The 134,071-nt window shown below is 42.5% G+C and overlaps 6 protein-coding genes and 3 pseudogenes across 10 annotated transcripts; 3 read left to right on the top strand and 6 right to left on the bottom strand.

Moving 5' to 3' along the window:
- Positions 1 to 4,470: 4,470 nt before the first annotated feature.
- LOC111956406 (N-acetyltaurine hydrolase-like) lies at positions 4,471 to 15,155 on the top strand (annotated as a pseudogene).
- A 1,769-nt stretch (positions 15,156 to 16,924) lies between these two features.
- Positions 16,925 to 18,930, bottom strand: LOC111957228 (complement C1q-like protein 3). The gene is made up of 2 exons (XM_023978006.2): positions 18,101 to 18,930; positions 16,925 to 17,771 (listed from the first exon to the last, which is right to left on the bottom strand). The coding sequence occupies exons 1-2, from the start codon at positions 18,716 to 18,718 to the stop codon at positions 17,592 to 17,594; spliced, it is 798 nt and encodes a 265-aa protein (XP_023833774.1). The 5' UTR covers positions 18,719 to 18,930; the 3' UTR covers positions 16,925 to 17,591.
- A 6,990-nt stretch (positions 18,931 to 25,920) lies between these two features.
- LOC111957061 (alanine aminotransferase 2-like) lies at positions 25,921 to 49,964 on the bottom strand (annotated as a pseudogene).
- Positions 49,965 to 53,951: 3,987 nt separating this feature from the next.
- On the top strand, positions 53,952 to 60,851 carry LOC111956805 (sterile alpha motif domain-containing protein 13-like). Of its 4 annotated transcripts, none has more exons than XM_023977438.2 (5): positions 57,785 to 57,969; positions 58,465 to 58,588; positions 59,338 to 59,380; positions 59,493 to 59,604; positions 59,693 to 60,851. In XM_023977438.2, the coding sequence occupies exons 3-5, from the start codon at positions 59,343 to 59,345 to the stop codon at positions 59,840 to 59,842; spliced, it is 300 nt and encodes a 99-aa protein (XP_023833206.1). In that variant the 5' UTR covers positions 57,785 to 57,969; positions 58,465 to 58,588; positions 59,338 to 59,342; the 3' UTR covers positions 59,843 to 60,851. The 4 variants fall into 4 exon arrangements, with proteins under 4 accessions (XP_070292643.1, XP_023833206.1, XP_023833207.1 ...); XM_023977439.2 differs by having other exon boundaries at positions 58,465 to 58,584; XM_070436542.1 differs by lacking the exons at positions 57,785 to 57,969; positions 58,465 to 58,588 and adding an exon at positions 53,952 to 53,976.
- fuz (fuzzy planar cell polarity protein) lies at positions 54,950 to 57,696 on the bottom strand. Its single transcript, XM_023977435.2, has 2 exons — positions 57,477 to 57,696; positions 54,950 to 56,873 (listed from the first exon to the last, which is right to left on the bottom strand). The coding sequence occupies exon 2, from the start codon at positions 56,768 to 56,770 to the stop codon at positions 55,439 to 55,441; it is 1,332 nt and encodes a 443-aa protein (XP_023833203.1). The 5' UTR covers positions 56,771 to 56,873; positions 57,477 to 57,696; the 3' UTR covers positions 54,950 to 55,438.
- A 54-nt stretch (positions 60,852 to 60,905) lies between the features above and the next one.
- LOC111956806 (guanine nucleotide-binding protein G(I)/G(S)/G(O) subunit gamma-5) lies at positions 60,906 to 62,067 on the bottom strand. The gene is made up of 3 exons (XM_023977441.2): positions 61,911 to 62,067; positions 61,360 to 61,523; positions 60,906 to 61,191 (listed from the first exon to the last, which is right to left on the bottom strand). The coding sequence occupies exons 1-2, from the start codon at positions 61,989 to 61,991 to the stop codon at positions 61,398 to 61,400; spliced, it is 207 nt and encodes a 68-aa protein (XP_023833209.1). The 5' UTR covers positions 61,992 to 62,067; the 3' UTR covers positions 60,906 to 61,191; positions 61,360 to 61,397.
- A 19,852-nt stretch (positions 62,068 to 81,919) lies between these two features.
- Positions 81,920 to 104,099, bottom strand: LOC111957045 (afadin- and alpha-actinin-binding protein). 2 transcript variants are annotated; one of them, XM_023977766.2, is made up of 14 exons: positions 103,830 to 104,099; positions 97,467 to 97,585; positions 97,153 to 97,325; positions 96,701 to 96,913; positions 96,301 to 96,411; positions 95,927 to 96,062; positions 95,684 to 95,759; positions 95,342 to 95,555; positions 94,409 to 94,580; positions 90,132 to 90,271; positions 87,452 to 87,628; positions 85,252 to 85,369; positions 84,993 to 85,143; positions 81,920 to 83,599 (listed from the first exon to the last, which is right to left on the bottom strand). In XM_023977766.2, the coding sequence occupies exons 2-14, from the start codon at positions 97,507 to 97,509 to the stop codon at positions 83,446 to 83,448; spliced, it is 1,878 nt and encodes a 625-aa protein (XP_023833534.1). In that variant the 5' UTR covers positions 97,510 to 97,585; positions 103,830 to 104,099; the 3' UTR covers positions 81,920 to 83,445. The 2 variants fall into 2 exon arrangements, with proteins under 2 accessions (XP_023833534.1, XP_023833533.1); XM_023977765.2 differs by having other exon boundaries at positions 90,132 to 90,289.
- Positions 104,100 to 112,886: 8,787 nt separating this feature from the next.
- Positions 112,887 to 116,390, bottom strand: LOC111957270 (B-cell lymphoma/leukemia 10). Its single transcript, XM_023978052.2, has 3 exons — positions 116,057 to 116,390; positions 114,452 to 114,740; positions 112,887 to 114,255 (listed from the first exon to the last, which is right to left on the bottom strand). The coding sequence occupies exons 1-3, from the start codon at positions 116,105 to 116,107 to the stop codon at positions 113,807 to 113,809; spliced, it is 789 nt and encodes a 262-aa protein (XP_023833820.1). The 5' UTR covers positions 116,108 to 116,390; the 3' UTR covers positions 112,887 to 113,806.
- Positions 116,391 to 124,828: 8,438 nt separating this feature from the next.
- Positions 124,829 to 130,368, top strand: LOC111956407 (CCN family member 1-like; annotated as a pseudogene).
- Positions 130,369 to 134,071: the final 3,703 nt, after the last annotated feature.

Raw genomic sequence — 134,071 nt, forward strand, 5'->3', positions numbered from 1 at the left:
TGAGTACAAAAAGGTTTCTTTCCCCATACCACTCTTAAATCTGAAAGGAACAACGTCTGTTTCACTCCTTCTAGTGGAATAGTTACAGTTGTCTCTGACCAAGGTAAAGTAGTTACATAGGTAGCCTACTTGGGGACCATGAAATACAAGACACAATTTAATCTGAGAGACTCTCTTTTGAGATTTCATAGTGGGAATGGTCAAGTTGAGTAATAAGTTATAATTTTTTGAAATCATTGATAAGTAGAAATATACAGTACATTATATTCACATGGTTTGCAACATATATATACATATATATATTTAGTCCTTCACAGCATGGCTCTGCGATACTATCGTATGAAAATACTGGGCTAGGAAAATTCTGGGATGATGCACCATTTTTTGATTCACATTGAAAATGTCTGATTTACCGACACCCGGCAGCCCATAGTCATCTGGATAGAGGACATGGAGGTAATCTGGAGARGTGTTTGGCTGTTATCTTTACTGGAGAGGCTGATGTCAGAAAGACTAGTGTTTATTCAATTACTTGTAATGCTATACTGTTTTAAATTGTTTCAATGTAAGTTGTGGAATTGTGAGCTAGGATTCCGGAGGATATATTAAAGGTCCCGTGCAGTCAAAAGATGCTTTCCCTGTGTTTTATATACACTGAGTGTACAAAACTGCTCTTTTCATGATAGAGACTGATCAGGTGAATCCAGGTGAAAGCTATGATCCCTTATTGATGTCACGTTAAAACCACTTCAATCAGTGTAGATGAAGGAGACAGGTTAAAGAAGGAATTTTAAGCCTTGAGACAATTGAGACATGGATTGTGTATGTGTGCCATTCAGAGGGTGAATAAGCAAGACAAAAGATTGAAAAGCCTTTGAACAGGGTATGGTAGTAGATGCCAGGCGCACCATTTTATGTCAAGAATTGCAACGCTGCTGGATTTTTCAAGCTCAACTGTTTCCCATGTGTATCAAGAATGGTCCACCACCCAAAGGACATCCAGCCAACTTGACACAACTGTGGGAAGCATTGGAGTAAACATGAGCCAGCATCCCTGTGGAACGCTTTCGACACCTTGTAGTCCATGCCCCAATGAATTGAGGCTGTTCTGTGTGCAAAAGGGTGTGCAACTCAATATTAGGAAGGTGTTCCTAATGTTTTGTACACTCAGTGTATACTGTAGATCGATATACAATTGCTGCAGTAATGTGACTATATTTATTAGGCATGTTATGTTTTCAATCTACTTACTGTACTGTTKGTTTTTTATTAATTTCCCAAAAGCATCATCATCCTCATCTTAGTTATTAACATCATTCCAAATTACTCAAGATGCTACTATGACAGAGACAGACATACAATGAACTGTTAGTTGAATGGAATCAGAGATCAGGGAGACTTTATCAGACCACATTGCAGAATGCATGGATGGATGCAGCAGTTGATATCACAGCAGATGATAGGAGTAAAGTTTTCACATACATGATGGAGTTGGTTTGGCATCCTCTTCAGTAGTTGCTGTTTTCTGGCTTTTTGGGAAGCCTGTCTGTGTGTGCCAAAGCAGTGCAAACCCAGGCTTTATAGAGGATGTTTCCAAAACTTCTTCAACACCATAGGCTTGTCATGTGTAACAGAAAATAGATACTCGCAACATGGATTTGTAAGACAATGGCATGCATGATGTCTTGGTATTGGGAAGGTTTTGCTTGATCTTTCCCAGTTTTGTTAAATATCTTTTACTCCAGATGGCCTAGGCCTATAATGAAGGGAGCAACACAGCATGAATTAGTCCGACCAGGAGCCAGGGTGTGACTTCCTGATTTTGGGACAGCCTGGCTTCTTGGTTTTGGGACAGTTTAGGTATTCACCCATCATGCATTATTCTCATTCGTTTGCATTTGTTTTGTTGCTAATTTTTACGTATCTAAAAATGTTTATGTGCACAACCTACTCGATACATCAAAGGGGGTAACTTAAAGCAATAGTATAAGAGTTGTATGGAATAAAGTTGAGACTGGTTGGTCATTAGACCAATGCCTGACTGTGTCATGAGCTGATGGGTTTATGATGACTTGTTGTAAGAATGACTTATGACAATAATAAAGTCACATACTTTTGTTGGAACTGCAGCCTGACCCCATCCTTAAGGCTATGGTGCTGCTGTGTAAATACTGACCCCATCCTTGAGGCTATGGTGCTGCTGTGTAAATACTGACCCCATCCTTGAGGCTATGGTGCTGTGTAAATGCTGACTCCATCCTTGAGGCTATGTTGCTGCTGTGTAAATGCTGACCCCATCCTTGATTCTATGTTGCTGCTGTGTAAATGATGTCTTCGTTATTATTCTACAATGTAGAAAATAGTGCAAATAAAGAAAAACCCTCAAATGAGTAGGTGTCCAAACCTTTGACTGGTACTGTACATTGTAATATTGTGGTATTATACATTTTGAATTGTAGATATGTGGTGGTGTGACAGTGTTATATGATGTACTGTTTTATCTTTTGTTTTATGTGTTATATAAGTGTCTTAATGTGTTAGGACCCCAGGAAGAGTAGCTGATGCCTTGGCAGGAACTAATGGGGATCTTTAATAAATACAAATACAAATACTTAACAGGATGACCACCTGTTCCAGTGGACCTATAATACATTTAAACACATAAATATGTTAAGAGATGTATTTTGTGGTTTTCAGTGGTAATATTTATCCACTGATCAGCGACTGCAGCACTATTCATTGACCAGAGCACGTCTATTGATTAGCATGATGGTCCTGGGAAAAATATGCTTAAACCTCTTAGATGGGTCACTTGAATGGTCCCCTATCACATGGGAATGGTCCCCTATCACATGGGAATGGTCCCGTATCACGTGGGGATGGTCCCCTATCACATGGGGATGGTCCCCTATCACATGGGGATGGTCCCCTATCACATGGGGATGGTCCCGTATCTCACGTGGGACTGGTCCTCCTATCAAGGTGATGGTCCCCTGATCGTGGGGTAATGTGTCCTATCACGTGGGGAAATGGTCCCTTTCAATTGGGGATTGGTCCCCTATCACGTGGGGTATGTGTCCCGCTATTCACGTTGGGAATGGTCCCTAATCAGCATGGGGATGGTTCCTATCAACATGGGGTGGTCTATCGACATTGGGGATGGTCCCTATTACAGGGAATGTCCCCGTATTACGTGGGATGGTCCCTATCCCAGTGGGGGATGGTCCCCTTATCAGCATGGGGATGGTCCCCTAATTACTGGTTGAATGGTCCGTAACGTGGGGAGGTCCCCCTATCACATGGGAAATGGTCCGTATCACTCTGTGGGGAATGGTTACCTTCCTCCATGCATGGGATGTCCTTATGTGGGGAATTGGTTCCTAATCTACATGTGGAATTGGTTCCCGTTTCACATGGGGATGGTCCCCTATCACGTGGGGATGGTCCCCTATCACATGGGGATGGTAGGTAACTAGTTAAATAAAGGTTCAATTCAAATTAAAATAAATTAACAGCTGATGTACTAATCTGGGAAAAGGATATGGAGAAGAGGGGGGAGTGATGGATAGGGTAATCATAGTGATATTCACATTTAGCCGTTTTTTACTCATTTTGTGCATTTTTCTCTCCTGTCTGTGATCATCCTTGCAGTCTATTCATTGACTTGTGGATCATTGAATAGTCCGTTTGCATGCAGCTCTCCCTTTCCACCCCCAGAGGGCCCTAGAATCTAATAGTTAACCCAGAGGGCGTTCAGCAGGATGTTTTGTTACATATGTACAACAAACATGCCTCTGACATGTAGAATAAAGAATAACACCGGCTCTAGTCATGAGTTTCTATCTGCTACATTCCAAAATGTTTTCGTACAGAAAATGGCACAGTATCCTCACTTCTAGCATGACAGGAGAGCTTTTAAAACGTAATAAACAATAGTATGTAGTAAATTAATTTACTCATCTATAAATGCAGGATATCATCTAAATGCTAAAGTTTTGATGTCTTTTATACATATTTTTGTACCTCTTTTTGTCTGAAAACCAAGAACTCATGGGTTGCAACACCAGCCTACCCCAACTCGCAATAATWAAAAAATGGCAATGAACAATGACTTGTATCAAAGCACAACAAAACTATGAATCCAATCATCTCCAACTCTCGACTCTCTGTCCCACTGAGATTCCTCCTAAACAAATGGGTTGTCTCTACAGAGGTCTCTGTGGATATCAGGCCTTGCTTCAGTCATCTCTCTTTGTCATAATCCCCCATGCCTCTGTATGAGTGTGTGTGTGTAGCAGAGCAGAGTTAGGGTGACTGATGACAGTGACAGGACAGAGCTTCACTAACGAGGGACCCTGGAGCGCGGAGCACGTTGGGGCATGTGTAAAGCCGCTGTAACACTGTGCATAGGGCAGGGGACCTCTAGTTTTAGTTTTCAGTAATCTTTAGGGCGTTGAGTTTTTTCTGATCATGCGATCTGAGCTGAAAAACCTCAGAGGCCAAGTTATAGACAATAGCCAGGGTAAAACTTTTATTTTTATTGTACATCAGAAAAATGACTCATCATAGCCTCTCTCTCTCTCTCTCGCTGTCCCTTCTGCCACGTGACACTGTTGATAGGTCATGATCTTGCATAGCCTACAGATGGAGAACAGCCGTAGTCGGTCATTTGGTCAACCATTGGCATTTCTCAAAAACCAAACGCTGGAGAACATAATTGTAACAGATATGGCAAAAGCGTGTTCAGAGAGAGCACAGAAGTTGGCCCTAACTCCAATTGTTGCTTATGTCAGACTCTCTGCAATGATCTCACATGTTGTATGAGTGCACATCCACTGAGCTGGTCACTGAGTGACAGTTGGAGAATGATAAACTGTGGTTACCTAATCCATCTGTCTTTCAAGCTGTTCAAGAAATGGGCTATGTAAAAAATAAAAAGGGGGATAGAGAGAGGAAATGTTGGCAGTCTTGAGAAAAATAGAGACCAATCAGGAGTGTGAAAACATGCTCAATTTGCAATCAATCCTTTAGAGATAGATACGGGCGTTTCTTTCTCTCATCCCATACATACAGCTGTTAAAGGCAAGGAGGTCAATTAGATTCCTGGCACAATTTGCAGTGAGTTAATAACTTATCTATTGCTCCTCCTGAGGGTATAATGAACATAATGGAGAAGAAGTCTTGTCACATATGATCAAATGAAAGTAGCCTACTCTCAGGATGGGGTCGTGGGGGACTCTGGAAAGAGAAGCGTGCTAAGCAACTCAATTTATGACTGAGACCAGATCTTTTCTGAGGCTCATATCAAGATTACACCTTTAAAAAAAAGAAAAACATTTGTTGGTATTAATACTCGGTTCTTTAAACCCATGGTACAATAGGCTATTATTGTCAGGTACAGTGTTATGTTAATGACTTCATAAGTAATGTCATTATGATGATAAATTGCATCACATGATATGGTTATAATATATTCTGGTAGTAACCTATTATACTTTGTATCAGTCGTATTCTCACTATAGTACAGAGCATTCGGGAAGTGTTCATGCCCCTTCACATTTTCCACATTTTGTTATTTTACAGCCTTATTCTAAAATTGATTAAATTGTTTTTTCCCCTCATCAATCTACACACAATACCCCATAATTTAATTTATTTATAAAAATGTAAAAACTGAAATATCACATTTGCATAAGTATTCAGACCCTTTACTCAGTACCTTGTTGAACAACCTTTGGCAGCGATTAGAGTGTCAAATCTTATTGGGTATCACACTACAAGCTTGGCACACCTGTATTTGGGGAGTTTCTCCCATTCTTCTCTGCAGATCCTCTCAAACCCTGTCAGGTTGGATGAGGAGCGTTGCTGCAAAGCTATTTTCAGGTCTCTCCAGAGATGTTCGATCTGGTTCAAGTCCGGGCTCTGGCCGGGCCACTCAAGGAAATTCAGAGACTTGTCCCGAAGCCACGCCTGCTTTGACTTGGCTGTGTACATAGGATCGTTGTCCTGTTGGAAGGTGAACCTTTGCCCCAGTCTGAGGTCCTGAGCGCTCTGGAGCAGGTTTTCATCAAGGATCTCTCTGTACTTTGCTCCGTTCATCTTTTCCTCGATCTTGACTAGTCTCCCAGTCCCTGCTGCTGAAAAACCCATACAGCAGTTAGTCGAGAAACTTTACCACAGATAGTCTAAAACACTTTCAGCAGGTAATCTAGAACCCATACAGCAGATGGTCTAGAGCCAATACAGAAAATAGTCTAGAATCCATACAACAGGTAGTCTAGAACCTTTCCAGTAGGTAATCTAAAACCAATATAGCAGGCAGTTTTCTAGAACCCATACAGCAGGTAGTCTAGAACCCATACAGCAGGTAGTCTAGAACCCATACAGCAGGTKYTCTAGAACCCATACAGCAGGTAGTCTAGAACCCATACAGCAGGTAGTCTAGAACCAATACAGCAGGCACTTTTCTACAACCCATATAGCAGGTAGTCTAGAAACCTTACAGAGGGTAGTCTAAAACCTGTTATAGCAGGTAGTCTAAAACCTGTTATAGCAGGTAGTCTAGAACCTGTTATAGCAGGTCATCTAAAACCTGTTATAGCAGGTAGTCTAGAACCTGTTATAGCAGGTAATCTAAAACCTGTTATAGCAGGTAGTCTAGAACCTGTTATAGCAGGTAATCTAAAACCTGTTATAGCAGGTAGTCTAAAACCTTTACAGCAGGTAATCTAAACATGTTATAGCAGGTAGTCCTATAATCTTTACAGCAGATAATCTAAACCTGTTTATAGCAGGTAGTCTAGAACCTGTTATAGCAGGTAATCTAAAAACGCTTTACGCAGGTAGTCTAAAACCTGTTATAGCAGGTAGTCTAAACCTGTTATAGCAGGTAGTCTATAATCTTTACAGCAGGTATCTAAACCTGTTATAGCAGGTAGTCTAGAACTTGTATATGCAGGTAATCTAAAACCTGTTATAGCAGGAAGTCTATAATCTTTACAGTAGGTAATCTAAACCTGTTATAGCAGGTACTCTAGAACCTGTTATAGCAGGTAGTCTATAATCTTTACAGCAGGTAATCTAAAACCTGTTATAGCAGGTAGTCTATAATCTTTACGCAGGTAATCTAAAACCTGTTATAGCAGGTACTCTAGAACCTGTTATAGCAGGTAGTCTATAATCTTTACAGCAGGTAGTCTAAACTGTTATAGCAGGTAGTCTAGAATCTTTACAGCAGGTAATCTAAAACCTGTTATAGCAGGTAGTCTATAATCTTTTACAGCAGGTAATCTAAACCTGTTATAGCAGGTAGTCTATAATCTTTACAGCAGGTAATCTAAAACCTGTTATAGCAGGTAGTCTAGAACCTGTTATAGGCAGGTAATCTAAAACCTGTTATAGCAGGTAATCTAAAACCTGTTATAGCAGGTAGTCTAGAACTGTATAGCAGGTAATCTAAAACCTTTACGGCAGGTAGTCTAAAACCTGTTATAGCAGGTAGTCTAAAACCTGTTATAGCAGGTAGTCTATAATCTTTACAGCAGGTAATCTAAAACCTGTTATAGCAGGTAGTATAGAACCTGTTATAGCAGGTAATCTAAAACCTGTTATAGCAGGTAGTCTATAATCTTTACAGCAGGTAATCTAAAACCTGTTATAGCAGGTAGTCTAGAACCTGTTATAGCAGTAGTCTATAATCTTTAGGCAGGTAATCTAAAACTGTATAGCGGTGTCTATAATCTTTACAGCAGGTAGTCTAAACCTGTTATAGCAGGTAGTCTAGAACTGTTATAGCAGGTCATCTAAAACCTGTTATAGCAGGTAGTCTAGAACCTGTTATAGCAGGTAGTCTAGAACCTGTTATAGCAGGTAGTCTAAAACCTGTTATAGCAGGTAATCTAAAACCTGTTATAGCAGGTAGTCTAGAACCTGTTATAGAAGGTAATCTAGAATCTTTACAGCAGGTAGTCTAGAACCTGTTATAGCAGGTAGTCTAAAACCTGTTATAGCAGGTAATCTAAAACCTGTTATAGCAGGTAGTCTAGAACTCTGTTATAGCAGGTAATCTAGAATCTTTACAGCAGGTAGTCTAAGATCTTTACAGCAGGTAGTCTAAAACCTGTTATAGCAGTAGTCTATAATCTTTACAGCAGGTAATTCTAAAACCTGTTATAGCAGGTAGTCTAGAACCTGTTATAAGCAGGTAGTCTAGAACCTGTTATAGCAGGTAGTCTAAAACCTGTTATAGCAGGTCATCTAAAACCTGTTATAGCAGGTAGTCTAGAACTGTTATAGCTAGGTATCTAGAATCTTTACAGCAGGTAGTCTAGAACCTGTTATAGCAGGTAGTCTAAAACCTTTTATGCAGGTAATCTAAAACCTGTTATAGCAGGTAGTCTAGAACCTGTTATAGCAGGTAATCTAGAATCTTTACAGCAGGTAGTCTAGAACCTGTTATAGCAGGTAGTCTAAAACCTGTTATAGCAGGTAGTCTAGAAACTGTTATAGCAGGTAGTCTATAAACTGTTATAAGCAGGTAAGCAGGTAGTCTAGAACCTGTTATAGCAGGTAATCTAGAATCTTTACAGCAGGTAGTCTAGAACCTGTTATAGCAGGTAGTCTAGAACCTGTTATAGCAGGTAGTCTAGAATCTTTACAGCAGGTAATCTAAAACCCTTACAGCAGGTAGTCTAGAACCAATACAGTTGGCAGTTTTCTAGAACTATTACACAGGTAGTCTATAATCCACACAGCAGGCAGTCTAGAACCTGTTAAATCTCTGTGACAATGGACAATAAAGTATTCTTCTTCATCATCTTCTTCTTTAGCCATGAGAACCTGCTTCTGTTGCAGGAGACCAGTGCTGTGCGGGAAGCGTTTCGTGAGTACCTGTAACGGCTGTCGTCCTCCTCTTCTGACGAGGAGAAGCGAGAAGGATCGGAGGACCAATATGCATCGTGGTAAGTGTCCATAATGTTAATTTAAAGACATAAACTGAACACTACAAAAATACAAAACAATAAACGTGAAACGAACGAAACCGAAACAGTACCGTGTGGCAACAAACACTCACACGGAAACAAACACCCACAAACCAAAAGTGAAACCCAGGCTACCTAAGTATGATTCTCAATCAGGGACAACGATTGACAGCTGCCTCTGATTGAGAACCATACCAGGCCGAATTCAAAACCCCAACATAGGAAAAACACACATAGACTGCCCACCCCAACTCACGCCCTGACCATACTAAATAAAGACAAAACAAAGGAAATAAAGGTCAGAACGTGACAGTACCAAAAGGCAGGAGGGTGACCTATCAGAGAAAACACTACCCAGAGGATTGCCAGGGACCTGTTCCTTAAACAGCTGTCCAAGGTACAGGTGTACACCTCATAGAAGGGGCAGGGTACTATGTGGATGCCACCCACTCTGAGGACACCAGGAAGATGACAGTGAAGAAGGTGGGGAAGGTTTCTGGTGTAGTATAGTTTGTGTCTGATGTGTACTGGCCTATTTGTAGAAGACGGTGTCTCAGTAAGACGCTTCCAATTGGCTTTGGTCAACTGTCTCCCACCTGAAGGAGTTATGGACAGTTTGTGTCCATTGTCTAATAGTTAGTTAGACTGCTGTGAGGATGGCAATCCCCCCAGGAGATAATAGATAGAAGGGGGATGCAAAACTTGATGAGGCTAGTAATGCACAGTGTCGTGCAACGCAACATGCACTGCAGAAGACAGAGGAGGACTGTTAGTTTGGTCAGGTTTAAGTAGGGTGGCAGTGGTGATTAAGTAGAGTGAGGACAGGTGTGAAGGCAGATCAGCAATGTGTTGCAACTAATGCTGTTGAGGAGCTGTGTTCACGGCAACTAGTTAAAGTGTTGCAAAAGTATTGTAAACTGATTGGCAGTTAGTAACAGCTGGTGCTTGTTAAGTTAGTAGGGAGCTGCATTCAAGGAAACTACAGTAGTTAAAATATTGCATTCAAGTCTGGTCCTCTCTCCTGAATTTTTGTTAATTCTTATCACCATCAAAAACAAACAAGATTACCATCACAATAAACTTAAACGGGAGGCAGTCATATAATATAATTGGCTTAACAGCCAATGTGTATTACTTAACATTACTATTAAAATAGTACTCACTAATAGAAATGGGTCATTGCTTACAAGTTGCTAGCTACTGTATCCTATAAAGCCATCACTGAAAACCACATATTTAATCTAACTTCTGTGGTTTGGTCACTTCCTGTTCTTCAACAAACTCTAACTGGACTGAAGGCGACAAAGTTTWGAAAAAATTACAACTTTGCACAAGGGGGTGTTACGAGTCCACTGTGTTGTGGACGACCCCATTGAAATGATTGACATCCGGCGCAATGTAATGGAGTGCCTATAGTTAATGTGAATGAGGCATAACACCTGATGTCTCTGTCCAGCTCACAGACATCATCGTCAGCGAGGTGCTCCAGGGGGTGGACGGGACCGAGATCAGCTGCAGCTGGCCAATCATGGACAGTGAGAAGAAGTTGCTGCAGGCCACTGCACACGCTCATATCGAGCTGGGCTGCCCAGTCATCCTCCACCTGGGACGGAACCCTGGRGCATCACTGAGATAGTCTGCCTCCTGCAGGAGGCTGGAGAAGACATCAGCAAGACCGTCATGCCACACCTGGACAGGTGAGGGTTCTCAGGACCCAGACTGGACTGGATATGGAGGGGGTGACAGGACTTATGATATGGCTATGGCTAAGAGTTTTTCCTGGTCTGGAAAAACGATGGGCCCTACATGGGTTTATAATATAGTATAAACTATTCTACTTATAAATCAAGCTTCTATATACCTGTTATGTTTAGCAAGGTAATAATGCTTATTGTGGAGTATTTTCATCTGGTGAAGACAACGGTACAGTAGCTTCTGTGATGCAGGACTGTAAATTATTTATAGTGGAGGTTTTCTAACACAGAACCGTATTTGACAATGGAGAGCTGTTGGAGTTTGCTAAAATGAGGAAATACCTGTTTGGAACAGAGATGCTGAACTATGCCTATAACCTGGAGTACAACCTGTTTGGAACAGAGATGCTGAACTATGCCTATAACCTGGAGTACAACCGTTTGGAACAGAGATGCTGAACTATGCCTATAACCTGGAGTACAACCTGTTTTGAACAGAGATGCTGAACTATGCCTATAACCTGGAGTACAACCTGTTTGGAACAGAGATGCTGAACTATGCCTATAACCTGGAGTACAACCTGTTGGGGAACAGAGATGCTGAACTATGCCTATAACCTGGAGTACAACCTGTTTGGAACAGAGATGCTGAACTATGCCTATAACCTGGAGTACAACCTGTTTGGAACAGATTGCTGAACTATGCCTATAACCTGGAGTACAACCTGTTTGGAACAGAGATGCTGAACTATGCCTATAACCTGGAGTACAACCTGTTTGGAACAGAGATGCTGAACTATGCCTATAACCTGGAGTACAACCTGTTTGGAACAGAGATGCTGAACTATGCTATAACCTGGAGTACAACCTGTTTGGAACAAGATGCTGAACTATGCCTATAACCTGGAGTACAACCTGTTTGGAACAGAGATGCTGAACTATGCCTATAACCTGGAGTACAACCTGTTTGGAACAGAGATGCTGAACTATGCCTATATACCTGGAGGTGGACATGCCCAGTGACAGCCTTAGAGTCAAACTGTGAGAACTCTTTATGTTGCTACCAAACTACCTACAGATTTAGGATCTTTATTTAACCCTGTTTCCAACAGCATGAACATAATCCTGCAGGAACAGGAAATGTGAATTATTGTGTGAATTATAATTATGACTTTTTTGTAGGGGTTGATACATGTTTAGTTAGGACAAATCAATTTTAAGTTGAAATTACAAACTTTAGAAGCCTTTTAAAATCTCAAATACACTACAGGTTTGCATTCCTGCAACTAAAGGTGATCAAATGAAGATCCTACATCCTGCACTAGAAAACCAAGGCCTAACAAGGTCTATGTGGTTGTCTCTATCTACTTCACGATACTTTACAAAATGTAAACAGCAAAATACACCCATGTATCTGTTTCGTTGTGTGTGAGTGTGCGTGAGTGCAAGTGTGGACCTCCCTCTCTCCAGTGTGGCGTTCCTGGTCCAGGAAGTTATGAGGACAACATTGCTCTCTCCTCGTCTGCCCACGTGTTCTCGCACACCCGAGAGCTTCTGGTCAGCGGGTGGTGGCACTGGGATCCTCATCTCTCCCAAGTGGACATTCTCCTTTCTCCCTGACCCATCTGTCTATCGCCTCCTTTGAATTCCATGCTGTCACAGTTACCAGCCCTTCAAGCTTAACATCCTATCATTTATCGCCCTCCAGGTTCCCTTGGAGAGTTCATCAATGAGCTTGATGCCCTGATAAGTTCCTTTCCTGAGGATGGCTCACCTCTCACAGTTCTGGGTGACTTTAACCTCCCCACGTCTACCTTTGACTCATTCCTCTCTGCCTCCTTCTTTCCACTCCTCTCCTTTTTGACTTCACCTCTCACCTTCCCCCCTCTACTCACAAGGCAGGCAATACGCTTGACCTCATCTTTACTAGATGCTGTTCTTCCACTAATCTCATTGCAACTCCCCTCCAAGTCTCCGACCACTACCTTGTATCCTTTTCCCTCTCGCTCTCACCCACCTTCCCACACTGCCCCTACTCGGATGGTATCGCGCCGTCCCAACCTTCGCTCTCTCTCCCCGCTACTCTCTCCTCTTCCATCCTATCATCTCTCCCTCTGCTCAAACCTTCTCCAACCTATCTCCTGATTCTGCCTCCTCAACCCTCCTCTCCTCCCTTTCTGCATCCTTTGACTCTCTATGTCCCCTATCCTCCAGGCCGGCTCGGTCCTCCCCTCCTGCTCCGTGGCTCGACGACTCATTGCGAGCTCACAGAACAGGGCTCCGGGCAGCCGAGCGGAAATGGAGGAAAACTCGCCTCCCTGCGGACCTGCCATCCTTCACTCCCTCCTCTTACATTCTCCTCTTCTGTCTCTGCTGCTAAAGCCAATTTCTACCACTCTAAATTCAAGCATCTGCCTCTAACCCTAGGAAGCTCTTTGCCCACTTCTCCTCCCTCCTGAATCCTCCTCCCTCCTCCCCCCTCCTCCTCTCTGCTGACGACTTCGTCAACCATTTTGAAAAGAAGGTCGACGACATCCGATCCTCGTTTGCTAAGTCAAACGACACCGCTGGTTCTGCTCACACTGCCCTACCCTGTGCTTTGACCTCTTTCTCCCCTCTCTCTCCAGATGAAATCTCGCGTCTTGTGACCGGCCGCCGCCCAAACAACCTGCCCGCTTGACCCTATCCCCTCCTCTCTTCTCCAGACCATTTCCGGAGACCTTCTCCCTTACCTCACCTCGCTCATCAACTCATCCTTGACCGCTGGCTACGTCCCTTCCGTCTTCACAGAGAGCGAGAGTTGCACCCCTTCTGAAAAAACCTACACTCGATCCCTCCGATGTCAACAACTACAGACCAGTATCCCTTATTTCTTTTCTCTCCAAAACTCTTGAACGTGCCGTCCTTGGCCAGCTCTCCTGCTATCTCTCTCAGAATGACCTTCTTGATCCAAATCAGTCAGGTTTCAAGACTAGTCATTCAACTGAGACTGCTCTTCTCTGTGTCACGGAGGCGCTCCGCACTGCTAAAGCTAACTCCCTCTCCTCTCTCTCATCCTTCTAGACCTATCGGCTGCCTTTGATACTGTGAACATCAGAGATCCTCCTCTCCACCCTCTCCGAGCTGGGCATCTCCGGCGCGCCACGCTTGGATGCGTCCTACCTGACAGGTCGCTCCTACCAGGTGCGGTGGCGAGAATCTGTCTCCGCACCACGTGCTCTCACCACTTGTGTCCCCAGGGCTCTGTTCTAGGCCCTCTCCTATTCTCGCTATACACCAAGTCACTTGGCTCTGTCATATCCTCACATGGTCTCTCCTATCATTGCTATGCAGACGACACACAATTAATCTTCCTTTCCCCCCTCTGATAACCAGGTGGTGAATCGCATCTCTGCATGTCTGGCAGACATATCAGTGTGGATGACGGATCACCACCTCAAGCTGAACCTCGGCAAGACGGAGCTGCTCTTCCTCCCGGGGAAGGACTGCCCGTTCCATGATCTCGCCATCACGTTGACAACTCCATTGTGTCCTCCCCCCAGAGTGCTAGAGAACCTTGGCGTGATCCTGGACAACACCCTGTCGTTCTCAACTAACATCAAGGCGGTGACCCGTTCCTGTAGGTTCATGCTAACAACATTCGCAGAGTACGACCCTGCCTCACGCAGGAAGCGGCGCAGGTCCTAATCCAGGCACTTGTCATCTCCCGTCTGGATTACTGCAACTCGCTGTTGGCTGGGCTCCTGCCTGTGCCATTAAACCCCTACAACTCATCCAGAACGCCGCAGCCCGTCTGGTCTTCAACTTTCCCAAGTTCTCTCACGTCACCGCTCCTCCGCTCTCTCCACTGGCTTCCAGTTGAAGCTCGCATCCGCTACAAGACCATGGTGCTTGCCTACGGAGCTGTGAGGGGAACGGCACCTCCGTACCTTCAGCTCTGATCAGGCCCTACACCCAAACAAGGCACTGCGTTCATCCACCTCTGGCCTGCTCGCCTCCCTACCTCTGAGGAAGTACAGTTCCCGCTCAGCCCAGTCAAAACTGTTCGCTGCTCTGGCACCCCAATGGTGGAACAAACTCCCTCACGACGCCAGGTCAGCGGAGTCAATCACCACCTTCCGGAGACACCTGAAACCCACCTCTTTAAGGAATACCTAGGATAGGATAAAGTATCCTTCTAACCCCCCCTTAAAAGAGTTAGATGCACTATTGTAAAGTGGTTGTTCCACTGGATATCATAAGGTGAATGCACCAATTTGTAAGTCGCTCTGGATAAGAGCGTCTGCTAAATGACTTAAATGTAAATGTAAATTGTCATCGCCCATGATCCACACCAAGAACCGTCTCACCAAGTACGGAGGCCAGGACTACTCACACATCCTGAAGAACATTGTGGCCAAGATGCTGAGCAGAGTGATCACCAGATCCAGGTGGACAAGGCCCTCATAGAAACTCTAAACGCTGGCTCACATTCAAATGAAGGATCATAATCAGATCACCCAGACAGAGGAAGGCTGCTCCGTAGGCCTTTCTCTTTTGTATCAGCTATTGAACCCAGTAAAAAATGCTTTTATACATTTGTTATTACTTGTGTAACGGATGTGAAATGGCTAGCTAGTTACGGGTCGACGCTAGTAGCGTTTCAATCAGTTACGTCACTTGCTCTGAAACCAATATGTAGGGTTTCCCCTTGCTCTGCAAGAGCCGTGGCCTTTGTAAGCGATGGGTAACGATGCTTCGTGGCGACCGTTGTTGATGTGTGCAGAAGGTCCCTGGTTCGCGCCCGTGTCGGGGCGAGGGACGGTTTAAATTTATACTGTTACATTGATGCTGTTGACCCGGATCACTGGTTGCTGCGGAAAAGGAGGAGGTTGAAAGGGGGGTGAGTGTAACGGATGTGAAATGGCTAGCTAGTTAGCGGGTACGCGCTAGTAGCGTTTCAATCAGTTACGTCACTTGCTCTGAAACCAATATGTAGGGTTTCCCCTTGCTCTGCAAGGGCCGTGGCCTTTGTGGAGCGATGGGTAACGAGCTTCGTGGGTGATCTGTTGTCGATGTGTGCAGAGGGTCCCTGGTTCGCGCCCGTYTCGGGCGAGGGGACGGTTTAAAGTTATACTGTTACACTTGCAAATCACCAAACATAATTGACGTCAAGAAGTTGACACTTTTTATTCTTGCTACTTCGCTGTGATGTACTGAATTGAAATGTATTATGGAGAAGTAAACATGGGGATTTCTTTTTATTGTTGAACATTCTGACAGCTGAGTGAGGAAATGATTCAATTTATTTCACATAAGAGCTATGACTGAATCAAAGCTTCAATTAATGTTTGTAATTAATCATTAATACTGTAAGCAAAAAACAAAACCATCCTGCTTGGCAGAGTGATCCTCAATACTATAGCCTTAGTCGCACAAAAAMACTCATTTCCATCCAAAATTCTCAGTTTGAAAAGAAATGGAAGWCTAAATGTAAATGCGGCGGCAACACAGAAGCCCAATATAATTTAACAAGACAAAGCCAAGATTTCTGTCCAATCAAACTCAAGGACATGGTCTGCACATGATGCTTTACTTGTAAGTATTGTGCTGATTAGTTTTATTGAAAGCAGTAACTGCTCTGTCAGTAGTAATGACATTTCACAAACAGTCTTTGTGATAAGTAGTAGCATTAAAAAATATGTATTTCCCATTTGATATTTTTGTATTGCTAATAGAGACTAGGGTACCAAAAGGGCACTGACAGAGCTAACTCTTTCAAAGTGTTCTTAATCAGTATACTGGGCATTCAAAGCTTGTTAGATGAGTTGTTGCGGTGTCACATGGTGGGGTGGCTATAGGAGGGAGCTGGTTGGCCGGTAGGTCATCCTGAAGGACATGGTCTCTCCTTCTGGGAACAGGTGGCATCACAGAGTGACTTCACCACATGAGCAATGACATCACAGCAGACAATACATAACCATTATGTCACTTCAGGACAGTGTGTGATAGGATTAAAAAGTTAGGAAGTGCTGGTACCGTAGGAAAGTCTCCTGTGTTCTGATACATCACCAAATGGAACATTCAGAGGAAAAATGTGACCAAGGAATATTTTTCTACTATTTTCAATGCTCTGTTTAAATTAGAATTTACTTTTTGATTTGTTYTTTTTTGTAGAACATTAATACTGTGCAGAAATCATTAAAATAGTTAGATTTATTTTCTCTGATGGCATGTTTTTCTTCCAGATAATGTAGCTATTTCCATATCAAATACTGGCTGTAGGCCTAATCAATCTTAGTCAAGCACTGAGCACTTAATTCATTCTCCAGGAAAATGTTGAATTGGACAGAAGGCATTTATATACATTATGATCATGATAGCTATTTTACACTCATGCAGTAGTCTGATAAAACACTAGTAATTGTCAGAACAACACTGCAGTAAGTAACCCAAGGTAAAGTAAGAAGATGCAGACAGAAACACACCAATCATTACTTCCTGCAGTACACTTTTAATCACCTCTATGCGTTGCCTATGTTTTCCTATTCCATAGACTCTAACATGAACTGAGATGCGTTACAAGACCAATTCAAACATTAATTAATTGACCCAATGGCAAAAGCAATGAAGCATGAACACCATTCCTGTTTAACCTGTTGTACATAATATGGGCTTATACACATGCAACTTTGACTCATCTCCTTCCATGTTTCCACGTGTTCAAGTTCATCACTGGGCATTGCATAATTTGGGGTTTTACGCACGAAAGGAAAGGTCTATTTAAGCGTGTTAATGTTCACTTCTGCGTCAAAATCCCCCAGTCTCTCTGTAACCACATGTCTTCTTAACGACAGCGGTGTAACCAATCCAAAAGAGAGAATAATAGCAGATGAAGGTGCAGTGAACAGCCTAATGTAGAATATATGGTGTTCTGTTAATCGGCGTAGACAATGAAGCCGGAGAAGGTGCTGTACTTGTTGTTGTTGCCCCCGTGCGCCTTGCCCCCGTCCAGCTTGATGTAGATCTCATCGCCGGGCTCGAGATGTAGGACAACACTGTTGCTGGCATAATCGTAGTTCTGGTCGGCGTCTTGGGCGATAGCGCTCGCTCGCACCTGGAGAGCATTGTTATTAGTCACCAATCTTTCTGATACCATGTTTTATTTATGTTCCGTTAACACAACAATCAATGTAGTATCATTTGGTCATGTTAGTGAACTGGAGTTTCAGTAATGAAAGGGGCGCAGAGCTGGAACTTCAACACCACTGACAGCGACGCTTTGATGAAAGCGGGGTACTTGCGTAAAACGCAGTTTATCTGTGCGTAAATTGTAGCCTAAGCTGTTTTATGTTTTGATTCCTAATCAACAGTTACACATTATAGATGAGAAAGAAGTGTTATGTTTCAGTGTAATTTGATTGAACAAGTCAGTATATGGCTCACCTGGTTGTTCTTACAAAGATCAGCCCACATACTGGTGCCATCCCCGCCTCGCATCAGCACATGGTAAACGAAGAAGTAGATGCCCGGTATCGAGCAGGTGAATTTCCCCGTCGTGGGGTCGTAGTGGTTGCCAAGGTTGGTGACTACGTCGTCAAATTTCAGAACTTCGTAGCCCTCGTGCTGTTTTTTCAGCCCGGCGTAGAAAGCTATCTTTGGAACCATGTTGTATGTGGCTGCGCTTATGGCACCTGTGGCTCCGTTAGCTCCGGGCGTTCCGGGTAGTCCTGGCGGACCGGGCTCTCCTCTCTCCCCAGGCGGGCCGGCAGGTCCGGGTGGTCCTGGCTCGCCATGAGGACCCCTAGGGCCAATTCTTCCTGTGCGTCCGGGCTCCCCTTTCGGACCTTGGATTAAGGTTGGTAGAGACTGGACCAAGCGGCTGTCTCTGATGGTATTGGCTTTGTCTGTGGCCGTGGACTTGGTCCCGTGGGGATCACACACCATCTGACAGGATCCGAGCATTTCGTACCGCGCGGATATTCCGGGGGAGTTGACCAGCACCGGAATCAGGATAACCAACACTAGCACCATGACTACTCCACAAACACCTGTCGCGATCATCCGCGTCCTACCGGCCAACCTCCGAAGTGGACGGTCTTCCAGTCTGCTTCTGGACGAAATCTTGCCGGATGAGAGGGATTCTTGTTGCCGGTGCACTTTAACGATCAGAAAATAAGAAAATAATGAATAAATGTGTGTGCGTAATCTATACAAGGCAGGCTGTTGAAATGTTGTCCCGCGTCCTTGTCTTGAAATGGTATTGATAAATTCAACTTTTACGCCCCACAAAGTCCATTCTTTTTTCTCCTTTCCGCACTGGTATGGCTCAATAACATCACATTGGAGCCTTTCATGTGTATTAAACTAACACTCGCAATAGTTTATAGATTTAGCATACACTTTCTACCTACGCTTTACGCCAATTGGGATAAAGCATACACATACAAGTTCACCTGCCACCATGCTACGATGTCTTCGAGATGGTCACAGTAATTACCTTTTCGTGAATGTTTGGAGAGGGGAGGGGAGTAGGCTAGCTCTGATATCAGATGGATGTTAAGGGAAAGNGGGGGGGGGGGGTTTGCAGTCTCATTTTTGAATGTCCACTAACGGAGTTGTTTGTAGAATGGCCTTTCTGGATGGCCACAGAGGACATCGGCTGTACGCTTGGTACCTGGTCACACCTCAGCTCCCCCTCTGTCCAATTAATCATTCCGGAGGAAATCAATAAAGTCAAAGAGACAGAGGGCATTTGGTGGGGGGTGGGTGTATGACCCCATATACATTGCAAGATGAAATGACGGGATACCTCGGAATGATAACGCAATCAACTGAGAGACATTTCATTTATTGAGGTTCAGATGTCAGATTCAGTCTTAGGGTGAGTCTTAGAGGTTGTCCTATCTCACCGATGTCCTATCTCACCGTGGTAATTAAAGATCCCATGGCATGGATGTGAGATAACTTTAGAACCACAGAAGGTGTGTCGGAGTGTTGTGTGACTGATGAAGAGCTAATTGGTGCAGTCGGGGAGGGATGACGATAGGATGTTGCCATGGGTTACCATGTGTGGTGTGGCTGCGGAGAGGCAGAGGAAAGACATATTTTGGGAAGAACGGCATTGCAACAACAATGCAATAGGGTGATATTGATAAGGTAAAACGGTACTGATAGAAGTTGTTTGTTTCTTCACTGTAGTTGTGTACATTACAGCAGACTTGGGCAGAAAATAGTTGTATTTTGTATTTTATTTGAAAATAACAACTTTTCGAATACTCAAGGTAGTCGATTTTATATAACATTTTAACTAAAAGGCAACTATTTTCTTTGATTTTCCAATACAGGTCTCTTAACATTTTAACGATTTTGGATACCTCTCAGAAAACCAAATAATAAAAAAATATTTACTTGATGGCTGCCAAATATTTAATGAAGAACCAAAAACGTCAACAGTTAGTTGAATTAATCTAAATACTGTATATTATCACAAGCACATGGTTTAGAAGGCTCTTAGATATGAATCTTAACATAGCCTTTAGCCTAGAATGAAATACATGAGGGACATGGAATCACCTCTACATTAGAGTAGACTAACAAAATGACTAATACATTCATAATGAGAGACATATCCAGTAACACTTAACATCCAGTTCTTATACATGTGTAGTAACTTAGTAAATATTACAATAGCAACATTGTGGTTACATAGGACTTTGGAAATTGTTTTATGATTGCATAATATTGGAGTTATTGCACAAGTGGAATAAGGAACAGTCACTATTCCACTTGTGTACAGTAGTTACAGAAACTCACAGCTCATTTCTATGCAATTAAAATGTAATTACCAAAGTATTATGTAACAACATGCTAATAAAATCTTGCTCCAAAAGTAATTACAGTTTGATTACACAGGCACAAGAACAATTTAATGTTAAGTGTTAAGGAGAATGCTAACGGTAACAAAATATGGCTGTTAAGTGTTGAAAGGAAACAAAATATCCCAAAACTGCCTTCTTGAGTCAACTACAGCTAAGGTAGGTTGAAAATCAAGTTAGTTTGTATTCTGAGTAAACTATCCCTTTAAAGATGGCATGGTGTGTGTTTGAAACAAGAACACTTACCCTCAGATACCTCCTCCCTCTGCAGCATTTTCAGATATCATACAATTTATTTCAGCTTTCAACCTTTTCAGTGGCATGTTGAAAGAGTCTTACGGTAGTTATGTGTCACAACTTATTTATACTTATCTGTACAAAATATAATTGGTTAATTGGTTTGACTTGATTAAATACACATGGGGCAATGGACATTCAGTAGAATGGACATTTAGACATTTTCAGATATAAATGTATTGTGTAGATGAAATATAACTGTCAGAGAGATTGGAATAGTATAGGAGATTGTATGTTATCTCAAGTAGTTCCAGATTCAGCCCTGCCATTAGTTAAAAGCTGCCGATCCAATAGTTTCAGAAAAGTAATCACTTCCTGAGATCTGTATTCAAATATATTTTTAAAAGTAGTTGATTTCTCTGATCTGTATTCAAATAGTTTTGAAAAGTAGTCACTTTCTGAGATCTGTATTCAAATAGTATTAAAAAGTAGTCTTTCTGAGATCTGTATTCAAATAGTTTTAAAAAGTAGTCTTTTTGGGATCTGTATTCAAATAGTTTTAAAAAGTAGTCTTTTTGGGATCTATATTCAAATAGTTTTAAAAGTAGTCATTTTTTGGGATATGTATTCGAATAGTTGTAGTCACCTCCATAGTAAATATTTGTTACCCCGGGAAAATAGTTACTTTCCAAAAATAATAGTTGAAACTACAGTTATCCCAGGTCTGCATTACAGTACATCACAGTGACATTACAGTGATATAGTAGCCTACTGTAGTCTAATTTAAACTCATGATCTTTAAGTCACACTGAATCACAGAAGGCCCATGCCAGCATGGGGGGGAAGAGGCCAGCCTGCAACAAGTGTTCACTGACTCAGCCTCCATATGTGGGTGTGTGGACACGTGCTCACGTGTGTGTGTTGTGTATGTACATGTACATCTACTTTCAAGAATGTATATACAGTATGTCATGTGAACGTGCTATGTGTGTCTGAAGGTATCCAACCCAGAATGTTGTTCAGTTCATAAGAACCCCTTTGCTGTAGACTATTAAAAGATTCAGTGGGTAAGATGTATAAACAAGGCGTAATGCTAAGCTTTGATAGGTTGCTTGGAGACTTCAGATTTTGCAATATGCAGTTAATTTACAATCAGCCTGGGACAGTGGCTCCTCCGAAGGATGAATGAATAAAACATCAAGCCAATTGATCAAAATGAAGACTTTTTCAGTATTCTAACGAGATATGAGGTGCGCTGTCAGTTCACCTAAACTTCTCGTTGTCAGTTAGTGAGAGAGTTCCATGAAATATGAATGACAGGTGGATAACCTGACTAGAGTGGCAAAATAGTATTCAATGCTGCCTGAGTCAATACAACTCTATATGCCTATAAGAATGATCAAGTGGATAACATTGTAGTGTAAAGAATCTTGTCATTACTATTCCACAAGTTTGGATAGCAAAATATACAATATATTCCTCACGTAAGGGGCCGTTAGGAATCTCATGCCAATGACACAAATGTATGTGTGTCAAAGTTAAGATATTGATTAAATTTGTCATTTTATCAATTAATAATCTGTCCTGTTTGTTGGATGGCTGCATGTTTCAAAGGATGCTTGTCACACATTCTGCTCTTTCTGCAGAATCTCTTTGTAAACTTTTTCTCTCCATACAACAGTGAATGGCACAGATAGATAACAGTTCAACTCAGCAGGAAGGAGACGCAAGCGTGACCACACCACCACCCCCTCAAAGCGTGTCCTATACCAAAGTGTGTCTTGTAGCTTACCAGGCTAGCTGATCAATGGTGGTTACATCACCTCTAGAACCTATCAATTCTTATCACTGATTGAAATAGAAGCATCTCAAAAGCAAAACTACTGGTATTGGTCATATATTTAGAGAATGCATTTTGGGGTCTTAGCTGATTATGCATTCTGGCATTGAAAATGAGGTGCTACACAGACTTTAAAGTAGGCCTTCTGAAACAGACAGTAAAATGGACTTGGCACACCCTAACTGCAAAGGCATGTGACAGGTAGACACTAGACAAAAACAAATCCCCCAAATGAAAAAGAGAGGATGGATTCTTAGAGGGGCACCGATCCATGCTTCACTTGCTGGTGACATCAGTGGGGCGGGGTGTCACACTCTCTGCCAATGAGATTGAGCGGTGGCGAGGAGCTTAGTGGCAAATGAGATGGAGGATTGTAAACACGCCAGGGGAACACAGAGACACCGATCGATCAAGCCAGTCTGAGATTGATTAATTACTCTGGCTGCAAGAGGTTCTGAGGTGCTGCTGGAGTGACAGAGAAACCTGATCATAAAAAGATAGATCACCTCCCACCAATCTCCACTAGCTCTCTCACGCTTTATATTTGTTTACCCCTTTTATTAGGTAGAATGATAGGAATTATAGAATGATAGGTAGATTAGGTAGAATAATACATGTGTTATTCAAAAATGCAGAGTCATTGGGCTATCATGTTAACGTGTGATGGCAGAGGTTTATGAATGAGTGTGAAAGGAAGGAGGAAAACAGCAAGTGGTTACATAAGACAATAAGGTTACTAAAGAAAAAAAAAGTGGTTGGTCGTGGTGGATGTGTAGAGGTATAACGCAAACGTCATCATGGACAACTTTAGCATTTTAGCTAATTAGTAACTTTCCAACTACTTTTTAGCTACTTTGCAACTTAGCATGTTAGCTAACCCGTCCGTTAACTCCTAACCTTAACCCTAACATTAGCCACCTAGCTAACGTTAGCCACAACAAATTGGAATTCTTATCTAATCATTCATATAGCAAATTTGTAACATAACGTAAAATTGCAATTCGTAACATATTCAAATTGTAATTCGTAACATCATGGACGTCCACATGAGAGAGCGAGCGAGCGAGCGAGAGAGAGAGAGAGAGAGAGAGAGAGAGAGAGAGAGAGAGAGAGAGAGAGAGAGAGAGAGAGAGAGAGAGAGAGAGAGAGAGAGAGAGAGAGAGAGAGAGAGAGAGAGAGAGAGAGAGAGGCAAATAATACATACAGTACACAACAATTGCACGAAAAACACAAATCACAATCAGAAGTTAATTGCTTTCCCCTCTCATTCACTCTTCAAGTCATTACACTTCAGTTCAGTTCAGTAATCGCTCCACCACACCCTCTCTGATTGCAACATGAGTGGTGTCTGCATTTGGGTTTGGTCCCAGCTCTGACAGTAGTCACGCTTAGCAAACTACACTATCATCCGTCGCACATGACCTTGAATAAGCATGTACGAGAACAATGGAGTCCCTGATTGAAGATGAGAGTGTTCGGTACAACAGTTGATCTGAGTTCCCACAATGCAACAGGCAGCACATATCTTAGCGGCGCTTTAATTGCACTAAAATGACAATATGTAGTGAAAGGAGAGGAAATCATAGATTGGGCCAGGTCTGTAGTACTAGAGGCAGAGAAACCGACACAGTGTCATCATGAGACAATTGCTAGTTAAGCTTGTGTTTTCTTGTGTCCAAGAGCCTGCAATATAGAGATTTCTGTCATTTTGTATTGCTATATAAAATAGTTTGGTAGTGGTTGTGAAAATGTTTTTTCAACTGTAAGTTAACATTATTACATGGTTATTACATGTTAATATTCCAAAGTATACATGTAGATAGTATGGCAAAGTAGGTTATGGTCAGATATAAGGATCAGATAATCCACTGGGAATCAAGCCTTATCTGAATTTGTCATATTTGAACAATAGTACTAGTATGTTGTTGACACCCCATTTCTCCACTTGTGAGTTAATACCATGCAGCTAAATGCCATCCAATATCAGGACATCTGCTGGACACGGAGAAAAGGCTTTCTGGACAGATGGTCCCCCTCAGTCTATCTCTCTCTCAAATGATTTGTTTCAAACTTGTTGGCTTGATTGTTTCAATCACTTATTCACCCACTTGAATATCATGCATATCTGAATTATTATCCGAAAGAGGAGTTACCACTATAATGACAAAGAGATAACATTTTTGCTGTCTCTCAGGGAACAAAGATGTAGAACGGTGACTGTGTAAAACAAGCGCACACAATTAAATTAGTGAGAACTGTGAGGGGCTGTGAGGGGAGTAGTAAGGGCTGTGAGGGGAGATTGTAAGGGCTGTGAGAGGAGATGTAAGGGCTGTGAGGGGGGATTGTAAGGGCTGTGAGGGGAGGTTGTAAGGGCTGTGAGGGGAGGTTGTAAGGGCTGTGAGGGGAGATTGTAATGGGAGATTGTAGGGCTTGTGAGGAGACATTGTAGGGCTGTGAGAGGAGATGTAAGGGCTGTGAGGGGAGATTTGTAGGGCTGTGAGGGGAGGTTGTAAGGCTGTGAGGGGATGAGGGGAGATTGTAATGGGAGATTGTAAGGGCTGTGAGCGGCGAGATTGTAAGGGCTGTGAGGGGGGATTGTAAGGCCTGTCGAGGGGGGATTGTAAGGGCTGTGAGGGGAGATTGTAAGGGTGTGAGGTGAAATTGTAAGGGCTATGCGGGGAGATTGTAAGGGCAGATGTAAGGGCTGTGAGGGGAGATTGTAAAGGCTTGTAGGGGAGATGTAAGGGCTGTGAGGGGAGATTGTAAGGGTGTGGGTGGAGCTTGTAAGGGCTGTGAGGGGAGATTGTAAGGGCTGTGAGGGGGGATTGTAAGGGCTGTGAGGGGGGATTGTAAGGGTTAGAGAAAGACTAAAAGGTGGTTAATTAAGAAAGGGGCTCTGTTTTGTCATGGATAATGAAGGCTGGCAGCTGCTGTGGAGAGAAGGAGGGAGAAAAATCTTTACAGACTAAAAGCTTGAGTTTTAATGGACTCACCCCAACTCCCTTTCCCACTCTGTAGGTATGGGGGCTCAGGAGGGCTGTCTGTACGGCTGGAGAGGAGGGTTTGGATGTATGGTTGTAAGGTGGTGCTGGCTGGTGTATTGTACAGTGGTTGTTGTGTAATGTAGGTAGTGGTGGAACATGATGTGCTTTTATCTTCTAGATCTGACAGACTCCGCAGGGGACAGACATCCTCTCCCAGGGGAGTGTGTGTGTGTGTGTGTGTGTTTGTTCAGTAACCTCCTCACTCACTCCCATGATAATTGTCATGCACGGCTGTTGTCTTCATAATTCAGAAAATCCCTGACAGCGTTTAAAAAACATTTTCTCTCACTTTAATAACCTTGAATTTCATTTTCCTGCTATTGAAAATTCTTCTCCCTGCTGTCTTTTCTTTGTCCAGGTTTTTCCATTAGTTTGCTATATAGAATGTACGATGGTGAAAATGTACACACAAAAAAGGGCCAAACTGAAACTATGAATATAAAAGACTATATGATGGAGATTTTCAATACAATAAAATCATCTTTCAATTTAAAATCATTGTGAAAGTTTCTCTAATATACAATACTTCCCTGTGCCTTTGTCTACAATACTGACAAAATCATTTCTACAGAGTTTGGAAATAATGTACTAGTGCTTTCAGATTCTTCATTTCATACAGCACTACATTACTGTACCATCATACTGGCCTTGACTTGTGATCATGACACACACACAAGGACACATACCCTCTTTCCCACACACACGCACACACACAAACACAACTGAGATGACAATTAATATAAATTCTATCAAGTATGCCAGATTGAACTGAATTTGATATGTCCCAACATAAAAAACTACAGCTCTTATTCTGATGTTCATAATCACTACAGTTTTACATGTACAGTCGGAGTCCACCATTTCTTGGAATTTTGTAGGCTAAGGGGCTAAAGTGCATGATCAAGGCGACTGGCGACAGAGCCACTAACACAGTAGGCACTTAGTGACAGATACATTCTGGTAGTTTGGCTGGTAGACTGTGCGCATAGTGTTCAGTGTGCTATTCTCTTCTGATTGGGTGAAAGTTAGGAAGTTAAGGAGGATAGTTAAGAGTACTGCTGAGTGAATTTCTGGTGGAACTCCTTTACTTTAGCCAGTAAGATCTTCAGCTTGTCTGTGGGCGGCAGAATGGTCATCCTGGAACGAGGGAAGGAGGAAGGGAGAGAGAGAAAGGGAACTTTGAACGAAATGCAGGGCATTGGAAACTAAAAGCCATATATACTATTTTTCTGTTGCAAACATTTCTACCTTGTAAAGGTATATCAAAAAGGGAAATTATACCCATCTAAGTTTGTGAAAGGCTGTGATAAAATGTTTGAGTAAACTGGGTTGTCCAGACCTGAAGTGGTAGGTGCCGTCCTTCTGTCCGAAGCCACTTCCTGGGACCAGACAGATGCCAGTCTCCTCCAACAGCTTCATACAGTAGAACATGTCTGGAGCCTGGCCAAGCGCCTGGGGGGAGAGAGAGAGAGACTGAGAGGGAAAGAGGTATTACAGTGGGATGACACATACAGTACCAGTCAAAAGTTTGGACACACCTACTCATTCAATGGTTTTTCTTTATTTTTACTCTTTTCTACATTGTAGAATAATAGTGAAGACATCAAAGCTATGAAATAACACATATGGAATCATGTAGTAACCAAACAAGTGTTAAACAAATCAACATATATGTAATATTTTAGATTCTTTCAAGTAGTCATCCTTTGCCTTGAAGACAGACTTTGCATACTCTTGCCATTCTCTCAACCAGCTTCATGAAGTAGTCACCTGGAATGCATTTCAATTAACAGGTGTGCCTTGTTAAAAGTTAATTTGTGGAATTTGGCCCATCAGTTGTGTTGTGACAAGGTAGGGGTGGTATACAGAATATAGCCCTATTTGGTAAAAGACCAAGTCCATATTATGGCAATAACAGCTCAAATAAGCAAAGATAAACTGTTTTTCAACAGGACAATGACCCAACACACCTCCAGGCTGTGTAAGGGCTATTTGACCAAGAAGGAGAGTGATGGAGTCCTGCATCAGATGACCTGGCCTCCACAATCACCTGACCTTACAGAGGTATTACAGTGGGATGACACATACAGTACCGGTCAAAAGTTTGGACACACCTACTCATTCAAGGGTTTTTCTTTATTTTTACTATTTTCTACATTGTATAATAATAGTGAAGACATCAAAACTATGATTGTGGAGGCCAGGTCATCTGATAAAGCACTCCATCACTCTCCTTCTTGGTCAAATAGCCCTTACACAGCCTGGAGGTGTGTTGGGTCATTGTCCTGTTGAAAAACAAATGATAGTCCCACTAAGCACAAACCAGATGGGATGGCGTATCGCTGCAGAATGCTGTGGTAGCCATGCTGGTTGTGTGCCCTGAATTCTAAATAAATCACTGACAGTGTCACCAGCAAAGCACCCCCCACCATCACTACTCCATGCTTCACGGTGGGAACCACACATGCGGAGATCATCCGTTCACCTACTTTGCGTCTCACAAAGAGACAACGGTTGGAACCAAAAATCTCTAATTTGGACTTGTCAGACCAAAGGACAAATTTCCACCGGTCTAATGTCCATTGCTCGTGTTTCTTGGCTTAAGCAAGTCTCTTCTTCTTATTGGTGTCCTTTAGTAGAGGTTTCTTTGCAGCAATTCGACTATGAGGTCCTGATTCATGCAGTCTCCTCTGAACAGTTGATGTTGAGATGAGTCTGTTAAGATGGTTTGGGATGAGTTGGACCGCAGAGTGAAGGAAAAGCAGCCAACAAGTGCTCAGCATATGTGGGAACACCTTCAAGACTGTTGGAAAAGCATTCCAGGTGTAGCTGGTTGAGAGAATGCCAAGAGTGTGCAAAGCTGTCATCAAGGCAAAGGATGACTACTTGAAAGAATCTAAAATATTACATATATGTTGATTTGTTTAACACTTGATTGGTTACTACATGATTCCATATGTGTTATTTCATAGTTTTGATGTCTTCACTATTATTCTACAATGTAGAAAAGAGTAAAAATAAAGAAAAACCTTTGAATGAGTAGGTGTGTCCAAACTTTTGACTGGTATTGTATATACTGTACACAGGAAACACATCTCACAATCAAATATATCAACTTAATTGGTGTGTATATATCAACAGGTGATGGGACCATAAACTCCATAATTCAGAAATTGCCAAATTATAATTTTCTAATTTCCTGGATTAGTATTTCAGTCCTCAACACCAGAGCTGCTGTGTTGTAATTGTGTTTGTTTCATATGATTGTGTTTTGCAATAGGCATAGGTTCTTCGGATGGGGCCACAGTGTCTCCTGACCGCTCCTGTCTCAGCCTCCAGTATTTATGCTGCAGTAGTTTGTGTCGGGGGGCTAGGGTCAGTTGGTTACCTGGAGTACTTCTCCTGTCTTATCCAGTGTCCTGTGTGAATTTTAAGTATGCTCTCTCTAATTCTCTCGTTCTCTCTTTCTCTCTGAGAACCTGAGCCCTAGGACCATACGTCAGGACTACCGGGCATGATGACACCTTGCTGTCCCCAGTCCGCCTGGCCTTGCTGCTATTCCAGTTTCAACTGTTCTGCCTGTGGTTACGGAACCCCTACCTGTCCCAGACCTGCTGTTTTCAACTCTTAATGAATGGCTTATGAAAAAGCCAACTGAGATTTTTCCTGATTATTATTTGACCATGCTTGTCATTTATGAACATTTTGAAAATCTTGGCTCTCTCTAATTTTCTCCTTCTTCTCTTTTTCTCTCGGAGGACCTGAGCCCTAGACCATACGTCGGGACTACCGGCCGTGGTGACTCCTTGCTGTCCCCAGTCCGCCTGGCCTTGCTGCTATTCCAGTTTCAACTGTTCTGCCTGCGGTTATGGAACCCCTACCTGTCCCAGACCTGCTGTTTTCAACTCTTAATGATCGGCTGTGAAAAGCCAACTGAGATTTATTCCTGATTATTATTTGACCATGCTTGTCATTTATGGAAATTTTGAAAAATCTTGGCTCTCTCTAATTTTCTCCTTCTCTCTTTCTTTTCTCTCGGAGGACCTGGGCCCTAGGACCATGCGTCGGGACTGCCGCCCGTGGTGACTCCTTGCTGTCCCCAGTCCGCCTGGCCTTGCTGCTATTCCAGTTTCAGCTGTTCTGCCTGCGGTTATGGAACCGCCACCTGTCCCAGACTGTTGTTTTTCAACTCTTGATGATCGGCTATGAAAAGCCAACTGAAAATTATTCATGATTATTATTTGACCATGCTTTGTCACTTATGAACATTTTTGAATCTTGGCATAGTTCTGTATAATATCCACCCGGCACAGCCAGAAGAGGACTGGCCACCCCTCATAGCCTGGTTCCTCTCTAGGTTTCTTCCTAGGTTTTGGCCTTTCTAGGGAGTTTTTCCTAGCCACCGTGCTTCTACACCTGCATTACTAGCTGTTTGGGGTTTTAGGCTGGGTGTCTGTACAGCACTTCGAGAATTATAGCTGATGTACGAAGGGCTATATAAAATAAAATTGATTGATTGATTGATGAATAATTGGTAATTGATGTGTATATAATATATTAGAGTAATTGTTGTTTATTGATGTGTATACGGGCTAACCCACAAAAGGGGCGTGGTATATATTATAGTGGTATTGACTGACCTTAGCTTCGTTGATGGATTTCTCTGGCAGGCTGATGTTAGGGAATGAGTACATGGCTCCCTGAACAGGTTAAAGGTGATCCCAGGTACTGTGTTCAGAATCTGCTCTGTCAGTTTAGCCTTCTCTGCCAGGAGACTGAGGGTGGCTGTGCGCTCCTGGACATGGAGAAGAGGGTGTAGTGTGAGTGTGTGGTGTGTGTGTGTGTGTGTGTGTGTGTGTGTGTGTGTGTGTGTGTGTGTGTGTGTGTGTGTGTGTGTGTGTGTGTGTGTGTTGTGTGTGTGTGTGGTGCGTGGCGTGCGTGCGTGGTGCGTTGCGTGCGTGCGTGCATGCGTGTGTGGCACACATACACAATCCATGTCTCAATTGTCTCAAGGCTTAAACATCATTCTTTAACCTGTCTCCTCCCCTTCATCTACACGGATTGAAGTGGATTTAACAAGTGACATCAATAAGGGATCCTAGCTTTCACCTGGATTCACCTGGTCAGTCTATGTCATGGAAAGAGCAGGTGTTCTTAATGTTTTGTATACTCAGTGTATATTGAATGTGTGTCCCTGTCAATGTTGACAGTCTGGTATGTCATTTAAGTCAATGTCTGCTTAATGACCATATATTATTACCTTCATGAAGGTGGTGTGGGAAGGTTCTCCAGGCTGGGGAGAGTTGACCACCAGGTCCATCAGAGCCTGACCAGGGACGGGGGGACACAGTCTGACCGACACCAGCTTAGAGAGCTGGGCCTGCACCTCCGGGTCCATATTAATCACCTCCATGTAACCCCCACGYAAACCACACCTAGCAGGCAGGAGAAGAGAGAGAGAAACCAGGTACAGAGATTCAGAAGGCAAGACACAACTGCACCATATCTACAGGTCTAGCTATTTCTATATTGGTTGAAGTAGTAAGGTCATATAATGGTTGATATTTCAGGTCATGTTAAATTAATGAGAATGATCTTACTCTCCCATGTAGCACTTAGAGGTGGAGTGGAAGGACGCCAGTTCTACATTGTCAGAGTACTCTGGTCCCAACTCAAAAAGCACCTTCTTAAAGGAATGGAACTGGCAACCCTCCGCATACACATTATCCTGGTACACCTAGAGGAGAGGGACAGAGAGAGAGGGATGTCAGGGGGTAAGAGATGAATGTAGAGGTGAAATTATGTTTATGAGGAGGATGACAAAAAGGTCTGATTGGTTTACCTCATCAGCCATCAGGAAGAGTCGCTCTTTAGCAGCGAATCGGATCACGTCCTCAATACACTGTCTGCTCTGGACCTGACCTATCACAGAGTTGGAGAGGGAACGGTTCAGAATCATATTAGTAGAACTGGACATTTTGGTTTCTGTCCAAGTGGGATCTATGTCCTCTGGCTCCATCTAGTGTCATGACTGGGAGGAAAACTGAAATTTTGCGAGATAATTAGGAATAAATGGGATGTCACAGAATGAAGGGTACGTAACAGTTTTCCTTGGGTTGGGTTATTTAAATCCTGCTCACATTCCCACAGCTGGCAGCACCCAAGTAATCATAAATTCGGAGCGCAGTTGCACAAGACCCAATAATAATGCCCATGGTTATTGGTTTGACATTCAATAAATTGTAGAAATGCATAAACAAATACTGAATTAATTTAATGAGACAACTAAAAGATGTGCAACATGGAAATATTGTCCCATTTACATTGTGTAATTTATTGACGGTCACTAACTAGCCCCAGAGATAGGCTATCCAAAGTCAAACCAATTTTGCCAAGGACACACACCACCGGCTGAAGCTAATTGGCAAAATAAGTTTGCTAGCTAGTCTAGGCTACCTCCAGACACATGAACTGGTTAGAAAGTTGCAAGTTATCTAGAAGGGTGAGTGAGTGTAACTGTGTACTGTTTTGGCAGAGCAAAAATACATACACTTCTAATGTTCGAACACACAAGAGAGACACCCACATCAAAGCACGCCTTCAAGACTCAAATCTTGTTCTTAGTCGCATTTCTTAATGAGGAAAATTGAAACCAAGGCCATAGGCGGAAATCCCAGGGGGGACGGGGGGGACACGACCCCCCCATCCTGGGAAAAATATGATTTGTCCCCCCCAATCTATCACTGTAAACATAATGATGTATTCAATAATATTAATAATACGCAATGAAAGCAGTTGTGCTGATTATAGACACTTAATAGCGCCTTTTTAAGTTTCAAAAGATTGCGACCACCCCGCCCTTTGCCTCACAATGGTTTGATCCACTGCCAGTTCTTTAGCTGGCAAGGTAATAGAGGTTCGTATCTACTGTCTGAAAGGCACATGTACGTAACTGACGTGAGGTTAATCCAGTCAATCGCGCCATAGCAATGTTTACATTTTTATGTTGGCAGGGTTCACACACTAGCTGAATTTGCAGAGCTAGCGCGCAAACTAAAGCAAACATTAACTAGCAAGCTAGCTAGTACCTATTCCATTAATGTGGCGTCGTCAAAGATGGAATCTTTGCTATCGTCAGTTTATTCCAAGATCAGCATGCAGCTGTAGTGCTTCAAAGTCCCTGTGATAAAGTTGGCGATAAACTGAAGTCCAAACTGAACAGAACTACACTCTCTTATACCATTGTCTTAAATATATTTAATGGTCTCGTTGCAAAAGCCTAAATTGTCGCGTAGTGAACTTTTTTACATTTATTTTATTTCACCTTTTTTTTTTTTTTTACGATTATGGCAAACACACCAAGAACGGAGTTGGTGCTCGCTAGCTTTACAAATTCAACTATTGTTGGAAGCCGCCAATATGAAACAAACTATATTAAAATTAGAAAAGGTTGTAGCATATGTTGTTGTAAATGTGTGTGTGTGCAGCTAGACCGGCCAGCCAGCCAGCCAGGTAGAAAAATGGAGAAAAAAGTAAAAAGACGGACATCAGAGTATTTTTCAGTACACCAAAACGCAAAGTTAAGAACTCTAGTAGCCTAATATCTCAAAGACGAGTTGATAAAATGTTCATAAGAAAGAAGTGAAATGCTAATGGAATGTTTCACAATGATGTCATTAGGCAGAGCAGGCAACAGGATGGCACACAGACAGCAGAGCTGGGGACAGATAGGCAGGGACAGACTGGCAGAGACAGGGGTCTCAGGTAAGTTTGTTGAGTCTTTGTTTGGCAACATTATGAAAGGTTCTCAATTTTTTTACTTGTAAAATAGGGACATTAATTGGAAAATGCCATGGATACCCCCGCTCTCAACTTAAACTGATGACTAAACTAAGATTTGTTTATGGCAATGGTATTGCTGTTGTGATTAATTGTGTAGTTTGTGGGTACCGGTAGTTAGGAGTACGGCAAACACCTTATTTCTTTTCTAGGAGACAGACGAGTCTTGTGAGGGTGGTGAAAGGGAAAGAGCCAGGGAGAGAGACTTCAGAGAACAAGTCACAGCCACGGCAGACCAGGTGTCACCCTTGTTGCCAGCAGCCACAGTATAGGGGACAGTGGCACAGCATTGTCCAGTTACCTCAGTGATGGCACAAAACCATATCAGCCACACCAACAATTTTTGAACTGCAAACTCTTGCCAACAGAGTGTTGACGTTTCAAGAGGCCCCAAAGCACAGAATGAATATTCTGAACATCAGGCCAATACAATCATTCGAGGCATTGCAGCTGAGATTAGATCTCTTCCGATTGTACAATTTTCATTAATTGTTGATGGTACTCAAGATGTCTCTGGTGCTGAACAGGAGAGTGTCTTTTGCATTATGTTGACCATGACCTTGTCCCTCACGAGGAGTTTATTGGGCTATACAGGGTGTCGGAGACAACAGGCGAGGGCATTGCGAAAGTGGCAACTGAAGTGTTTGTTGAGGCTCAATTTGCCCATGTCTGGCTTACGTGGGCAGAGTTACGATGGTGCCTCAAACATGGCAGGAAAATACACAGGTGCACAGGCAATTGTGAGAAGGCAGCAGCCATTAGCCCTCTATGTCCATTGTGGAGCCACACTGTGTAAATCTGATTACACAGGCTGGGCTGCTCAGCCTCCCCACTGATCCGGGATTCCCTTTCTGGGTCCATCAGTTAGGTGTCCTCTATGACCAGTCAGGAAAGTTTAAAGAGCATGTTTGAATCAATTGCCACGTCCAAAGAAACACATCTGCCCACCCGGAAACCCCTATGTCCAACAAGGTGGACTGTGCGGAATACTGCTATTAGAGCTGTGCTAGGGCAGTATGAGCGGGTACTAAGTATCCTAGAGGAGAGTAGTTTTTAGTACATGACAGTACACGACAGTACACTTACAAATTATTTATTTCATGTTATTTATTTAAAATTGCATACTTTGTGCGACATACTTGTCCATAGCTGCTGTTTGAAGAGTTGAGACACTGACTGAAGGATATTTTGTTTGATTTATTTGGGTTTTTCATTGAAGTAGTTATTTTGCTTTTAGAACTGTACTTATTTTAAGCTTTTTGTTCTTGTAAGATATTGTAGTAGACTCAGGCCAGTGGCACATTTAATGACTATATAAATGTATCAGAAAAAGTCAAATTAAAAGGTTCAATTCCAATACGGAGACTAACTTTGTGATGGTTCTCATGGAGATTATTTTTAGATGAGATCACACCATGTTCATTGTATTTATGAAAACTACACCCATACAGTGTACAGTACCATTGCTACCTACTGGCCTTTCTTGATATTGCTAGTTGTAAGTACGAATCTGCATACATACTGGACTGGTAAGGAGCACTGCTATAACTATTATTAGTAGTAGTATTATATGATTTAAACATTTGAACAAGTTGGTTAAACCCTTCAGTTAACTACTGTACCTATCAATTATTCAGTTGTAGGAATTATGGTTCCTCAATATACATTTACATTATTACAACGTAGGCTATGTTGTACACACTACTTTGGGTGTCCCCCTCAGGAATTGCTCTTGAGAAAATGTATGTAATTGTCCCTTCAAGGTTGATATCAGATTTTCGCCCCTGACCAAGGCTAAATCAGGAAGTCAGCCCCCGTTAAGCTTGGCTACTTACCAGTGGGGTTACCAGGGTTGATGATGCAGAGGGCTTTGGGGTTGCAGTGCTTCCTGGCCTCCGCTAGGGAGCGCTCTAGCTCACTAAGGTCCATGCTCCAGCACTTCTCCTCATTCAGGTAGTAGTTGACCTGCACAGCGCCCAGCTCAGCCAGGGCAGCCGAGTACAAGAGGGTACTGAGGGATGGAGATCATCACCCTGTCTCGATGCACCCTCACCACACACCAATAGTTTCAGCATGGTCTAGGAAAGACAGGGGGAGGAGAAGGGAGTGAGTTGGTAAGCAAATTATAGATAATTAATTAATAAATCAAGAATAATAGGTGATTAAAGTTGCTGGGAGATAGACCGACTGATAGGTGCACATCAAGCCTATAGTCCTCAACGCTCTCCTTCCGCCTTCCTCTTTATCTGCAGTGAGAATGTTACTTTAAAACACAATTATTAGATTTTGTATTGTTCTTACTACGATGCCATCGCTGGCGCCGTGTGAGGTAAACGTTGTCTGGGTCACAGGGTACACCCCCGTCCCGACGCTCGATTGTAGCGAAGCCACGTCCTGCCGCACGCAGTCTATTCCCTGGCTGGCACTGTATGCACCTGAGAGAGAGCGAGAGCGAGAGCGAGAGCGAGAGAGAGAGAGAGAGAGAGAGAGAGAGAGAGAGAGAGAGAGAGAGAGAGAGAGAGAGAGAGAGACAGAGCAGAGAGAGAGAGAGAGAGAGAGAGAGAGAAGCGAGAGCGAGAGCGAGAGCGACGAGAGAGAGAGAGAGAGAGAGAGAGAGAGAGAGAGAGAGAGAGAGAGAGAGAGAGAACTCAATACACTACAGTGCTCCAGGACCGGAGTTGGAGGTCATTTCATTGGTTACGCGGTCACCAAAAGGCTAACACGGGCCTATTAGCCAAAACATAATTATATTTTAACTTACATCCTTACAATACACAATCTATCCAGTGCATGAACAACATACCCACACTACCGCCTCCACAAGCCTGCAGAATGCGTCGTGCTCTGTTTTTGGCATCCTCTGGAAACATGTTTTCATTCAATAGTTCCGGGTAGGAGCAGAGTGCCAAGACCTTGAGGAGGAAGAGAGGACAGAGAGTAAGGTGAGGAACAGACAGGAGTTGATGCAGAATAATGTACACAAATCTGCATGGAACACCACATGAATCTGCATGAAAAGGTCACAATGTGTTTTTGCCTTAGACAGAACGGTTTCAAATGATAAAGGAGAATGAAAGACATCCTGTAATCAAAAAGAGAACTGTGGTTTTAAATAAATGGTTTGGAACTTAGGGAATAAAAGCAGACCTGTCTGAAGAAGGTGATTGGCTGCTGGCCCATGGCATGGGCGTCGCCAATGTTGGCCTTGATGACCTCAGTGAAAGGCTTCTTCACTCCCTTCAGGACACAGAAACAAGACACAAAACGATGAGAAGACTAGGGCAAGGAAGAAAGAGATGGATGAATGATATGCTGGATCCCAGGGGTGTGCAGTGCAGAAATGCAGACCAATAAGTCACCTTATTCTTTATAAACTTATAAACTCATACTTATAAACCCATTTATAACTACTTAATCTGCGTGTGTCCCTCTATAACTAAGACATGAGTATGAGGTCACGTCCTCCTAGACTCCAGCCACGGCTGTACTCTCTAATCTCAGATGTCTCCACTACCTCAGGTAAAGCTAAAGATGCCCATCTACTGTAGTCATGCTATCAGGAGAACAAACAAGAGCTCTGGAAAAGGCTTGGCACTGGCGTCAGCTATATTTCTCTTTCTGTCTCACTCTCTTTCTCCCTCTCTCTTTCTCCCTCCCTCTCACACTCTCTGTCTCGTTCTTTCTTTCTCTCCCTCCCTCCTCTCCCAACCTCTCTCTCTCTCAAACAATGTTAGTCGATAGCAAATGCACTAAAATAGACAGCCCTTAGTAACAGCCAAACAGCTCTTTATAATTTTCTATACCAAGTGTTTTTACTTATTCAACTCTCAAGCACAAACACAAAATCAGGTATAGTCTTTTCCAGGAGAAATGACTTGGCAGAATGCCAACATGCATTGGTTCAATACATGCTCTCCTCTCCCCTTGCCTTTTGTCCTAAAATGTAGAACATTAGCGCTGTTAAAAAACATAAAACACAGGAGTAATACAATCCAATGTTAGCAGTCTCTGTGAAGGTGTAATGTGTAAATGGGGGCAGGGTTTGCAAATGATAAGATAAGACACACCTACCTACAAATGCATACACATAATGTGCGTCTACGTGTGTTTGGAAGCAGAGTGGAGGGAGTCAAAACAAGATGGGACATTTTAGCCTAACACCACCTTGAATGTACAAAACATTAGGAACACCGTCCTAATATTGAGTTGCACCACCTTTTGCCCTCAGAACAGCCTCAATTTGTCGGGGCATGAACTCTACAAGGTGTCGAAAGCATTCCACAGGGATGCTGGCCCATGTTGACTCCAATGCTTCCCACGGTTGTGTCAAGTTGGCTGGATGTCCTTTGGGTGGTGGACCATTCATGATACACACGGGAAACTGTTGAGCTTGAAAAACCCAGCAGTGTTGCAGTTTTTTTAAACACTCAAACCGGAGCACCTGGCACCTACTACCATACCCCATTTATAAGCACTTAAATCTTTTGTCTTMKCCATTCACCCTCTGAATGGCACACATACACAATCCATGTCTCTGTTGTCTAAAGGCTTAAAAATCCTTCTTTAACCTGTCTTCTTACCTTCATCTACACTGATTTAAGTGAATTGAATTAGTGACATCAATAAGGGTTCATAGCTTTCACCTGGATTCACCTGGTCAGTCTATATCATGGAAAGAACAGGTGTTCATAATGTTTTGTACACTCAGTGTATATTAAAGCAGAGAAAATGCTATCTGGAAAACAAAAGGAGACATACACATTCCCAGGCTGCCTGAAAGCCTTGTCAAGTGTTACATCAGCTAGACTCCAGCTGTAGAAACAAACAGACGTTAAGTAGTAAAGCAGGTGTCAACTGCAGAGTTTTTAAAAAAGAGACTCAAAAGAGACATGGATAATGGTAAAAACTGAATTTGGGAAGGTTTTTAGGGAGTGTYGTGACATTATGTCCTTATAAGCCAATAGAAACAGGGGGTAGCTGTCTGTGCCATTTTCTCTGTCCTTATAGGTCAATAAAATGCCACTACTTAGCTACTTCTCTCAGAATACAGTATCGGAGAACAATATGTCAAGCAGTTGAACGTATCAAACTGCCCTTGATGGATGATGGAACTGAACTGGCCAAGAACACAGACTCCTCAGTGAGTGTCCAGATGTTTGGTATTTGACACCCTATATAACAAGATAGACAGTGGTTGGTGGCCACAAGTGGAACTCATTCAAACTCAGTGGGAAGCAAAGCAGGCCCGCTGTTGTTCTACCCACCAGAGACATTTATCGAATCTAATTGGGCCAGCTGAACCAGCAATGACCACCAGAGTACACAACAGAAGAAAAAACTACTACACTCCAATCGGTCACACGACAGAGGTGTTTCTGCAGTCCAGACCAATCACAAACAGCAGGGAGAGTGACACCCACGGAATACAAAGGATCTCCCATTCCACTCATGCTGAGAGTAGAGAGTAGCCTACATTTTACTGCTAACAGAAAAGTCAGTCCCCAGCATTCATTCTGAGAGTAGAGAGTACAGACTACTGTTAAAAACATAGGTGCAAAAAAAACGGGAACTTTCTAAAATGTCCTAAGAAGCTTCCTAAGAGTTCCTAAGAAGGTATTTTATCTCAGCAATGCTTTTTAAATTGTCACAGATTAAGAACACCTAGCAGACCCCTTGTTGACACGTACACTGATTAAGTCCTATGGCTCGTCAGAGTGCTGTCTATTGCATGTTCTTTGTAAGATGATTGAGACTAGCCTATGGTTGATGTTGTCCTCTCTCTAATGCTTAACTCAGTTCTCTAGTGGTTTTTGCTCTTTCTGCATGTGTACGTTTATTTMCCTCTCATTTTCTGTCTCTGATAAGTAGCATTCTAATTGGTCTGGCAAAACAAATTTGAAGTCTGGCCAAAGAAAGTGACATCATTATGGATTCTAGTTTACTCTTCAAGGCAGGAGATGTAACATGATGCCTTTCATTCATTAAAGAAAGTGACAGCGTGCTGTGCTATTCCACAATCTTCCCGAAGTCTCCACGGTTACCCCTGAGGATGTAGAAGGCATCTCCGTGGGCCTCTAGCCTGGTCCCAGATCTGTTATGACTAGGAGTTGGTAAGAGAGCAAAAACAGATCTGTGAACCAATTAGTGGGCCTTCTGTTCCCCGTTCATCGGCCAACCGATGAGCAAGGAACAAAGGCTCTGACTGACATGATTTGGGCTGGATTTGTTGATGTGACGTTGTTTTGCTCACACTGTTTTTTCTCTTTCTGCTTGGCTAAGAGGAGAATTAACTAATTATGACTATTTAAAACTTCTTGTCAATATGGGGGCGCTGTTTCCACTTTGGAAAAAATCGTGCCCAAATTAAACTGCCTCGTACTCTATTCTAGATCGTACAATATGCATATTATTATTACTATTGGATAGAAAACACTCTCAAGTTTCTAAAACTGTTTGAATTATATCTGTGAGTAAAACAGAACTCATTTTGCAGCAAACTTCCAGACAGGAAGTGAAAAATCTGAAAACGATGCTCTGTTCCAGGGCCTCCCTATTGAATTGCCTTATATTTATGGATATGCATGCACTGCATACGCCTTCCACTAGATGTCAACAGGCATTGGAAGGTGGAATGGGGTGTCTAGCTTGATCTGAGGTCGAACAAGAGCTCTTGGAATGACGTGTCCAGAATTTCCTTTCTCTACCTAGGCGCGGGAAGCACCTCCCTATTGTCTTATGATAAGCGTTCGGTATACACGGCTAATATCTCCGGCTTTGTTTTTATTTGATACATATTAGAAAAACATCACAAAGTAGGTTTTTTCAACCGAGTTTCATCAGTTTATTCAACGTTTAATGGGACTTTTGGAGTTTTCCGTTCTCTGCGTCGAGAGAAATTGGGAACGTCATCAACATTGGCTAGCCTTGTGGAGTGAATTCGACAGGAGAGAAGGACATTCTAAAACCAAACAACGATTTATTCTGGACAAAGGACTCCTTGTACAAGATTCTGATGGAAGCTCAGCAAAAGTAAGAACAATTTATGATGTTATTTCGTATTTCTGTGGAAAATGTTGAGTCCTATTATCCGCGTTTTGGCGGGCGCTGTCTCGCTATAACGTAAGCTGTTTGTTATGGTAAAGTTATTTTTAAAAATCTAACACGTATCTTTCATTTGCTGTCCAACATGTATTTTTTTGTAAAGTTTATGATGAGTTCTTTGGTCAGATTAGGTGAGTGTCCAAACTAGCTCCGGACATTCTGGTGAATCGATGCTACATATTCACAATGTATAACCACGGTTTGCAGCTCTAAATATGCACATTTTCGAACAAAACATAAGTGTATTGTATAACCTGATGTTATAAGACTGTCATCTGATGAAGTTGGTCAAGGTTAGTGATTAATTTTATATATTTTGCTGGTTTTTGCGATCGCTACCTTTTGCTGCTAATAAATGCATTTGTGTGTTAGGCTATTGTGGTAAGCTAATATAATGCTATATTGTGTTTCGCTGTAAAACACTTAAAAAATCAGAAATATTGGCTGGATTCACAAGATTKATTTGCTGTACACCATGTATTTTTCATAAATGTTTTATGATGAGTATTTAGGTATTTCARGTTGCTCTCTGTAATTATTCTGGCTGCTTTGGTGATATTTTTGATGGTAGCTGCAATGTAAAACTATGATTTATACCTCAAATATGCACATTTTCGAACAAAACATACATTTATTGTATAACATGTTATAACACTGTCATCTGATGAAGTTGTTTCTTGGTTAGTGACTAATTATATCTCTATTTGGTCGGTTTTGTGATAGCTACCTATGCGGTAGAAAAATTGTGAAAATATGCGGTTGAGTCTTTTGCTGTTGTGGTTAGCTAATAGAAATACATGTGTTTTCGCTGTAAAACATTTTAAAAATCGGAAATGATGGCTGGATTCACAAGATGTTTATCTTTCATTTGCTGTATTGGACTTGTGATTTCCTGAAAATTATATTATATGATATCCCTGTCGCGTTAGGCTAGGCTATGCTAGTCAGCTTTTTTGATGAGGACGATCCCGGATCCGGGAGAGAGAAGCGGTAGAGGTTTTAAGTCGTCTCAGGTATCAGAACATTTTCCTGAACTTTATCTGCAACTGAAACACTGCAGTTCCTCTGAGCCCTCAAAAAAGGTTTGTGTGTTAGTAAGACAACATAGACACAGGGTGAAAAGAGTATAGAGAGAGCAGAGAAAGACTAAATGTATTTTGTTGAAAGTGCGTGTTCTTTCCTTACCTATTTTAGATAAAGGCAAGCAAGTGACTGTAAGCTTTGTACCCTGTTTTCACACAAAAACCTAACACTCACCAGAGCTCAGTTTAAAAAGCAGGTATTCTTAGTTACAAAAGACAAGACTGGTTTGGCCCAGCTATACTTGGAAGAGTCTACAGATACACCTGATACAGCACATGGTTTGTGTGTTAGTTGGATATTTGGATGTTCCCATACATAACAAAACACACATTGTTTCTATTTCTAGGTGCTCCGTATGACATAACGATGTAATAACTTATTGGGAAACCCCTGAGGTAGACTCCTGAATGACCAACCTGCCCCAAAGCCAGGTAGACTCCTGAATGACCAACCTGCCCCTAAGCCAGGTAGACTCCTGAATGACCAACCCTGCCCCTAAGCAGGTAGACTCCTGATTGACCAACCTGCCCTAAGCCATGTAGACTCCTGATTGACCAACCTGCCCCAAAGCCAGGTAGACTCCTGAATGACCAACCTGCCCCAAAGCCAGGTAGACTCCTGAATGACCAACCTGCCCAGAGCCAGGGTAGACTCCTGAATGAACCAACCGTGCCCCAAAGCCAGTAGACTCCGAATAGACAACCTGCCCCAAAAGCCAGGTAGGCTCCTGAATGACCAACCTGCCCCAAAGCCAGGTAGACTCGAAATGATCAACCTGCCCCAAAGCCAGGTAGACTCCTGAATGACCAACCTGCCCCAAAGCCAGGTAGACTCCTGAATGACCAACCTGCCCCAAAGCCAGGTAGACTCCTGGTTGGCTGGGGTGTTTGAGGATGAGTCAGAACAAATAAAAGAGAGAAAATCCATGAAGATGACGTTTTGCATTTTGGTAAAGCCATAGGGCCGTCTGGTCACCATAGACCATATGGCAGTCCCTCCACCCCCCTACCCAGCTAGAGAGTGTACCTCTCTCTCTCTCAAACACAGAGACACTTCAATCTTTTTCCTGGAAATAGCACTCAGATTGTTCCACTTTGCACACTACACTGGAATCAGTAAACTATCTCTGTGTTTCCATGTCAACCCCTGAAATGAAGCAAGAGGGGATAGGGCAGGTAAGGGTTACACTTATGGGGTATTATGGGATCTTTATGCAGCAAGTGAAACAGTATAGCTTCCGTCCTTCTCCTCGCCTCGAACCAGGGACCCTCTGCACACATCGACAACAGCCACCCTCTGAAGCATCGTTACCCATCGCTCCACAAAAGCCGCGGCCCTTGCAGAACAAGGGGAACAACTACTTCAAGATCTCAGAGCGAGTGATGTCACCGATTGAAATGCTATTAGCGCGCACCCCGCTAACTAGCTAGCCATTTCACATCGGTTACAAAAGTAGATTACCGACCGGGGGGCCCCCATTCATTTTGTGTGTCACTCTCAATCAGATATCATATTAAAACCATTTATCATATTAAAAATGCGAACATTTCTCTCCACCCTATGGCAGAAGTTGTAGGATTGCAGGAACATTTCTGTAAAACTGCTAATCATTCTCTTCACCCGATGGTGGGGAGAGAATGACATTTTACTAATGGCCCCCCAAAAGGCTAAGGCCGGCTCAGACTGCATGTGTGGGTATGGATGTGGGTAAACAGACCCACAAGCAACTAAAGTCCCTCATGATGAGTTCAGATTTTTTGTGGCCACCACCCCCCATCACTGTTTCCCATCTCTGGTCTAGATCATTCACCCATTTCACATAACAAATGTCACGGGACTGCAGGGGGGCTATAGGAGTGATGAGTTATTGCTTTTAAGAGAGTTAAAGGAGACAGTGGTATTGGTCTGGGGTAAAGTGAGGATTTGACCTCTGACCTCTGATGATAGATGACATACTGTACGACATTGTGAGGTCAGACGTTTAAATAGAGCTGATGTAAAAACAGACCACAGACTGAACTGAATCTCTCAGTTTTCTGTTTGACTTGTGGACTTTGACCTGAATCTTTCTCAGCTCAGAGAACAACTCTGATACTGTATAACAGAGAACAAACAGTGACAAGGGCGAGAGAGACACAGAGACAGAGGGTGAGGGAGAGACACAGAGACAGAGGGCGAGGGAGAGAGAGACACAGAGACAGAGGGTGAGGCGAGAGACACAGAGACACAGAGACAGAGGGTGAGGGAGAGACACAGAGACAGAGGGCGAGGGAGAGAGAAGACACAGAGGGTGAGGGAGATAGAGCACAGAGACAGAGGGTGAGGGAGATAGAGACACAGAGACAGAGGTGAGGAGATAGAGACACAGAGACAGAGGGTGAGGGAGATAGAGACACAGAGACAGAGGGTGAGGGAGAGAGAGACACAGAGATAGAGGGGGAGAGAGACACAGAGACAGAGGGAGAGGGTGAGGGAGAAGAGGACACAGAGACAGAGGGAGAGAGAGACAAAGGGTGAGGGAGATAGAGAAACAGAGACTGAGGGAGAGAGAGACACAGAGACTGAGGGTGAGGAGAGAGGAGACACAGAGACAGAGGTGAGGGAGAGAGAGACACAGAGACAGAAGTGAGGGAGAGGACACAGAGACAGAGGTGAGGGGAGAGAGAGACACAGAGACAGAGGGTGAGGGAGAGACACAGAGACAGAGACAGAGGGTGAGGGAGAGAGACACAGAGGGTGAGGGAGATAGAGACACAGAGACAGAGGTGAAAAAATCAACAGATGACCAACAGAAGGCTCAACAAACCTGCAAAAATGTCAACTAACCTTCAAAGTAGTAGACTTTGGCAGGAGGGTGACACACTGGGTGTGTGCGCAAATGCACCCAAAAAGTCTATATTTTGGTGAACAGTTAGGTTGGAGGGCAAAGGGAAGTGCAAACACATGACAAGAGTTGCTCAAGTCACTGTAAACCAGTTATTGCACAACTAGTACAAGGCTACACACAAATGGGATTCACAAGATCAAAATGTGATTTATTCTAGTGAAATGGAAAGAGAAAGGGAAAGGGGGATACCTAGTCAGTTGTCATGACGTTGCCCTCTTTGGGTACAGTGAGCACCATCCCCCTCTCTCTGTCTCCTACACTCAGGCTGCTGCGACCTCAGGTCGTAAATTCCTGGAGGAGATTATCTCCTCATGGCCACAGTATAGAGAGAGAGTGAGTTTTCATAGAGAGAACAAAGGAATTTCTTCCACCTCACAGAACTTGAGGTCCGAACATCATTTATTTTTCTGGAGAATGTATAAAAGATCAGTGAAGAATCCAGCCACGAACTGGTCCGTTTGGTACAATTTTGTGAAACTCATGGGAGACAATACGGCCACATTACCATAACGCTGTTTATATAATAGCCTCAGATATGAGGTTTACATCTAATTGTTGTGTAAGATGAATGAGTGAGGATGATACTGTTTGTGAAATTGTGTTATGTGATTTTGGACTGTTTAATGAAGGAAACTCCAATTCCCTTGGGAGTTTAACTAAATCAGAGGACCGCCCATGAGCCCAGTTAGGACCTGGCGTCATGAGACAGCCTTTTTCTGCTCTTCCAAATAAAACCCCCACCCGGGTTTTCTATCACCAGACCGAGCTTCCCTCAATTACGAGATGGCTAAAGGTTGGAGACCAGCTTACCTCGATAACGAGAGGGCCAAGGTTTTGAGAGGAGACCATAAACCTAAGGTTTGAGTAGATGGCTGAATATTTTAACCACACCACGTGGTTAAACTCTTAGACTATCGATACCGACAGAATAAGAACAAGTCTTTGATATTAATTACTAGTCTGCAGCTAGGAATTCGGTATCATTGAACGCGAAGACCGACAACCGCCAAAACATCTATTCTATAAGGACATGAATGAATGTCACTCTGAACTATGCATTCTAACCACGACAGAGAGAGAGAGAGAGAGAGGGCGGACAGACTCTCCAACAGAAACAAACTTTTCCACAGAGATCCCGACGACACACTGAGCGTAAATATATATATTGATTGCAATTGTTCCCGAATGAGTGAGCGTTCATGTGCAAAGGATTAGCATTTCAATTGTTATAATTATCAACTTTGTAGTGTCTCATCTCAGTTGACCCCAACTTCCCATTTTGTCCACCAAGCCGTGATACCGGTTTATCCCACTAGGGAAACTCCGTTATCATTTCCTTGTAACTATCTACTGTTTGTTTATGCAGTTCTGTGAATTACTTAGTTAGTAAATAAATGATTTAAGACAATTGATGTATGGATGACTCATAGTGAAGACTGGGTTCGTGCAGATAACCAACAATTTACGACGTTTGGAATGAGACAAACATGAGGCAAATAATAATTCATTAATTATAAGACTAATTGATCAGATATAAAAATATCTGAAGAGTTATATTAGGAAAATTATAACGTTGTAATCTGAATATTTTCCTTGGTGTCCCGACTTCCTAGTTAACTACAGTTACATGATTAATCAGTTTAATCGCGTAATAATAATTACAGAGAGTTATTTGATAAATAAGTCTTCAGTTTAATGATGCCAAAGACACGACACAGTTGTACAACTGAATGCATTCAACTGAAATGTGTCTACTGCACTTAACCCAACCCCTCTGAATCAGAGAGGTGCGGGGGGCTGCCATAATCGACGTCCACCTCTTCAGCACCCAAGGAACAGTGGGTTAACTGCCTTGCTCAGGGCAGAACGACAGATTTTTACCTGTACGTAATAATAGAGCTTCCGGTCTCAGTGAAGGAAAAGGTACTCAAAAGGAATTCTAATCAAATCAAATTTTATTTATCACATGTGCCGAATAAAACAGGTGTAAACCTTAGCGTGAAATGTGTACTTACAAAATCTTATTTTCTTAAAACGACATTGTTGGTTAAGAAAATATTTACTAAATAAACTAAAGTAAAAAAAGTAACAGAATAAAATGACAATAACAAGGCTATATACAGGGGGTACTGGTACCGTGTCAATGTGTGGGGGCACCGGTTAGTCGAGGTAATTGAGGTAACATGTACATGTAGGTAGGGGTAAAAGGGARTTGGCAATCTGGATAGATAATAAACAGAGTAGCAGCAGCATATGTGAAGAGTGTGAAAGTGTGTACACAGTATGTGTGAGTGTGTGTGAATCTAGCCATCTAGCCATAGACTGTTCTCTCTGCTACCGCACGGCAAGCAGTACCGGAGTGCCAAGTCGACAGTTAAATTAAATTTCCTGCAATTCTGTACATTTTGACATTYCTTATAACATGTTCATATGCTATCTGGGGGCCCCCTGACCTCCAGTGGGCACCCAACCAATATATATATATAGTAATTAACTTTATGTCCTGAATACAAAGCGTAACCTAAAACACAAGGCCAAATATACACTGGAGTGGCTTACCAAGATGACATTGAATGTTCCTGAGTGACCTGGTTACAGTTTTGACATAAATCGGCTTGAAAATCTATGGCAAGACTTGAAAATGGCTGTCTAGCAACGATCAACAACCAACTTGACAGAGCTTGAAGAATTTTCAAAATAATAATGTGCAAATATTGTACAATCCAGGTGTGCAAAGCTCTTAAAGACTGTAATTGCTGCAAAAGGTGATTCTAACATGTATTGACTCAGGGGGGTTAATACTTATGTAATGAAGATATATTTGTGTTTTATTTTTCATAATTTCTTTACAAATGTTAGAATTGTTCTTCCACTTTCAAATTACAGTGTATTTTGTGTAGATCATTGACAAAAAAAATGACAATTAAATCCATTTTAATCTCACATTTTAACACAACAAAATATGGAAAAACTCTAGGGGTGTGAATACTTTCTGAAGAACTGTATATATTGTGGAAATTTTGCCTATGGATCAAATGTTGTCATAACAGGTCTGTGGAGGCCAGGTCATCTGATGCAGCACCATCACTCTCCTTATTGGTCAAATAGCCCTTACACAGCCTGGAGATGTGTTTTGGGTCATTGTTGAAAAACAAATGATAGTCCCTCTAAGCGCAAACCAGATGGGATGGCGTATCGCTGCAGAATGCTGTGGTAACCATGTTAAGTGTGCCTTGAATTCTAAATAAATCACTGACAGTGTCACCAGCAAAGCACCCCCACATCATCACACCTCCTACTCCATGCTTCACGGTGGGAACCATGGTGGGCATCATCGGTGGGAATCATCAATTTCACGGTGGGAATCACCCGTTTACCTACTCTGCGTCTCACAAAGACACGGTGGTTGGAACCAAAAATCTCTAATTTGGACTCGTCAGACCAAAGGACAGATTTCCACCGGTCAAATGTTCATTGCTCATGTTTCGTGGCCCAAGCAAGTCTCTTCTTATTATTGGTGTCCTTTAGTAGTGGTTTATTTGCAGCAATTCGATTATGAAAGCCTGATTCACGCATCTCCTCTGAAGAGTTGATGTTGAGATGTGTCTGTTACTTGAACTCTGTGAAGGATTTATTTGGGCTGCAATTTCTGAGGCTGGTAACTCTAATGAACTTATCCTCTGCAACAGAGGTAACTCTGGGTCTTCCTTTCCTGTGGCGGTCCTCATGAGAGCCAGTTTCATCATAGCACTTGATGGTTTTCTGACTGCACTTGAAGAAACTTTCAAAGTTATTGAAATTTTCCAAATTGACTGACCTTCATGTCTTAAAGTAAACAACAGTTTCCCATTGCTTATTTCAGCTGTTCTTGCCATAATACGGACTTGGTCTTTTACCAAATAGGGCTATCTTCTGTATACCACCCTTACTTTGTCACAAAACAAGTGATTGGCTCAAACGCATTAAAAAGGAAAGAAATTCCACAAATTAACACTTTTTTTGGTTACTTCATGATTCCATATGTGTTATTTCATAGTTTTGATGTCTTCTCTATTATTCTACAATGAGTAGGTGTGTCCAAACTTTGAACAGGTACTGTACATAATTTGTACATGCAAATCTGATTGGAATCAGCGTTTGATTATTTKAATAATTAGCCTCAATTTATCTTCAGAGTTGCTTTTTTCTTTCTTAGGGCATTTACGGGGACAGGCCACCAAAATCGTCTCGTCACCCTATATTACGCAAGCCTAACACGCTGCTGCGTGTCACTCTGCTACAGTTGCAATTTCAGAAAAGCAGACCCAGTGAGGCCACAGGAGAGTAGTGTCCAGGTAGGTTAAAAGTCAGACTGGTGCAGTGAGTCTAGTTGAAAGACTGACAGTGCATGGGACAGTGTCAGAGATTGCTTTCCCACTTTGAAAACTTCAATATATTTCAAACTGAGAGAAACAAAACAAAAAATAAAATGAAAAAAAACGAAAATGATGACAGAGGGTAGCGTGTAGGGTAGTCTAAATCACAATATTATTTAATTAATAACGTTTATTTTAAGCATACCTCTCTCAGCTCTTTCTCGATCTGCATGGCGCGCTGTACAATGGGTCCGCGCACCGCATACTCGACGTTCTTCACCGTGGGGTTCATGGTGTCGATGGTCAACACCTTGTCCCGGGAGAACACTCCATTCTCGGTCATTTTCTCTTGGGCAAGTCCACGCCGCCGTTCACTGACTCCTGAAAGTGCTATACTCTGGGGGGAAAAGGGTGACAGCTGAGAGGGAATCAGCATTGAGCGGACCCCAGAGACGAGGTACCCCGCGGGGTATTGCGCCCTGCCGCCGAAAAACCATACATTTCCTCCGTTCAAAACGCTCACGCTTCTGGATGGTAACATTTGTCCTATGCGCGAAGCAGACATGTTACAATATTATATCCCTTTAGCTGTGAAGTGCTGCGACCCATCTACGCTCAATGAATGCACACACACAGACAACTGTTTGTTGTGCAGTAGGCAATTTTTTTTTTTTTTTAAGTCAAGCAGGGCTTTGAACCTTACAATTACGATCGAATGAGGTGAGTTTAAAAAAATGTTCAGGGGAAGTGATAGTAGATCTGTTTCCCCAACCCGTTATTCACAGATTGGTGCACTCTTTTCTCTTCTGCACACCGCACACATTGTAACATTACTCCCACATACACCCCTTTTGTGAGTTGAATCCAACCTGCATCCCCATTTGCCTACGCACGGATAAGTTGTCAGTCAGGGTCGGATCTCCGGTTACCGAGACGACAGACACAAGCGATAAGCCTATGCGAGGAGACCGGGCGCAGCTTGCTCGCTTTCCATGGAACTCCCTCTCTTTCGTTTGTTAACACATACAACGGCAGCGCGCTCTAGACTACTGGGAGGAGACTACGGACCAGGCCATTCTGCAGACATTTTGCGCAACTCCTCCTAATTGGACTCAAGCCGTTCTCCCCCTGCTTGTAGCAGCAGCATATTTACACGGAATGTGCACTGTGCTCAACTGGTTTGCTCAACTGGTGATGTTTTAAGGGCCCTCCACACTAGGCTAGTTAAGTTTTAGTGTGAATGACTGAGATAGATGTTGCTTTATTTATAGCTGATAGTTCTTTAACATAAATGCTAAATTCAAATGATACAGCATTCCTAAATAACCATTCATATAGACTACTTTCAGTAGGCCTTACCCCCAGWGCAATTTTCCTAATTACATCATTGGGTTGATGAGCATGGTGACAGTGGATAGTAGATTTCCATTGCAACAGTGTGGACAGAAGTGACTCAAAGAACCGGATCAACCATTGACTTACAAAGTTTCAAGTATCAAAGTGGTCTGATAAGGGACATAATTTAGTCAAAGTGATTTAGTTCTGTATTAAGATAGACCGCTGTGCCACTCGGGAGCCCTAAGGCACAGCATCTCAGTGCTAGAGACGTCACTACAGACCCTGGTTCATTTCCAGGCTGTATCACAACTGGCCGTGATTGGGAGACCCATAGGGCGGCGCACAATTGGCCCAGCGTCATCCGGGTTAGGATTTGGCTCGGCTAGGCCGTRATTCTAAATAAGCATTTGTTTTTAACTGACTTGCCTAGTTAAATAAAAAAAATAAAAAAAGATGGGCTTCCTTTCTGAGCTCCCAGAGTCCAGTTATTTGAGGCCTGTGGTATTCTGGGAATGTGTAGGAACAAGGTCAGACCTGACAGAGGAATAGGGTCACATATCAGCTGTCAAACAAACCTGTCTATTTGCTGAAGAAACACAGCATCTGTCCTTCTGCAACACGCACCCATACACACACACCTTTATTATTGCACAACGTATTGCACAATTCAAACACTTTGCTCTCCATACATACTGTAAGTCAATATTTTACTATACATTTGTTTCGAGTGCCTTCCATTTAGGCGATTTATATCTCTGGCAAATTTTATTCCAGTTTATTCTATTGAACTTTTATTTGTATGTATTTTTTTAACTTCTATTTGTATTTTTGTCACATAATTGAGGGGTGTACCTGCAAGTAAGCATCTCATTGTACTACAGCATTACCATGACACCAATGGAGAGTCCAGCCATTCAACCTTTCATATCTTCAGTGTTTCCTGGAGAAAACTCCATTGATAATTTCTTCCATGGCCAAACAATCATCCATGAAACTGAAATCAACTTAGTACAAAAGGCACACTGAGCACAATGGTTGTAAAAACAAAGCAGAGAGTCAAGTAGCAATTGAAAAAGAAGTGTGATTAGATAAGTTGCTTTGCGTGGGCTCTTGAGTGTGTCAACATAATTGTTTCCATACAATGCCTTTCAATATCACCCCCCTTCCCACACTGGAAATCTATCAGTCAATCAGTTTCAGATACAACCATACAACTTAGTTACCAAGGGCTATGCTCACAATCAATACATGTATCTTCCAATATGCAGCAGTCCCTATCGTAACTAAATCATTGCACTGTTGATTTGCATGCATCTAAATTAGATCCACCACTATATGTGTTACAAGGACAGTATGAGATGGATCCAAATTGTTTTAGACAGGGAGATTTATTTAAAGACAATTTTCCTGCTTTGCAGTTGGTCTTTCCCTCAATGGCTTGATCTCTGTCCCCAATGGATGTTATATAACTATGGATAACATGTAATCATTAACTAATGTTATGATAGAGTTGTTAAATACCTGCTACCGTCTGCATACAATCTGTTAATGGTTTCTTTTGTCCTAACAAGTTTTGCTCAGCACCCTGCCCACTATAGCGATAAGGTCCAAATTACTCCACCAAAAGATAATTTTTATCTACGTAGGCCTACCATCTTGGGAAAAAGAAGTTATATTCCTCCCAATCAAAGTCCTCTCAATAATAGATTTTCACCTCTACATAACTTTCATCAGGTCAATAAAATCACTTACCTCATTTTTTTCCACATTTCCACTAGGTCCTTTACGTACTCCAGTTCAAGTGTCTGCACACAAGTCTCATTCATTAACTTTTTCCTACTAGCGCTGGCTTTGCTGATAGCTACATTTTTGAGGAAAAATAACAGAGATTATGTTGTCTCACCTAGCTATCTTAAGATGAATGCACTAACTAACTGTAAGTCGCTCTGGATAAGAGCATCTGCTAAATGACTAAAATGTAAATACTGTATTTAGAGTGTGTGTATGTGTGTGACCACAACTATAGGGTTTCTCTAACAAATGTAACCATGGGTCATATGAACCAAGTAAAGCTTCAGAGATAATGACTCAATATGCTGGTGGCAGATACTGAGCAAACCACTTCCTCAGTTCCTCTGTACATCATACAAAAAAAATAACATACCTTCTCAGTTTATGAGAATCTATTGCAACCTCATCTGGGTCTTTGACACTAGGTACATTGAGTGGAAACAAGATAAGAGTTGAGAGCAGTACACAGCAAGACAGATATGAAAGTTCACACCATTGAAACTTCAGAAATAAATGGAACAGTTTGAGTATATTCAATGTACTCATATGGCATCATCTATTTATCACCAGCCACTGAAACGTAAAAGCAGTGCGGCTCAACTGCTTACTCTGATTTGTTTCCTTCTTGCGACATGAGATTTTGCCATCAAGAACTATAGGTTCAGTCATCATCCCATTCATCCATGCCTGAAGTGAACAGAAAGTGGAATCAGGTAGAGCCGAGGGAAACCATCTTCCTCATGGTTAATRTACTGAACTATGCGGTCATCATTGTATCAGCGATGCTTGAAAGTGTTGCAGCCAAAGTAAACAGTTATGACATACCATCAYCTATTGTGTGAAAGTAGGGCCAGATGTTCCAACTATTTGACCCTGACTTGATTTTGGCACAACTGAGGAACAGATCCAGMTTGATTAAGATTTAGCTGCACATTCATTTTAGATTCCTACACCAGACCGTTTACGTGATCTAAAACCTCTTCCACATCGTCTCAGACTCCCATTGATACTTTCAACATCATCAATAGGAAGTCGAAAAATAGTCAATAACCCAAAATGGTTAAGGTTTTCCATGCAAAAACACGTACCCATGGAAAAGATCTCTTGTGCTGTGTTTTTAGATGTTGATGTTGCAATTCAGGACACTACAGCATATAAAAGCTATTCAGTTTTTCTTTACTTCCAACAWTCAGCAATATTTTCTCTGTGGTCAGCCATCTGGTGACACCACAGTTTAGTCAATATTTCAGTTCCTTTAAAAATGTCCACACAAATCCTGGTCCTGGTTTCTCACCATGGTCAACAACAAGTTGTTTTCTTTTACCAGTAGGGGGCAACCTTAGCCATGTTATAAGTATTTACCACTATTGCACACAAAGAAATAACACAATAGACAACTCAAAAGTAGATGACATTCATCCACATAGATGTATAAAAACAGTGAAAAATACCCATAATCTCTATCAGCAGTAACTCAATAGAAACAGGAGTTTTTTAAACACAATATTTCAAACAAACATTGTTTATGTCAAAACTATTTATGATCATAAGAAAATAGACACAGTAACAGCACTGAAGTTGATTAACAACCTATACTCCAAATTCTATTTGGACATTTTCCTGCGTAACCCGCATTGCTGGTATGTTTGGTCAGCTGAACACTTTCCCTCGGTCTTCCAACAGCACTTATGTAAGTCAAGTATAGGAGCCGGTGAGAGGAAACAACCTTTTCTTTCCCAAGGACACCCTCCCAGGCAAACCGGCGACCCAGGGACACCCAAGCATACTCTAGCAAAAAAATGAATGTTAATGGCAATAAGTAATCAAGATACAAGGACAGCTTTTTCAGCTTTTCGGCTCAGGTATTCGAACCAGCGACCGTTCGGTTACTGGCCCAATGCTCGAACCACTAGACTACCTGCTAAAAAYGTAACTTGAAACACATTTTCGCTATGAAGAGCTGTTTAGCTGGTTAAACAAAGGTTAGCCATGTATTGGCAAAAATGTATGTCTGAGTCAAGAAAGCTTACCAGCAGGCAGAGGTACTTGCCGCACTGGTAGCATATTCGCGGGTACTTTTTCATTTTTTACTTTATATATATATATATATATATATATACACACACTGAACAAAAATATAAAATGAAACATTCAACAATTTCAAATATTTTTCTGAGTTACAGTTCACGTAAGAAAATTAGTCAATTGCAATAAATTCATTAGGCCCGAATTTATGGATTTCACATGACTGGGCAGGGATGCTGCTGCAACTCGCTGTTTATTATCTATGCAGTCACTTTACCCCTACTTACATGTACATATTACTTAAATTAACCTGTACCCCCCCAAATTGACTTGGTACCGGTACCGACTGTATATAGCCTCGTTATTTTATTGTTATTTTTGTAACTTTATTTTGATTTAGTAAATATTTTCTTTAGCTCTTATTTTGTCTTAGAACAGTGCCCCATGGTGGCGGTGGGGTTATGGTATGGGCAGGCATAAGCTACAGACAACGAACACAACTGCATTTTATCGAAGGCAATTTGAATGCACAGATACCGTGACGAGATCCTGAAGCCCATTGTGAGGCCCATTTTGTTTGTAGGTATCTGTGACCAGATGCATATCTGTATTCCCAGTCATGTGAAATCCATAGATTAGGGCCTAATTTATTTATTTCAATTGACTGATTTCCTTATATGAACTGTAACTCCATAAAATCTTTAATATATATATATTTTTTCTTCTTCTAGAACCTGGGTATTCAGCWAGGGGTCCGTGGAAGTACTGCAGGGGTTCTGCATTTATACTGAATATAAATAAAAATGCAACATGCACCAATTTATATATATACATATATTTAAACACACACACACAGTCAAAAGTTTGGACACGCCTAATCATTCAAGTATTTTTCTTTATTTTMACTATTTTCTACATTGTAGAATAATAGTGAAGACATCAAAACTATGAAATAACACAGACTCATGTAGTAACCAAAAAAAGTGTTAAACAGGGGTGGTAGGGGTGGTATCCAGAAGATAACCCTATTTGGTAAAAGATCAAGTCCATATTATGGCAATAACAGCTCAAATAAGCAAAGAGAAACGACTGTCCATCATTACTTTAAGACACGAAGGTCAGTCAATCTGGAAAATGTCAAGAACTTTGAAAGTTTCTTCAAGTGCAGTCGCAAAAACCATCAAGTGTGATATATATATATATATACACACACACACAAGAATATTCTGGAGTATCAAATTGAGGTAAAAGGAACAATCCTTGCTCCATAATGGTTGTCTATGATGAAAGTGGTACATATAGTGAACAGTGTAACGCTATCCCTAGGTTTCACAGCAATGTGCCCATGTCCATTATAAAAGCTGGCCTAAAATCCAGTGGCTAAAGTGATGGCGGAGAGGGTCTGTGTAGCCACGGAGCGTAGGGCGAAGGTAGGCACTGAGAGAGGGGTGAGCAGGTAGAGCTGATGTTGGGTAGTCTGCAGGCCAAAACACTTACACTCCTCAGTCACCAGGTAGCACTGCAGCGGCTGGTGGGAGAAGCCCAGGGCAAAGTCCTCCCGGAGGGAGTCCCCACGTTGGGCCTTCTCCCCTGGGGTCAGGGCCGGGGTCTCCTCCAGAGGAAAGTAGCGAGTGGTGGTGAAAGTGTAGAAGAGCCTGAGCAGCTCCCAGCAGCGTGCCTTGGAGGGCAGAGGATGGTCACTGGGAGGATGGTTGGGGTTAGTAATGATGGCTTTCACATAGGAGACAGAGCGACGGGACTCTCTGTTGATGAGCAGCAGAGCCAGGACATCAGGGCGGAGGGTCACAGAGCCTGGCAGGCAGCGCTCCCCCACGGCCAGGCTACTTCTCAGGGCCTCCAGTAGAGGAGACCAGAAACAACCCACCAGCTCGCTCTCAGCCCTGTGCAGGGTGGGACTGGGGCCGCACAGCACGCACACATCCGCCCCCGGAAGCAGCTGGAAGCGTAGCAGGCGATGTGCCACCGTGGGGCTGCCCTGAGGCAGGAAGACAGGGGTGTCACAGGACGCAGAGCCAGAGAGGGAGAGAGAGCGGGCCAGAACGGATAGGAGAACCACTTCCTGCGGCGCCAGACGCCACCATTTTTCCGTGGCGGTGGCTATCCGTCCATGGACCATCAGGCAGCCAAACTCGCTATCTGCAGCCTGGGTAAAGCCGTCTAGGCCCTCCTGAAGCAGGGTGGCGTTGGGGGGCAGCAGGCAGTCCGCGCAATGCGTCAGGTCCCCCATAGTGCCCTCCTGTCCTTGTCCCCCCTCCAGGAGCTGGTCGATGAGGCGGTAGCAGGAGCGCAGGTCCCTCTTCAGCCGCTCCACGTTCCTCAAGCTGGCCAGCTCATCCTGCCCCAGCACCAGCACCATGCAGTTCCACACGTTCTCCAGCAGGCGCCGCAGGTGGAGGTCTTCTCCTGCACCACCACCTTCCTGCTGGGCCTGCCCACCGCTGCTCACCGCTATGAGCATCACGCTGTCCTGAAATACCCTCCACACCATCCGGCCTCCGCGATCAGTCTCACAGCCAGCCAGCATCACCCCCTGGCCCGCTCCGAACATGTGCACACCGTTCAGGGAGCCGATGATGGAGAAGGGGAGTTGCTTAGAGGCCCCCCGGGTGAAGAGAGGAACCCCACTGTTGGCAGTGAGGCAGAGAAGCTGCACAGAGCCTGCCTGTTGGAGCATCATGTGGCTGGGGTGGCCAGGCTAGGCGCTGTCCTGAACCATCCACTGACTGGCCCTCTGGTTTAATGATGGAGAAGATTCAGCTCTAGTCCATGGTTATGGGACACTTGCAAGAAAACAAGAGCAGATGCATGCAACAAGAAGTTATATAATAGATCGTGATTACATAATGCATACAAGCAGATATCACTTGTCATGCAAACATGTCGCAGATGTGTATTTGCAGACAACTTTTAAGCATTTAGCTAGTTACTATAACTAAGCAAACACGCAAAATACCACCTCTCTTTTTCATTGTTTTCAAGTCAACTAACACTAGACAGGATCCATCTCCCTCTGTTCTCTCTTCGTCACACTGGTGCACAGCAACTGAGACTGACTGGGAGCAACTGAGACTGACTGGGAGCCCAACAAAGAGGGTCTTTAACACACACACAGGGCCTTTCAACCAGACTGCGCCTGTACAGATTAATTTTGTATCGCTCAGAAAGTTGGCAGGAATATGAGCATTCGTGATTTCAGACGTTTTTGTTATGATACTTATTTTTGTGCCCTGTGTGTGTGTTAGCTAGCTAGCTAACGTAGCGATAACTTTTTCACTGTAAACAGGAAAAAATGATCGAAATAAACTTGGTAGCTATCTATTTTACCAAAAGACGTGTTGCCGGCAAATAGCTAGCTCACTATCTAATGTTTTTTTCCCTCTTACTTTTCTTTGCTGAATTCCTTCGATCACGAAACGAGTTGACTCCATTCACGTTTCCACAGCAACTGGCACTGGCCGTTCTCACATGATCCATTCATTCAATCAATCAGATGATGTCTCTAAAGCAGATCTTATATCAGTTTATCATACCACAATCCTAATTTACCACTTGGAGAATAAATAAAATAAACTGACTTTAGATCAGTGTTTACGGCTGCATAATCCCTCTTCCTATTTCCGCCTTTGCCTCTGGTGAACTGGCCAGTCAGGTTCGAGAATGTTGCGGCTGTTCACGAGCGTATTGTCTAGGCGGCGCATGACAACTCGCAGATCCTTTCAACATTAGAACAGAATAATTGAATTAGTTTGAGGAGTTTAGGTGGTTTATAGATCGAATAAACTGCGCAGCGCCAGGCATACATTCGTGAATAAACAGGATATTCATTTACGCTGTCAGAAGAACTATCAACGAAGCCAACTAATAAACAATAAAAAGGTAAGTGTCAAATATAGACCGAAGCAGAACACGTTAGCGCAGCGTTTCCCGAACTCGGTCCTCAGGACCCCAAGGGGTGCACGTTTTTGTTTTGTTGCCCTAACAATACACAGTTGATTCAAATAATCAAAGCTAGATGATTAGTTGATTATTTTTAATCAGCTGTGTAGTACTAGGGCAAAAAACAAAACGTTCACCGAGTTTGGGAAACCCTGCATTAGCAAGACATACTTATTGACAAAACGTATAACATGTTAGATGAGATAAAAAAAATAATTTTWAAAAAGTCAGTAAGAAATGCTCATGGTGTCAATAATAGAATTTAAGGTATCAAGGTATAGTAATAGATAAAGTAGCCTGAATTGCGCTTTCCTTATTCCAAGATTGTAATGAATTACTCCATATTTCATGCTGCATCTGATTTATGTTACACATTGTAATATTGTCCACAATATCATCACGATCCGCGATCTTTCTTTCCACTGATGTGCATAGGTCCTGAATGAAATGCAGTGTCTAAAGTTAGAACTGTGAGAGTGAAGTTTCTGATGGAAATTGTCCATCCAAAGATAACCTGCTGAAAATCCAAGACTGTAGGTAGCATCTGGTAGATTGGTAGGTAGGTAGCTAATAATGAACTATATACAATGCTTCACAAATACAGACAGATTGCCTTTGGGTAAATTCTAGACTATTCAGCTCATGATAAAACCACATGGTCATGTAGAAGATGTTCATTGAATAGGGAAGTTCTAAGAATGCAGATAAGGGGACTTTAAATGGCTCCTCTGTCTTTGAAATTGACTCATCCGAGCACAACGAGTTCCTTGGCTTTTGATCAGAGCAGAATCCACAACTAATGAACCCACATACCTCTCTTTGTATTCCAGTGTGCCCACTACTGTGATGGGATGATCATATCCTCCACATTTGTTATGTATACCCTTTATGGCCCATATCCATCATCCAATGAAGACTGTGCTTTTTGGGCATCATTAAATGCACTTTCTGGTCTTTGCATTTTTACCCTACTATTTCAACAGTATCAAGTTCTCCACATCGCTTAGCAACTGAGTACTCATGCATGTCAGTATTGCATCATTGAAGTTTTTTGTTCAACTCAACTCTGGCTTCTCTATTCAACACTCAGTACATCAGATGCTCTGTAGTTGGTTTCAGAAACCCAATTGATCAATTTCCAGATAACCTCTCAACACATCGTATTATATTGAACAAACTTCATGCAAGTAGTGAATGTATTCAGTTCATGACAGACCTTGGGTTTATTTAGTAAACCTAATCTAGTTTTGGATTAGATTCTTGTGTTCTCTTTTCTACAAATCTAACTTTTATTTTTTATTTTACTAGCTGGAATGGAGAACAAAACCAATGGATCACTGGAAGCCAAGCCGTAAGTTTAGAGGGTGGTCTTCCTTCTGAGGCTATAGATGAGGGATAAGATTGATGGCCTTCTGCCTTGTCCCTATACCCATTATCCTGTCCCCTCTGTTCTGTCTTTCTAGTAAGGTGGAGAATGGACAGCTGCCGGATCCTGCTGACTGGGCGGTTACTGATGTCGTTAACTATTTCAAAGCTGCAGGATTTGAAGAGCAGGCTACTGCTTTCCAGGACCAGGTAAATTAACAGAACATAATTTACTAACCTTGCAAGTTACACATTCTTCTCTCGTGAGTCAAAGCTTCCCAATCCCTTCTTTTCGTAGGAAATCGATGGAAAGTCTCTGCTTCTGATGACGCGGAACGATGTCCTGACAGGCCTGTCCATCAAACTGGGGCCAGCACTGAAGATCTACGAGTACCATGTGAAGCCACTCCAGACCCAGCATCTGAAGAGTAATGCTAATGCATCATAGCATCACCCCATGCTCTTCCATGTGCAACAGGACAGTCATCTATGGAGGAGGGTTGAGAGGCTGGACGGACAGACCAGGCCGAAGACGTTTATGGACAGCAGAAGATGGTGCTTAGAAAACTTATTTGCATCCTTATGCAAAGTCAATGTTCTTTTACTTGAAGTGATGACCGATGCCAAATGGTTTACGCCGTGAAATTAATTTACAAAAGCATGGCAGTGATCATACGGTTTTTAGTTAACTGAGTGATATTGGTTTATGAAAGTAAGGACTTGATTCCTTTATTTGAATACAATTATTTTACAGGTCTTAAAGTACACTGTACAGTTTTTTTTTCTTTTCTAAGAGTTAGTTTCAAAATATTCTAATCAAGCATGCTACTGAAGCGGATTCAACCGAYTTGGTTAATTTAGGGGACAGTCCTTTTCAGATGGACGCAAAGGTGCACTAGATGTCTGACCTGCTGATAAATGTCCTAACCTTGTCTTGATATTTTCATTATATACAAACTTTTGAACACYGTTTTGATTTCAGAAAAAATTGCATGGTAATTAGTTGGAGGAAATGTGTTTGAACCCTAGTCTTAGAATTACTGTTCCTCCATCACTGTGAATTTTTTCCCTAATGAGCCACTATGAATATTAGATGATCAAATCAGTATCTTTAAGCATCATGTACATCAATGATCTATTTAAAGTGATGCTCTGGGAACTTTGTATAATTTCAGCCTGTAGTTTTGAAAGTGGTGCTTACAAGCCAAAACGGGTCCCCGTTTTGTGTACTGTTACGAATTTGTGCTTAAGATCCCGGACTGCATATTTAAGCACTTGGGGGTGGGGAATATAGGTTAATAAGTGTTGATTTCCTTATTCACCATATTCTTTCATCTTAAAAGGGTGGCTTTTTTATTGTTTTGGATATTTTTATCAAAAGTTGTAGTCTTTCCCTTTTGTATTGTTAAGGTGCTCTGTTTGCATTCTGTTATGAAATAAACTACTTGCATCTTTAATGATTTGAGATATCACTATCAGTCTGACCAAAGAACGATTAGCAAACAATCATGTAGAGAAAGAAGAATGTTTTAATTTCTAAATACAAAAAGTCAAGAACAATAATGAATAAAATAGAAAAAGGCACAATAATTTACTTGAAAACCATCCTGTGCCATGAAAAATAAACCTGTAATCATTTCCTCTAAGGTGYTTTGCTGAAAATAGATGGCAAGTCTTCCTTACATGATTTCTGACATGTTATTCTACACTTCATGAGATTCTGTGGCAGTGGAATGCCATGGGAACTGAATAGCAGTGTTGAGMTCAACTTTTTCCCTGTAGCATCAAAACAAAGGCCTGCAAGACAGGAACAGAGTGAGATAAGCACATGCATGTATCTTGAATGTCTCTGCATTGCAACCAAATACTAGTCTGCAATCCACACTGATTCCGTTTGGATCCAATGAAGGACTACATACACAACCAGAAGAGCACATTTTTGTTTTGACACGAGGGGAGACTCACCAAATAATGCTGTGGTTTGTCTGTCCTATGGGTCTGTCTCACAAGAAGGAGCACACCTTCTGTGGTCTGAAGGGGTTGGTGCTGGAGGAGACCCCAGTGAGTAGGGGGTCCTGGAGGGCATTCTGCATGCAGAACTGCTGAAGGTCTGCTGCTGCCTGGGACACCTGAACAGAAACCATAATARAGGAATATAGTTGTGATCAAAAAAACGACCTGTTGCAACGGGTAACATTGCACTCATTGTTAACTTTAAGACTCCCACAACTATCCCCCTTGAATGTTGCCAATATTAGCTATCAGGTGTGAACACAGATCCTTAAATTAGGCTATGAATGATCCTAGGGCGGTAGGCCACACTCTATAATGACCGACAATTCCAATTCCATTAGAGACGATTAAGCAAAATATTGTGTTATCGCAAGATCACCATTTTTGTGCCTAGATTCCACGCCCTTAGCTAGCTATTAGCCACTGTTAGCTAGATACTGATGCTAGCTGACTAGTTTCCCTGAGCAGGTTTATCAAGTATGTTTGAGTGTGAAATACATTACCTTCACTCTGTTGATGCTCGCTTCAAAACGCAGCTGCTGTACAACTTTCTTCATCGCAACGAGATTTGATGAGCCAGACATCTTAGAAAAGAAGCGGAGACAAATCGAATAGTTGATCACACATCCGGTTTTGAATCTTCTGCGCAGTTGCAGTGTGGCTCAGTAAGCGACCGCGACTCAACTTTCAAAATATTGTCACGTGCAGAAGTAGTGAAACGCCTTTCTTGCCAGCAGTAATTAATATATTAGTAGTAAAAATATACTATAAATTACAGTAGACCATAAACACGAGAAAGTATTCACACCCATTGGCTTACTCATTTTGTTGTGTTACAGCCTGCATTCAAAATTAAATATATTAAAATATATCATTAAATATATGTTTTTCTCTCACCCATCTACACACACAATACCCAATAATGAAAGTGAAAACATGATTTTAGAAATGTTTGCAAACATACTGAAAATGAAATATATGAATATTTACAAGTATTCACATCCTTTGCTATGACACTCCAAATTGAGCTCAGGTGCATCCAATTTCCTTTGATCATCATTGAGATGTCACTACAACTTGATTGGAGTGCACCTATCAGCCAATTAAATTGTTTGGACATGACTTAGAGACACGTTCTCGGTTAAACTGTGTAAGGAGGAGTCTAGAAGCTAATGAGACTGATTGTTTGACTACAAGTGAGAGATGTTTGAATTTGTTGAATCTTGTTTCACTATTGCAGAAATGCGTTAAGGTAATGGGAAATGGCTAATAGCATTCTTTTTCATAAAAAAACAATGTATTTTTAAATACATTGTGGTTAAGGTAGAGTATGATTTCATTTAATAAGAATCGTTTTAACACCAATCATAGTCAAACTATTGCAAACTGTTTGACTTGAAAAAATACAAAACATTTTTAAATACATTTGCATTTAAAGTACAACTTTTTAATGAATATAAACAAAGTGCATATAAATGTAACAATTCAAAACGAATACAATCTGAACAGCATAATAACAGAATATTGCACCACATCAAAGAAAAATAAATAACAATGTGCAAAACTGCAGCATCCCACTTTAAAACATTAAACTGGTCCCTATTTTCTCTCCTTTATTGCCATGTTATAACCAGCAGCACACAGCAATGCTGACCATATTTTGCTATTATGAGAGATTTGCATTCAGAAATGCAAGCTGCCTCCCTTTTGAGGAGCTGATGCGGTTTCTTCTCTCAGTAATTATTTGTCCCGTTTGAGAAGACCCTCTCAGAGGGAACAGACGTGGCCACTATGCAGTTTCTCCCTGTCATGACTTTAGTAAGCCGTGGGTAGACAGAGGCCTTGTTCTCCCACCAGCTCAGGAGGGGCTCCTCCAAATAGGATCGGACCTCCATTATGGCATCTGCTGTCGGATTCCTTCACGCTGCATCCCCAGTTGCTCTCTCCTCAAACAGCAGACGTTTGTGGCACTACTGCTGGTGCTTCTGCTCCATCTGCTCTTTCTTCTTCCTGTTGCCRGAGACAGCTGACTGCTGGGGCTGTCCCTCCCTGCTGCTGAGGTTATTCTATGAAGAGCCTCATCAATCGCTCTGGCATCACTGAAAGCTAACTTCTCAAGTGCAGCGGTTTCTGATAGCATGTGATTATATTCCATTCTGTGGAACTTTCTGTCCATTGATGAACATAGTGTCCATCAACTCTGTCACTTGTCCTGTAGTTACATTTGCTTCTCTCTGGCGACTGGCTGTGATTCGCTGCAGACCCTTACACAGGAGTATCATTTTTGAGGCTGTCACATAGCTGAAAAGACAGTAACGTATTAGTTCAGGTTCATGTTTTGTCTACTGACACTGCATTCTCATCTACTGCTCATATACATATATAATACTGGATTAAATAATGATGTAGTAATAACTGCTTACTGTACCTCTCCACTGATCTCCACAGTGACCTGCTCAAAGTGTTCCAGGACTCTGCACACCTCCTCCACCTCCCATTCCTCTTGGGTCAGAGCATCAACAGGTGCATTGACAATGGCCACATTTTCATGGCTTTGGTTATGTTAGCTGCATTGTCACTAACACAACATACCACTTTTCCATCTACTTGCCATTCTCTGGCCACTCAACAGTTCCTCTGCCAAGTTATCTGAGGTGTGTCTGTCGCTGAACTCAAAGCAGTCCAGAAGACAGCTAGACATCAAAAAAATCTTCAATGAAGTGACATGTAACCGACATGTAAGAAGTGGTTACCCTTGATGTCCAGCATGTCTTGTTTTGCACACTTTGTACAAAATAATAAAATGCAGTACTACAGGATATTTCTTAACGTAGCTCTTTATTAGCTAGCTATAACTGGCATGTTCACGTATCGCCAACCAGGATCAAACTGACCATGACCTAACCATTTGGTTGGTCTTAACCAATCATAGCACAGTATGATATGGCGGTAAAATGCATCCAATTATAATTCAGTATGTTTACACATATGAATATTACATCCCCCTTCTTTTAAAACAAGAGAAAAATGTTTACATATTCTAAGCGTTTCTTTTGAAAACATGCTCTGCAGTTTGAACTCAAGGTAAGTAACCATTTATATTGCATACTACACCAACTGAATCAACATATACTCTGAACAATGATCCAACATACTGTTACTTTTCGAACAAGGGATTCTCAGCAACTCAGCTTTCACAGTAGAAATTACATCTTAACATTTCAAACAAATACAATATGAAAACATTTCAAGTATACTTTCAATAACAAGTTTACAGTCTGGAACTCTTTTAGGGCAGCYATCCGCCTACACCCTTTGACATTTCACAGGTCTAGGACAGCTCTGGGCTTGACCTCTCTTCCTGACCTTGTGCGATATGATGCTGAGCATGCTTCTGTGTCAGTCAACAGTTCTTGTGGTGTTGCAGGTAAGTATGGTGTATGTTGTGCTGTGTGTGTGTGTTTAGTCCATCACGTTCTCTTTCAGGGGAACAGTTCATCTCATCAGTGTGTTGTTCTTTTGTGTTCAGTAGGTGACGACGATTGCGGCGGTACACCTATCCTTCTGTGGAGCGGACGTGATATGAACGTTCAGTGTCAGCTGGCTGGATGACGACTGCTGGCTTCCAGAGGCCATGCTCCTGGATTCTAATTGACTCTCCGTCGATCAGTGGTGGCAGTGGTCTAGCTGTAGTRGTAGTATCGCTTTTGTTGTTGTTGTCTCTGTGCACATTTTTCATGCATTTCCTTGTAGCTGACGACCTCAGGTTGCAGCTGCTGGTTGGTGCTGGGAAGGATTGAGCGAAGTCTGCGGCTCATCAACAGCTGGGCTGGTGATTTGAAGTTGTCAACTGGAGTGTTGCGGTATTCAAGGAGACTGAGGTAGGGGTCTCTCTTGTCTGCTTTTGCTTTATCCATGAGTGATTTAGCAATCTGCACAGATTTTTCAGCAAGGCCATTACTTTGAGGGTAATGCAGGCTTGTGGTGACATGTGTAAACTCCCATGCTTTTGTGAAGGATTCAAACTCATTTGATTTGTAACAGGGCCCATTGTCAGATATTAAAGTCTCTACAATGCCATGCCTGGCAAAGGCTGCTTTCAGCTTGTGTATCACAGCTGCAGATGTGGTGCTGTAAAGCTTGTCGAGTTCGAAGTATTTGCTGTAGTAGTCCACTGTTACGATGTAGTCCTCGTTGTTCCAGGTWAACAGATCGGTTGCCACGACCTGCCAGGGTCGGTCTGGGATACAGTGAGGTAACATTGGCTCTTTGGTGTTTGAGGGGCGTCGTTCAAGACATATGGCGCATTTACCAACAATGTCCTCTATTTGTTTGCACATTCCGGGCCAAAACAAAATGTCCCGTGCTCTCTGTTTGCACTTTTCCATGCCCATGTGTCCAGCATGAATCTTTGTCAAAATCTCTTCTCTGAGACTGGTAGGAATAATGATTTTCTCTCCTTTGAAAATTATTCCGTTGATCTGTGATAGTTCATCACGATGGTTCCAGAATTCTGAGACGCTCTGAYGGCATTTTCTCCTCTCCTCAGGCCATCCATCCTGTATGACTTTCCTCAGCTGTGCGAGTTGCGAGTCCTTTTCTGTTTCTGCTTGGATCTCCTTCAGTTTTGTGTCACTAACTGGTAAGTTGCTGTACACAGTGTGCACCTGCATGTCCATGTCTTCACTGAGGCTGCTGTCAGTATAGGTAAGACACTTCCTGGAGAGTGTGTCTGCGACAGGGATGTCTTTGCCTGGACGGTGAGTGATTGTGAAGTCGTATTTTTGTAGTTGAAGGATCATTCTCTGTAGCCTTGGCGGGGCTGCGGCTAGTGGTTTCCTCATAATTGACTAGAGGGGCTTGTGGTCGGATTCCACAATGACTTGTCGTCCATATATGTACTGATGGAAACGTTTACATCCYAACAGAATGGCGTAGAGCTCCTTTTCGATTTGAGCGTAGTTGATTTCACAGTCTGTGAGAGATTTGGAAGCGTAGCCGATGGGCTTTCCTTCTTGCAGTGGCACTGCACCTAGTCCATACTTCGACGCGTCCACTTGGAGTCTGAGCTCTTTGTCGGGGTCGTAGTAGGCAAGGATTGGTCCTGGTTCTCTCGTGATCAAGTTTTTCACATTCTGGAAAGCAATGTCGTGTTTCTTGTCCCAGAGAAACTCACTGGACTGCTTTAGCAGTTGACGCAGGGGTGCATTAGCATTGGAGAGGCTGGGTGCGAACTTGGCTAAGTAGTTGACCATGCCAAGCACTTTCCAGCTCTGTACGGTTCTTTGGTGGCTTCATTTCTTTTATGGCTAAGATCTTCTGTGGATCTGGCTTGATTCCAGACGCTGTAAGAAGATGTCCGAAGTAGCTGACCTCTGTAGCGCCGACTGTGCTCTTCTCGGGGTTGAGCCGGACTCCTCTCTCGCGGGACCTTTGCAGCATCGCGCGGAGGTTTCGGTCGTGCTCCTCTTTGGTTCGACCATAGACAAGGATGTCGTCCACAAAAAGCCCAGATGCCTGATCTAGCGTCCATGACACTGAAGTAGTGTGCTCCCGCTAGCTTGTGTGTGATGCCATCTAGCGTCGGTAAAGGATAATGGGGGCGTTTGATAGCCTTGTTCAAGTGGTTTCTCCACCACCACTAACGCATTTACCCAGTCAGTCGGTTCTGTAACCTTGGTGACTATGTCAGATTGCTCCATGCTCTCCAACTCTTTCTTCAGACGGGCACGGAGAGCAAGGGGAATCTTTCTCGGGGGTAGACCACAGGGATTGCGTCTGGGTCAAGGTGAATGGTACATTCTCCTGGGAATAATCCTATTCCTGTAAAAACATCAGCAAACTCCTCCAGTACATTGTCTGTCTCTACTGGTGCTGTCACTGATTWAAAAAAAGGAGAACAGCTCATTAATTAAATATATGAACGCTTTTTGAGTTCCCCTTTTGACACCCCCTAGGGTGTCACTCATTATCCTTTATTTCAGCYGTCACAACATAGTAATATGTTAATAGCATTTCATGAAAATAATAAAAAGTTTATTATTCATTTAAAAAAAKAWWWWWTTWAAACAGAAAAACAGAAAGAAATCAACAAAGAAAAAATCAACAAATGATATGCTTTTCGACTGCTTTTCGACTCCCCCTTTTGACACCCACAAGGGTGTCACACAGAATATAAAGATTAAAAGAAACACACATTTATTGTATAAAGAATAAAAACCCTCTAGTCCACCTTGCGACACCTAACTGGTACTGGGTTGGCTACCAGCCACCCAGGAACTTCAAACCCTCACATAAGGAAGGACTGACAATACACACAGGAAAACAATGATATATAAACTTTTCAAACACAGATGAGCGAGCGGAGCGTTAAACAAGCGTCCCTCACGGGTGTCACTCCACCACCTCACCAACAGCAAACCAAGGGTCATCCTTAGTCAAACCCATTTTCCTCTGAAAGTTAGACTCAGTGTCTGCATCTCCTTCTTGAGCCTCCAGCAAAGGTATCATACCGGCGGCATGCACGACATCTGTAACAGATTTCCTCAAACAGGGGATGATACAGGCTGCACAACACATTCAAGTAAGAAACATAACAATTAGGGTCAGAAATCCAGTAACCACTAAGGCAGCGTACTTACCAAACCACTCACCCAACCAAGAGAACAGTCCGCTCCCATCCACTCCAGCCAAGCCTTTCATTTCCACTGATAGTTTATCTAAACCACTTAGGGCTTTCGAAATGCTCCCATCAGGGCTGGTATTGTTAGGGATAAACGTACAACATTGTTCACCAAACATTTTGCAAACCCCACCTTGACTGGCTAGGAACATATCTAGGGCTAGTCTATTTTGCCTGGCAGTTCTGGAGGTAGCCTCCAATTGTTCAGCCATACCTGTGAGTGCCGTATGAGTATAGCTAACAAAACGCTGCTGATTATAATAAATATAATTTATCCAGGAGGTTTGTTTAGCGTCAACAATTGCTGGACCAATAATGGGTAACAGATGCCATAAACCATCATTTCTGTTCAGGGCCAATTCCTGTGGGACACCTACCGGCACCCACAACAGSTTGGTATGGATGTTGTCCATCCCCTCAGTCCACGGTGCACTACGTCTCTGTCTCCTAATGGATGGGTCACGTGCATGCCCCCCCTGTGTGGATCCTAGAAGTTGGTTAGCTGTAACTTCAATAATGGTTAATGGTATTATCAGACTGGCTAAGGCGCACGTACCCTGTCAGTCACCTCTAAGAATAGGTGTTAAGCGCCTGTTTGGTCCACATATCAAAGCCTCTAGTATGTTTCAACCATTCTACCGGCCAGGTAGCATTAATGGTTACATTACTGATGCAATCGGCTTCAGGCAACCGCCCATAGTCTATACCCCTACCTGTACCCGTGATGCAGCTGTAGTTGCCCCCATATGCCTTAACACCCCACGGGGCCTTCTGGGGAGGAACTTCTGGGAACACTAGACTCAAAGCTTTACACAGGGTTGAATTGGGTTTAACATGGTAAAATCCCTCCAATATACACATCCATCCCTCCCCGTCACTTAAGGCAAATGGGTGTGTTGCCAGAACGGGCCTAGCATGACCACAGATAACACAGTCCTGTCTTTTCAGTGTTTTAGCTGTATATCGCATGTATGCCAACCACATATTTTCTCTTCCCTCATATCCCATTTCAGTGCCTKATTGATCGCTGTCTGTAATATCCCTAACATTAATTACCTGTACCGGGTTTGGTATTTTAGTTGGTGGATTTAGAGCTGGACCTGGAGTGGTGGAGCGGTTCGCCTGGATCTGTCTCTGTTCGGTTGAAACTGGTGGTGGTTTAGGCAGCACTGTTATGGTAAACATCCCCATTGTATCCGCCCCGGTTCTTTCCAATCCCAGGGTGTAGGTACCTGCATCTGTGAGTTTAATAGACTTTATGGTTAGTAGGATTTCATCACCTTTACATGGTTCTTGCGTATTCCCAGACCCACCCCATAAGATAGACATTCTATCTACTTTTGAAGTATCCCCTACACTGTATGGATAACCCCTCCTCCATTACACAGGTACACTGGCACCCTCCTATACACAGATGTTAAAACCAAACATTTTGGCTCAATTATCCTGGTTCCACAAATATCTCAATTTCTTCCCTGCTTATCCAGATTAAGTGATCCCACATGCTTGGTTAATACCAAATCCTCATCGTCTAAACTATGGGTCAGGTTACCCTCTGTAGCCTTCTCGGGGGGCCCATGGTGTATCAGGAATATGTCTCCCACAATCAGACAGCTCAGGACGACCAGCACTCCTGTAAAGCCCCACACTCTCCCAGAGAACACATCATCAGCCAGAGGCCAAGCCACACTTTCACTTCTATGAACGTACACAGTGATGAGAGGGCGGGGTCAGGGAAACTTCGTTAGAGAGTTCAACCCTGAGCCATATTGGTTTCGGTTCTTCTCTTTAACTCTGTGATGGTTCGGCAGTGTCAGTGTGTCTTACCCTCCTACCATGTGTGATATGCCCCCAGGTAGCTCTTTCAGCTATTCTCACCGCAAAGGCTGTCACCAGGAATACTTGGTATGGCCCCTCCCAACGGGGCTGCATTCCACCTATTCTCCTCATGGACTGGATTGCGTGAATCACCTTCTCCTGTAATTCACCTGTAGTGCATAAAATCTTGGACATACAGGTTTGGTTAACAAACAATTTCTCATTTATTCTATCTGATTAGCTAGAATAAGTAGGTCTTTCCTAACCTGCTTTACCTCCTACTCCACTATCCCCCATTTTGATACATGGCTCCGCCCATGTATCAATAGTACTGCAAATCTGGGTTCTTTCTGCAAGACCCATCAACAAACATAGTAATTTCAGCATCTGGCAAAGGCAAATCAGTTAGATCTGGTCTGGGGAGAACTACTTTCTCCGTCTCTCTTGTCCATACAATTTTGTATTTTGCTGTCATAGCCTTACCATAGATCAAATCACTAAGTGACCCTGTATACAATGCAAAGTGTGGGACCCACGCCCTACAATAGTTAATCATTCCCAAYAAACTCATCATCTGCTTTTTGTTAAGCATTTGAGTGCTTCTATAATGGCCTTTTTTCTGGTCGAATTGAGTGTTATATTATATCCTAAATAGATAATTTGTTCCTGCCAGAGCTGTAACTTCCTCATATTAACTTTGTGACCGTGGTCTGCTAAAAAGAGGAACTGAGCAAGAGTATCAACTATACAGCCCTCCTGTGAGGGATTTGACAACAGAATATCATCCACATATATAAAAATTTCGCTTACACATGGAAGATCAAATTTAATTTTCTTTCCCATTACAGTCAATATCAGATATGGTTTCTGTTTCCAAATATTGACTAACTGTCATTAGTCTGTCTCCCTGTTTGCACTAATGAATTTTATAAAACTCAACATTTCTATGTAGTAATCTATAAGATAATTATATAGTTCAACTTAATTATCCCGATACTCAATGATCCTGGATCACAACAGATGCCATATCTCCTTGTCATCTTTCTACTACATAAATACAAATCTTCAAATGATTAGATAAAGCCAAAATACTGCTAAACATAGCATATGTTTTTTGTACTAATGAAATCTCTCCTTCGGGAGTCCACTGTATTTTATCTAACAATAACCTGGGTTAATCTTACATCAGTCTCATCAATAATTTAATATGTTGCATAGTATGGGATCCATTATCTACAGTAATTTACCATCCCTAAGAACTGCAACATATTTATTTTCATAATATTTTTTTTTCTACCATCATCTTTTTTCCTGCCCTGTTGGCTTAAAATATGTTCTAAATACTTAACATGAGTCTATTATTTGTTTTAAACGTATCCTAACTAATTGTCTCACCATATTCATCTAAGAAAATATAATAACACTATAATATTAATTTCACCGCCTTGTTGTATTAAATTACCTTAAAACTTCTTGTCAATATGGGGGCGCTGTTTCCACTTTGGAAAAAATCGTGCCCAAATTAAACTGCCTCGTACTCTATTCTAGATCGTACAATATGCATATTATTATTACTATTGGATAMAAAACACTCTCAAGTTTCTAAAACTGTTTGAATTATATCTGTGAGTAAAACAGAACTCATTTTGCAGCAAACTTCAAGACAGGAAGTGAAAAATCTGAAAACGATGCTCTGTTCCAGGGCCTGCCTATTGAATTGCCTTATAATCATGGATATGCATGCACTGCATACGCCTTCCACTAGATGTCAACAGGCAGTGGAAGGTGAAATGGGGTGTTTAGCTTGATCTGAGGTCGAACAAGAGCTCTTGGAATGACGTGTCCAGAATTTCCTTTCTCTACCTAGGCGCGGGAAGCACCTCCATATTGTCTTATGATAAGCGTTCGGTATACACGGCTAATATCTCCGGCTTTGTTTTTATTTGATACATATTAGAAAAACATCATAAAGTAGMTTTTTTCAACCGAGTTTCATCAGTTTATTCAACGTTTAATGGGACTTTTGGAGTTTTCCGTTCTCTGCGTCGAGAGAAAGGAGAGAAGGACATTCTAAAACCAAACAACGATTTAACATTTAASWRATTTAGCAGACGCTCTTATCCAGAGCGACTTACAAATTGGAAAGTTCATACATTTTCATCCTGGTCCCCCCGTGGGGAATGAACCCAKAACCCTGGCGTTGCAAGCGCCATGCTCTACCAACTGAGCCACACGGGATTTATTCTGGACAAAGGACTCCTTGTACAAGATTCTGATGGAAGCTCAGCAAAAGTAAGAACAATTTATATGTTATTTCGTATTTCTGTGGAAAATGTTGAGTCCTATTATTTGCTAGCCTGTGCTAGCTCGTGAGATCTGGCTATGTCGATAGCTTTGTCCAGCGTTACCTCAGACCCAACATTCAAAAGTTTCTCTCTCACTCGCGGTGAGTGTATTCCAAATACAATACGGTCCCTGACCATCTCATCCTTGTTTGCATAATCACAGTCTTTCACAAGCAGACACAGCTCTGTCACAAACTGTTCAAAAGACTCGCTAGCTCCCTGTACTCTCTCATGGAATTTGTACCTAGCGAATATCGTATTGGTCTTCGGCACAACATATGCTTCAAAACGATCGTAGTATGTTTTCAGTACCTTTGATTCAGCCTCGGTAAGTGTCCATGTGTTGTAAATATCTCTCCCTTTTTCACCGATCCAGAGGAGCAAGTAGCTGCATTTTCCCTCTTCGCCTCTGTCCTTCAGAGGACCCGTGAACATTAGCTCCACATGCTGTTTGAACTTACGCCATGCATCAGGTAAGTTTGTAGACTCCCAGTCCATTCGAGGTGAAGGAACTCCAGAAAAAATCCATCTTGTAAGACCTTTTACTCTGACACCATGTCTTGTTTTGCACACTTTGTACAAAATAATAAAATGCAGTACTACAGGATATTTCTTAACGTAGCTCTTTATTAGCTAGCTATAACTGGCATGTTCACGTATCGCAAACCAGAATCAAACTGACCATGACCTAACCATTTGGGTGGTCTTAACCAATCATAGCACAGTATGATATGGCGGTAAAATGCATCCAATTATAATTCAGTATGTTTACACATATGAATATTACACAGCAGTCAGTGGTAAGGCAAACTGCAGTAGCTTTTTGGACTCTTTCCCACACTGAAGCCTGTGTGCTCTGAAGCCTGTGTGGAATAAGTGATTTTGAAAGGGTTTTCCTGCTTGGAATTGTGTACATTGGATTTAGACTATTGTTATAATTTCTAAAACCTCTGTCCTCCACGATCYAAAATGGCTGGAAATCGGTGGCAATCATTTTAGCGAATGCAATATCAATTTGGCCTTGTTTTGCTACAGACATAGACTTTGGCATAAACTGGCCCATAGAAGACTGCGATGCTGTGGGTCGCAGAGCAGGCCTGCTTGACTGAGTGGATACATCTCCACGTGTGGAGGTGCTGGCTCCACCACTATCACTAGCAGGCCCGCTAGTTTCTCGAAGCTCCACTACAGCTAGCTTCACAGTTGGGTGCACAGTTCGCATATGTTACACCCCTGAACAAGGGGGGAAAGAATCACGAGAGTGATAGGTTAATGTTTACTCATTGAGAACTTTTAGTGCAATGAGAAAAAGACCGCGAATTCTCRGTGAACTTGAGTGGAGACCAGAGCAATCGATCTCAGGCTCATAGATTAAGAGCATTTAGTAGATCACAGATTAACACTTTTACCCACGACAACATAAAGTAATCAACATAACGTTTACACATTCCTCTCACAATTCGTACCCTTTTGTATGCTTGACGGATTTTAACACAATTATATAAATGTTATCAATCTATCAACTAACACTGAATGCATGATCTTCTTAACCTTAGATGTTTTAAGATCCTCACATACTATGAATTTACTAATACTTTTTAATGTATAACAGGCTATTAGTATTTCCTTTAACCTGTCACACATACGCCGGTGTAGGTTGTGCGTAGAACCGGCTTTATATGAGATTTTGTTTAGACAAATTCTACTGTGCTTTAACATTGTCTACATTATTAAAATGCATCCAAATGCTACTGTGCTTCCGACTAATTTTCCAGCTGTTTTCACAGCTGTCCTTCCTCTCTCCTCGGCTGCTAAGTGTGTGACTGAGTGAGTTGGCTCGGCCCTCCCTCACGCATCTTTGGTTCATTGGTTGACACTGCGTGTCTGATTGACAGGAACAACAGGTGAGGCTGTTAGTCTGAGCAGACAGAACGGATGTGTGTGCGCTTGAGCATTTAGGCCTATATTTATTATTATTATTTTTTTTTTTGTTCTTTGAATTAGTTAATTCTATTTCATTTAAATACACTGCTCAAAAAAATAAAGGGAACACTAAAAATAACACATCCTAGATCTGAATGAATGAAATATTCTTATTAAATACTTTTTTCTTTACATAGTTGAATGTGGGCGGCGGCGGGTAGCTAGTGGTTAGAGCGTTGGACTAGCAACCGAAAGGTCTGCAAGATCGAATCCCCGAGCTGACAAGGTACAAATCTGTCGTTCTGCCCCTGAACAGGCTGTTAACCCACTGTTCCTAGGCCGTCATTGAAAATAAGAATTTGTTCTTAACTGACTTGCCTAGTAAAATAAAGGTAAAAAAAAATATATATATAATATTTCTAAAAAAATTAAAAATTAAATGTGGCTGACAACAAAATCACACAAAAATGATCAATGGAAATCAAATTTATCAACCCATGGAGGTCTGGATTTGGAGTCACACTCAAAATTAAAGTGGAAAACCACACTACAGGCTGATCCAACTTTGATGTAATGTCCTTAAAACAAGTCAAAATGAGGCCTCAGTAGTGTGTGGCCTCCACGTGCCTGTATGACCTCCCTACAATGCCTGGGCATGCTCCTGATGAGGTGGCGGATGGTCTCCTGAGCATCTCCTCCCAGACCTGGACTAAAGCATCCGCCAACTCCTGGACAGTCTGTGGTGTGGCGTTGGTGGATGGAGCGAGACATGATGTCCCAGAGGTGCTCAATTGGATTCGGGGAACGGGCGGGCCAGTCCATAGCATCAATGCCTTCCTCTTGCAGGAACTGCTGACACACTCCAGCCACATGAAGGTTCTAGCATTGTCTTGCATTAGAGGAACCCAGGCCAACCGCACCAGCATATGGTCTCACAAGGGTCTGAGGATCTCATCTCGGTACCTAATGGCAGTCAGGCTACCTCTGGCGAGCACATGGAGGGCTGTGCGGCCCCCAAAGAAATGCCACCCCACACCATGACTGACCCACCGCCAAACCGGTCATGCTGGAGGATGTTGCAGGCAGCAGAAGGTTCTCCCACGGCGTCTCCAGACTCTGTCACGTGCTCAGTGTGAACCTGCTTTCATCTGTGAAGAGCACAGGGCGCCAGTGGCGAATTTTCCAATCTTGGTGTTCTCTGGCAAATGCCAAAGTCCTGCACGGTGTTGGGCTGTAAGCACAACCCCCACCTGTGGACGTCGGGCCCTCATACCACCCTCATGGAGTCTGTTTCTGACCGTTTGAGCAGACACATGCACATTTGTGGCGCTGCTGGAGGTCATTTTGCAGGGCTCTGGCAGTGCTCCTCCTGCTCAAAGGCGGAGGTAGCGGTCCTGCTGCTGGGTTGTTGCCCTCCTACGACCTCCTCCACGTCTCCTGATGTACTGGCCTGTCTCCTGGTAGCGCCTCCATGCTCTGACACTACACTGACAAACACAGCAAACCTTCTTGCCACAGCTCGCATTGATGTGCCATCCTGGATGAGCTGCACTACCTGAAGCCAGCGTGTGTGGGTTGTAGACTCCGTCTCATGCTACCACTAGAGTGAAAGCACCGCCAGCATTCAAAAGTGACCAAAACATCAGCCAGGAAGCATAGGAACTGAGAAGTGGTCTGTGGTCACCACCTGCAAAACCACTCCTTTATTGGGGGTGTCTTGCTAATTGCCTATAATTTCCACCTTTTGCCTATTCCATTTGCACAACAGCATGTGAAATTTATTGTAAATCAGTGTTGCTTCCTAAGTGGACAGTTTGATTTCACAGAAGTGTGATTGACTTGGAGTTACATTGTGTTGTTTAAGTGTTCCCTTTATTTTTTTGAGCAGTGTATTTAGATTATTCATATCTTCATTTTTTTCTATTTTTTTTTATGGATTTGGCTCTTCTGATATGCGAGCCGGCTCCCAATGTACACCTACAAGTCGGCTCTTAGAGCCGACTCATTTGCGAACTGTCACCTTCCTGACCTGTTTTCTTTTGTCTTGTATTTATTTATAGTTGGTCAGGGCGTGAGTTGGGTGGGTTTGTCTGTGTGTGATTTTCTATGTTGGGAATGTTTGTGTTCGGCCGGGTATGATTCTCAATCAGAGGCAGCTGTCAATCGTTGTCCCTGATTGAGAATCATACTTAGGCAGCCTGGGTTTCACGTGTGTTTTGTGGGTGTTTGTTCCTGTGTCAGGTTTTGTGCCACACAGGACTGTTTCGGTTTTGTCACGTTTGTTGGTTGTTTTGTATTTTGAAGTGTTTTGTTGACTTTCAGTAAATAATGAACACTAACCACTCTGCGTTTTGGTCTGACCCTTACTCCTTCTCCTCATCCGAGGAGGAGGAATTAGACAGCCGTTACACGAACGACCCATCACTAGTTCAGATTAATTTCACACCAATCCTTCCTGCATTTGTAACATTTGGCGACGAGGATGGGATAGTTTAGCAAATCTTAATCTGAAGTTCAATTTAATTGCATAACAAGCCTCCGTGCATTTGTAACATTTACAAAAAAAGCATTTGTGTTTTGTGAGTCCTCCAGATCAGAGGTGGTAGGGATGACCAGGGATGTTCGCTCGATAAGTGTGTGAATTGGACCATTTTCATGTAAAAATGTAACGAGTACTTTTGTGTGTCAGGGAAAATGTATGGAGTGAACAGTACATTATTTTCTTTAAGAATTTAGTGAAGTAAAAKATTTAATGGAATTTATATGTTTAAATGAATGATTAGAATACTCCACCATGAAACCATATAATTGTATGAAATTGATTASAATCATAAAGTTAMAATTAATGATGTGTGTAGTTTTAGTCAGTAAAACAATATGTCTCTACAGTATCTTAAACACAGACTGTCTGAGCAAAATTCAGTGCCGACCTTGGCTAGGGGCCAATGAGAGATTTGATCTCACGGCCTCCCCAATCTTGGGGGAGGACGGGGAGTGCTTCTCACGGTCTCTGTAATCTATGTCGGCTTGGTAGGGAGACAGTATGTGCGCAGGATACCTACTGTTTGTGTGGAAGTATACCTACTGTTTGTGTGGAAGTATGTGCGCCGCTATAAAATGGATGTCTTTGTATTGTGGACTTCAGAACATTCTCGTGAATAAACATTTGACTATTGTAGGCTGGGCCTCTGTCTGTTTTCATTTCAATCAGTAGCTTACAAATTCTGGGTTGCAGACTGAGTAGTTAATTGAAGTTCAGTTTATGAACATTGAGAACATAATTCTCTTAACAAAAATGTAAATGGTAAAGTACAGATACCCCCAAAAACTACTTAAGTAGTACTTAAATATTTGTACTTAACCTCTTAAGTACTTTTCACCACAATGTGCTGGAATGCAAACAATATGGGTGTCAGTTCTGATGGTATGGAGCGAGAGGATGAGGGTCAAGGACTGGAATGGTCGGTAGTGGAAAGACATAGGAAGAAGAGACATCATGATACAGAAAGCAGTGGAGCGTCTAGTAAAGAAAGCATAAAGAGGGCCAAGGTAGGAAGCAAGAGTAATGATGTGTTGGAGTGGAAAGTGGTGTTTGATGAGACCACAGGGCCTCGCTTACACCCTATCCGACTAACTAATACCGTAGAGAAAGTAGGTGAAGTGAAATTAGCTCGGTTCATTAGAAATGGTAGATTGTTAATATTGTGTGGTAGCCAGGCTCAGCAAGGGAAGATTTTGAAAATGGAAAAACTTAATGGGATGATGAAAAAGCCATGTACCTGGTGCTTATGCTAGGTTGAGGGGAGTCGTCACTGGGGTCCCAATATCTATGTAAACAGATGATATTAAAGAAAATGTGGAAGGAGGCAGAGTGATTGAGGCCAAAAGGCCAGAACAGAGCGGCATGTTTTGCTCTTAATTGCTGTCAGAGGGCTGATATAAATACTATGCATGCCAGTCTCTCTTGACTTAGAGTTGAAGAGAGACTGACTGCATCYCTTATTTTTATAAAGAAACAATGTGTTGAACATCCAAAATTGTTTGCAAAGTCAACTTACACACAGCTCTGACACACACGTATCCCACCAGGGGTCTCTTCACAGTCCCCAAATCCAGAACAAATTCAAGAAAGCGTACAGTATTATATAGAGCCCTTATTGCATGGAACTTCCGTCTCATATTGCTAAAATAAAACAGCAAAACTGGTCTTAAAAAAAAAAAACAGAAAGCAACTCGTCGCGGCACAACACTTCCCTATTTGACCTAGATAGTTCGTATGCATTAATATGTAGGCTACGTGTGCCTTTACATTTTTTAAATGTAGTTCTGTCCTTGAGCTGTTCTTGTCTATTGATGTTCTGTATTATGGCTTTCTGTATTATTTTTCATGTTTGTGTGGATCTCAGGAAGAGTAGCAGCTGCTTTTGCAACAGCTAGTGGGGATCCTAATTAAAAGTTCAATATTGGTTTCATTAGACCAGAGAATCTTGTTTCTCATGGTCAGAGTCCTTTAGGTGCCTTTTGGCAAACTCCAAGCGGGCTGTCATGTGCCTTTAACTGAGTGTCTTCTGTCTGGCCACTCTACCATAAAGGCCTGAGTGACCTCACCTCACCTCCCTGACCAAAACCCTTCCCCCCTGATTGCTCAGTTTGGCCAGGCGGACAGCTCTAGTAAGAGTCTTGGAGGTTCCAAACTTCTTCCATTTAACAATGATTGAGGTCACTATGTTCTTTGGGACCTTCAATGCTGCAGAAAATGTTGCTACCCTTCCCCAGATCTGTGCCTCGACACAATCCTGTCTCGGAACTCTACGACCAATTCCTTTGACCTCACAGCTTGGTTTTTGCTCTGACATGCACTGTCAACTATGGGACCTTTTATAGACAGGTGTGCGCCTTTCCAAATCATGTCCAATCAATGGAATTTACCATAGGTGGACTCCAATCAAGTTATAGAAACAGCTGAAGGATGATCAATGGAAACAGAATGCACCAGAGCTCAATTTCAAGTCTCATAGCAAAAGGTCTGAATACTTATTTACACAKACATTTTTTATACACATTTGCAAAACATGAAAAACATTTTTTTGCTTTGTCATTATGGGGTATTGTGTGTAGATGGATGAAAGAAAAAAAATCTCTGCAATTTTAGAATAATGCTGTAACGTAACAAAAATGTGGAAAAGTCAAGGGGTCTGAATACTTTCTAAAGGCACTGTAGATCTGTGGAAGGGTATGAAACTGTGTTGAACGTCTCCAAGAGCACCTTGTTCTCAATCATTGGGAAATTGAAAAATATGGAGCTACCCCGACTCTGCCTAAAGCTGGCCGTCCCACAAAAATGAGCAACCTGGGCATGAAGGACCTTGGTCAGGAAGATGACCAAGAACCCAATGACCACTGACATAACTACAGAGGTCCTTGGCTGAGATGGGAGAACCTGCCAGAATTTCAACATTGTCTACAGCACTTCACCAGTCTTGGCTTTATAGAGGAGTGGCCAGATGGAAGAAACTCCTGAGAAAAAAAGGCACGTGACTGCATACCTGGAGCTTGCAAAAAGGCACGTGGAAGTCTCTTGAGATCATAAGGCAAAAGATTCTGTGGCATACAGCAAAAGCAATGTTGGAATAGCATCAGAACAAGAATGTGGAAGTCCTTGAGTGGCCCAGACTTGAATCCCATGGAAAATCTATGGAAAGAGCAGTGAACAGCAGAGCTTGATATTTAAATTTTTGGGGTACTTTTAACCTTTCTTCTACAATTTCATGATATCCAATGGTAGTTAGTCTTGTCCCATCGCTGCAACTGCCCTACGGACTCAGGAAAGGCGAAGGTCGAGAGCCATGCATACTCCGAAACACAACCCACGACACTGCTCGCTTAACCCGGCCCACGACACTGCTCGCTTAACCCGGAAGCCAGCCGCTCCAATGTCGGAGAAAGCACCGTCCAGTTAGCGACCAAAGTCAGCTTGCAGGCGCCCGACCCGCCATAAGGAGTCGCCGCTAGAGCGTGATGGGACAAGGAAATCCCAGACGGCCAAACCCTCCCCTAACTTGAACGACGCTGGGAGAATTGTGCGCCGCCTCATGGAAGCTTAAAAAAACCAAAAGGAAGAAAATCCCCAAATTCAGATATGCAAAGCTGATAGACATACCCAAGATGACAAGGCTGTGATCGCTGCCAAAGGTGCTTCTACAAATTAATAACTCAGGGGTGTGAATACTTATGTAAATTAGATCTGTATTTCATTTAATGAATTAGCAAAAATGTCAAACATTTTCACTTTGAAAGGAAAATTAGGAGGATAGAGTCAATATGATTTARCGAAGGGGGGCCTTATATGCTTGCTTGTGGGTAGAATAACAGTGGTCTAGGACTTTATCGCCACTAGTGACGAAGGAGACGTGTGGATGGAAGTAGGCATCACATGTCTTAATGATGCGGAATTAAAATCAGCATCAACCAGAAAAGCAGCCTCCGCATGCATGGTTTCCTGCTTGTTTATAGTTTTATAGTCTTGTTCAATTCGTTCAGTGCCAGCTTGTTTTTCTTGTCCTGAGGAATATACAAAACATTAACACCTGCTTTTTCCATGAGACTGACCAGGTGAAAGCTATGATCCCTTATTGATGTAACTTCTTAAATCCACTTCAAAATCAGTCTAGATGAAGGGTAGGTTAAAGAATGATTTTTAAGCCTTGAGACCGACATGGATTGCGTATTTGTGCCATTCAGCGGGTGAATCTGCAAGACAAAATATTTAAGTGCCTTTGAACAGGGTATGGTAGTATGTGCCAGGCACACTGGTTTGTGTCAAGTGACTGCAACTCTACTGGGCTTTTCCACGCGCAACAGTTTCCCGTGTGTCAAGAATGGTCCACCACCCAAAGGACATCCAGCCAACTTGACAACTGGGGGAAGCATTGGAGTAAACATGGGCAAGCATCCCTGTGAAACTCTTGACACCTTGTAGAGTCCATGTCACAATGAATTTAGACTTTTGAGGGCAAAAGGGGGGTGCAACTCAAAACTAGGAAAGTGATCCTAATGTTTGGTTAACTCAGTGTATACAGCAGTCACGATAACAGCTAAAAACCTCATGAGGTAGAAAAGTCAGCATTTGACCATCAGGTATTCCACTGCGCTATAGACAGCAAACCATTTGCTGGTGATGAAGAGGCATACCCCTCTTCGATCTCCCTGAATCCAATGTCCTGTCCGCTCAGTGAATGGCGAATCCATTTAGTTGGATAACCATGCGAGGCATCTTGTCCGAAAGCCATGTTTCAGAAAAGCAGAGACTATTGTAGTTACCAGTACCATTGAAAGCAAATTCACAAATTGGAGGTCATCCATCTTACTATCAAGATAATCTATTGGCCAATAGATTGGAGGGAAGAGGTTGCCAGTTTTCCCTTAATCTCGCCAGGGCTCCCTCTCCTGCCTCTTTCGCCGGCCATTCCTCGTGTAGCCCGAAAATGTGGTCGGAATTACACAGAGCCCAGAGCAGATGAGTCAAAGTTGAAGCCAGAATTGAGGTTAGTAACTGACGATTTGATGTTCAAAAGTAATCAATCATAAGTGATAACGGATACATTTAGTGCAAAAAAGAATCACAAAATAGCAAAGTTGGGTCGGAGCTCGCAAGGCTGCGGCCATACAGTATGGTGCCATCTTCATGACTCCTGTCATGAACCGCTAAGGGGTACTAAACACAAAGCACAAGATGTAGAAGAGATGTCAGTTAAAAATAAATACATTTATTGCAATTTCAGAGCAGCATATCACTTAACATTAAACATTTAGAATAAAGTTCATTAAAATAATATTAATGATCTGGAGTGAAAACCATGTGTAAACATTCAGGACTAGGCAGTAGCCTATTGATAGCTTCTCGCAAATTGGAAAATATGTGGTTCGTTCCACAAAAAAGTGTGCCTTTCGCATCTCTTGAAAGTCCAATATCTTGAAAACTAGATTTTTTTGGGACCATATAAAAACAGGTGACTAATGACAAAATACAGAAAGATAGATTGAGTGGATTTTCTGTTTGAGTAAATTGTGCACCAATATTGTATTTTAGAAGTCTGTTATATTAAATGAAATTCCCTTTCATGGAGAATAAAATAATTCCTATTTTTAATGAGTAAAGACTTGCTAAAGTGCCAAAATTCAGCATTTTGACATGTCCCTCCATGCACCCTCAGTGACTTCTAGGAAGATTTTAACCAACATTTCTCCAAGTTTTCACCATCATTGTAAGGCCCTAGTTATTGTTGCTTTGACAGCCATTTCTGAAGATTATTTATTTAACGGATTAGTGATTAATTTGTCTATCCCTCATTTTAAGGTCAACCCTGTTACATGAACTGACCTCTTGTTTTAATAGTGAAACTAATCCTTTTTTATTCTAAAGAAACATTGAACATCTAATAGTCAAATCATASTGTAAAAGCAGGTGAGCTGGTTCTATTCTTTTTGSCCATTTTCTGGTGTTTTGTAGTGAAACTGAGCAGGTCGAGCATAACAAGTCAACCCTGTTATCCATAGACACAAGCTAGAAAATGTTTTAACAATAAAAAAAAAGGTGAAGCTTGCATTCAATTGCCACTCCCTGTTGCACACCACGAACTTCCATTCCCCCTGTCACAAGGACATTTATGGCTGATATAGGATGACATCGTCAACCCTGTTACTATATTTGGCACTTAATAAGCACTTACTATAATAATTTGTAGATTTAACACCTCTTGATGGGAAAACGTGTTTTAAAAAAAAAAGTTGAACATGTGCCATTTATGATAGAATGTTAAAATTGTGACAAATTTGTTGACCAAGTTACTTATCTAAAAAGGCACCGAATTGGTGTAAGCAGAACCCTGATTTACCCAAATTAAGATTTGGCTGCKACTTCACGAACACTTAGACTTGGAGATGCTTTACTCAGTAAAAATCTAAATCTAAAATAAAGAAAAACAAAACAAATCTACATGTTCATTAAAGTTCTCTCTGATTCAATCGAGTTTCGGTGAACAACGATGTACCACTGTTCATCCTGAGACAGTGGTGGTGTTGAAAGATGGGTCATGTTCATTAGGGCACACAACAGAAAACAAAAATGAGTGTGACATATTGAACAAATCCAGGTAGCCCTTCCGTTACATTACATTTTCTTCTGTTTGGTGCCTAATGAACACGGCCATGGACTGCCATCTGAGTGGTCTGTTGAGTCCACAGTAATATAAATGTCACTGGAGTGTGTATTCAGGTGAGGCTGTTTTCCTCTAACCCTAGCGAGAAGATACTGCAGCAGTCTCCACCTCCGTATCGGTCCCTGGACCTGACCCGAGAATCTTCTCTACTATGGATGGTGTTGGACTCCTGCCAGCTRCCTCGCTTTGAACTGCCTCTGGAAGAGCTGAGGAATAAAGCACAAACAAGGGTTGATCACAAACCACACAGAAAGAGAGCCTTACAGTGGAGAAGGTGAAKATCCTCAAGTTCCTCGGAGTACAAATCACGGACAATCTGAAATTGTCCACTCACACAGTGTGGTGAAGGCACAAGAGCGKCTCTTCAACCTTAGGACACTGAAGACATTTGGCTTTGCCCCCAAGACCCGCACACACTTATACAGATGCACCATTGAAGGCATCCCGTTGGGCTGTATTACCACAACTGCACCACCCCCAAACCCTGGGCTCTCCAGAGAGTGGTGCGGTCAGCCCAACGCACCACCGGGAGCACACTGCCTGCCCTTCAGGACATCTACAGCACCCAGTGTCACAGGAAGGCCAAGAAGATCATCAAGGACCTCAGCCACCCGAGCACACCCTGTTCACCCCGCTATCATCTAGAAGGCAAGGTCAGTACATGTGCATCAAAGCTGGGACTGAGAGACTGAAAAACCTCTATCGCAAGGCCATCACACTGCTAAATAGCCATCACTAGCCGGCCTCCACCAAGTACCCTGCCCTGAACTTAGTCACCGTCTAGCCGGCTACCACCTGGTTACTCATCCCTGCACCTTAGAGGTTGCTGCCTTCTGTACATAAACATGGAACACTGGTCACATMAATAATGTGTTTATATACTGGTTTTACCACAGCCATGCAATCTCCATAGACAAACATTGACAGTAAAATGGCCTTACTGAAGAGCTCAGCGACTTTCAACGTGGCACAGTCATAGGATGCCACCTTTCCAACAAGTCAATTGGTCAAATATCTGCCCTGCTAGAGCTTCCCGGTCAACTAAGTGCTGTTATTGTGAATTGGAAATGTCTAGGACCAACAATGGCTCAGCCGCAAAGTAGTAGGCCACACAACCTCACAGAACAGGACCACCGAGTGCTGAAGCGCGTAAAAATAATCTGTCGTCGGTTGCAACCCTCACTACCGAGTTGCTGGTCCTAATGTTTCTATATTTCTTAATTCCATTCTTTTACTTTAGATTTGTGTGTATTGTTAGATAGTACTGCAATATTGGACACAAGCATTTCAATACACCCGCAATTACACCTGCAACTAAAGAAATCTGATTTGTGATGATCAATATTCTATTGATTTACTTCCCAGCACTGGTTTAAGACACTGATTTAAATGTCATGTGATTTATCACACAGTTTATTCTGWTGTACTGAGCCATTTACTATATGTTTGTTTTCTTATCTTATTTCTTGTTGTTGCATTGTCGAGAAGGWWCTTGCTAGTAATAATTTCGTTGGACGATGTATACCATGTGTATCCCATACATACGTTTCAAAAACTTAAAATGACTGACTATGACAATAGCGAGCTGGGATAGAGCACCTGCTGCTGTCTGGTATGAGGCGTAGTGTGTGGTAGAGCTCAGCTGTGGAGGGCATGCCAGCGACAGCTTTAGGAGTGGAGAACGCAGCGTACGTCCGGGATTTGGTCAGCCTGGCTGGAGTGGAGGGGATCCTCATATCGGGCTCACTACCTAGAAAGGAAAAGACAATTGTGACCAACCATGCATAAAACAAACCACACAGAATATTAATGTACTTTTATTTTTTTTTAAATGCTGCAGCATAAATATACGACGTACTAGTTGATAAGGCATGTTGAGTTTCTGATGCAGAATGTCTTTTTCGGTCCACAAATGGAGTAATGTTCAAGAACTGATTCTTGAGCCACGAGGCACGGTCTTCCTCGAAAGCCTTTTTCTGTGAAAACAAAATTGACGAAACAGGGCTAAGARGCAGTTAAAAGTCCAATGCAGACTTTAAAAAATGTTCACTCAATCATTAAAAATGGTTAAAAAGAAACATTTCTCAAGCAAGAATTTTGCTAGGACTGTCTGTGTGGTCTGAGTAGGAAGTGGAAAACTAGCTGTTATTGGCATAGTTGGCAATAAACTCTTATTGGTTTATTAAGTAATTTWTTGCCTGGTGATTACACCATCCTACCAAAACAGGCTGAAATTTCAAGTGGTCTTTTCAAACAGCTCTTACACTAAAAGGGCATCACAATTTTACAGTATTATTCCAACTAGGGCTGTTAAGTGGCCGTATTACTGCCTCACCAGCGGTCACGAGTCATGATGGGAGTTCAATTCCACTTGACCATTTAGTCACGGTAATTAGGCTTCTCCAAGCTCTGACGCTGCAGATGGTCATTAGTAGCAAAAACATAAACATCTCTCACTGTTAACTGCGTTTTCTTCAGCAAACTTAACATGTGTAAATATTTGTATGAACATAACAAGATTCAAGAGACAAACTGAACAAGTTCCACAGACATGTGACTAACAGAAAATTGGAATAATGTGTCCCTGAACAGGGGGGGGGGGGGTCAAAATCAAAAGTAACAGTCAGTATCTGGTGTGGCCACCAGCTGCATTAAGTACTGCAGTGCATCTCCTCCTCATGGACTGCACCAGATTTGCCAGTTCTTTAAAAAAATAAAAATATTTAACCCCTTTTTTCTCCCCAATTTCGTGGTATCCAATTGGTAGTAGTTATCTTGTCTCATCACTGTAACTCCGTACGGACTCGGGAAAGGCGAAGGTTGAGAGTCATGCGTCCTCTGAAACACAACCCAACTAGCCGCACTGCTTCTTGACACAACGCACATCCAAGCGCAGCCAGCCGCACCAATGTGTCGGAGGAAACACCGTACACCTGGCGACCTGGTCAGCGTGCACTGRGCACGGCCCGCCACAGGAGTTGCTAGTGCGCGATGAGACAAGTATATCCCTGCCGGCCAAACCCTCCCCAACCCGGACGACGCTGGACCAATTGTTCGTCGCCCCATGAACCTCCCGGTCGCGGCCGGCTGCGACAGAGCCTGGGCTCGAACCCAGAATCTCTGGTGGCACAGCTAGCACTGCCTTAGACCACTGCGCCACCCGGGAGGCGGATGAGGGAGGAGGATGTCTTCCCTGTAACGCACAGCGTTGAGATTGCCTGCAACGACAAGCTCAGTCCGATGATGCTGTGATACACCGCCCCAAGCCATGACGGACCCTCCACCTCGATCCTGCGCCAGAGTACAGGCCTCTGTGTTACGCTCATTCCTTCGACGATAAACGTGAATCCGACCATCACCCTGGTGAAACAAAACCGCGACTTGTCAGTGATGGGCACTTTTTGCCAGTCCTGTCTGGTCCAGCGACYGTGGGTTTGTGCCCATAGGCAACGTTGTTGCCGGTGATGTCTGGTGAGGACCTGCCTTACAACAGGCCTACAAGCCCTCAGTCCAGCCTCTCAGCCTATTGCAAACAGTCTGAGCACTGATGGAGGGATTGTGCGTTCCTGGTGTAACTCGGGCAGTTGTTGTTGCCATCCTGTACCTGTCCCGCAGGTGTGCTGTTCGGATGTACCAATCCTGTGCAGGTGTTACACGTGGTCTGCCACTYCAAGGACGATCAGCTGTCCGTCCTGTCTCCTTGTAGCGCTGTCTTAGGTTTTCATAACTGTGACCTTAATTGCCTACCGTCTGTAAGCTGTTAGTGTCTTAACGACCGTTCCACAGGTGCACGTTCATTAATTGTTTATGGTTCATTGAACAAGCATGGGAAACAGTGTATAAACCCTTTACAATGAAGAGCTGTGAAGTTTTGGATTTTTACGAATTATCTTTGAAAGACAGGGTCCTGAAAAAGGAATGTTTCTTTTTATGAGTTAAGTATGGAAATACATAAAACACAGGAAAAAATAATTTGACTGTACTGGGCCTTTAAGTGACACATCTTGGCCAAATATAATTCTTCCATCTCGAGAACTTTCCAAAAACAAAATGGATACCTCATGTCCGAGGCGAATGGCAGCTTCAGTGAAGTTCTCTCGCTCCCTCTCAAAGTTCCTCCTTTGCTCGTRAAAGAGCCTCCACTCCTCTTTGAGACGCTCCTTCTCCTCCAGAGTGTAGCAGTCATTCAGAAGAGCAGCAGTCTCATCATCATAGCAGGGGGAGTTTAACTGCTGCTGCTCACACACGGACAAACACAAGGAAGAGGAAACAGACATAACATTTGACTGAACATTTGACTGAATAACTAATAAGTGTCTATTAGACTAACCTCATCCCCAGGGCATTGCACACAGCACATAAGTCTGGGGCGTATTCATTACACCAATTCTGTTGCAAAAACTTTCTTAAACAGAAGCTAATGAAATGGAGAGGGACCTACCTGAATTTGTCCAATATRAACTCATTTGGTGAAGCCCCAAAATTGCCCTACCTGGAAGCCTGTGTTTCAYACATAAGGAAGTGGATGGCAGCAAATGTTCTACTTTTAGACAAAACAGAGATGCTAGTTCTAGGTCCCAAGAAACAAAGAGATCTTCTGTTGACTGACAATTAATCTTGATGGATGTACAGTCATCTCAAATAAAACTGAAGGACCTCGGCGTTACTCTGGACCTTGATRGCTCTTTTAACGAACATATCAAGACTGTTTCAAGGACAGCTTTTTCCATCTATAACATTGCAAAAATCAGAAACTTTGTCCAAAAATGATGCAGAAAAACATATCCATGCTTTTGTCACTTCTAGGTTAGACTACTGCAATGCTCTACTTTCTGGCTACCCGGATAAAGCAATAKATAAACTTCAGTTAGTGCTAAACATGGCTGCTAGAATCTTGACTAGAACCAAAAAATGTGATATTACTCCAGTGCTAGCCTTTCTACACTGGCTTCCTGTTAAGGCAAGGGCTGATTTCAAGGTTTTACTGCTAACCTACAAAGCATTACCTATCACAAGACGCAGGCCTCCTAATTGTACCTAGAATTTCTAAGCAAACAGCTGAGGCAGGACTTTCTCCTATAGAGCTCCATTTTCATGGAATGGTCTGCCTACCCATGTGAGAGACGCAGACTCGGTCTCAACCTTTAAGTCTTTATTGAAGACTCATCTCTTCAGTAGGTCCTATGATTGAGTGTAGTCTGGCCCAGGAGTGTGAAGGTGAACGTAAAGGCACTGGAGCAACGAACCACCCTTGCTGTCTCTGCCTGGCCGGTTCCCCTCTCTCCACTGGGATTCTCTGCCTCAAACCCTATTACAGGGGCTGAGTCACTGGCTTACTGGTGCTCTTCCATGCCATCCCTAGGAGGGGTGCATCACTTGAGTGGGTTGAGTCACTGACGCGATCTTCCTGTCCGGGTTGGCACCCCCCTTGGGTTGTGCCGTGGGTGAGATCTTTGTGGGCTATACTCGGCCTTGTCTCAGGATGGTAAGTTGGTGGTTGGAGATATCCCTGTGGGGGCTGTGCTTTGGCAAAGTGGGTGGGGTAATATCCTGCCTGTGTCTCCTGAACCCTCCTGTCTCAGCCTCCAGTATTTATGCTGCAGTAGTTTGTGTCGGGGGGCTAGGGTCAGTCTGTTATATCTGGAGTATTTCTGTCTTATCCGGTGTCCTGTGTTAATTTAAGTATGCTCTCTCTAATTCGCTCTCTCACTGAGGACCTGAGCCCTAGGACCATGCCTCAGGACTATCTGGCCTGATGACTCCTTGCTGTCCCCAGTCCACCTGGTCGTGCTGCTGTTCCAGTTTCAACTGTTCTGCCTGCGGCTATGGAACCCTGACCTGTTCACCGGACGTGCTACCTGTCCCAGACCTGCTGTTTTCAACTCTCTAGAGACAGCAGGAGAGCGGTAGAGATACTCAATGATCGGCTATGAAAAGCCAACTGACATTTACTCCTGAGGTGCTGACCTGTTGCACCCTCGACAACCACTGTGATTATTATTATTATTATTATTATTATTATTTGACCCTGCTGGTCTCTATGAACATTTTAATATCTTGGCCATGTTCTGTTTTAATCGCCACCCGGCACAGCCAAAAGAGGACTGGCCACCCCTCAGCCTGGTTCCTCTCTAGGTTTCTTCCTAGGTTCTGMCCTTTCTTGGGTGTTTTTCCTAGCCACCGTGCTTCTACACCTTCATTGCTTGCTGTTTGGGGTTTTAGGCTGGGTTTCTGTACAGCATTTTGTGACATCAGCTGATAATAGCTTTATAAATACATTTGATTGAAATTTGATTTTAGTTGCAAAAATGTTTGGACTAATTATTACACCCCATGTACATCAATGGTTCAAAGTTGGCCTTAGTGGGAATGACCATATAATTCCATGGGAGTGACCTTACCGAGTAAAGTATGTCATCATTTAATTTTAGCGAATGACACGACTGCAAGGTGTGGCTCTGTGCTTGTGGTGTGCTAGCGTACAGGGGAGGGTTAGGGGGAAGGTGTTGTGGGAGATGATTGGTTGGTAGATTAAGCCAATGCATATGCACCAGGACGTTCTCCCGCCCTTTCTGTATTCGCTAACAAAGGCCAAGTTCGACGCGTTGGTCCACCAGACCCTTCACGCATTTGGTCGGAAGTGTCTGGGAACAAGATTAGTAAGGCTCAAATTCAAGGCAATAAAACAGATGTACTATAGATATTTGTAGCTCGGTTTGAAAAGAGAGCCTTACTAACCTGTAGGAGCTGCTGCTGGGTCTGGATGAAATCTTTACACTGCTGGACCTCCAGTCTCATCCTCCCCATCTCCTCCTCATGGATCTGTCTGGGGACCAGCTCTTTACCAGCACGCTGCTGGCTCTGCTGCACCAGGGAGGCTGATGACACAACACATTCTGATCAATGGTGAAGAAAWATAGAATGTTTTGACAGCAGAATAGTTTCAAATGCAGCAGTACTGGTAGTCATTTTAAATTGATTGTCATGTACAGTACCTACATGTAAGAATATTTTGAAGATAAATACACAATGCAGAGGACGACAGGTCAAGAGTACTAACGATCAATGGAAACAGTAGTTTTTCCTGTAATAGGGAATTAATGATCAATGGGTCAGAGACATGTGAGGAATTTGTCAAGGCAGTGAGCCTGAAACAGGATACTTGTTATTTGGCCATTGGCCCAGTTTTATTGCAAGGAATTCTAATTGGTCAACCACAGGCTAGGGTTATAAAACTACATCGTGTCCCTTTGTTCTGTGCAGAGAATCACTGAGGACAGATCTATGATTTATCCTCTTTGAATAAACCAATTTTTCTCCCCCTGATTTGCTTTGGGGTCTGTTATTGAAAAGTAACATCAACTGCTAACACTTGGTGCCTTGACGCGGATGAATTGGTCTTGAACACAGAAAAACTCAACTCTGTGTGTTTATCCAGGGAAAGAGAGGGCTGAGCACAACCAATGGGATTCAWCTCTTAATCTCCTGATTGACTAACATATTGCTGGGTGAGTCTAGACCGATATCATTTAAAAGAACCAAATCAGGTTAAAATTAGTGCATGCAATGAGTGATACGCATCTGTGATGTACAAGGTTTGGGTCCTTTGCTCTGTCACAGGTTTATTAAATCTCCATTTTGGGATTCAAGTCCTCTATTAAAAAGGTTTGAGTCCTTTTTGTGAACCCTTTTTGCATAGAAGTGAGTTGCTAGTTGAGTAGCAATTTTACACATGTGGGTAATGTAAGACTTCTACAATGTTTTGAAGTGAACAYGTTTTATGGGTAACCAGGCCCTACAGAAACAATGTGTTCTAGAAGGAAGTTTGAGTCCAAAGGGTTAAATAAATACAGTTGAAGTCAGAAGCTTACATACACCTTAACTGAGTTTAAATGCAATTGGCTTTCACAATTCCTGACATTTAATCCTATTAAAAATGTCTCATCTTAGGATCACCACTTAAWTTTAAGAACGTGAAATGTCAGAATAATAGTAGAGAGAATTATTTATTTCAGCTTTTATTTATTTCAACACATTCCCAGTGGGTTAGAAGTTTACATACACTCAATTAGTATTTGGTAGCGTTGCCTTTAAATTGTTTAACTTTGGTCAAATGTTTTGGGAAGCCTTCCACAAGCTTCCCACAATAAGTTGGGTGAATTTTGGCCCATTCCTCCTGACAGAGCTGGTGTAACTGAGCCAGGGTTGTAGGCCTCCTTGCTCGCACACACTTTTTTAGTTCTGCCCACAAATGTTCTATAGGATTGAGGTCAGGGCTTTGTGATGACCACTCCATTACCTTGGCTTTGTTGTCCTTAAGCCATTTTGCCACAACTTTGGAAGTACGCTTGGGGTCATTGTCCATTTGGAAGACCCATTTGCAACCAAGCTTTTAACTTCCTGACTGATGTCTTGATGTTGCTTCAATATATCCACAATGTGGATATACCTCATGATGCCATCTATTTTGTGAAGTGCACCAGTCCCTCCTGCAGCAAAGCACCCCCACAACATGATGCTGCCCCGTGCTTCATGGTTGGGATGGCGTTCTTCGGCTTGCAAGCTTCCCCCTTTTTCCTCCAAACATAATGATGGTCATTATGGCCAAACAGTTCTATTTTTGTTTCATCAGACCAGAGGACATTTCTCCAAAAAGTACAATCTTTGTCCCCATCTGCAGTTGCAAACCGTAGTGTGGCTTTTTTATGGCGGTTTTTGAGCAGTGGCTTCTTCCTTGCRGAGCGGCCTTTCAGGTTATGTCGATATAGGACTCGTTTTACTGTGGATATAGATACTTTTGTACCTTTTTCCTACAGCATTTTCACAAGGTCCTTTGCTGTTGTTCTGGGATTGATTTGCACTTTTCCCACCAAAGTATGTTAATCTCTAGGAGACAGAACGAGTCTCCTTCCTGAGCGGTATGACGGCTGCGTAATCCCATGGTGTTTATACTTGCGTACTATTGTTTGTACAGATGAATGTGGTACCTTCAGGCATTTGTAAATTGCTCCCAAGGATGAACCAGACTTGTGGAAGTCCACAATTTTTTTGAGGTCTTGGCTGATTTCTTTTGATTTTCCCATGGTGTCAAGCAAAGAGGCACTGAGTTTGAAGGTAGGCCTTGAAATACATCCACAGGTACACCTCCAATTGACTCAAATTAGGTCAATTAGTCTATCAGAAGCTTCTAAAGCCATGGCATCATTTTCTGGAATTGTACAAGCTGTTTAAAGTCAATTTAGTGTATGTAAACTTCTGACCCACTGGAATTGTGATAGTGAAATAATCTGTCTAAACAATTGTTGGAAAAATGACTTGTGTCATGCACAAAGTAGATGTCCTTACCAACTTGCCACTCCAACCTAAGTGTATGTAAACTTCCGACTTCAACTGTATATAACCATAGAGATGTATAATATATAACCATAGAGATGTATAACATATATCTTTAAGTTAATGTAATGCCATTTTTAAGTGCGAGAACCACTGGAGAAGGGCAGAACAGCTCCTCCGGATGTGAGCATGAAAAATATGTTAAAGTCACGGTCTAGTGATATGAAGAACCATTTCAAAGTAGAGAAGTGTAGGCAAGCAATAAAGAAATATTCTGTCATTGTTGACAAAGATGGAATCTGTCTGATATACAAAAAYCTTGGGGAAAATAATACAGAGAACGTCTAACTCGTTGACAYAAACAAGATGGTCTAACTCTATTAYCCGAAGTAAGGAAGCGGGATGAGAKATGTCTTGATAAGCGTGATAGGACATTGGAGAGATACAGATAGTTTGAGGGCTCTTTGTGAACAGATAAAAACCTTAAAAAAGGAATMCAACAATTACAGGCGAGGGTCGTAAAAGCAGACTTGGCCCCCTCCTGTGGACCCTTTGTTCCATCAATCTATCCTCAGGCTGAGTTGCGCAAGGATTATCGGGTTTCAAGCATCTGGTCAGCACTGCCTGGCTTTGAGTCAACAGATTCTGACAGAATTGACAAAAGATGTCTTAGGCCAACACACAGGCTGTAAAAAGTAGTAAAGACAAACAGCCAGTGACCGTAYTCACACATAAATCAGCATCTCCAAAACAGTTGGATGAATGGTCAAATACTTGGAGCATCTACGAGACGTGGGTACGAAAACATGGGACCATTTGAAGCGTTGTAAGAAACTCTACATCCTTATCATGGGTTACAGTTAATAGTTGATACCAGCTGGTAACTTTTAAAGGACTTTGTGAATGATTACCTTGCCAATAGGACGATTGAATATTGTCTTGCAGACAATTATTTATTTTGTGAGTTCTCTCCTAATACAGGATGTGGTAGGAATCATAAGAGACATCATTACACCTGTTAATACTTATTTTCTATAACCTAGTTTGAAATCTATTTCTTATTGTAACAAGAAGTAAAATATGCCCTTTGTCTTTGTGTTTAATGTGAATGATTTTATGCTTACTGCTGTTTTTTATACTGCCTATTTTTTTTCATGTTTTCTAAAAATACATTTMAAGTATATTTKTTTTTAAAAATGGTCTGGGGGAGTAAGAATATTTCAAAGATAAATACACAGAGGACTAAAAGTCAATAGAGTACTAACGATCAATGGAAAGTGTTTTTTCTGTAATAGGGAATTAATGATCAATGGGTCAGAGACATGGGAGGAATTTGTCAAGGCAGTGAGCCTGAAACCGGGTACTTATTTGGCCATTGGCCCAGTTTTATTGTAAGGAATTATAATTGGTCAACCACAGGCTAGGGTTGGGTTATAAAACTACATCCTGTCGCTTTGTTCTGTGGAGAGAATCACTGAGGACAGGGGAGAATGAAAATCTACCCCAGCATAACATCTATGATTTGTCCTCTTTGAATAAACCCATTTTTCTCCCCCTGATTTGCTGTGTTATTGAAGAGTAACATCAACTGCTAACATACACCAGTTAATTCCCAGAGAAAACCATTGATAACCACTGAGTTAGATTTATTGTCAACTTCTTTGGTAATATGATGTCTGTACCCTGGCTGTCCAGTCTCTCCATGTGGCTCTTCAGTCTCCTCCATTGCTGCCGAATGCTATTGGTCAGCTGCTCCCGGGCGTGCTCACAGGATTGTTCCCTGGCGTGGTCATATGACTGGTCCAGGGTCTCTCTACTGCAGTCGACAACCTCCTTATCCCTGTCTGAGCCGGCCTGAAGGCACAACAATGATCACTTCACCAATGTTAACCAGATGTCATTCCCATACGTAATGTAAAGTGCTTAGAGATCTTGTGATAGGCACTACATAACCGAAGATGCAAGTCAAGATTAACATTTYTAAGAGTATTATCAAAATGTATTAGGTCTTGCATCTACAGTGYGCTCCAAAAGTATTGGGACAGCGATACATCTTATTGTTTTGGCTCTGTACTCCAACACTTTGGATTTGAAATTATACAACGACTATAAGGTTCAAGTGCAGACAGTTTTAATTAGAGTTTTTTTTCTTCATACTGGTGAACCATTTAGAAATTACAACACTTTATGTACAAAGTCCATCTTAGGGGACTAAAATAATTTGGACAAATAACATATATTTATATTAAAAGTAGTCAAAGGTTTAGTATTTGTTCCCAAATTCCTAGCACGCAATGATTAGATGAAGATTGTCACTCTACAAACTTGTTGGATGCATTTGCTGTTTGTTTTGGTTGTGTTTCATATTATTTTGTGCCCAATAGAAATGAATGGAAAATAATGTAGTGTCATTGGATTCCCTTTTATTGTAAATAAGAATAGAATGTTTCTAAACAATTCTACATTCATGTGGATGCTACCATGATAATTACTTTCTCAATCATTATTCCAAGATGAATTCCGTAATCATGGTAACATCCACAATAAWGTAGAAGTTTAGAAACATTCTATTCTTATTTAAAATGTGTCACTGTCCCAATACTTTTGGAGCTCACTGTACTGTCACGTAGGGGACTTCTGGTACTCAGTTCTAGGCTGTCTTCCACATGGTCTCTGAAGCATGGTTTCCTAGGACTAGGACTCAGAATAGACACCATCTCCCGCTTCATCTGCTGCAGCACCTTCCTCAGCTCAACGTTCTCCAGCATCAGGGCTCTATGACGAACCTCATAGTCACTCAGCAGGGACTTGTACATCTCCCCCTCATGTCTACAATAATGGCAAATAAACACACACCCATAAAAGTGGCTTCTCCAAAGCCATGTAGGATTGGTTGCATCAAGAGTTGATGAATGCACTTAAAAACAGACATGGTTCAGTTTGATGAGTATTGCTACCTGGCCTCGACCTTTCCAGTCTTCCATTGGCTTCTCTTCCCATCAGCCCGTCCCAAGTAGTTCAATACGTCAATCGCTAGTAGAGATAAAAGAAAATTAGGGACTTTTTATAAAGACATAGATCGTTTTTCATGGACGTTTTTTATTTTTTAAGATACTTGGTTGCAAAGATTCACATTTCCAACAACCTTTGAAATAAGGAGGAGGAAACTATGTCTTGAGAACATGGTCCAGCACCCCTACCGAGTTTCTTATCCCTCTTTTCCACCAGTAGCTGGTTGAGGCGTTCTTTGAGTTTGGTGCTCTCCCTCTCCTTCCTCTTGGCATCATGGCTGTACTGAGAGGCTCGGCTGGCGATGATGCTCTGGAGCTTCTGCTCCTGGGGTGTGTTCATTAGGGAGAAAACATTTTGAAACGGGGAAGTACTACCTGAACTTGTCCAACATGAACACAATTTTTCTGTTGCATAATGCTTTGCTACGGTGTGCCCTACTGAACACGACCCTGGTTTGACAGGCTCACACACACCGAYTCTACATTTCCCGTGGATGATTGCAGTTACAAGCATATCATTAAATATACAGTGTAATGATTAACAATTTTATTACAAAGTCTACCTCATCTTTTTCGGTTTTAAGGCAGTTCTGCAGAGTCTTGATTTTGAGTTGCAGCTGCCTCTCTGCCTCGTGCAGTCCCGACGTCTCTCTTTTAGAGAGCTCCAGCTGATCCTGGGAACAAACACAAATGTACATGTAATGTCAACATTATATAGTCTAGTGTATGCGAATGTGCTCACCTTGACTAAGACTATAAGTTCTCCTATAAGCGGTAAGCAAGCACCTTTCACCCAAGGACAATGTACTGTACATAGGAAACGTAGTAAAATGAGTGTCAGTGTTGTTGTGGTAAACCCCCGTCTCAGTGTTTCTCCTATCATTCTATAGGCGCCCCAACCTAGCTTTCTATTGACAATATGCACCCTGTCTGGAAAACGATGTATGGGAAAGACTGCCTGACCTTAAGTCTGGAGTTGGTGATCTGCAGGTGCTCCAGGGCGCTGGAGCTCTTAAGACTCTCCGCCTCCTGCTCCTGCCGGCTGCGTTGGCTGCGACGCTGCATCTGGAGCAGCTCATACATGCCGTTCAGGGCTGGCACAGTTTTCAGCCCCCCGCTTACCTCTGGTGAGCTGGCCTCAATACATGCAGAGGAGAACCCCAGAGAGTCCATCTCCTGTACAAGGCCCCAAAAAGAGGGCAGACAAATAGMTTGGCACTCAGAGGATTCAGTGCATGAGATAAATGAAGCTTCAGATACACAAAACCTCAAATCAAGTAGTGAAGAAGAATAGTGATACCTGGCTATATAAACAAGCAAGCAGCACATTATACAATGCTACCTTCACAGAGTATTGGGAAAGTATTGATATTCTAAATGTAACCTAAATAATAGCCATTTCAATGGTGCAGTACCTGATTGATGTAAGAGATACACCYGGGAACATTGTCCTCAGTGCAGAAGGCACTTAACACATTGTAGGAACTCTTGGACAGTGGCATGGTGGAGGAGTGCATTGTAGGAAGGTTGTTATGATGCCACGAGGGGGACATCGTCATTCTTGCTATGCCGGAGAGCTCATGGTTTTCTAAACATAGTAGGGAAATGGAGAGACCAATTGATACATTAAGAGTTGACTCAGACTGGCTGACTAAGAGGTTTAAAACAAAAATGCATCCCATAAAATCAAACAATTCCCCCCCCAGAGACACCATTTGAATTAACTTACCTATTGATGGCTCTATAGTTGCWGTAGTCCACCAGTCTTCCATGCCAACACAGCGTCAAGATAGTAGGGAGATCATCTGAGAGAGACCAACTGGAGGCATCCCTCACTGGAACAGAATCCTGAAATAGAGCATCAAGCAGCAAGCCAATGATATAAGCGTCTAATGCAGGATAATCTGGGTCGATTCTTCAACACCATGCAGGATTAACCGTCATCTGTGTGACGTGCCGGCATGGGACAGGCTTTCAGGCCTTGGCTGTTACACTGGACTGTAGTAGAGTGATACTTTGAGCTTGAGTAGAGAGGGTTTGCATGTTAACTCAATCAAATTTTATTCGTCACATACACATGGTTAGCAGATGTTAATGCGAGTGTAGCGAAATGCTTGTGCTTCTAGTTCCGACCATGTAATAATATCTAACAAGTAATCTAACAATTTCACAACAACTACCTTATACACACACACACACACACGTAAAGGAATGAATAAGAATATGTACATAAAAATATATGAATGAGCAACGGCCGAACAGCATAGGCAAGATGCAGTAGATGGTATAGAGTACAGTATATACATATGAGATGAGTAATGTAGGGTATGTAAACATTARATAAAGTGGCATTGTTTAAAGTGGCTAGTGATACATTTATTACATACATTTTTTCATTATTAAAGTGGCTAGAGATMAGTCAGTATGTTGGCAGCAGCCACTCAATGTTAGTGATGGCTGTTTAACAGTCTGATGGCCTTGAGARAGAAGCTGTTTTTCAGTCTCTTGGTCCCCGCTTTGATGCACCTGTACTGACCTCGCCTTCTGGATGATAGCGGGGTGAACAGGCAGTGGCTCGGGTGGTTGTTGTCTCTGATGATCTTTTTGGCCTTCCTGTGACATCGGGTGGTATAGGTGTCCTGGAGGGCAGGTAGTTTGCCCCCAGTGATGCGTTGTGCAGACCTCACTACCCTCTGGAGAGCCTTACGGTTGTGTGCGGCGCAGTTGCCGTACCAGGCGGTGATACAGCCCGACAGGATGCTCTCGATTGTGCATCCGTAAAAATGTGTGTGTTTTTGGTGACAAGCCAAATTTCTTCAGCCTCCTGAGGTTGATGAGGCGCTGCTGCGCCTTCTTCACCACGCTGTGGACCATTTCAGTTTGTCTGTGATGTGTACGCCGAGGAACTTAACTTTACARCTTCTCSACTACTGTCCCGTCGATGTGGAGAGGGGGGTGCTCCCTCTGCTGTTTCCTTAAGTCCACAATCATCTCCTTTGTTTTGTTGACATTGAGTGTGAGGTTATTTTCCTGACACCACACTCCYAGGTCCCTCACCTCCTCCCTGTAGGCCATCTCATCATTGTTGGTAATCAAGCCTACCACTGTAGTGTCTTCTGCAAACTTGATGATTGAGTTGGAGGCGTGCGTGGCCACGCAGTCATGGATGAACAGGGAGTACAGGAGAGGGCTGAGAATGCACCGTTGTGGGGCCCCAGTGTTGAGGATCAGTGGGGTGGAGATGTTGTTACCTACCCTCACCACCCGGGGGCGGCCCATCAGGAAGTCCAGGACGCAGTTGCACAGGGCGTGGTCAAGACCCAGGGTCTCGAGCTTAATAATTAGTTTGGAGGGTATTATGGTGTTAAATGCTGAGCGGTAGTCGATGAATAGCATTCTTACATAGGTATTCCTCTTGTCCAGATGGGTTAGGGCAGTGTGCAGTGTGATTGCGATTTTGTCGTCTGTGGACCTATTGGGGCGGTAAGCAAATTGGAGTGGGTCTAGGGTGTCAGGTAGGGTGGAGGTGATATGGTCCTMGACTACTCTCTAAAAGCACTTCATAATGACGGAAGTGAGTGCTACGGGGCAATAGTAATTTAGCTCAGTTACCGTAGCTTTCTTGGGAACAGGAACAATGGTGGCCCTCTTGAAGCATGTGGGAACAGCAGACTGGGATAAGGATTGATTGAATATGTCCGTAAACACACCAGCCAGCTGGTCTGCGCATGCTCCGAGGACCCGCTGGGGATGCCGTCTGGCCCGGCAGCCTTGCGAGGGTTAACACGTTTAAGTGTTTTACTCACGTTGAAGTGAAGGAGTGAAGTGAAGGAGAGCCCGCAGGTTTTGGTAGCGGGCCGTGTCAGTGGCACTGTATTGTCCTCAAAGCGAGCAAAGAAGTTGTTTAGTTTGTCTGAGAGCAAGATATSGTGGTCTGCGACGMGGCTGGTTTTCCTTTTGTAGTCCGTGATTGACTGTAGACCCTGCCACATACCTCGTGTCTGAGCCGTTGAATTGCGACTCTACTTTGTCTCTATACTGACGCTTAGCTTGTTTGATTGCCTTGGAGGGAATAGCTAGACTGRTTGTATTCGGTCATGTTTCCAGTCACCTTGCCCTGATTAAAAGCAGCGGTTTGCGCTTTCAGTTTTTTGCGAATGCTGCCATCAATCCACGGTTTCTGGTTGGGGAAAATTTTAATAGACGCTGTGGGTACAACATCACCGATGCACTTGCTAATAAACTCGCTCACCGAATCAGCGTATTCAGCAATGTTATTGTCCGACGCTATGCGGAACATATCCCAGTCCACGTGATCGAAGCTATTTTGAAGCGTGGAATCCGATTGGTCGGACCAGCGTTGAACAGACCCGAGCGCTTTCTGTTTTAGTTTCTGTCTATAGGCTGGGAGCAACAAAATGGAGTCGTGGTCAGATTTTACAAAAGGAGGGAGGGGGAGGGCTTTATATGCGTCGCGGAAGTTAGAATAACAATGATCCAGGGTTTTGCCAGCCGGGGTTGCGCACTCAATATGCTGATAAAATTTAGGGAGCCTCGTTTTCAGATAAGCCTTGTTAAAATCCCCAGCAACAATAAATGCAGCCTCAGGATATGTGGTTTCCAGTTTACATATAGTCAAATTAAGTTATTTCAGGGCCTCGATGTGTCTGCTTGGGGGGATATACACGACTGATTATAATCGAAGAGAATTCTCTTGGTAGATAATGCGGTCGGCATTTGATTGTYAGGAATTCTAGGTCAGGTGAACAAAAYGACTTGAGTTCCTGTATGTTGTTATGATCACACCATGTCTCGTTAATCATAAGGCATACACCCCCGCCCTTCTTACCAGAGATGTTTGTTTCTGTCGGCGCGATGCGTGAAGAAGCCAGGTGGCTCTACCGACTCTGATGACGTATCCCGAGTGAGCCGTATTTCCGTGAAACAAAGAACGTTACAATCTCTGATGRCTCTCTGGAAGGCAACCCTTGCTCGGATTTAGTCTACCTTGTTGTCAAGAGACTGGACATCGGCGAGTAGTATGCTCGGGAGKGGTGTTGCGATGTGCCCGTCTACGGAGAAGACTGCTCCGTCTGCGGCGCKGTTGTTTTGGGGTCGCCGGCTGGGATCCGATCCATTGTCCTGGGTGGTGTASCAAGCAGAGGATCCGCTTCAGGAAAGTCATATTCCTGGTCGTAATGTTGGTGAGTTGACGTTGCTCTTATATCCAATAYTTCCTCCCGACTGTATGTAATAAAACCTAAGATTTCCTGGGGTAACAATGTAAGACATATACTGCATAGTTTCCTAGGAACGCGAAGCGAGGCGACCATCTCTGGGCCGGTGCGTGACTGTATGCCAGAGGGAGGCTTTTAGGCACACACACACCTGTGTGATGTGTGCAAGGTTTAACAATGTCACGGAATTCAAAATGCTAAGATAGTTAAAAAAAAAAAAAAGGCTTTAACAATAGACAACTGCAGACACATTATTCAAGTGGGCCTCAGTATGATCCTTCCATTGGTCAGATCCCTTTGACTATAATATGATCCTAAGACTTTCCTGGTGCAACAAGCTGAATCACATTCTACACTCTCATAACAACACTTTAAAAATAGGCCCCTGGTACAGTTATTGTGCTCTGTTTAAACATGGTGTGCATTCCATTGTAGACTTAAGTATAGTAGACCGGACTGTTTTGATAGCCTTGGGCAACACGTGATCAGTGGCATGTATTTGTGGATGCCAAGGGAAATATTTCACAAATATTTGACCAATAAAAGTGTTTTCATAATTTTCCATCAATTAACAAGTGGCTGAATCTCACCAGAGAAATTAACCGCACGAGGGAAACAGCACCCCTCTGTCTCAGTATGTGTAGCCTGTGTATCTAATGCTGTCTGGACAAAAAMAGTGACATTGCAGCTGTAGAATTTGATTGATTGATGCCAGCAAGCATTTGGCTTCCCTTGATACATTTTTNAGTGACATTGCAGCTGTAGAATTTGATTGATTGATGCCAGCAAGCATTTGGCTTCCCTTGATACATTTTTTAAATAAAATAATCAGCATTGAGCTGAGCTCAACTGTGGGTTGTCCAGGTGCAGCAAAACACCCCCCCCCCCCAAGGGAGGACAGTTTGTATATGGTTTCACACCAATCAAATCCTAAGCAAAGTTTCTGGTCTACTTGTGTTGATATCCTAGGCTGGCCAGCATTTTAGCTAGCCTATGATTACAAAAATCGTACTGTATTACAAAGCCATAAACTGTCTTGCCAACATGAGAGGATGGCATTGGCGTTCAACTAGTTTACAAGTAGGCACGCACACACACACACACAGAGACAGAGACCAGTACCATGGACAGCCACATGATATTTAGCAACAATGGACTGAATTGTTTTGGTCTCAAAGTTTGTTTTCAGTGTACTAAACTAAGCATATATAACCTTGTTGATTTGATCATGTTTAAAGGTTTAAAGTTGAAATGGTGCTAAATTATTATTATTTTTAGTACAATTTCATTCAAACCCAGACGACGCCGGGCGAATTGTCCTCCGCCCTAAGGGACTCCCAATCACGGCCGGATGTGATACAGCCTGGATTCGAACCAGGTACACTGAGATGCAGTGCCTTAGACCACTGCGCCACTCGGGAGCCCAATAGCAGAGGCTGTACCAAATTCCTTAAAATGACTTTGAGGCAGCTTATGGTAGAGAACATTAAATTATCTGGAAACAGCTCTGGTGGACATTCCATCAAAACTTGAGACTTCTGTGGCATTGTGTTGTATGACAAAACTGCACATTTTAGGGTGGCCTTTAATTGTCCCCAGCACAAGGTGAAACTGTGTAATGATCATGCCACACCTGTCCGGTGGATGGATTATCTTGGCAAAGTAGAAATTCTCACTAACAGGGTTGTAAACAAATTTCAGCAAAACATTTTGAGAAATAAGCTTTTTATGCATATACAACATTTCTGGGATCTTTTATTTCAGCTCATGAGGATCAACACTACATGTGTTTATATTTTTGTTCATTGTATAACTATTTGTGACATACAATATTTGCTTTGTGGACTTCACAGAACATATGTTGCTCGCCGGTTTTGTGATAAAACAAACGTATTTGTTGAATTTATTCAACCACTGACTTATTTACATGCCTTATTGTTTATCACGGTGATGTATGTTCAAATGGGAGCAAACACAATTATCACAACATAGGTTGTAATATGGCTTTTATACTGGCTTGCCTTCCTCAGTGATTTTACCCACACACCGCTGCTGCATGTGATAGCACCTGAGTAGAAGGTAAATCGAGCCACAGTGGCAGTAGCTATGTGGTGTCCTTATCCATTTAACCAGGCTGCATAGGTCTCTTATCTGCACTCACACTAACTCCCATTTAAGTTTTCCCTATGTCACGCTTTAACCAAAACAGGGGAGTTACAGAGCAACATCCCTCACTGTGCCTCCATCTGAATTTAGCTTTGGGACACAACCAATGATTTTGGACACAACATTGAGAGTCTGTATTAGGGAGTCCAACCAATACAGACTCCCGACGTTACGTCCCAAAATACATTTGAATCCAATAAGAGCAGGCAACTGACAAGAAGRAAACATTTTAGTGTTGACAATATCAGACATTGTGTGAGTATACAGTTATAGCCTAACGTTAGTATCAACACACCAAACTATATATTTTAATCATTTTATTGAGATGCTGCAAGTGAGATCAATACACAGGAGGCTCAGTTGAAAACGTAGTCACACTCGCATGTAAACACTTAGCGAGATAACGCCAACTTTCTAGCTAGTTAACGTTATCTAAAGTTTGATTAACGTTTGCTAAAAGTTAACTCTGTAAACTACTATTAACGTTCGCTAATCTGTTCCGTTGACGTTGTTGACCTGGCTGGTTTACCTAACTAGCCAGGTAGAAAACTACTACAGTATATATAGTTAACTGCTGGAGTACTAGTAGCTAGCTAGGTTTTGATGAAACGTTGCAAAATATTTTTGTAGCTAACTAGCTAGGACATGTCATGGCTGGATGCCGGCGTTAATTTAGTGTGGATACTCACTTGATTTCGGGTCCGACGTGGAGTGAGGAATTATATTGCTTAGCCTGCCTGCCAATTCAAGAAGGCTACAATAGTTCAATTRAAAAAATAAGTGAAATCCGTCTCTATCTAGCTATAGTTAGCTAACTAAGTAGTTCTTAGTTCTTAACCATGAATGCCAAACTAGCCCACATTGGCAAGGTACATTGTTTTTAAAGTTGGCTTCAAAACAAACACCACCGTCATTYGCGGGCGCGTTGTCAAGCAACCAGTATCAGTCCACTGTATTGGATCCGTCGTTCCTCTGACGGACTATTTATCCAAAGGTTAGGGCTATCTGTGATCCTTGGGAAGTCCCTACCCTAAACCCTGACTTTAACCCCTACACTAACCATATAACCCTAACCTTAACGTCATTGTAAATAAGGCCGTCATTGTAAATAAGAATGTGTTCTTAACTGACTTGCCAAGTTAAATAAAATTTAAAATTAAAAAAAAAAATCCCTTACCTTTAACGTTTTAAATGTCAACTTCAATGGGGTGACGTCAGATTTGGACGTCCTACGGACATTTTGCAAATTAGGAATGCTGTCAGGTGCATTTATCCTACCCATGAGTGATTATACATTATATATACAAAAGTATGTGGACACCCCTTCAAATTAGTGGATTCGGCTATTTCAGCTGTTGCTGACAGGCGTATAAAATGTAGTACACAGCCATGCAATCTCCAAACATTGGCAGTAGAATGGCCTTACATGAAGAGCTCTGTGACTTTCAACGTGGCACCGCCGTAGGATGGCATCTTTCCAACAAGTCAGTTAATTGAATTTCTGCTCTGCTAGAGTTGCCCCGGTAAACTGTAAGTGCTGTTATTGTGAAATGGAAACATCTAGGAGCAACAARAGCTCAGCTGCGAAGTGGTAGGCCACACAAACTCCCAGAAKGGGACTGCCGAGTGCTGAAGCACGTAGCGGTATAAATCGTCTGTCCTCGGTTGCAACACTCACCACAGAGTTCCAAACGGCCTCTGGAAGCAACGTRAGCACAATAACTGTTTGTCMGGAGCTTCAAGAAATGGGTTTCCATGGCCGAGRAGCCGCACACAAGCTTAAGATTACCATGCGCAATGCCAAGCGTAGGCTGGAGTGGTGTAAAGGCTCTGGAGCAGTGGTAACACGTTCTCTGGAGTGATYAATCCCGCTTCACCATCTGGGAGTCCGAGTGATGAATCTGGGTTTGGCGGATGCCAAGAGAACCCTACCTGCCCCAATGCATAGTGCCAACTGTAATATATGCACGCAGTCAATGTGCGTGCATTTATTAAAACTCCAGATTCTTCTCCCTTTACCATATATATATATATATATATTTTTTTTTTAAAGCTATCTATACCATATTATTATCCTCTCGTTCAGAACACTTGAGGCTATCACAAAAAAATACAAATTCATGAAATGGTGTGCTCTTGTACCTTTGTCGACCTATCGGTCTATGTCAAAGATGTAGTTGCCAGGAGAGATGCTGCGTTTCCTGTAGAATTCCTGAGGGTCAGAGGGGTGTACTCCCCCTCTATCWTCTCATATGCATGGTTCCCTGCTGTCAGGTTCTGCAGGTTTATGAACTSAAAATAGGAAAATAGTGTATAGTGAGACATGATATGATTAACATATCATGCCCCAAGGGTCAATACTGGGGCCCCTCCTGTTCAGCCTGTACATTAATGATCTGCCTTCTGTCTGTACTGGGTCTGAAGTTCAAATGTATGCAGATGATACAGTGATATATGTGCATGCAAAGAGCAAWCAACAAGCTYCACAAGAACTCACTACTGTAATGGTCCAGGTTACAAAGTGGCTCAGTGACTCGTGTTTGCATCTCAATGTGCATGTTCTTCACAAAGAGGGCAACCGATGCTACTGAGCCAGATGTCTATGTGTCAGGGGAGAAGCTCCAGGTGGTATCTGATTTTAAGTACCTTGGCATCATACTTGATTCCAAGCTCTCTTTTAAAAAGTAGGTGAAAAGGGTCATTCAAATAACCAAATTCAACCTAGCTAATTTATGATTTATACGAAATTGTTTGACTACAGAGGTAGCAAAACTGTACTTCAAATCTTTGATACTCCCCCACTTAAACATACTGCTTGCCTAGTTGGGCCCAAGCTTGCTGTACAACATTAAAACCCATTCAGTCTGTCTACAAACAGGCTCTCTGTCACGACTTCCACCGAAGGTGGCTCCTCTCCCTGTTCGGGCGGTGCTTGGCGGTCGTCGTCGCCGCCCTACTAGCTGCCAACGGTCCATTTGTCCTTTTRGTTTGTGTCTGTCTGTTTTGTTTACACCTGTGTCCTATTAGTTGATTTCGGTGGGTTTATTAACCTCCGCTGCCTGCTAGTCTTTGTGCGGGATTGTTTTGCTGTGGTTACTTTGTTAGGGGTGCGTGTCTGCACCACGGGGATTTATTTTCTCACGGCAGTTGTACGGTTTTGGAAGGTGGTTAGGAGTAGAGGTTTCTCCTCCGTGTGTAACGTTAGCATTTATTTCCCTGTGTGTGGCGACCTCGTTTGGGCATGTTCCCCCCCATGTTGTTGTTGAGTTGGGACTACTTAATAAACGATTCTGCCACTGGGACTTCCTTGCTCTCCTGCTCCTGATTCCTGCACCTCCCTCCTTATAGGAGGCACGTAACACTCTCAAAGTGCTTGATAGGAAGCCCAATAGCCATCATCACTGTTACACCCTCAGAAAGCATGAGCTCCTGAGTTGGGAAAYTCTMGTGCATTACACCGACGCATGTCTTGTATTCAAGATCCTAAATGGCCTGGCTCCCCATCCACTCAGTACTGTTGTTAAACAGAAAACCCAAACATATSGCAGCAGCTCCACAAGGTCTGCCATGAGAGGTGACTGTATAGTTCCCTTAAGGAAAAGCACCTTTAGTCAATCTGCTTTCTCTGTGAGAGCTTCCCATGTCTGGAACACACTGCCATCAGACACACGTAACTGCACCATCTATCACACTTTCACAAAAAACATGAAGACATGGCTAAAGGCCAATCAGATTTGTGAACATAATCCCTAGCTGTGTATTGCCGCTTTCCATGTCTGTAGCTTGTGAGGTGTGGAAACACTTTGTTGCTTTTATGGATTTTGTCTTGTTGCTTTTTGTGCTATGTTGTTCTGTCTGCATGCWATGTCTTGCTTGTCCTATGTTGCTCTGTGTGTGCTCACTGCTCATTGATTGTCTGTCCCTGTAAAAAAATAAAAAATAAACTCAACTCAACATATACAAACATGTTCTTGGCCAGATTTGTTTTAGGTGATGCAAAGAGGAAACGTACTATGTTGTGTTCATTTAATTTCTGCTCTGCTAGAGCTGCCCCTGTAAACTGTAAGTGCTGTTATTCTGAAATGGAAACATCTAGGAGCAACAGCAGTTCAGCTGCGAAGTGGTAGGCCACACAAYCTCACAGAACGGGACTGCCGAGTGCTGAATTCTGTCCTTGGTTGCAACACTCACCACAGAGTTCCAAACTGCCTCTGGGTGCATATTTTACAGTTTCACTATAAACAACACTATAAACAACACCTTGCTCCACTGTTTGATAGGTCCCACATGACTGTGTAATTGATGTAGATGACACATTGGTGAATAAACTACAGTATGCTTTAAATACTGCACTGTAATCTGCAGAAGACAATTAATCTACACTGGCAGTCAACGAACAGTGGGAAATACTTCACTGGCTTTAGGTAAATTGAAGTCTACATTACGCTATCGATGATGCAATAGAGGTGGTCATATACATCTGTTTTGGTGTACATGGCATATCTGTCCACAGGCTGATCCTTATGTTCTTTCAAGAAGAGGTGTTTAAACACCATCAGGTTTTCCTCTTTGAAGGTCTCCATCATCTCGTTACTCAATCCAAAAGATGCAGAGGAAAACAAACATGTAATAGATACATAAATGAATTCTGCATAACACAAACCATTTCAGATTATATTTGATTWAAAAAWAAAAAAAATTATACATGCTCATTCTAGGAACATCCATAATAGTGAAATCCCACTTTATTGCCCCACAGTTTTAAGTTTGAATTTTGTATTTCACATGCACAAGTACAGTGAAATGGCTTTCTTGGAAGCTTTAACCCCAACAATGCAGTAATCAATAACAATGTAGTACTAAAAATAACAAGGTAGAACAAAAACACACAAGTTATAAAAATAAGAATAAGAAGAACAGGATAAAGTAAGTAAGCATACTATATACAAGGTCAGTTCTAGTACCATATTTACAATGAGCAGGGATACTGGATCAATAGAGGTAGATATGTATAGGGGTAAGGTGACTAGGCATCAGGATATATGATAAACAGAGTAGCAGCAGCGCATATGAAGATTGTATGGGAGTGGGTGTTTCAGTATAAATGTATGTGGATATTATATGTGTGTGAGCAAATGGTTGTGTGAGTTTTTGTATGTGTGTTGGAATATCAGTGTGTGTAGTGTGTAGGGCCCTGTGAGTGTGCATAGAGACAGTGCAAAAAATAAAGAGTGRGTAGGCTGTCTCATTGTCGCCGGTGATCAGGCCTAACACTGTCGTGTCGTCAGCAAACTTGACAATGGAGTTGGAGTCGTGCGTGGCCACGCAGTTATGGGTGAACAGGGAGTACAGGAGGGGAATAAGCACACACCCCTGTGGGGCCCCTGTGTTGAGGGTCAGCGTGGCGGAGGTGATGTTGTCTACCCTCACCACCTAGGGTCGGCCTATCAGGAAGTCCAGGATCGTTGCAGAGGGAAGTGTTCAGTCCCAGGGACCTAAACTTGGTGAATAGCTTGGACGGGACAATAGTGTTGAACGCTGAGCTTGAGTCATGAACAGCATTCTCACATACTGTAGGTGTTCCTTTTGTCCAGGTGGGAAAGGGCAGTGTGGAGTGCAATAGAGATTGCATCATCTGTGGATCTGTTATGGCAGTATGCAAATTTCAGTGGGTCTAGGGTTTCTGGGATAATAGTGTTGATGTGAGCCATGACCAGCCTTTCAAAGCACTTCATGGCTACAGACTTGAGTGCTACGGGTCGGTAGTCATTTAGGCAGGTTACCTTAGTGTTCTTYGGCACAGGGACTGTGGTGGTCTGCTTAAAACATGTTGGTATTACAGACTCGGACAGGGAGAGGTTGAAAATGTCAGTGAAGACACTTGCCAGTTGGTCAGCYCATGCTCGCAGTACAGGTCCTGGTAATCCGTTTGGCCCTGCGGTCTTGTGAATGTTGACCTGTTAAAAAGTCTTACTCACATCGGCTGAGGAGAGCGTGATCACACAGTCGTCCGGAACAGCTGGTACGCTCATGCATGTTTCAGTGTTATTTGCCTCGAAGCGAGCATAGAAGTAGTTTAGCTCGTCTGGTAGGCTCGTGTCACTGGGAAGCTCTCGGCTGTGCTTCCCATTGTAGTATGTAATGGTTTGCAAGCCCTGCCACATCCGACGAGCGTCGGAGCTGGTGTAGTACGATTCGATCTTAGTCCTGTATTGACACTTTGCCTGTTTGATAGTTCGGCGGCGGCATAGCGGGATTTCTTTTAAGCTTCCGGGTTAGAGTCCCGCTCCTTGAAAGCGGCAGCTCTAGCCTTTAGCTCAGTGCGGATGTTGCCTGTAATCCTTGGCTTCTGGTTGGGGTATGTACGTACGGTCACTGTGGGGATGACGTCCTCGATGCACTTATTGATGAAGCCATTGACTGATGTGGTGTACTCCTCAATGCCATAGGAAGAATCCCGAAACATATTCCAGTCTGTGCTAGCAAAACATTCCTGTAGCTTAGCAACTGCTTCATCTGACCACTTTTTTATTGACCGAGTCACTGGTGCTTCCTGCTTTAATCAGGAGGATAGAATTATGTCCGGATTTGCCAAATGGAGGGCAATCGAGAGCTTTGTACGCGTCTCTGTGTGTGGAGTAAAGGTGGTCTAGAGTTCTTTTCCCCCTGGTTGCACATCCTGATAGAAATTTGCTTAAACAGATTTAAGTTTCCCTGCATTAAGTCCCCGGCCACTAGGAGCGCTGCCTCTGGGTGAGCGTTTTCCTGTTTGCTTATGGTGGAATACAGCTCATTGAGTGCAGTATTAGTGCCAGCATCGATCTGTGGTGGTATGTAGACAGCTACAAAAAATACAGATGAAAACTCTCTTGGTAGATAGTGTGGTCGACAGCTTATCATGAGATACTCTACCTCAGGCGAGCAAAACCTCGAAACATCCTTAGATATCGTGCACCAGCTGTTGTTTACATATATGCATAGTCCTCCACCCCTTGTCTTACCAGACACCGCTGTTCTATCCTGCTGATAGAGTGTATAACCCATCAGCTGTATGTTGATAATGTCGTCGTTCAGCCACGACTCCATGAAGCATAAGATATTACAGTTTTTAATGTCCCGTTGGTAGTTTAATCTTCCTCATAGGTCGTCGATTTTATTTTCCAATGATTGCATGTTAGCTAGAAGAATGGAAGGCATGGGGGGTTTATTTGATCGCCTACGAATTCTCAGAAGGCAGCCCGACCTCCGTCCTCTTTTTCTTTGTCGTCTCTTCACGCAAATGACAGGGATTTGGGCCTGTTCCCCGGAAAGCAGTATGTCGATCACGTCGGGCTCATCGGACTCGTTAAAGGATAAAAAAGCTTCTGCCAGTTCGTGGTGAGTAACCGCTGTTCTAATGTCCAGAAGTTATTTTCTGTCATAAGAGACGGTAGCTGCAAAATTATGTACAAAATAAGTAAAAAAAATAAGTTACAAAACAACGCAAAAAAACTAACATAAAAACACAATCGTTTAGGAGCACGTCAGCCATCTTCTCCGGTGCCACATACATAATGAAGCTGGTTGAGAGAATGCCAAGAATGTGCAAAGCTGTCATCAAGGCAAAGGGTGGCTACTTTGAAGAATCTCAAATCTAAAATATATTTTGATTTGTTTAACACTCTTTTTTCATAGTTTTGATGTCTTCACTATTCTACAATTTAAAAATAGCACAAATTAAGAAAAACCCTTGAATGAGTAGGTGTGTCCAAACTTTTGACTGGTACTGTATATAGGCTTTTTATACTCCGGACTCCGATATTACTCCTCTTAATATTTCTATATTACTTAATCCCATTATTTTACTTTTTAGATTTGTGTGTATTGTTGTGTATTGTTAGATATTACTACACAGTTGGAGCTAGGAACACAAGCATTTCGCAACACGAAAGAGTCCAAAAGGTACAGAACGGCAGGCACCTCTGCGGAGGTCATAGCGGTACTTCTTGTACTTGTTCCTGTCTTGAGCCGTAGCCTCAGGGTTGTCTGCGATAGCCCTGTTTACGTAGCCCTATCCTTTAGTTTAGCGCCAACCTCAGTGTTAATACAGGGCTTTTGATTGGGGAAGCAGCTGTAATAATAAATAAACAACATCTTCATCATTGTCTTCATCATCGTAACACTTTGATAGGTTATGCCTACTCAATTTCTTTTTACATAATTGGAATGGCGACGGTTTATTACTTACCTGTATTCCAGAGAAGCACCTGCCCACTCTATACAGAGCAGCTTGTTTAACATGTGAAAAATCGAATTTATTCTGTCAACATTGGACAGAACAGGGAAGGAGACACTCAATCACTGTGACTGTCATTCTCGAGCGGCATTCTGAGGTTTACCTGTTTTCCCAAAACAAAATTAAAGTTCTCTAATACAGTAGGCCTATGTTACTGATCAGCTTAAGTTTCATGCATGTAATTTCCTAATCTAATTGTCATAAAATCATAATGAAACTTCAGAAAATAAGGATAAAATCAAATCAAATCAATTTATATAGCCCTTCTTACATCAGCTGATATCTCAAAGTGCTGTACAGAAACCCAGCCTAAAACCCCAAACAGCAAGCAATGCAGGTGTAGAAGCACGGTGGCTAGGAAAAACTCCCTAGAAAGGCCGAAACCTAGGAAGAAACCTAGAGAGGAACCAGGCTATGAGGGGTGGCCAGTCCTCTTCTGGCTGTGCAGGGTGGAGATTATAACAGAACATGNGCATACTTAAATTCACACAGGACACCGGATAAGACAGAAGTACTCCAGATATAACAGACTGACCCTAGCCCCCCGACACACAAACTACTGCAGCATAAATACTGGAGGCTGAGACAGGAGGGGTCAGGAGACACTGTGGCCCCATCCGATGATACCCCCGGACAGGGCCAAACAGGCAGGATATAACCCCACCCACTTTGCCAAAGCACAGCCCCCACACCACTAGAGGGATATCTTCTACTACCAATTTACCAACCTGAGACAAGGAAGAGTATAGCCCATAAAGATCTCCGCCACGGCACAACCCAAGGGGGGGCGCCAACCCAGACAGGAAGATCACGTCAGTGACGCACCCCTCCTAGGGACGGTATGGAAGAGCAGCAGTAAGCCAGTGACTCAGCCCCTGTAATAGGGTTAGAGGCAGAGAATCCCAGTGGAGGGGAACCGGCCAGGCAGAGACAGCAAGGGCGGTTCGTTGCTCCAGAGGCTTTCCYTTCACCTTCACACTACTGGGCCAGACTACACTCAATCATATGACCTACTGAAGAGATGAGTCTTCAGTAAAGACTTAAAGGTTGAGACCGAGTCTGCGTCTCTCACATGGGTAGGCAGACCATTGCATAAAAATGGAGCTCTATAGGAGAAAGCCCTGCCTCCAGCTGTTTGCTTAGAAATTCTAGGGACAATTAGGAGGCCTGCGTCTTGTGACCGTAGCGTGCGTGTAGGTATGTACGGCTGGACCAAATCGGAAAGATAAGTAGGAGCAAGCCCATGTAATGCTTTGTAGGTTAGCAGTAAAACCTTGAAATCAGCCCTTGCCTTAACAGGAAGCCAATGTYGGGAGGCTAGCACTGGAGTAATATGATCAAATTTTTTGGTTCTAGTCAGGATTCTAGCAGCCGTATTTAGCACTAACTGAAGTTTATTTAGTGCTTTAGAATGTATTTCTGTGAGCCATCTTTAACAAACATCAATGAATCACACATTTTACAGGAAATGTCTCCTGTGTCTCATATTCCTTTGATTTATTTATAGAAGGCCTACATTTTCAAGATCTCAAATATAAAAAGTACTGGGACATCAATTATCAAAATAGCAGGTATTAAAGTTCACTTTCTGATAATAAGTAACACCGTTGTACCACATTACACATTCATGCCCTTTCACAATAAGAAAATGTATCTATAGTATAACAACACTCTAGTCTATAGAGTAAAAACATTAACCATTTCAGCGTAGGTCTACCACAGTTTGTGACTACAGTTTGTGTGCCTTAAAGCATATGCTGAACCATTAATTCCAGTGTTATGTGTCAATACAGAGAAGTTGTCTTCTGATGCTCTGGGCTCCTTACAAGGAAACATCTCTACTGTAGCTGCCATGGTGTGGCATGTTGATGCCAGTCTCTCATGAAGAACTCATACCCCCATAATTCATGGTGTGGCATGTTGATGCCAGTCTCTCATGAAGAACTCACACACCCATAATTCATAGGAAAGGAGATGAGCAGTAGTGTTGATGGAGAATGATGACCTACAACTTTAGTCCAAGTTCAGAATAAAGTGTACCTATATCTCAATCCGTCTCTGTGGGTAAGGGGCATCTTATGAAAGATGACTTGATAGGAGCAGAGTCAAATTCATGAAGGTACAGCTTATGATTGAGACATGATTAGTAAGTAGTTACTTGTATGGTTTCTTCATTGAATTCGAAATAAGCTTGTCCAGCTTTCTAATAACCCAGAGTATAATGTAAGGCATGTAATACACTTTACGAGTTGCTATTTGATTGATGTATCACTGAACTAAAACCCTTGCGAAAACACATAAACTGGTACAAACATACAAACAATAAAATTGAAGTGTGAACGTTTGTGATGAGTAATGATGTGGGAGACATTCCAGGGCAAGGGGCGGTCCTCAGTAAGATTTCGGTGGGGGCCGAGGCGAGAGGTCCCTGTATGATGTGGAAGTGGGGGTGATGGAGCGTGACCTCAGGGGCTGGAAGTTGGCGTCCCCTCCGCTGATCGCTGTGCTCCCGTGTGGTCCAGCATCCATGTTAGATAAGGCCTCCTGCGGCAGGTGGGGAGCCCCTGGGTCTCCAGGCCTGGGCAGTTTGGACGAGGCCTGGGATGAAGACACAACCATGCTATCCCCTCCCATGGATGATGACACCTCCTTCCCTTGGCTGGAGGCAGTGGGTAGGTTGAGGGATCTTAGTGCGTCAGAGGTGGATGGGCTCCCATCTCCGTTGTACGGCATGGTGGATGCCAGGTTGGTCTCATATGACAGCGTCCTGGACAGGTCTTTAGCAGCCCTGGATGTGTCCTGGGTTGGCAGGAAGCCCGAGGAGGAACTGGATGCCCCTGCTGTAGAGGACCCAAGGGAGATGGTCATGATAATGATTCTAAGACGGTGTTAGCACACTGAGCTAAAGCCTATTAGCTTAGGGAGCTAACACAAATATTCAGGTCTCATGCAAGATTACTCGTCCCTCAAGTGTGGTTCACTGCAGTACTTTCATTATATGAATTCAAACAAATTATAAAAAACAACACACCGTACCTCTGAGAGCCTCTATCCTCTCGTTCTTCACTTTCTGCACCTCATCAGTGATCTTGGTGATGATGAAGTTGAGGGTACGTCCTTGCTGGATGGACTCGACCAGGGCGTCCAGCCCCCGAGGGTTCTCAGCCAGGTAGTCCAGCAGCATGCCCGTCCGTTTACTCTGCGTGCTCCTGCAGCTGATCTCCTCTGTGTCGTCCCGCGTAAGGATCTTGCGCGAGCGCAGGTAGTCAAAATGGCGGTCGACCCGGATCTTGTCACAGAGGTACGGTCGCAGCCTCGTTAGGACCTGTACAGAGATGAGCAAGATGGAAACTGTGGGTGTTTTGTGTTGTGTTGAGGGTTGGGTTCTGGACAATCTGTATGTTGTATGGGGACATACTTTGTTAATATGTGTTTTATCAAGTGTGTGTGACCAGGGGACTGACTGCTGATGGCAATACTGTAACTGTACTGAAGGACAGGTAAACATGTCTGGACAAAGAATAATTAGAGGAAGGGTATGCCTTTGTTGATCATTATGAGAAAGGGGTTAGGTATATGCACATCACATCATTACTCAACTTTATTTACACTATACACACATTTAGGCTACTGTAAAAATTGGGTAGCCTATAGAGCATGGATGCTCAAACGTTTGGGCTTCGTACATAATCTGAGTTGTGGGCCACGGGCCGGACAAATATACATTGTTTATTTAGAATTATAAAAAGGTAAACAATAGCTTTTTTTAGGGTCTTGAAATAATACTTTTTTGAAAGTAATTACACTTCAAACATTATCCAATCGTAGCCATATAACTTGACACCTAAGAACACATTCTGATTACCAGTATTAAATATGTATTAAAACATTCACCATTGTTGTTTCCACGTAATTACAACCAAAAAGATATATGTGAAGATGTTGAATCATCGTGGAAAACTGATTGGATTTGAAATTTCATCTTTTCTTCACCCAACTTTTAACCTAAATCCAATGACATGGTGACATTTTTGTTGATTTCACATTGAATTCATGTTAGTTGACAACTCAACCAAATGTAAATCAAATCTAGACATTGAACTGACATCTGTGCCCAGTGGGAAGGCTTTGGGAGCCCTAAACTAGTGAGAGTGAGAGTGACTAACAAAATCTATGGAGGCCCACTGGAGGTCAGGGCCCGTCAGTAATTTGGCCACTACAAGGTTTAGAGGGATGGCTACACTAACTTACCTAGCAATCTATAACATGTTAGATGATATGGGCTAATTGATTTGACTGTATYTGACTGAATTAACAAGAGGAACATTTCTAATGAACTACCAAATTTCGAAATTGCATGTTGTGTGTTCTAATATGATATCTCTCAACATTAAGTTGAGACCCTGACTGACTTCCTAAAAATAAATAAAATAAAACATTTGGACTCTGTGTCCCCCTAGTGCCCTGGTTTGGTCGGCCCTGCTAGGGTGCGGCATAAGTTGGTTACTTTCACTTCTTCATTTTGCGCATTTCTACATTTAAAGTTCCAATCTCTATAAGTTAACAACATTCTGGCAAATCYTTATTGTAAAACAGACTCCCTGACAGTTGAATTGTTAGTCAGACAAATAGGCAACTTACCTCCTTTTTAATATCTGCCATTTCATCTTCTGTCAGGTGAGGAACATCCATTCTACCTACCCTACCGAAGCCAAGGTGTCAAATTCAAGTCTTCCGGGTACTTTCAGAAAATAAAAAGGCACACTAAAAAGACTTACATCAAAAGATAGGCTCCCGTCCACGAATATTATATTTTCCAGTGTGTAACTCTAATAGCCTATATTTGCGGATACAAAACAAAAGCTTCGACTGCCCCAGTACACGAACGTTTCTCATCAGGGGAACCGCTGCAAATTATTACTTCCTGATTCCATGAACGGGTTTACCCAAATCATGTGCGGGCAAGTGAACGATGAGTGAGTGCTTTTCATTCAATAACGCTACTTGTACTAGCACACCACCAGTTAATTCCCCTGGTGATAAACCACATATTCCAGTGTTCAAATAATGTAATTACCATAATAATTTATGTGCGGTTCAATTTAATTATTTATTTAATTACCATTATATTTTTTACTAAACACTTGCAAAAAATAAATAAATAGAATGTTCTTTCATAAAGAGACCTTGGGATGGGGCTATAACACTAAGCAATAGGCTATCATATCAGTGCCACTGAGGCAAGTAGGGGTGTACTCACTTTTGTTGCCAGCGGTTTAGACATTAATGGCTGTGTGTTGAGTTATTTTGAGGGGACAGCAAATTTACACTGTTATACAAGCTGTACACTGACTACTTTACATTGTAGCAAAGTGTCATTTCTTCAGTGTTGTCACATGAAAAGATATACTCAAATATTTACAAAAATGTGAGGGGTGTACTCACTTTTGTGATATACRGTAAATACTGTACATCTACCAAAGAAAGGTTTGTTAATTGCTCACTTCAATATATGCAGTTTAAGGAACASAATTCATGAAATATGTTGTCTAGTGCAGTCAAACAATATTCATGTATTGGCAATATCAGAGACTCACTTGGACTCTTCTTTTGAGGATGCTGAGATCTCTATACATGGAGACAATATGTTCAGGAGGGACAGAAATAGATATGGAGGTGGTGTTGCAGTTTACATCCAGAGTCATATTACAGCAAAACAACATAAGGACTTGATGTTGAATGGATTAGAGGCGCTATGGGTACAGGTGGATTTACCACATTTGAAACCTATACTAGTTGGTTGCTGCTATAGGCCACCTAGTGCTGATGTCAAATATCTTGATGTAATTTGCGAAATGTTGGATAAGGTATCTGATGAAAATAGGGAAATATATATTTTTGGGGAGATATGAATATTGAGTTTTTAAACACCAACTGTCCAATGAGAAAGAAGCGTATTTCTGTTGCCAGTGTATGTAACATGACCCAAGTTATGACATTACCAACGAGAACGTTCACTGATAGGTCCGGTATCACATCATCAACTTGTATCGATCACATTTTTACTAACATGGCTGAACATTGTTCTAAAGCTATATCAGTGGCACTAGGTTGCAGTGATCATAATTTGGTTGCACTCACTAGGAAAACTAAAATACCAAAGGCTGGCCCTAAAATAATCTACCGCAGGTCCTACACATGGTTCAATCAGGACTCATTTGTGGATGAGATTAAGAATGTGCAATGGTTAGAAGTGTGTAGTAAGGATGATCCTGAAATATCACTAAGTTTGGGTGCCCCGTGGATTGATGATGAGCTGAGAAATGTAATGATTCAATGTTATGATGCCAAAAAAGTAGCAGATAAATCTGGCACTCTGTTTGATAAGCAAAGTTATTGTAAATTAAGAAATCTTGTGACCAAGCTAAACAAAGGAAAGACGGGATTCTATCAGCACAAAATTTATAGAGTAAAGGGTGATGGGAAAAAGCTGTAGAGAACGTTGAAGCCTATTATGGGTAGGAATTCGAACATGTCCCCCTCTTTTGTTGAATCAGAGGGTATATTTATTACAAAACCACATGACGTCGCAAGCTACTTTAATGAATATTTTACAGGCAAAGTGGACAAGTTGAGGAATGCTATGATTCCAACTGATGGCTCCATGTCATATACCCTTATAAAATATTGTATCATGAAGGAGAGGCATTGCATGTTTGAATTTCATCAAGTAGAAAGGGAAGAGGTAGAAAAGATGCTGTTGTCTCTTTTGGATGACAAGTCGCCTGGTACAGATAATCTAGACACCAAATTGCTTAGTTACAGCTAACCAAATATCTACCCCAATCGCTCATATTTTTAACAAGTGCTTGTTGTATGGAGTGTGCCCAGAAGTCTAGAAAGAGTCAAAAGGTTATTTCACTACCTAAGGATAAAACATTTGCATTCACTGGTCCTAATAGTCATCCTATAAGCTTGCTGCCTGTGTTAAGTAAATTATATCTGTACAAATCAAGGATTATTTCTCATGTAATGGTCTGATAACGGGTTTCCAGCATGCATACAAAGAAGGGCATTCTACGAGTACGGCCTTAGCACAAATGACAGATGATTGGTTAAAGAGTATGGATGACAGGAAGTTAGTTGGTGCAGTGTTGCTAGATTTCAGTGCTGCTTTTGATGTAATTGATCATGAACTGTTACTAGGTAAACTCAAATGTTATGGTTTTAAGTCTGCAGCTCTATCCTGGATGGAAAGCTATCTATCCAGAAGGCAAAAAGTGTTCTTTAAATGGTAGCTTTTCAAACAGTAAAGATATACACTGTGGTGTTCCTTAAGGAAGTTGCCTAGGCCCACTTCTCTATCTTTATTAATGATTTACCTTCAGTAATGAACAAAGCAAGAGTGGTCATGTATGCTGATGACTCTACAATGTATAGCGCAGCATCAGAATGTAATGAGCTGTGAACTAAGAATGGTGTCTGAGTGGGTTGATATGAACAAATTGGTGTTGAACATTTCTAAAACTAAATGTATTGTATTTGGTTCAAGATATATGCTTGTTGATGATCCTCAATTGAATTGTGTCTATAAATAGAACGCATGGAGAGCAAGTGAAAAAAACTAAACTAATAGGCGTCATGTTGGACGCAGCTTTATCATGGTCCGAACATATAGATAATATTGTTATTATGATGGGTAAGGGAATTGCAGTCACAAGAAAATGTTCAGAGTATGTAACATTTAGCACACTGAATCAGGTGATTCAATCCTTGGTCCTATCACACTTAGAGTACTGTCCAGTTATATGGTCATCTGCAGCAAAGAAAGATATAAAAAAGCTCCAAATGGCTCAAAACAGGGCTGCCAGATTAGCTCTTCGTTGCTCTAACCGTATGAATATTATCCAAATGCATCAGAATCTCTCATGGCTTCATGTCAAAAACAAATCACTATCTAGTCTTTTGATTTTCTTTAGGAATGTTATATTTTTCAAAAAACCAAAGTATTTTTCAGTCCAGTTAGTACATTCTTGCAACACGCATAACCACCAAACCAGACAGGCAAATTCAGTGCAGCTAAAAACAACCCCAAGCCAAGGACAAATCGCCTTAAATCTACAGCTTTATATGGAGCCGATAGACCATATGCGATAGACCATATGACTGGACTGGAAATAGAAAGCATCAACTGAATGTTAAATGTGTTTCCTGTCAGGTATTTTAATTATCTGTATTGTCTAATTGTTGAATGTTTGTGAAGTCTTGATTGTGGTTGTTTGTTAATTGGTGTTGGACCCCAGAAAGATTAGCTAGCGTTATGGCATTAGCTTATGGGGATCCTAATAAAATATTACAAGTACAGTACAGGCTTGGTTTGAAAATATGTTCCTCCATGACATGAGAGCAGTACAGTTTACAGTCCTCACAGGAACAAGCCAGGCAAGGGRTATAAAATAGTGAACAAAATAAACTCCCTCAAAACACAACTAGCTCTCTTCTCTGTGTTAGGAAACAGCCTAGAGACCAGACTGTATTGTGATTAGCAGCATGTGTTTAGCGGCAGACCATGTTTACTGACGAGTCAGCAATCGGGAATGTCAGACCAGACAAACACTATGTTCCTGTTCTGAGTGCCCATTGCATGCAGCGAAAGGAAAGGGACCCAAAACGAGGAAAACTCATTTATAGAAATGATGTAATAAAACTAGATTTGCAATCACATCATGAAAACGGACGCAAAGCCACTACAGACATTCCTGTGTACCTTATAAAAGGTGTCAGTCAGACCCATAAAAATTTTCAGTATTTTCAAGCCACCTTCTCACTACCTACGGTCCAGTGGCATGAGGGAGGATTATTTATTTTTTGATGAGCATGCCCTTATTTCTATTACAGCATATTGGATGACTGTCATTCATTTTCCATTCACCCAACTTAATGTAACATCGATAGGTTTAAGCTACWTCATGATACTCACATGTTCCCTATACCCWTAATGAGGTTGCTACAACCTAGCCTATGAATGAAAGTTTYCAACGTAGGTGCACAGGTTGAGAGAGATTTAAGTAATCAAGGTGACAGACATTGACACATTCAATAACACCTTGCACAATCTGCCTTGGATCTAGTTGATCTAGGGTGTCATTAGTCCACAGTTGCAAACAAGAGTTTCTATTGGACAAATTCAGGTATGTTTATCCCRGTTTCGTTCCGTTTGCTTCCGTTTAATAAATGTTTTTCAACAAAATCGGAGGAATGAATACACCCCTGATCACATGTAAACACAGCTCACTTTCATAGCAGCCACATACAAACAGCATAKTCCCTTTGATTGTTGGATAATTCCTTCTCACATCAATGCGCCCTCCTCTCACCTTTTCCCTTCGCTTGTGGACTTCAGTGCACAACACGTCAGCTGACTGTGACCTGGCAGAAAACCTTTCCAAGCCAAACCTTCATATCATAACCGCTACACACAGCCTACATCGTTGTCACCACATTAGCTCACATCAAGTCAGCATAGCTATTAGAACTAGCACGTTAGTAAACCTGCTACAATCATGCAGTACAGTGTACAGTTGGCAAGCAGTTTAGCAGCTACCCTGGCGGGCCCCGGTGCCAATAAATTAATAAAACCAAAAGCTTACGTTGACTTGGAAGAGTTCCAATGTTGGATAGCCATAGCCAGCTAGGTAACATAGCATCGCTCTCTGTTTGAGCAAGCTAAACTAGTTAGCTGCATTTGCAAGCTAAGTAAGTGAAAGTGAAAACAAATATACAGTACCAGTCAAAAGTTTGGACACACCTACTCCTTACAGGGTTTTTCTTTATTTTTACTATAACATATATGGAATCATGTAGTAACCAAAAAAGTGTTTAACAAATCAAAATATATTTTATATTTGAGATTCTTCAAAGTAGCCACCCTTGCTTTGATGACAGCTTTGCACACTCTTGGCATTATTCTACAATGTAGAAAATAGTACAAATAAAGAAAAACCCTTGAATGAGTAGATGCGTCCAAACTTTTGACTGGTACTGTATATATACACAGTTGAAGTTGGAAGTTCACATACACTTAGGTTGGAGCCATTAAAACTCGTTTTTCAACCACTCTACACATTTCTTGTTAACAGACTATAGTTTTGGCAAGTCGGTTAGGACATCTACTTTGTGCATGATACAAGTCATTTTTTCAACAATTGTTTAGACAGATTATTTCACTGTATCACAATTCCAGTGTAATGTAATAATGTTCTTCTATCATACCAGTCCAACCCTAGTTCATAACTGACCACCTGTTGAATCCACAGTTTAGAACCCAGAGTATATGTACTTTTAGTAAAATTGCTCAACAATGTGTGGGCCTTGGGGCTATGTAGGAAAAAGTAAAAAAAAATGAAATACAACTAAGTCAGCAATTTTCCAGTACAGAGCATTGTGACGCATGCTCCTCAAATATGAGGTCTGCTGTTAAGCTGTGTAAATTTGCCTGGATTTAACGCAACTGTCTGAGCTATGTGCACTCAAGTTAGACAAGGACTAAATGAAAAGATATGCCAATCTGGTTGGCTAGGTTTCCTATTCACCCAAGTCATCCTGAAGTAAAGAACAGGGATGAAGTGTGGAAATTATTTTTGTTATTTCATAATTGTTGTTCTTTGATGTGGTTATAAAATTATATTTTCCAAAAGCACCCTCCTGTTTCATCTTGAATGGATGTTCCTTCAGGCATTCCTCAAGCASATTCTGGAATCTCTTTTGTTTTCTCTCAATCCTAACTCACTTATTCTGGCTGAACAAAGAATTCCAGGAGGGGTCAAACATTCCAAACTCTCTCTACTTGTCTTTTTAAAGATATTTGGGTTAGACAAACACTAATCCACCCACATCCAGATGGGTGACTGACAGGCATTTCAAGTATGACAAAATATGGAGTTGAAGAAACTAACACAGGAAAAAAAAAATACTTTCAATAGAAACACTGACAATAGATTAAGGGTTATTCTAAACACTTGGGCTGGCCTGCATCCGAGGGAGACACATTTCTTCCATTAATTTATCGATATAAATATGTAGCTCATCTTTTAATATTTAGGCTATAATATATTCGTGCTGAGTAAGGTTGCGCATTTTGGAGAATATTTAGAGGTGGAAACTTTCCATGGGAATTAACAGGAATTAATGGGAGCATATGGGAATTAATATTAATACCATTTAAATGTAGATGTTTTTTACATTGGATATATTTACCATATCATACGGAGACAGAAACATTTGACCTTATCATAAGTAGACATAATTGCAAATGATAAAATCCTTCCAATATACACTGCTCAAAAAAATAAAGGGAACACTTAAACAACACAATGTAACTCCAAGTCAATCACACTTCTGTGAAATCAAACTGCTCCACTTAGGAAGCAACACTGATTGACAAAAATTTCACATGCTGTTGGCAAATGGAATAGACAACAGATGGAAATTATAGGCAATTAGCAAGACCCCCAATAAAGGAGTGGTTCTGCAGGTGGTGACCACAGACCACTTCTCAGTTCCTATGCTTCCTGGCTGATGTTTGGTCACTTTTGAATGCTGGCGGTGCTTTCACTCTAGTGGTAGCATGAGACGGAGTCTACAACCCACACAAGGGCTCAGGTAGTGCAGCTCATCCAGGATGGCACATCAATGTGAGCTGTTGGCAAGAAGGTTTGCTGTGTCTGTCAGCGTAGTGTCCAGAAGCATGGAGGTGCTACCAGGAGACAGGCCAGTACATCAGGAGACGTGGAGGAGGCCGTAGGAGGGCAACAACCCAGCAGCAGGACCGCTACCTCCGCCTTGATGTGCAAGTAGGACGCCACGCAAGCCCTGCCTCATGCATGCAGAGCCACAAATGTGCATGTGTCTGCTCAAACGTCAGAAACAAACTCCATGAGGGTGGTATGAGGCCCGACGTCCACAGGTGGGGTTGTGCTTACATCCCAACACCGTGCAGGAAGTTTGGCAAATTTGCCAGAGAACACCAAGATTGGCAAATTTGCCACTGGCGCCCTGTGCTCTTCACAGATGAAAGCAGGTTCACACTGAGCACATGTGACAGACGTGACAGTCTGGAGACGCCGTGGAGAATGTTCTGCTGGCTGCAACATCCTCTAGCATGACCGGTTTGGCGGTGGGTCAGTCATGGTGTGAGTGGCATTTCTTGGGGGGCCGCACAGCCCTACATGGGCTCGCCAGAGGTAGCCTGACTGCCATTAGATACCGAGATGAGATCCTCAGACCCCTTGTGAGACCACATGCTGGTGCGGTTGGCCCTGGGTTCCTCCTAATGCAAGACAATGCAGACCTCATGTGGCTGGAGTGTGTCAGCAGTTCCTGCAAGAGGAAGGCATTGATGCAATGGACTGGCCGCCCGTTCCCCAGAACTGAATCCAATTGAGCACATCTGGGACATGTCTCGCTCATCCACCAACGCCACGTTGCACCACAGACTGTCCAGGAGTTGGCGGATGCTTTAGTCCAGGTCTGGGAGGAGATGCCTCAGGAGACCATCCGCCACCTCATCAGGAGCATGCCCAGCATTGTAGGGAGGTCATACAGGCACGTGGAGGCCACACACACTACTGAGCCTCATTTTGACTTGTTTTAAGGACATTACATCAAAGTTGGATCAGCCTGTAGTGTGGTTTTCCACTTTAATTTTGAGTGTGACTCCAAATCCAGACCTCCATGAGTTGATAAATTTGATTTCCATTGATAATTTTTGTGTGATTTTGTTGTCAGCACATTCAACTATGTAAAGAAAAAAGTATTTAATAAGAATATTTCATTCATTCAGATCTAGGATGTGTTATTTTAGTGTTCCCTGTATTTTTTCGAGCAGTGTATATATTTTTTTAAACTATTTAGTTACGAATTTAACTTAAATTAAATGAGTTGACTCTTKACATGAGATGATTTCACTGAACAACAAAAGAAAGGGAATATTGAATGATCCCCAAGGATCCATCGCATCTCCCAAAAATGTTTTCCACATACATCTGTAAAACGATAGTCTAGAAACTAAAGCTTTGGTTGTCTTCCTCTCAGGCTTCCATGTCTTCTCCCTGGACCTCCTCAATGTCCACCTCTTGAACATCAGACTGAGGCTTCATCTTCACTGTCACTTTCCAACCTTGTTGAGGATGGCTCGTTGTCAGTCTCAAAAAGGCAAAAATTTGCACGGATGCCCATCAATTTTTCAACCCTTGTATTGGTCAGCCTGATGCATGCTTTGGTGGGTGTGTTACCAAACAAGGACCAGTTGCGCTCTGAGGTGGCTGATGTTGGTGGGATTTGGAGGATGATGGAGGCAACAGGGGAAACAGCCTCAGATCCACAAAGTCCCTTCCACCAGGTGGCTGATGAGATATGTTGGCACGACTGCCATATTGCATCGACATCCCAAAGCTCTTGCTTGGAAGTGTACTTCGCCAGACTGCCAAGAACCTTGCCCTCATCCAGGCCAAGGTGGTGGAACACGGTAGTGATGACACCATAGGCCTTGTTGATCTCTGCACCAGATCTCTAATCTTGCCAGCATACTTGGGGTCCAACATGTACGCTGTGGCGGGTATGGGCTTCAAGCAGAAGTCTTCACACTTTTTGATGTATTTCAGAACTGCAGTTTCCTCTGCTTGGAGCAACAGTGAAGTGGGCAGGGCATTACCGATTTCTTCTCTTACATCTGCAAGCAGAGTCTGAACATCAGACAGGATGGCATTGTCTCCCTCAATCTGTGCAATGACTACTGCTATAGGTTTCAGGAGTTTCAGGCTGCTTACCACTCTCTCCCAAAATACATCATCCAGGAGGATCCTCTTGATGGGGCTGTCCATATCGGCAGACTGTGATATGGCCATTTCTTGGAGAGACTCCTTCCCCTCCAGGAGACTGTCAAACATGACAACACCACCCCAACAGGTGTTGCTGGGCAGTTTCAATGTGGTGCTCTTATTCTTCTCACTTTGCTTGGTGAGGTAGATTTCACATATCTAACCATTTTCTTGGCTCTCTTGTCGAATGTATCCATTGTTTTCAGTGCCATGATGTCCTTGAGGAGCAGATTCAATGCATGAACAGCACAGCCAATTGGTGTGATGTGAGGGTAGGACTCCTCCACTTTAGACCAAGCAACCTTCATGTTCGCAGCATTGTCTGTCACCAGTGCAAATACCTCCTGTGGTCCAAGGTCATTGATGACTGCCTTCAGCTCACCTGCAATGTAGAGACCAGTGTGTCTGTTGTCCCTTGTGTCTGTGCTCTTGTAGAATACTATTTGAGGGGTGGAAATTATGTAGTTAATTATTCCTTGCCCACAAACATTCGACCACCCATCAGAGATGATTGCAATTCAGTCTGCTTTCTCTATGATTTGCTTGACTTTCACTTGAACTCTGTATCCAGCAAGTGAGTAGATAAAGCATGTCTGGTTGGAGGGGTGTATGCTGGGCAAAGAACATTCAGAAATCTCTTCAAATACACATTGCCTGTGAGCATCAGAMGTGAACCAGTTGCATACACAGCTCGAGCAAGACATTCATCAGCATTTCTCTGACTACGTTACTCCATTGAGTAAAAAAAAAAATTGGATTCCAGGAGGACCATGAGCTGTTTCTATCGATAAGGTCTTAGATTCATAATTTTAACCTCGAATAGAAGAGAGTGACTTTTGTCAGAGGTTGCTTGTTGTGAGCAGTGAGGGAATTTTATACACTTGGCCAGATGATTCTGCATCTTTGTTGCATTCTTCACATATGATTTGGCACTGCATTTGCAAATGTACACAGCTTTTCCTTCTACATTAGCTGCAGTGAAATGTCTCCACACATCAGATAGTGCCCATGGCATTTTCCTGTAAAGATTAMAAKAAATATTTATWAAAAAAAGAAACACCACAATTCCATTTACAGATAAATAGTTAAGCAGTTAGATTAAACATCTCCTTTGTAAGATATACCTTTTTTAAATGAAACATGTATGGAAACAGGTGAATTAACACTCCTCAGTTAGGAGGCTCAAGCAAGCTAAAACCCACATGGTAGCAAAAACTAACTAGCTGAAATTGTTAAGTTAGAAATTATTTAAACACAATTTTCTGTAGGCTACTATTTACTAGTTAACAAAAAACCATGTATGTCATATAAAATATATTCACCTCACCCAGTATTGTAATCAAAACTTACCAGAAAGCATGAGGTCCTTGGCTCAGACCATGTAGTAGTGTGGGCTCAATAGCATCTCATTAGTGTGCAAGATCTTGACAATCAGCTGTACCATGGATGGAAGAGTGCACTGTGCATGCAGAGGGTTGCAATTCCATTGAATTGGGGATAGTTCAACCAAAAATATGCCACAAGACCTAGAATTGCCTTATGTGTATCACACAAAGAAGGTTCACTGTTGTAAGCTAACTTTTTTGGTGAATTTAAGCAAAATTCCCCAAATTCCTGGGCTTAACTTCCCATGGAAAACCCGGAAAGTTTCCAACCCTTTGCAACCCTAGTGCTGAGCCATCACATTTAGCCCAGTCCATCCCAGGGCTGGGCAAAATAATCACATAGTGTCATCTCTATCATCATGAAAAAGGTAACATAAAATTATTATTTTTAAACTTTTATTTAACTAGGCAAATCAGTTAAGAACAAATTCTTATTTACAATGACAGCCTACCAGGGAACAGTGGGTTAACTGCCTTGTTCGGGGTCAGAGCAACAGCTTTTTACCTTGTCAGCTCTGGAATTTGATCCAGAAACCTTTCAGATTACTGGCACAACGCTCTAACCCAGGCCTGGGCAACTCSAGTCTTTGGGTCCTGATTGGTGTCCCACTTTTGCCTCAGCCCCAGCTAACACACCTGTGTCCAATAATCAACTWATCACGATCGTCAGTTAGAAATGCTATTAGTTTAAATCAGGTGTGTTTGCTAGGGATGGTGGGAAAGTGTGACACCAATCAGGCCCCAAAGTAACACATACTAGAACAATTATCATACAGGTATAGATATTAAAAAGGGTAACTACAATAGAAGAGAATATAACTTAATATAATAAACTTCTTTGTCCAGATTTTCTGAGCTGCACTCTAGGACAGAACATAACAGCCAACATATAAAAATATCTTAAAATAAATACTTTAAATACGTGTTTGACTTCAGTTTCCAACATTAAATAGCCTAAAAAAGAAAGGAATTGAAAATAAAATAATCCCTGTAAAAATGAATGTAGACAGGGTGGTACTTGGCTTGAATGGAACATTGGGAGACATTCCTCGCATAGTTTTGGAACAATTCACCCCATAGTCAGATCTCTTTCAGATATAAAAAATGAGAGGCTACACCAGCGAAACAGCAGACTATATATACCTTGTAATTCACGCTGTAGTTAAGCCTACATTGCGTGCTCCGTGTCTGGAATAATCAATCTAAAGGAGCCTTTTTCTTTACTAAGGAAGATAAGAAGACTATTTCAATAGATATGAATATGTTGATGCTTTCCTTTGTTGTTTTCCTTTATGGGAGTTTTACTTCGGTAAGAAAATATATATTAATTAATCATAGCCTACAATAAAATCCTTGATTGTCAAAGCCGAGGGTGGGTGACGGTGATTAGTTCAGATAGTCCTCACTCCATCTCACAGTACAATATTTGTAGAATAAATAACATAAACGAAGTGAATATTTGTAGAAGAAATAACAAATTAAGTGAACATTTATTTATCTTAWAACATGTTTTTGTTATTTTAGGTATCTGCATCTTGTCCCTCCGAATGTTCGTGTCCTCTTGAGTTAGCCAGGTGCGCTCCAGGAATCAGCCTCGTGCCAGATGGGTGTGGATGCTGCAAGACTTGCACGAGGCAGCTCAATGAGGACTGCAGCAAGACTGAGCCATGCGACCACCTCAAGGGACTGGAGTGCAACTTTGGGGCTYGTTATGGCACAGCTAAAGGCATCTGTCGAGGTATGATTGGGGCGGCAGGTAGCCTAGTGGTTAGAGTGTTGGGCCAGTAACCGAAAGGTTGCTAGATCGAATTCCAGAGGTGACAAAGTAAAAATCTGTCGTTCTCAACAAGGCAGTTAACCCACTTCCATGGTAGGCCTTCATTGTAAATAAGAATTTGTTAACTGACTTGCCTGGTTAAATAAAAAAAATGATACAAGTGTATTGGAAATACTGATACCCTGCTGTGGTCACTGTAACTTCTACAAATAAGTACAGACTCCAATGGGTTTGGCTGTAGGAATGTACAGTTATGAACTTGTTTATTACAAATGAGGAATTATGCTTTTGGTTTATTTACAGCTCATTCTATATAATTAGAATATTACACTTGACTCACATTGTAACAGTCTCCCTGTCTGCTTCTCCAAACAGCCAAATCAGATGGAAGACCCTGTGAGTACAACAGCAAGATCTACCAGAATGGAGAGGGCTTCACTGCCAACTGCAAYCACCAGTGTACATGCATGGATGGTGCCTTAGGGTGTGTGTCCCTGTGCCCCCAGCAGCTCTCCCTGTCCAAACTGGGCTGTGCCATATCCAAGCTGGTCAAAGTGCCCGGTCGCTGCTGTGAGGAGCTGGTCTGCCCTGAGGAGAAGYGGAAAGCCTCYGTGGACAAGGTCAGCAAAGYTGGCCGCAAGGATAAACATTCTGATGATGACTTCACAAAGAGAAACYAACTGGTGTCTTTCATCAGAGGAGGACTCAAGTCTTTAGCTGGTGAGTCAATGGAACTCTGTTTATTCCAATGGTTCAGTTTGTGAAATTATTGAGCTCCAATTGATGTAAAGCCTCGGTATACATCCAGACAGGGAGTTTAAATSGAAAAGCTATTTATTATCCCCATCTGTATGTACAGTGTATGTAGATTTGAACTCATGTCCAAGTTTTGTGAGACCCATCCAATGCACATTGACTAATCGTCTCACCATCTTTTCCCCACAGCTTTCAGGAGTAAGCCTGTGTGTGTGGCTCAGACCACAGCCTGGTCCCCCTGCTCTAAGTCCTGTGGTACAGGAGTTTCCTCCAGGGTCACCAACAACAGCCAGTGCAAGCTGGTGAAGGTGACTCGTCTCTGTGAGGTKCGCCCATGCTCCCAGTCATCCTACTCATTTCTGAAGGTATGCGTCTATACATTATACGGTAATTTTTCAGATGCTTTTATCCAAAATTACTTCTAKAGATATATTGAGTATATGTGGGAATCGAACCGGCAGGAGCAATGCTGATATCACAGTGATGAAACGCATGCATGTCCAGTACATCAATATTTTGTTTCATGTTCTTGTTCTCCTCTCACCAACAGAAGGGTAAGAAGTGTAGTCGCATTGCGAAGGCCAGCCGTCCAGTGACGCTGACCTATGCAGGCTGCAGTAGCGTGAAGAAGTTCCACTCCAGGTACTGTGGTTCTTGCCTGGACGGGCGCTGCTGCACCCCTCAGCAGACCCAGACTGTGGCCGTTCTCTTCGGCTGTGAGGACGGACACTTTAAGCAAGGACGTCATGGTCATAGAGTCCTGTTCATGTGACTAACTGTTCCCATAACAACGAGAAGCTCTCTGGTCTCCAATGATATRCGCAAATCCAGAGACTGAGGGGAAGGTTTAGGGTTCCACACCCTGTCTGTAAACTAGGATTACAAAGGGGTGAGATGACGGGGAGTAAGGATAACTCCATATGTGCACTGCTATGCTGGAGACATTTATTTTGAGGATTTTTTAATGAATTGCTTCGTAATATTGGAGTTATTGGCTGCTTCGATATGGAGCGTTTTATGTTGTAATATTTCTGTTCAATGACAACTTGTTTTGTTTATTCAAACAAGYCATGAGATGCACTCAAGTTTTGTATGCATGTCTATCTTTTTGTGTTTATTTGTAAATATGAAAACATCTGCTTTGTGGCAGCTACTAGAATGATTTAATCATGAGTAGATTTGTGTCAAACATTGTTTTTAATATCACAACATTATTTGTATTTATTTCTAAAATCTTGACGTTTTCTTAAGATATGATAGGCGATATTGTCACGTTCTGACCTTTATTTCCTTTGTTTTGTCTTTATTTAGTATGGTCAGGGAGTGAGTTGGGGTGGGCAGTCTATGTTTGTATTTCTATGTTTTTCTATTTCTGTGTTTGGCCTGATATGGTTCTCAATCAGAGGCAGCTGTCAATCGTTGTCCCTGATTGGGAACCATATTTAGGTAGCCTGTTTTGTGTTGGGTTTTGTGGGTGTTTGTCTTCAGTCTTTGTGTGTCTGCACCAGATAGAACTGTTTCGGTTTTCATGTTTGTTGTTTTTTGTCTTTTATTAAACATGATGAACACTAATCACGCTGCGCTTTGGTACTCTCCTTCCACAGAAGAAAACCGTTACACATATTGGAAACTTATATTTTTGACCATTAGTTTTTTAAATATTATTAATAAAATGTATGTATTTATGGAACCTGATGCTCTGTTGTGAATGACTAGATATCACAGTATGGACAGTTGATATTTAACCTAGTTTTATTGGCATTGCTTTCTCTAGTTTAATCTATCCTCCGCCCATAGTTATAGAGTAAGGGATACCTGCTGTGTTTCTGGCTGACCCACTTCTGAGGGGATCTAGATTTGAATGGATGGCTCAAATGTGTATATATATATATAATCTAGTAGTTCATTGTGTTCGTGGATCACCTAATCCAGCTCCTACATGTCATTCAGTCTGCACAAACATCAACTCATAAGACCTCTAAATACACCCAAGTCTATTTTCATACAGTAAGTGTCTATAACCCGATCTGTGGGCCATGATCTGCAATGGTAGTGGAGATCTGTTAATGTTGTACATATATTAGAGGTTTTTACGTGTTTTTGATYAGTCATTGAGTTGTTGATTGGATATGTCTGGTTGTTTTTACCCACTTAGTTGCAGGACAGATGGTGGGTTGGCTTGTCTGTTTTGGCTAGCTAATGTTTGCATTTAAAAGATGCACCTGTCACCTGATATAGAGGTCCTGGATGGCAGGGAGCTCAGCCCCAGTGATGTACTTGGCTGTCCGCACTACCCTCTGTAGCGCCATGCGATTGAGGGCGGTGCATTTGCCATACAAAGCATGTTGTCTACCCTCACCACCTGGGGTCGGCCCATCAGGAAGTCCAGGATCCAGTTGCAAAGGGAGGTGTTCAGTCCCAGGGTTCTAAGCTTGGTGACGAGCTTGGAGTGGCCTATGGTGTTGAACGCTGAGCTGTAGTCAATGAACAGCATTCTCACATAGGTACTCTTTTTACCTACAGTACCAGTCAAAAGTTTTAGAACACCTACTCATTCAAGGGTTTTTCGTTATTTGTTCTATTTTTTACATTGTAGAATAATAGTGAAGACGTCAAAACTATGGAATAACACGTATGGAAGCATGTAGTYACCAAAAAAGTGTTAGACAAATCAACATATATTTTAAATTTGAGATTCTTCAAAGTAGCCACCCTTTGCCTTGATGACAGCTTTGCACACTCTTGGCATTCCCTCAACCAACTTCATGAGGTAGTCACCTGGAATGCATTTCAATTAACAGGTTTGTCTTGTTAAAAGTTAATTTGTGGAATTTATTTCCTTCTTAATACGTTTGAAACAATCAGTTGTGTTGTGACAAGGTAGGGGTGGTATACAGAAGATAGCCCCATTTGGTAAAAGACCAAGTCCATATTTAACTAGGCAAGTCAGTTAAGAACAAAATCTTATTTACAATGACAGCGTACCCTGCCCAAACCKTTCCCTAACCCTGACGARGCTGGGCCAATTGTGTGCCCCCATTTGTGCGCCACCCTATGGGACTCCCAATCACGGCCAGTTGTGATACAGCCCGGTATCAAACCAGGGTCTGTAGTGATGCCTCTAGCACTGCAATGCAATGCCTTATGTTGTGCGCCGCCATTTGTGCGCCGCCTTATGGTACTGCCGATCACGGCCAGTTGTGATACAGCCCGGTATCAAACCAGGGTRTGTAGTGATGCCTCTAGCACTGCGATGCATTGCCTTAGACCGCTGCACCACTCGGGAGCCAATAAGTGAAGAGAATAAGCAAAGAGAAATGACAGTCCGTCATTACTTGAAGACATGAAGGTCAGTCAATTCGAAAATTTCAAGAACTTTGAAAGTTTCTTCAAGTGCAGTCGCAAAAACCATCAAGTGCTATGATGAAACTGGAGGAATACTCCAGTTTCCTCTGCTGGAAACTGGAGTAACCTGCTGGAAACTGGAGTAACCATCCTCTGCTGCAGAGGATAAAGTCATTAGAGTTAACTGCACCTCAGATTGCAGCCCAAATAAATGCTTCACAGAGTTCAAGTAACAGACATCTCAACATCAACTGTTCAGAGGAGACTGGGTGAATCAAGCCTTTATGGTTGAATTGCTGCAAATAAACCACTACTAAAGGACACAAATAAGAAGAAGAGACTTGATTGGTCCAAAACACACGAGCAATAMACATTAGCCCGGTGGAAATCTGTCCTTTGATCTAATGAGTCCAAATTTGAGATTTTTGGTTCCAACCGCTGTGTCTTTATGAGATGATCTCCGCATGTGTGGTTCCCACGGTGACGCATGGAGGAGGTGGTGTGATGGTGTGGGGGTACTTTGCTGGTGACACTATCAGTGATTTATTTAGAATTCAAGGCACATTTAACCAGCATGGCTACCACAGTATTCTGCAGCGATACGCCATTCCATATGGTTTGCGCTTAGTGGGACTATCAATTGTTTTTCAACAGGACAATGACCCAACACACCTCCAGGCTGTGTAAGGGCTATTTGACCAAGAAGGATTGTGATGGAGTGCTGCATCAGATGACCTGGCCTACACAATCACCCGACCTCAACCCAATTGAGATGGTTAGGATGAGTTGAACTGCAGGTGAAGGAAAAGCAGCCAACAAGTGCTCAGCATATGTGGGAACTCCTTCAAGACTCCTTCAAGACATAACCAGCCTACAGATGTGAGTGCTATAGGTTGCTAATCATGTTGCAGGTAGCCTTAGAGTTCTTGGGAACGGAATGATGGAGGTCAGCTTGAGAGATGTGGGGATTACAGACTGGGACAAGGTTGAAAATGAATATGCCTGCCAGCTGTTCTGCACATGCTCTGAGAACACGCCCTGGAATACCGTCCTCGCGGCCTTACGAGTGTTAACCTGATTAAAAACATTACTGATTTAAAACATTGAGACCGTGTCTGTGCCTCGACCTAGGTTGGGCAAAACTAAACATGGCGGTGTTCGCCTTAGCAATCTACAATCTCATAAAGACCTCCTCCATTCCTGCCATTATTGAAAGAGATCGTGATACCGCACATCTCAAATAGAGCTACTTAATGTTAGATCCCTCACTTCAAAGGCAGTTATAGTCAATGAACTAATCACTGATCATAATCTTGATGTGATTGGCCTGACTGAAACATGGCTTAAGCCTGATGAATTTACTGTGTTAAATGAGGCCTCACCTCCTGGTTACACTAGTGACCATATCCCCAGTGCATCCCGCAAGGCGGAGTGTGTGTACAGTCGTCTCAAATAAAACTGTGAAGGACCTCGGCGTTACTCTGGACCCTGATCTCTCTTTTGACGAACATATCAA

This window comes from Salvelinus sp. IW2-2015, linkage group LG32 (genome assembly GCF_002910315.2).
Source record: "Salvelinus sp. IW2-2015 linkage group LG32, ASM291031v2, whole genome shotgun sequence".
In the NCBI taxonomy this organism is placed as follows: Eukaryota; Metazoa; Chordata; class Actinopteri; order Salmoniformes; family Salmonidae; genus Salvelinus; species Salvelinus sp. IW2-2015.

What these genes read in the sequence shown, in the direction of transcription:
- LOC111957228 (XM_023978006.2), bottom strand. Translation starts at nt 18,718, where the DNA reads ATGATCGCGACAGGTGTTTGTGGAGTAGTCATGGTGCTAGTGTTGGTT. An exon ending in ATCTTTGTAAGAACAACCAG is followed by an intron (nt 17,772 to 18,100) that starts GTGAGCCATATA and finishes AATGCTCTCCAG; the next exon opens with GTGCGAGCGAGCGCTATCGC.
- fuz (XM_023977435.2), bottom strand. Translation starts at nt 56,770, where the DNA reads ATGATGCTCCAACAGGCAGGCTCTGTGCAGCTTCTCTGCCTCACTGCC.
- LOC111957270 (XM_023978052.2), bottom strand. Translation starts at nt 116,107, where the DNA reads ATGGATGTTCCTCACCTGACAGAAGATGAAATGGCAGATATTAAAAAG. An exon ending in TGGCAGATATTAAAAAGGAG is followed by an intron (nt 114,741 to 116,056) that starts GTAAGTTGCCTA and finishes ATCTCTGTACAG; the next exon opens with GTCCTAACGAGGCTGCGACC. An exon ending in GAGGATAGAGGCTCTCAGAG is followed by an intron (nt 114,256 to 114,451) that starts GTACGGTGTGTT and finishes GGTCCTCTACAG; the next exon opens with CAGGGGCATCCAGTTCCTCC.
- LOC111956806 (XM_023977441.2), bottom strand. Translation starts at nt 61,991, where the DNA reads ATGTCTGGCTCATCAAATCTCGTTGCGATGAAGAAAGTTGTACAGCAG. An exon ending in CGAGCATCAACAGAGTGAAG is followed by an intron (nt 61,524 to 61,910) that starts GTAATGTATTTC and finishes GTTTCTGTTCAG; the next exon opens with GTGTCCCAGGCAGCAGCAGA.
- LOC111956805 (XM_070436542.1), top strand. Translation starts at nt 59,343, where the DNA reads ATGGAGAACAAAACCAATGGATCACTGGAAGCCAAGCC. An exon ending in GGATCACTGGAAGCCAAGCC is followed by an intron (nt 59,381 to 59,492) that starts GTAAGTTTAGAG and finishes CTGTCTTTCTAG; the next exon opens with TAAGGTGGAGAATGGACAGC. An exon ending in CTACTGCTTTCCAGGACCAG is followed by an intron (nt 59,605 to 59,692) that starts GTAAATTAACAG and finishes TTCTTTTCGTAG; the next exon opens with GAAATCGATGGAAAGTCTCT.